Source organism: Mirounga angustirostris, unplaced genomic scaffold, assembly GCF_029215605.1.
Source record: "Mirounga angustirostris isolate CCGP_5_RB_7025 unplaced genomic scaffold, mMirAng1.0.hap1 SCAF_5, whole genome shotgun sequence".
In the NCBI taxonomy this organism is placed as follows: domain Eukaryota; kingdom Metazoa; phylum Chordata; class Mammalia; order Carnivora; family Phocidae; genus Mirounga; species Mirounga angustirostris.
The window spans coordinates 10096864-10223350 of NW_026991713.1; the positions used below are offsets into that span (position 1 = coordinate 10096864).

The window sequence follows — 126487 nt, forward strand, 5'->3', positions numbered from 1 at the left end:
CCATCTGCAGTGAAAGCCTAGGATTAGGTCAGTGATTTCGAAACCATCTCAAACCACAGTAAACTTTCTTCAAAGGAAATATGTCCCGCGTTGTAAAAATAGCTAGAGGCTGGTTGCTGCGGAGGGGACCAGCGCTGGCTTGGAGATTTCTGGAGGCCCTTCCTGCCCTGAGATGTGATTTCCAGGCCCCCAAGAGCTCCTGTCCCCGGATATTGGAGTCTTCCCAGCCCCCCTTAGCAGGGCAGCCCTCCGTCACTGAGCCAGGTCCCACTTTTGCAGTGGGTTCCTCTACTGGTTGGGAGTGATGTCACAGGATCCTTTCTGCCACCTCATCTCATTCCCACTTCTTCACCCCTCACATGCCTCGTAGCAGCTTCTTACAAGCGTAGTACTTGTTACTGTTACTGTGTTCCTGAGATGCAGCTTAGGTGCCAGGCACCGTGCTAAGTGCCTAGGACCTGTCTGCACTGTATGTTTCCCCAGCTCTTTCCTCCCCCTGCTAAAGAAACCAACCATCCCCCCAAATTACCTGTACTTTCATCACATTTCGGTGTCTTCATAACTTAACTTCTCCTTCTCATAAAAGCCCTTTCTGTTGTAGGTGGGCAGTGGGGGCACAAATGATCAGCCTCCTTTTAGAGCGGAGGAAACAGACCCATTTATGGATTCACCAACTGCCCAGAGAGCACCTGGTTGCTGGATGTGCTGCACCTGATCGCTGTTAATCCTCGCTACTGTTTGGGGAGTTAGCTGTTACCAATGCCTGCGGACAAGACATCGAGACATCGGAACTCTGAGAGGTGAGACAACCAGCCTGATATCACACAGCCAGTCCCTGGCAGAGGAGGATTCGAACTCAGGTTGGTCTGATGCGAGGGCGGAGCTGTCTCCCACTGCCCCTGCTGGGCATAACCCCTGAGCTTTTTTGGGGAGCCATCTGAGCGGCTGGTTACTGAAGGATACTCCAACACTCCCTGTGGGGAGTTCTGGCCGGGATCCTGTACAGGAATCCCACCCGTCTTCTTCCCTCCTACTTTGAGATCCTAAGGCACACGGTGATGGGGGGCTGGCAGAGGGTGTCCCTGCACTGGGCCACTGTCTGCAAGGGTCCTGGGTCCAGCAGGGAGAAAAACTGCACTGCTTTGTCCTCACTTCCACTTGAGGAAGGGGAGGCCGGCTGAGAAGCCCGGCCTCGACCCCCTGCACTTGTCCTTCCCCCTTCCTCTGTCCCTGCAGAAGCATCCCAAAGCCACCTCTCCTCCCCCTAGACCCTCAGGCCTACCCTCCAGCACAGACATTTCCCCAAGTGGCTGCCATCCCCAACCGGCACCCAGGTCCAACCGGGACCTCCCCTCATTTCCCTAATAGGCTGGAGATGCCACCTTCCACTCAGTCACCCTAGGGAGACACCAGGCTGCCATCCTTGCCTTGTCCCTCTCCCTCACTCCCACAGCTGGGCAATCACCAAGTCTCCATGCCCTCAGCTCCTTGACTTCTGTTCCTTCTCTCTTCCCAGCCATGGTCTCAGTTCCAGCCACTGCATCTCTCTCCTGGACAGCTGCCGTGGCCTCCTGCCTGGTCTCCCCGCCTCCAGAACCTTCTCATCCAGCCTCTCATCCAAAACCCAAATTTGACAAGACGCTTCCCACGTGACTCTGATAGACAGAACCCCCAGCCCTCCCCACGATGGACATACAGTGTGAACAAAAACCTAAGTGTGTGTTAAGCGGGTGCAATTGTGGGGTTACCACAGCACTCCCTAGTCTATCCTGCCTGGTAGTCTGACGCGATCCCTTGTAATTTTGTGATTTCTCCAGGAAAACCGTATTTGCCTCTAGTCCAGTGCTTCCTTACAATAAACAATTCTCTGTGGATTTGAGGCAAGTTTGTATTAAATTGTAAACCCTAAGGACAGGAACAGACGTATCTGTCGTGCCCCCACCCCACCAAGAGTGAGGCTGTGCACGTAGTAGGTGCCTCCTCAGCATTGGCTGGAGAAACTGAAGTGAGGATGAGAAGCGCAGGAGAAAGAAGAAAGGGATGAAGACCTTGTTGCACTCTGACCCCCAAGAACCCCGTGTTAGACCCCATCCCGAGAGGCTAGACTCTGCACAATCACTGGCCCAGGTCCCCCATCTTTGCCTGAAACGCCCTCCGCTCAGCCTCGGCAAACACTCCCCGCTCTTCAGGATCCAGGTTCAGGCTAGCTTCTTGGCAGAGCTTCCCCGGCCCCCTGGCCCTGAGGACCAGCCTCTCCTCAGGCCACAGTCTGCCCTGGGAGCCCCTGAGCTGGGCTGAGGGGCCCCTGGGGTGGGCAAGTCCTGCTTTTGCTGGCCAGGACTGGCTTTCCTCCTTGCAACACATGTTGCAGCTGCCTCAGGGCCCAAGATCACCTGCACTCATTCCCTTCCAGAGGGCACAAGCCTCCATGGCGCCCCCTCCCCCCAACTCGGAAGCCCTATAATTAGTGCAATCATTACACAGCTGCCTTGTGGTCTCTGTCCCCCCTGCTCACCTCTCTACAGCAGCAGGGGGATTTCCCCCCCCCACATCATTTGCCTGTCACCCTACTGGGGCTCCCACTGGCTGCAGGGGGCAAGGTCCGCATCCTCAGCCTGGCACTGGAGAATCTTCATGCTTGAACTCTGTGGCTCACTGCCCACTCACCTGCTCACACACTGGATTCCAGCATTGTTCAACCTCTCGTAGTTCCCCAAACCCTCCATACAATCTTGTGATGTGTGGACTTTTGCTCAAACGGCTCTTCCCACCCGGAATGTTTTGACTTTCCCAATCCAGCCGGCAAACTCTTATTCAACCTTTGAAACTCAACTTATGAACAGGGGTTGGTACTTTTTTTTTTTTCTCTAAAGGGCCAGATAGAAATGTTTCAGGCATTGTGGGCCATGCGGTGTCTGTAACAATTCCTCAATCCTGCCATTGTAGACAGCATAGGCATGTGAACGAATGATGTGGCTGTGTTCCAAGAAAAGTTGGTTTACAGGAATAGGTGGCGGGGGGTTAGAGTGCCCACCCCTGCTCAAGAGTCATCTCGCCAAGCTTCCCACAGACAGAGTTTTATCATGACACAAAACCCAACTGTAATGATTGCACAGTTGTGATGATTAGATGGGATGATGGGTCATACGAGCATCTCTCACCCTGGTATCTATAATAGCCTCCTCACTGGCTTCCCAGCCTCTGCCTCGCCTTTACAGTCTATTCTTAATTGAACAGATATGATCTGTTAACATGTAAATCCAATCAGGTCACTCTGCTCAAAAACCTCCCATGGCTCCCCATTTCCCTCAGAATGAAAGCCAAAGTTTTAAAATGATCTACAGTGTGCGTCAGGCCCTGATATCCCTTTGACCTCTTTGCCTACCCGGCTCCTGCTCTCTCATACTATTCCAGGCGCCACAGCCTCCTTGCTTGTCCTGACACAGGCCATGGAGACTCCTGCCTCAGGGCCTTTGCTCATACCATTCCTTCCATCAGGAACGCTCTTTCCCAGGCTCACTCCCTGGCGCCCCCAGGCCCTTATTTAAATATCTCCCTTCTCAGTGAGGTCTTCCAGGGCCACCCTGTTTAAAACTGCACCCCGCCCCCTACATTCCCCCTCGCTTTTATTCCAGAGTGTTTATCACCCTCTACCATACTGTACTTTCCCCCCAACTTTTTAATTATAAAAATGTTCAAATACACAAAACATAGAAGGACTAGTGCAATGGCACTCATACATATAACCCCAGATTCCACACTCAAGGTTTTTTGAAAGAAAGATGCTAACATCATGACACTTCACCCGAAGATTTTAGCAAAACACACTCTATGTTTCACTTGATCTTGTTTATCATCTGTCTTTCCCCCACAAGACTGCAAACACCAGGAGGGCAGGGATTTTTGTCTGTTTTGTTCACTGTGGTTTTCTCAGCACCAAGAACATTGCTTGGCACATAGTGAGTACTTCTATGGAGCAGGGAAAGAAAAGACAAGGCAGGTCCCGATTCTGATTCTGCCTTTTATTTATTTATTTATTTATTTATTTATTTATTATTTTTAAAGATTTTATTTATTTATTTGAGAAAGAGAGAGAGAGAGAGAGAGCTCGCGCCAGAGGGGGGAGGGGCAGAGGAAGAAGGAGAAGCAGAATCCCTGCTAAGCAGGGAGCCTGACACATGACACACGGGGCTCAATCCCAGGACCCCAGGACCACGCCTTGAGCTGAAGGCTGACACTTAACTGACTGAGCCACCCAGGTGCCCCTGGTTCTGCCTGTTATTGACACGTGACTCAGGAGATCATTTCCCATTGCAGAACCTGTAGGTTTCTTCAACGATAAAGTGGGGGCAAGAGTACTACTTCTCAGCACTGCGGTGAGGATCCAACAAGGTAAGAGTGTAAGCTGCACCATTAGCATGTCAGCTAGTTAAATTTTTTTTTTTTTAAGATTTATTTATTTGAGAGAGAAAGAGCGCGTGTGCTCGTTGAGTGTGCTGGAGGGGGAGGGGCAGAGGGAGAGGTAGAGAGAGGATCTGAAGCAGACTCCCAGCCGGTTGAGCACAGGGCCAATGTGGGGCTGGATCTCACGACCCTGAGATCATGACCTGACTCAAAACCAAGAGTCAGACACTTAACCGACTGAGCCACCCAGGCGCCCCAGTTAGTTAAATTTTTATCCAACTCTGAGGGAGGGGACTTGGTCTAGTCTGACTCTCCGGATTCTGGGCTCCTAGAAAGCAGACATTTTGCTCTGAGATGTTTGTAGCTGCAAGCCCCTCTGAGATGTTTCTGGCACAGCCCCTCAAGAGCAACTCTTTGACTTGAAGGGCTCCAATGCAAAAATCCAACAGAAAGCTAACCGAGTGCATCCTATCATGCTTATTTGCCTCTTCCCTTCCCATTGCTTGCTCATTCAATGCTTCCTAATACTGCCCTGTACCTCATCTCTTGCTTTATCCACTCATTTCACAGTTTTCACCAGAAATACCTAGGGGAGGGACACTCAACTTCATGAGGCCCTGAGATTAAATCTCTTTCGTGGATCTTTGAGGGCTTTTTACAGTTGATCCAGCCTCCCTCAGCCTTTGCTGCATTTCAGATTCAGTTGTGTGTCTGTATTGCCAAACTTGTCTTGCAGACCCACCGTGAATACCAGGGTGTTTGCTGAAGAATGGGACTCAGCCCACTGAACCTACCTGTTTTCTTGGGTCAGATTACTTGGTAGAGGGTGGAATGCCTGGCCTTTTGCAAGCTCCCTGATAACCATCGTCCTAACTTCACTTGTTTGGGGTGTGGAGGGCAAAATATTTTCAGTGAAAAGTCTTGAGTCTTCACCCAGTTCTCTCAACTCAAAGCTCAAACTCTTGAGCAAAATTCAAACCTTAGTTAAAGGAAGTTTCCTCACTTTACTGTAAAGTGCAGACAAGAGCAGCTACACTTCAGAAATGATGAATGTGAAGTCAAACTACTTTGCAAGGGGTGAAGCTCTGTATGGGTGTTAGTTGATATGGTCCGCTCAGCAGAAGCAAAGCCGTCCCTACAACCCACTCGCCCGTGTGCCTTTCGCACCATTACTAATCATAACAACGACCATTTGTTGAAATCCCACTATGTGCAGCTACAGAGATGAATTTATCTCTAGGTCACAACATCCTTATTAAGGATGAGGAGTTCGCAGAGACCAAGTCATTTGCCCACGTTTCTGCTAAAAGTGCTAAGATATTTCCTGAGATCAGGTTGGTGTAGGCCTGCCAGATAACAACGCATACTTTCTTAGCATACCATACTTAGTGTTTCTTATTTAAACTAAGAAAATATTGGTCGTTGAGCCAAAATTCAGATTTAACTGGGCGTCCCATATTCTTATTTGCTCAATGTGGGGGTCCCCAGCAAAGATCAAAGCAGGTTCCTCCCTGCCACGCCCTGTGTCTCTGCTGGTTTCACTTTTCTCTTTCGAGCCGTCATTTACAGTAGGTTCTGGCTCCAGGCCTCCAGACCATGTCAGGAGGTGGAAGGCGGAGGAGGAGACTCCCGCCCCTCATCAACATGTCCGCCAACGAGCCGGCACGCGGACCTTCCGCCCCGCACAGACGTGGCCGCGCCCCGCCGCGGAGGATTGGCTCCAGCCTGAAGCCCGGCCTTCCTCGGCGCTGGGAGCCCCTTCCATTGGGCAGTTAGAAAACATGGCGGAGCTCCGCCCCCGCCTTCCTCGCACCGCCCCCGCTCGCGGCGCGGGGGCGGGGCCCCAGCGGCGGCCGGAGGACGGGCTTCAGTGATTGGCGGAGGGCGGTGGCCGGGCCGTCACGTGGGGCCGGGAGCCTTTGTTTGCGGAAGTAGAAGGAAGTAGAAGTGCTGAGTAAGCCGAGGTGAGTGACGGCGCAGGGGAGGCGGGGCCTGGGGGGCCCTTCTCCAAACCTCCTCGGCGCCCCAGATTCGGTGGTCGCCACCCCCACCCTCCTTCAGACCTCCCTTGTGTTCCCCGATTGTTAGTCGTGTCCTCCATTGACCCTTGTGTGACCTGAGTGCCCGCAGCTTCCGCCCTTTGATCCCTCGGCGCCCCCAACTTCCACCTGTGACAGCTCTTGTCTCATTTCGAACTTGTGACCTCCCCAGGGAGGCCAGCTTCGGCCCTGGGTCCCTCCTTAGTACCCATCTCCCTTGTGTGTCTCCCCTCTATCACTGACTTCCTTGGTCATCCCATCCCCGTCTCCCTCCAACTCTCAGGGCCCCCAGTTTTCACTCTGGGACGCATTGATTGTCCCATTGCCTTCCTGTGCCCTTCTAAGCGCTCCCGACTTTTCTGCCTCTGTATTCCCACCTGATCCCCCACATTCCCTGTTTTCTGCAGTTCTCCGTTTGTGTTTCCCCTCTTGTCCATTTTACTCTCCCCCCCTTTCTGACTCCCATCTACCGGCTTCTCTCTGCTTATTGTCTCTCATTTGCCTCCAGATTTCATCTCTGCCTGCGCCCCACCATGCTCCCTCCTTCCCCATAGCCTCCTCACCCCAGCGTCTCCCAACCCACCAACTCTGTGTCCACCTCCTGCTTCCAGAGATGGCCTGCAAGCTGGTGATCTGGAAGGCGTGACCTATTTGACCATGCCACTGGGATGGGCAGGTCCGTGGGTGTGGGACAAGGAAGGCTCAGGGATCTGTGCCCATTTTTTTTTAATGGACTATTCATGTGACCCCAAACAAATACCTTCCCTTCCCCTGAGCTTCTGGGTCTTTGCTTCACCTGCCCTTTTACGCACCCAACAGGATGTTAGGCAGGTTTGGTTTGGCAACACAGGAGCCCCACCCTTGGGCTGAATGCAGTGTTTTTGTTATTGTCTCTGCCTTAAAATGTACCTGGAGTTTGGAGGCTGTTTTCGGTCCCAAGTTGCAGTTTCTTTGTGACACAGGGATTATATTTCCTGCCCTTGTAAGGCTGCTGTGAGGTTGAAAATTTGAGAAAATGTAGAAGACAAAGCAATGGTTTTGCTATTGCGTCACAGCCAGGAAAGGGAAAGGGATAAAATGACAAAAGAAGGGGGCACCTGGGTGGCTCAGTTGGTTAAGCGACTGCCTTCGGCTCAGGTCATGATCCTGGAGTCCCGGGATTGAGTCCCGCATCAGGCTCCCTGCTTGGCAGGGAGTCTGCTTCTCCCTCTGACCCTCCTCCCTCTCATGCTCTCTGTCTCTAATTCTCTCTCTCTCGCAAATAAATAAAATCTTAAAAAAAAAAAAAAAAGACAAAAGAAGGAGGGAAAGACAAGTAGAAGGCCCACTGTCTGCGTTTAGCATTTGACAGTATTTATTGATCAGCTGCGGTGAGTCAGGCTCTTTTGTTTGTTGTTGCTTTTACCATTCATTAATTCCTCATTTCTTTAACAAATATCACTGGACTGTTTATTGCCCTTGACATAGCAATGTTATTCCTATTTAACGTAAGAAAGAGGGCGAATGCGTTGCCTGAGGTCACACCAGTTGATGAGACTGGAGTTGCAACCTGCAAACCCTGCAGCCTGTGTGATTGGCCGGCTGTGTGAGGCTCACTGCTGTCGTCTCAGTGCCCGGGTCACTTTTTCTCCCTTCCACGGATTATTTTCTCAGTAGGTGATAGTATCCTCAATGAGAATTTCCTTCTCACTCAGCAGAATGACATCACCAAGAGACAGAGGAAGTGCTGTGTGTGCGTGTCTGCACATGTGTGCTGGGTGTGTGTGGAAGGGGTGAGGGGGGCCGTAGTGAAGAGGAGACCTTGTTACAAGAGCTTCACTTTGTAAGAGGGTGGCTCCTCAGAGAACATTTTCATAGGTCCATGCCTGACATGCCTCCTCTCTCTCTCTCTTTTTTTTTTAGTCCATCCTCATTTTTCTTTTTCGGGTGATCTCATCCAGTGTCATAGCTTTAAGTACCATCTCTACTCAATTTATATCTCCAATCCAGTCTAGATCTTTCCCTTGAATGATAGACTCACTTATATAATTGCTTGCTCAACATCTCAAATGTGGGCCTTTCAAAGTTAAAGGTATTTAGAATTAAGCTGATATAGATCCACTTCATCCCTACCCCACCTTCCACCAATGTCTGTCCCTCCCACTTACTTTCCCGTCTTTAGGAAATGGCAGTATTCTTCTTTCAGTTGCTCTGGCTGAAGCTGTGAGATTATCCTTGCAGCCTCTCTCCACCCCTCATCCAGCCAGTGATGTGCTAATGTCAGTGCTTTGCTCCAAGCCCTGCGATGGCTTCTCTCGCTTATGTGTGCCTGGCACATTGTTACTTCTCTGACTTCTCTGGCGTCCTTGCTGTACTTGGAACTCATCAGGCATGCTGCAGCCCCAGGACCTTTGCACTTGCTCTTCCCTCTGCCTGGACATTTCTTTACCTAGATATCCACACAGATTTTGGCCTCATTTCCTTTTAGTCTTTATTCAAGGTTAAGTTCTTGGTCAGGACTTCCCTGGTCACCCTGTCTAAAATTTCAGTCTCTACCTTGGCATTTCTTATCCCCCTTCTTTGGTTCCCTTTTCTTCTCAGCATTTACGCAGTATCTAAAACCTATGTATATGCTTTGCCTATTTATCTTTATTATTTAGCTCTCGCTAAAGTAGAAGATCTGGGAGGGCAGGGATTTTTGTCTGTTTAGTTCACTAGCGAAGTCTCAGAAGTTAGAACAATGCCTGCCCCAGAGTAGGTCTTCGATAAATATTTATAGAGTGAATCATAAAATGATTCATAAAATGGGCCACCCTGTACCTAGGCACGAGCCCAACGATCTCTTCAAGTTATCGGTGTCTCCCGTCCTTGGGAGCTTCAGCAGCACGTGGGGGGGCAGTCTGCTGCTGGCAGTGGGTCGTGCTAAGCGAGGCAAATGAAAAAGACACCTTTTCCTTTCTTGAAGGGCGTTTTACTCTGGCTCACATGAACGGCGGTGCATTTTTAGATGCGAGCCTTAGCTTTTGGAGGACAAGAGGCTGCAAATCAAGCCACTCAGCCACTTTCCATTCAGGCTTTCTCCTGAAGGCAAGTTTGAGGATGAAGAGATGCTGCTCCGAATGCTAACTAACTGGGTTCAGACCCTGGCAAGTCACATAAGCTTCTGTGCCTCAGTTTCCTGCGTGTAATATGAGTAGAAGTACACCTTCTCGTAGGAGTGTTTTGAGGATTAAATGTGGTAATTACCTCTGACACCTGGAGAGGCACCGGGTGCTCACTGGGTGCTGGATGATTGTAGCAGTGTTGCTTCGTGTGTAAAGTGATGGGGGCAAGCCCTTTCCCCTTCCTCACTCACATTAGGAATGAGTTTGGCATGAGCTGGGGTGGGAGAGAACATTTGAAGGAACATTTTGTTTTAGAGGCAGCTTTGGAGGCCCAGAGGCTTGGGTGGGGGATGGAAAGGACATTTGACCTAACCCCTACTTCCGTCAGGTCTCATGCACTAATTGAGCACCTACTGTTTGCAGGCCCTCTGCCTAGTGCAGTTCAGGAGTCGGAAGAAGCCATGAGTCCAGCCGCCAGGCGACCCCTCCCACTTCCTTTCTCTGGGCCTCAGTTTCCCTATGTGCGAGACAGGGATAACACCCGCGCCTGCCTTCCTTCACGGGCATTTGTGAGCTTCAGGAGAGCTAACAGATGTGGGAACCCTGTGCTTTATGTGAGGTGGTCTTGCGAGAGGGCAGAGGTGATGCGGTCATGTACCAAGAGGTGCGGCTGGTGGGGGCTGAAGGAAGGAAGGTGGCGGTGCTCGGGCCGGGCTGGGTGCCCTGGGTGATCCTGCCGGGGCAGTGGATGGGGGAGACCTCAGCTGCACAGGAGGGGGTCGCTGGCCTGTGCCAATTGTTCCAATCATAGGACATCCTGTCATAAGCAGCCGGGGTTCGGGAAGCCTGATTTCCAACTCGAGCGGTTCTGCATGTGCTCCCAGGATCCCCCACGAGGCCAGTCATGTGAGGTCAGCTTCCTGGCCCGGCTGCCAATGTGATCCTGTCATGCACCTCCAGGGCAGCTGTCCTGCCCCTCTGGCCAGGCTTCGTCAAGAGGGAAGCAGAGGGCTCGTAGAGTGTCCCTGCTTAGAGTCTAGGAATGAGCTTCAGGTATATAAAGCCAGACTTTCCAGACCCAGAGCTCAGTGCCCCACAAATGTTCTGAGCGTTTCAAGGTGGTGGTGTGCTGGGCAGCCCGGAGTGGGTGGGGAATAGGGTGTGTGGCCTGTTACCACCCGCAAGGGAGTAAGAGAGGAGTGGAGGGTGCCTTGGAGGTGCCGGCCCCGGGGGTTTAGAGTGGCTTATTCCTTTGTCCTCACTCATTCACCAAACATTTATTAAATATCCACTATCATCAGGAACAGCATGGTATGTGCTCGGATAAAAAAATAAAGAGGGGGGCAACCCAAACCAACAGATGCACCATCATTATCACAGGATAAATGCTCCTTTGGGGGAGCCCCTGGGCAGGGTGAGGGCACCCCCAGGGCTGAGGGGAGGGGAGGCACAGGGTAGGATTCTTAGGCGAGGTAGCATGTGAGCCAATTCTTGAAGGACAGGAAGGGTTTATTCATTTATCTAACAGCAAAGTGAGGAGCACAATCTAGGCAGGAGTGCGAGCAGGTACATGGAGGCGTGAGAGTGGTATGTTTTGGGAGGTCTCTGGTGCAGCATGGCTGGAGTAGGGGTGCAGGAGGTGGGCTGGCTAGGTCATGTGGATGCTTGCCTTCCTCTCCCCCGCCCTCCGCCCCCGCCCTGGAGCTTGGGCTTACCCTGGAAGGTGATGGGGAGCCTCTGGGCAGGTGTAAGCATCCGATGTACATCCTGTGGTAGGCACAGAGGGCTTGTAGGGATGGATGGTGGGCCTGGCCCTCAAGGTGCTTGTGGACCCGAAGGGTATAACACAAGCTGGGAGCATTGCGAGAGGGACCAGCTGGGGCTCTGAGCCTCCATAGGGAGCCGCTGGGCCTTGAAGGACAAGCAGAGGCTCTGGCAGAGATGGGAGCAAAGGGGGTCAGGGGAGGACATTCCAGGGAGGACAGGCCAGAAACTTTGATAGTTCAGGGCCTCTCTCTCTTTCTCTGAAAGAGATAACAGTCCAGATTAGGAGGTGGGTGGACGGGGCCCAGGGCCTGGCGGCTTTGCGCTTCCTCTCTTGCTTGAGACCTACCTGGGGTCCTTCAGGGAATTCGTGGCCGAGGTGGAAGCAGATATCTGAGGACGGGGTTCTCCCCTACCACCCCTGTAACCAGCCACACGCTACCCGCCCCCCCCAACCCCCCGCCCTGTTGTGCTTCTTGAGCTTGTAGCCTCATCCACAAACTTGTCATAAAGCGCCCAGGTCGCAGGCTGGCTCTGAGCACGACTCTAAAGCGGATGCCGGCAGGATGGGTCCGTGGTGACCAGTATCCATGTGGACCACGGCAGTGCCCATAACTCCCTGTGTGCCGCCCAAGCCCGAGGAAAATGCTCATTCCCGGCCAGGTCGCGCAGGCTCCTGTCCCCGTGCCCTCCCTACAGTCTCTTTCGCTCCATCTGTGGGGAGGCCTCTTGCCCGGGTCCCCGCTGCAAAGTTCAGCTCAAGAGTCACCTTGTGCACCCATCCTTTCCCGACTCTTCCCCGCAAGGGGACAGGGACTGGGTTTGGGTCCCCCTGTGACTACTCGTTTTATGAGCCTAACCGGCCACTTCTGGGGAGCTCACCAAAGATGCCACCTGTCTATTCCCATCTCCCTCTGACCCCAGTACTGCTGCTTTTTTTGTTTATTTTTTTGGTGGCCATCAACACATCTCACTTTAACTTGCCCTCCCAACACCCCCAGTCTGAGGCCTCTCTGGGCCTCCATTACCTCATCTCTAAAATGGGGACATTAATGCTTGTCCTTCCTGCCTTACAGCTCCTCTCCTCTAGGGTTGCCTTCTCCAGCAGCAGCTTCCTAAGCCTTCCCTGAAGGAATCAAGCAGGCAGGCGGGGGCCTTTGACAGGGGACAGGTGAGGAAAAGTAAGGAGAACAGGCCAGAAATCTCTGGCCTCCCCGTAGGGCAGACACAATTGACACCTGGAAGCTGCAGGAGAGGCAGAATTGTCAGCGTCCCCCTCGCCGCAAAAGCTCTTGGGTTCGTGGCTTTCCTGCTTGTGGCATCGGAGAGCTGCTCCAAGCCTGCGGTGCCCAGGAGCGGACAGCCCCTGTCGTGTGACCTTTGTGTCCCCTGCGTCACCTGTGAGCAGGGAGCAAGCGCAGGCGAGGAGCCCTAGAGAACAGCTGTCAGCAGGTAAAAGCAAATGTTGACCCTGTGGGGAGGTCAAGGGCAAGGGGCTGTGAGAAGCGAGAGGGGGAGGAAGCCGGGAGGGAGGGGGCCGCTCCCCAGCTGCGCACTCCCCTCCCCACCCCACCCCCCTGCAGCGGTGCTGGAAAGAACCTGGGCTCTGAGGTCAGGGCTGGGATGGGAGGAAGAGCACAGCGGCCGAGAAGGAAGCAGAAGCGTGCGCTCTGTCTACTTCTCACTTGCCGCTTTCCGGGCTGGTCTGTTATGATTGTTCCAGGATGTGGCCCAGGGGGGTTCATTTCCTTTCTTCCACCTTGTCATAACAATGGCCACTGTTTGTGTGCCCACAGTCGGCCAGCATCCTGGACACTTTCCCTCCGTTGTGTCATTTCACCCTCACGCCCACCCTGGAAGGCTGGGAGGGAGCCAGGCCCGTCCTTTCGGTGGCCAGGCTGCCGTCCAGGTGTGGGAGGCAGCCCTAAACCGCCAGCCCCGGGGACCCTGAGGAAGGTGCCTCTCTCCTAGGACGGGATGACTTCCTTCCGTCCAGCTGGATCCCCGCCGTGATTCTCCCCTAAACCCCAAGTGGATTCATGGGTGCTAGTGCTCCTGACGCCCCCCAGGAGGTGCCTGGGAGCACCTCGCCTCTCCCGGTGCCTCCCGCCTGCTCTCTGGGAAGCCTCTGTGCTGCTTTTCTAAGCTGGGCCTGACCCCCGGGCCCCCATCTCCCCAGCCCTGGGCCCCAGGGGCTCAGCCTACACTCTTACTTTCTTTAACAAATAGAATCATTTAAAAAAAGAAGAAGCAGCATTTTCCATACCATTTGATAAACAGGAAAAAGAAAACAAAATGGCCCATAAACCCAATAGCCTCATAGTATTTTGGTATTTTTCTGTCACCCTTATTTTTTGTGGCATAATTTTCACTCAGCTAAATTATGTTTTAACAGACTTTCTGGGGGCCAAGCCTGTGCGGGGGGTGAGTGTACAGAGGGGAAAAGACTGAGTACCTGCCCTTAAAAAGCTCCGACGTTCTAGAACCAGCTGTCTGGCTCTAATTCTTGCTCCTTCACCTACTAACTGTGACGTAGGGCCCATTACTTTACTTCTCTGTTTCTTTTCTCATATGTAAAATCAGGATAATGTGACAATTTCGTAGGGTGGTGGTGCAGATTTTTTTGAAAGATTTTATTTGAGAGAGAGAGCATGCAAGCAGGGGGAGGAGCAGAGAGAGAGGGAGAGAGAATCTCAAGCAGACTCCACGCTGAGATCATGACCTGAGTCGAAATCAAGAGGCAGGCACCTAACCGACTGAGCCACCCAGGTGCCCCAGGGTGGTGGTCCAGATGAAAGATTAGTATATGTAAAGTTCTTGGATCAGGACCAGAGCACAGAGAGGCACATGAGTGTTCGGTGTGATTAGTGTGATTTAAGTGTACGTCTGGCAGGAGGATGAAGGAGAGAAAGGATGTATCAGACAAGTCAACATGGAGAGGGAAGGAGGTGCGAGGCAGCATTGCTTTCTGCAATCATGCATGACAGGGTGGGACCAAGGGGGAGAAGCTGCACGGGGAGGCAGGGGCCTTGCAGGCCGAGCTCACAGCCCACAACCAGCACAGGGAGCACCGTAGACTTGATGCCCCAGAGTCTGTAATACCACCATGTTCTTCCTGAGTTCCTCAATCACAGCTTTTTTTTTTTAAAAGATTTTATTTATTTGACAGAGACACAGCGAGAGAGGGAACACAAGCAGGGGGAGTGGGAGAGGGAGAAGCAGGCTTCCCGCAGAGCAGGGAGCCCAATGTGGGGCTCAATCCCAGCATCCTGGGCTCATGACCTGAGCCAAAGGCAGACGCTTAACCGGCTGAGCCACCCAGGCTCCCCCTGGTCTAAACATTCTTAAGAACATTCTCATTTAATCCTCACAGCACATAAGAGGGGAGCTTGTCCTCATTTTTAAAAAATTTATTTTAGAGAGAGCAAGAGAATGAGAGTGAGAACGGGGAGAGGAGCAGAGGGAGAGAGAGAATCCCAAGCAGACACTGCACTGAATGTGGAGCCTGACGCAGGGCTCGATCTCACAACCCTGAGATCATGACCTGAGCTGAAATCAAGAGTCAGACGCTCAACTGACTGAGCCACTCAGGTGCCCCAAGCATTGTCCTCATTTTGAAGGAACACAGGCTCATAGTCTGCTCACACCAAATCTTACTACTGATCATAAGAGGAAGGACATTACAAAGCTTCAGGGTGCTTCCAAAGCTCTGCAGTCACGGTCTTTGTTTCCCTTATGCATCATTCCCTCCCCCTCTCGCTTATGCATCAAAGGGAGGGCGATGGAAGTGAAGAGGACTCATGCCTATGGAGCATTTACTATCTGCCACGTTCTGTTATTGGGCACTGTTGTGGTTCTCGTGTTACAGATAAGGAAACTGAGACACAGAAGGGTTAAGTGACTTGCCCAGGGACACACAGCTGGTGAGGATGGGAGCACAGTTTTGCTCCAGCCCTCTGCCTTTGCAGAGACCGAAAGGGGACAGTCGCATAAAGTGCTTAGCTCAGGGCCGGCTGCCTAGTAAGTGCTCAGTAAGAGCTCAGTCTCCTGGTATAATTATCATTACTAGCCCTTCCTCTCTATCGGTAGTTCTTTGAGGCTTCTTGTTCTTCCTTTTATCCCTAAGCTCCATCCTCTCCTCAACAGCTGGGCCAGAGTGTGACCGGTGTCCACGGACATGTCCATTCTCTGGGGTACCCACAGTGCCGTGCTCTGTCTTCAGTGTCTGAGCTGCACTTTTGGTGGGTGACTTCCTGGCACAGAGCCAGAGGGTGGCCTCTAGCTAAATGTCACCCGGCTTTGGTGGCACTGCCTTAGGAATGCAGTACGCTTTCTGAGAACCTAGGAAAATATGCGACATCTAATTCTGTCATCCAAACTAGGGACAGTTTCCACAGCAGAAACTGGGACCCTTTGAGTCTGCAACATAACGTTTCCATCCACACACATGCTCACTGTTGCTGAGTCTTTACGTTCACGTTCATTTCCGAGGCACTTGGTTTCATGTTTTCTGAGAGCAGGCGCTGACAATTGGGAGACCAATGCCCACGGTTCCCCTGCACCCGGTGGAGTGTGGGCCGATCCCGGTCCCCCGGCTGTATCTGGTCAAGACAGGACCCTGGTTTTAGTCGTAGAATTGAAATGACTCACGCCAAGCTTTCTGAGCGCTGGACTTCACGTAGTGAGAACCCCTCCCTTTGGACAGGACAGGATCATCTGTGACACGCATTCCTGTCTCCCGTCTCCTTGAGCAATAGGGTCCACACTGCAGATGAGGAAGCTGAGGCTCTGGTGGGGAAACTGGCCAGGAAGCGGGATGGTTCTGGTCCCCTGGGCATGGTGGCCGCTCTGTGACTATCAGGCCTTCTTACCCCCGACTCAGTGCCTCTCTCTTTCTCTCCCCCCCTTTCCAGGTCCCTCCTGGCCCGGAATCAGAGGACCAGCTCTGGTGGGGTGCCATCTGGGAGCCTATGCGGGAAATTGCTGTACTGGTGAGGTGGGCATGGGAAACCGAGCCCAGCTGACCAGAGACCCCGTTTTCTTCCAGACTGAGGGGGCAGGCGGCGGGGCCTCCCCACCTGCCCCGCAGAAGATGCAGTTTTTCGGCCGCCTGGTCAATACCCTCAGTGGCGTCAGCAACTTGTTCTCAAACCCATTCCGGGTGAAGGAGGTGGCTGTGGCAGACTACACCTCGAATGGCCGGGTTCGGGAGGAAGGGCAGCTGATTCTGTTCCAGAACATTCCCAATCGCACCTGGGACTGCATCCTGGTCAACCCCAGGAACTCACAGAGTGGATTCCGGTGGGTGATGGTCAACTGCCACACATACTTCTCTCCTTTGACTCCTCAGACTGGTGGTCCCTTGGCCAAAAAGCAGCTTCTTTGGGCCTAACATCTGAGGGCTCTGGAGAAGGGTGGGAGAGGGTAGGGAGAGGGATCTCCTAGGGCCCTCCTATACCTTCTGGCCCATCAGGGTCCCTTCAGCGGGGGTGTGAGGTTAGAAGGCGGGGCTTTTCCCTGCCTCCAGGCTGGCACCCATGCAGTTGGAGGGAAGGAGGAAGGACAGGAAAGCTGAGAAGGGTCAAATCAGGTAAAGTCCAGGGTTCACCTGTAGCCCTGGGTCTTTAAAGGCATGACTGCCTTGTAGGGGACGATCACGGTTTGTTCAGGAGAGTATAAGGGGTGGTTGTTCAGGAGAGTACAAGGGGTGGACAGCGGTCACTTTTCAGGGCATGTGGGGTCTCCCATGGGAGCTACAAGGAAAGGGTAGGAAGCCAGGACAGGGCTGAAGGAGCTGAGCCAGCTGCAGGGCTGGTTGGCATAAGGGGAGAGGAGTGGCCAGGCATCCAAAATGCAGGGTCCAGAGGAGCTTGGCAGACTGGCCCTGAGTTGGGCTAGTGCTGATGGGCCTCTTTCCGTTCGTTCATCCATCTGGCCATCCCGCCATCCTTCCCTTCACTGGGCACTGGGCATCTGCAGTGGCTCGGGAGTCCCAGGCCCTGGGCCAGGCCTAGCTGGCACTGTGAAATGACAAGACATGCTCCGCGCCCGTATGTGCAGTCTTGGGTGGAGGCCACATGCCAGGCAGGCATTGTACCAACCGTGTGAGGAGAGCTGTGGGTAGAAGTGGACAGTGGGGACACAAGGAGGTGATCCCTTCCTGGTGAGCTCCTCTGAGCCTAGAATGAGTAGGAATGTGTCTGGCAGAGTAGAGTGGATAAGGTCGTTCTAGACATGCAGAGGCATGGGTGGGAGGTGAGGGGGCGCCCATAGGCTGATGGCCCCAGGCCGGATCCCTGGTGTGTGCAGAGCTTTGGCAAGCATTGAGGCCAGGGGGAACCTCTGGACTCATTCTGATTGAGGAGGCACGGCAACAGGAGTCTCAGAAAGTGGCAAGCTGGGAGTCAGGGTCCAGGCAACAGGAGGAGAGCAGAGGAGGCTGGCCAATCAGGAGAATTCAGGTCTGGTTCCACAGGGAAACTGAGGCAGAGGCCCCCACAGCAGGCGGTTGGGCAAAGAACACAGCTCAGCAGCCAGTCTGGACACCAGTTTTAACGTGGCAGAGCTAGTCCCACACTCTAGGTGCAGATGTCTGAACTGATGGCCATCCCGCTGGCCTGGGTCAGGACAGGGCAGGCTTCCACCTGCGGCTCCGGAACCCCTCCACAGGCCCGCAGCTGAGGGCCGCTGATGGAATGCACAGCCGAGCAGGGCGGTGGGTCCAGTCTTCGGAGGACCACTCAGCCTTACTTTCCAGGTGCCGCCCTGGGGGCTCCACCACCCCCGCCATCACCAAGTCCTGTCAGCTGTAAATGTCCCTTGACAGGACTCCAGATCTGTCCCAGAAAGCTCGAGCCCCACTGTGGGCAGACTTTCATCCCAGGGAGTTAAACTCTTTGCCAGCAGTTTATTAACTACATGTTTATTTATTACCCTTAATGGGGGGCACTTTATAGTACTTTCACATATGGTATATTAGCACATCCTCAGTGACCCATTGAGGTAAACAAGGAAGGCAGTATCCCATTTTACAGATAAGAAAACTGAGGCTCAGGAAGATAAGTGAGTCATTCAAGGTTGCACAGGAAGCAGCAAAGAAACAATCTGTGTCTTCTGGCTCCAAAGCCATTTCTCTTTTCTGTGCCACTGCATGTTTCCATGTGTTTGGACAGAATAGGGAGCATTGGGTGGGGTTTCAAGCCAAGCATATATCCCCTCTCGGAATTCCTGACATCCCTCACTTGGCTCTGGACTCTTGTCTCCTCTTCTAACCTGCTCCTGCCCAAGCATTTCCATTTCAGTAGATGGCATCACCATCCCTGTATGCGGTCGTGCAGCCCAGAAGCCCAGGAGTGATCCTTGATCCCTTGGTCTCTCCCCGCCCCCCCAGATCCGGGTCATTACTGAGTTCTGTCACGCTCCCCTGCCAAGCATATCTTGAGTCTGCTGCTGCTTCTCCATCAATTATGTTTAACTTTGGCTTGAATGACAACCACAGCAGATAGTGGTCCCCAGGGGCCCCCAGTCCCCAGGGGCCCAGGCTCTTGCTGTCTTGTTGCTCCACCAAGTGTGGCCTTCATTCTCTAGGCTACCACATGGTCTCAGATGGCCATGCCAGATCCAGCCATCACAGCCACCTTTCCAGTCAGCAGAAAGGTAGAAGAGCAGGGTGAACAAGGGCACTCTCCTCCTTTCCAGGGGCTTCTCAGAAGTGGCACACATGCCTTCCACCTGAATCCCATTGGCCGGGACTTGGTCACATGGCCACCACTAGTTGCAAGGGAGACTGGGAAGTGTAGCCTGCATTGCAGCCACGTGCCAGTCTGGAATCCAGGCTTCTGTTATTCTCCATTTTGCTGCTGGCTCTCTTTCCAGGCTGTGGTCGTTGTATACACAGACTCCAGCTTCACTCTGCCTCCCAGCCTGTTGCTCTGCCTGTGGTCTGGTTGCTCTCCTCCCATCCTCTTCCAAGCTGCTGTCAGAGTGATCTTTCCAGAAGACAAATCCGATCACTCACTCCCCTGCTTCACTCTCAAGAGTGAATGTTTTTCCTTAACATATCAGCTGCTTAGCTTGGCTTGAAAGGGCCAGTGTGATCAGGCCTTGCTTCTCCCTCTGGTCTCAGCTGTTGCCCCCTGTGCTCCTGGCCTTCGCCTAGACTCTTACGTCGTCAGCCTAGAACATCCCCCCCTTCTTTGCCTGCCTTACTTCTGCTCGCCCTTCTGGCTAGAGTAGGTGCTCATGCTGCGTGTCCCATAGCACTCCATCCCCGCGCTCGGTAGACTGTCTTCCTGGTAGGCCACGAACCCCACGAGGGTAGTGGCTGTGTCTGTCTTGTTCGCCCCAGTACAACCCCCAGCACCCAGCAAGGAGCCTGGCACACGTAGGTTTGTGCGATGCATGTGATATTCTTGAAGCTTCAGCAGTATTTGTGGAGGGCCACTGTGCGCCGTGTCCTTTGTTGGGACTGGGGACTATTGGATTCAGGGCAGTCGAGGGGGTGGGCTGGGAAGCAGGAGGGGAGGTTATGAAGAGCTGCAGAAATGGCAATGCCAAGGCCTGGGGTGTGACCTCGGAGTAAGGGCCAGGGCCCTGGGCTTCTCCTAAGGGCAGCAATCCTGGGGTCTCCCCACTGCTCCCAGCCCTTTGCAGTTTCTAGAAGGAAGGTATGGTTTACTAGACTTCTTCCTCAGGCCGCTGTGGTTCTGTGTTTTTTTTTTTTAAGGTTTTATTTACTTATTTGATAGAGAAAGCACAAGCAGGGGAAGTGGCGGGCAGAGGGAGAGGGAGAAGCAGGCTCCCCGCTAAGCAGGGAGCCTGATGTGGGGCTCAATTCCAGGACCCTGGGATCATGACCCCAGCCAAAGGCAGACACTTCACTGACTGAGCCACCCAGGTGCCCCCCACCCTTTTCTTAAAGATTTTATTTATTAGAGTGAGAGTGAGCGAATGAGCGAGCATGAGCTGGGAGAGAGGGAGAAGGAGAAGCAGACGCCCCACTGAGCAGGGAGCTGATGTGGGACTCGATCCCAGGACCCCAGGATCATGACCTGAGCCCAAGGCAGACACTTAACTGACTGAGCCACCCAGGCGCCGCCCCCCCCCTTTTTTTTTAAAGATTTTATTTATTTATTTGAGAGAGAGAGAATGAGAGACAGAGAGCACGAGAGGGAAGAGGGCAGAGGGAGAAGCAGGCTCCTCGCTGAACAGGGAGCCCGATGCGGGACTCGATCCCGGGACTCCAGGATCATGACCTGAGCCGAAGGCAGTCGCTTAACCAACTGAGCCACCCAGGCGCCCAACCCCCCCTTTTTTTTTTAAAGATTTATTTATTTATTAGAGAAATAGTGGGGGGGTAGGGGCAGAGGGAGAGGGAGAATCCTTGAGCAGACTCCCTGCTGAGCGGGGAGCCCTATGCCACACGGGGCTCGATCCCAGGACCCTGAGATCATGACCTGAACTGAATCAGCCGCCCAACCGACTGAGCCACCCCGGCGCCCCTGAGGTTCTGTCTTTTAAAGGTCTCCTCCTGCTTTACTTGCCTGGAGGGCTCTGCACTGCGCCAGGGTCCAGAACTGCGGTTCAAGGGAGATGTTGAAGTGTTGCTTCCAGCCTCAGGCCCCAGGTTGACATGTCCCTGGGCTGCATGCAGCTGTATTGCTTCAGGATGGGGGAAGGCATCAGGATCTTCTGAATCCTCACCTTTTATTACCTAAGGGCCTGTGACCCCTTACCTCCAGTATCTGTACTGGGAGGAGAGATCTGACGCTGTCAGTACCAACAAGGGCGACATCAACAATAACAGCATCCTACTGCGTGTGAGGCTCACAAACAGCCCCCGGAAGTGGGGGTATTACTGACCCCATCCTACAAAGGAGGAGACACCCCTCAAAGAATTTCAGTAACTTGCCCACCTCACCTCGCTGGTCAGCCATGGAGCTGGGGCTCAGGCCCAGCATTCTGGCTCCAGAACCCACCTCTTCCTTCTCTTCCACTAGGGCCACTTGGCCGTGTGGTGCTGGGCAGGACTCAGCTCACCTGGGCTCAACCCCAGGGCCCCCCCCCAGGGCCCCCCCCCCCCCCCGCCCCGGCCTGACATATGGCCCAGAGCCCCTGGCTCCTCTCTGTGAGCCCCGGGGTGGTCACTGGTGGCGTTGTGTGGACATTATGATAACACCTGTACTTAAGTTCCTGCTACGAATTAATCATTTACTGCTGACATTTGCTGGTGACATGTGATATTTGATGAAACCTGCCAGCTCTTCACTGGTATCTCAGCAGAAACAGGGCTGCACTTCCCAGGAATCCTAGAAAGAACAATCAGCAGGGACGCCTGGGTGGCTCAGTCTGTTGGGCGGCTGATTCAGCTCAGGTCATGGTCCCAGAGTACTGGGATCAAGTTCCAGCTCAGCAGGGAGACTGCTTCTTCCTTTTCCTCTGCCCCTCCCCTCTGCTCGTGTTCCTCTCTCTCTCTCGAATAAATAAATAAAATCTTAAAAAAAAAAAAAAGAATGATCAAAGCGTGTGTGACATGTGATCTTTGCTTCTTGAAAGGGGCCTGATATTTGAGGCCCTCAGAAATGGAACTACCGGTCAGCCCCTCAGACAAGCTGAGGGGCCTGTGACCCGGCCACATCCTCCGTGCTTGCTCCTTCCTGATTTATCCAGCCCGCAGCCCGTCCCCTCCCGGCAGAGGTGAATACCGCAGCTCCGTCCTCCAGGAGCTCAGGCAGTAGCTGGAAAACATAGGTCCGTATGCAGCGTGCAGGGGGATAAATGTTAGAATGCAAACCAAATAAAGCTCTCGGGTTCCCTAAACAGACCTCACCTTTTTAGACTTTGTTCTTTGTCCTCACCGTTCCCTGCTGCCTGCTCTGGGAGCCCGTCCTTGCCCGTTCTCTTCTCCCTCAGCACGGTCCTTACTTCTGTCAGCCCCTCTTGCCTTAGATCAGCCTGTGTCTGCACTTCTGTCTCCCCACTAGACCGCAGAGCTCCTGAGGGACAGCATCTGGGTCTGAGTCATTTCTCCTAATGCCCATCGTAGTGCTAGGCACTCAGCAGGTGCACGCTGAGTTATTTGGTGAGTGGGTAAGAGACCCCATGTCCACTGGGGGTAGACGTGTGTTTGATAGGAGGGGTTGGAAAAGGCTTCTGGGGGGAGTTGGGTGAAAGATGGACCTATAAGGGGGAGGCAGATTTCACCTGGAGAGAGGGCTGGGCAGGGAGAGGCGCATGGCTCTGGCAAAGGCACAGAGGGACAGGGATGGAGGAGGAGCCCTTCAGAGGACCTGTGCGGGAGGGCTGGTGCTTAGCTCTGAAACTGGAGAGTTAGATACCACTCTAGTCTAATGGTTCTTGGCCATTTTTCGAGGCCAAGGGACCTCTACACCCCCCCCCCACCCCCCCCCCACCCCCCCCCCCCCGCCCCATACACAGACACACATTTGCATGCAATTTCCTGAAGTTCACAGACCCCCTAAGGCTCATTCACAGGCCATTCCCAGCCAAGGCAAAGGCTTCCCAGTGCTACTGCTAGGTGGATTTTTGTCTGGGGTCTTGGGTTCTAGAAGAGAGGGAAAAGACAGTCTTATGAGTCCTCCAGGTCCTCAACATTTTCTGTGAATATTTCTTTCACCCATGGCTCTAACCAAAACCTGGCTCTCCCCTGAGGGCCTCGAGAGATTTCTCTCCTGGTCTTTCCCGCACTGGGCCTGGAGGTGGGACAGCCCCTTGCTCCCTAGCCTTGAAATTCATGTCAGCCTGTCCTGGGGTTTCCCCCACACCCTCGGGGCGGTGCGCCCCTGGCCTGGAGCTTTCTCTCTCCATCACTACCTGTCTTGACTCGGTGACTGAAACTCACAGGGTGCCCCTCCTCACACCCACGGCTCTTGGGGCCAGACCTCTCCCAGCCCACACAGCTATTCCCTGGACCTTGTCATCACCAGTAACAAGAGCTGTTCCACAAATGCAAGTGTCGAGTGCCCCACTTTCCACCCTCTGCCTCCTGTCTTTCCAGCTCCTTCTCCTTTGTCCTCTGAATGCCAAGTTCCCTGCCCCCTGCAGACATGGACCCAGCCATCCCCCTGCCATAGTCCCCGTCCCTTTCATGGACTTCAGTTCTTGCCCTGCAGAAACTCGTGGCCTGTCATGATGATTACACCCTTGCAGACCCTCTCTGCTTTCTTACTTCTCTCTTTGTCATCTTTGCTTGTCAAAACCCCAACACCACCATGGCTCCACCATGGCTGGCGGGGCTCCCCTCCATGCTGCTTGCTCCCACTTCAAATGAGCCCTGCCCTTTGGCAGCCCTGGCCTCACCCTGTCCCTCCCCTCCTGCCCTCCCCTTCGTGCTTACCTGCAGCTGGTGAGTGCCCGCACCCCGGCTGCCCGCACCTGCACGCACATACTGCACCTTCCCTGTTGTCATTGTAGAGGCCAGTCCCCATCAGGGTCAACATCCCCTCATCTACTGCAGGACATCAGTTCAGCAATTCCTTCCTTTCTCCTCTGCAACTTCCCCCTCTTGACTAGGTATTTTCTACTGCTATACAAATGTGCTGTTTTCTCTTTAAAAAAAAAAAAAAAATGCATTCTTGACTCCACTTTCCTCCCCAGGCATGTCTCTATTCAGCTGTCCCCAATTCCCTCCTCCTGTTCTCTCTCTAAACTAGTTAAAAATAGGGAAATACGCCTCACAGGGAAAAGTGCCCACAGCTCAATGACGTATCACAAATACCTCTAACCAGCACCCATGTCAAAAGGTAGAACGTTGCCGCACCCCGGAAGCCGCCCTTTTGCTCCCTTGCCCCCAAAAGGTAACCCTGAGGGTTCAGGGTTTGTATGGTAGTTGCTTCTGTGCCTGGCTTGTTTGCTCAGCATTTTATCTGTGAGATTTCTATATATGTGTTTGCATGGAACTGGATCCGACTTCTTCCATGCAGGACAATTCCACTGTGTTAACTATACCACAGCTTCATTTACTCATCCACCGATGGGGATTTGGGGCTGCTTCCGGTTTTCTTGGTGCATGTATGCATGCCTTTCTGTCCGGCGTCTACCGGGGAGTGGAATTGGTGAGCTGAGACTGTACACATCGTCAACTTCAGCGGATAATGCCCTTCTGGTTTCCTCCTGGCAGTGAAGGAGATTCCCGTTATTAAGTGTTGCCAGTTAAAAAAAAAAAGTTATCATTCTGTTGGGTATGTAGTGGTGTCTTATTGTGGCTTTCATATGCTTTGGTCTGATGACATACGAGTTTGAGCACCTTTGGATAAGTTGACGAACCGTTTGGCAATCCCCTTCAGTGAAGTCCCTGCTCCATTGCCCTTGAACACTTAAAAAATCTAGTTCCGGAGGGGTTGAGAATATTTTTCTATAGTATCTTCCAGAAGTTTTACTATTTTTGCCTTTTGTCACTAGATTGATTATCTACCTAGAATTGACTCCTTGGTCATCATGTCTACTCTCGGGGTAGAAGTTCTCAAACCTCAGTAGAAGGCCTTGGTTTACCAGTGTCCTTCCACCTGGCGGGCCTTGAACTTGAATCTCTGTTTTGCAAGGACTGCAAAACCGCACAGTTTCCACTCAGCTCTGGGTCCTCTCTGCTGCTGTTTTCCATTTGGTTTCTTGGCATCTTGCTCTGCCTAGCTTATGAAGGAAGATCGCATGCAGAACTTTGGGCTTACTTCCCTGTGATTCCTTCAAGTTCTGGTGTTCTTGGCAACTCTGGATGCCGGCTTCTCTCTACCCAGCCTAGTGGGGTTGCGGTAGCACCTGGCTGCCTCCCAGCCTTTCTGTCCTTCATATCCTGCATCACAGATCCCCGAGTGCCCTGAGTGGAAATGTGGGGCTTACCTCAGCGTGCTTCCCTCTTCTCTACAGTCTTGGCCTGTATCTTCACCTCCCTGAGGTTTCCTCCAGCGCCTTCAGGTACTCATCGGCATTTGATCCTGCCTTTCTGTTCATTTTCAGCAGGAAGCCTAGTTTGATATAAGCTTCTCTGCCCTATCTAGAGGTGGAGGTTCCTCCGCGAATTTGATACAGAATATTCACATTACCACTGAGTCGAGACATTTCCCAAATTTCCCTGCGACTTCTTGCTTGAACCATTGATAGTTTATATGTATCTTGCTTAATTTTCAAAAGTATGGAAAACTTTTCATTCTCTTTTTGTTATTGATCTCTTGCTTAGTTTCATCGTGGTCAGAGAACACCGTCTCAGTATTTTAGGTCTTTGAAATTTGTTCAGATCTACATTGTGGCCCAGCTTACATCCAGTATTTCTAACTTGTTTGTGTGGCTGGAAAAGAACATGTATTCTGTAGCTGGTGGGAATAGTGTTTCATATATGCCTGCCAGGTCAGGTTTACTAATGATTCTAGAGCCAAAAGGGATTTTTTTGTTTGTTTGTTTGATTGTTTATGAGTAGTAAGAGTTATTAAAATATTGCAATGTGATGGCGGGTTTGTTTAGTTTTTTTTGTTGTTGTTGGAATTATGGATGATTTAATTGTTCTTAAAAATGTCTAGTTTTAAAAAAATCTGTCAAGTTTGACTATATTTTGGAGCTTTCTTATGAAGTGCATATTAATTTATAATTGCCATATTTTCCTAGTGGGTTGAAACTGTTATCATTATGAATTGTCTCTCTTTGTTTCTGTAATACTTTTTACCTTAAACCCTACTTTGTCTCATATCCATATAGCTTCACCAGTTTTTTTTTTTTTTGGTTAGTATTATATTTTATTTATATATTTATATATAAAAATGCAGTATATATATTTATATGTAAATATATATAAATATAATATAATATGTATTATATATCTATAATATCTATATTATATATTTATATATAATTTCCTTATATTTTTAATCTTGTTAAGAGTATGGAGTTGTCTTTTCTTTCTCTCCTATTATCCTTGCCTCTTATTCCTTATATTTATTTGGAACATTTAGTTTATTTCTACTTAATATAATGCTGATATGTTTGAGTCTAAATCTGTCATCTTGCTATTTTCTTTTTGTTGTTGTTCCACCTATTTTCTTTTCTTTTTAAAGATTTTGTTTATTTATTTGACAGAGAGAGACACAGCTAGAGAGGGAACACAAGCAGGGGGAGTGGGAGAGGGAGAAGCAGGCTTCCCGCTGAGCAGGGAGCCCGATGCAGGGCTCGATCCCAGCACCCTGGGATCATGACCTGAGCCGAAGGCAGACGCTTAACGACTGAGCCACCTAGGCGCCCCTATTTTATTTTCTTTATTCCTTTCTTTTTGTCTTCTTATGCATTGAGTTTTATTTTTTATTTTTATGTTTTAAAGAATTTATTTATTTGACAGAGAGAGACACAGCAAGAGAGGGAACACAAGCAGGGGGAGCGGGAGAGGGAGAAGCAGGCTTCCTGGCTGAGCCAGGAGCCCGATGTGGGGCTTGATCCCAGGACCCTGGGATCATGACCTGAGCCGAAGGCAGACGCTTAACGACTGAGCCACCCAGGCACCCCTATTTTTGTTTTGTTTTTAAAAGATTTTATTTATTTATCCGAGAGAGAGAGAGAGAGAGAGAGAGAGAGATCATGAGCAGGGGGAGGGATAGAGGGAGAAGCAGACTCCCTGCTGAGCAAGGAACCCGATGCAGGACTCTATGCCAGGACCCTGGGATCATGACCTGAGCTGAAGGCAGACACTTAACTGACTGAGTCAGCCAGGCACCCTTATTTTTGTTTAGTCTTAGGTAGCTTTACTGAGATGCAACTTACAAAAAAATGACATTTACCAATTTGACATGTAGCATTTGATGAGTTTCAGTAAAGGTACACACCCACGTGCCATCACCGCAGTCAAGATACAGAACAGTTCTGTGGTCTCCAAAATTCCTTCCCTGCTCCTGTGCAGTAAGTCCCCTGCACCCACCATAGACCCTGGCAAACACTGTCTGCTTTTTATCACTATGGTTTTGCCTTCTAATCATACAGCATGCAGTTGTATGACTTTTTTTTTTTTTCACGTACCATAATGGTTTTGCAATTCATGATCAAGTGTTTTCTTATTATCCCATGTGTTCCCTCCCTGTCAGTTTGGAAGTTATGCATTCTGTCATTCTCTTTCAGTGACAGCTGTTGGGGGATAGTTCTCCACGGGTTTCTCGTGGGTCTGTATATTTTACAAGCAGAGACACTGACTTCCTTTGTTCCAGGCTATCTTTACAAGGATGTTTGTATAGCCAGCAGCCTTAGAAGATAGAGATCAGGTCTTTCCCTAGAGCAGAGGGGGAGGTTTGCTTACTCTGTTGTGTAATAAGAATCATATCATCCTCCAGAGCAAAGCTTCGGCAGATTTGCTTTTTAACGATGGTAGAAGATTCAAGTTCCCTACACTCCGGGCTTCTCTCTGTCCTAGCACAACAAGGGCAGGTGTCACCTGGCCCTCTTCATGTCACCCTGTGGGAACTGGATCCCAGGGGACTGGCACAAATGCTCAAGCTGACCACTGCTGTTGCTGTGAGCAATAAACTGTCCTTTGTCTTTGATCCAGGAATCTTGTTTCTTCTGCCAGCACCCGTGAAACTGTGTCAGGCTAACTTGTTAGTTTGCAAGTAGAGCAAAAACTGAAACCCTTCCCAGTTCTTGATAGAACCCAAGAGATTGTAACACACATCCTTGGCCTTACTGAAGTATAATTGGTACGTTAGTGTCTTCCAGAACAGTAAATGAGTCTTAGAACTTTTTTTTTTTTTTTTTTTTTTTTTAAAGATTTTATATATTTATTTATTCATGAGAGACAGAGAGAGAGAGAGAGAGAGAGAAGCAGAGGGAGAAGCAGGCTCCCAAGGAGCAGGGAGCCCGATGCGGGACTCGATCCCAGGACCCTAGGATCATGACCTGAGCCGAAGGCAGACGCTTAACTGTCTGAGCCACCCAGGCGCCCGTCTTAGAACTTTTTAACCCCATTTATTTCCAGGCTTCTATGCTATATATGTATGTACATATATATATTTTAATTCTATTTTTATTTTAAACCCAACAAGACATTATGCCACCAATTCTTATTTAGATTCACCCACATACTTGCCATTTTCATGGTATTTTATTTTTTTCCTGTGTCTCAGACCATCCATATGGGATCAAGTTCCTTCTACCCAAAGAAAATCCTTTTATATCCGCTGTCGTGTAGGTCTACTAATGACAAAGCCTTTTCTCTCTTTCTCTTTGTGTGACTAGTGAAATTTTTTAAAAAACATTTTACTTATTTATTTTAAGTAATCTCTACATCCAGCGTGGGGCTCGAATTCACGACTCCAAGATCAAGAGTCACACACACCACCGACTGAGCCAGCGAGGCGCCCCTGACTAGTGAAATGTTTTGCTTTCAACTTCATACTTAAAGGGAAGCATGCTGGGTACAGAATTCTCATTGGCGTTTATTTTCTTTTAGCTCTTTAAGAATGTCATTCCGTTATCTCTGTTTTCCACTGCTGAGTAGCTGGCTGTCAGTCTTTGAAGATAACTTTCTCCTATGCTATTTTTAGTATTTTTCTTCACATTTTGTTTATAGCCTTTGTAATATGGTACATGTGTCAGTTTTTGCTGTGTTTCAGTATGTTGACCGATATGTGTCATCCTCAGTTACTGCTACGTAACAAACTACCCCAAAACTCTGCAGCTTAAAACAACGATCAATCACTTGGCCCACAAATCTGCAATTTGAGCAGAGCTCAGTGGGAAAAGCTCTATTCTGCTCTACATGGCATGAGCCGGGGTGGCTGGACTGCAGGATCCACTTCTAAATGATTCACTCACAACCGACAAGTTGCTGCAGGCTGTTGGCTGCGAGTTTGTCCAGGGCTAAGGGTCCAGGACCAAGGGTCGTCCCTGTGGGTTGTGTCAGTTTCCCCATGGCGTGATAGCCAGATCTCAAGAGAAAAGAGGTGGAAGCTTCCAGTCTCTTAAAGCCTTCGTCCAGAAACTAGGGCAGCATCACCTCTGCCCTATTCTGTTGGTAAAGCAGTTGCAGAGCCAGATGAAAGGGTAAAGAGACATCATGGGATAATGATAAGAGACATCATGTCTCAATGGGAGCAGTGTCAAAGAATTTGGGGGCCATGTTTTAAAACCCACAAGGTCCCTAAGTGTGGATTTCTATTTGTGTGTGTGTGTGTGTGTGTGTGCGCAGGAAGGCTCATAGATATTTTCAATCACTATGACATTTTTTTTTCATCAATTTTGAAAAGTTCACAGACATTAACTCTTCAAATATGGTTTCTCTCCAGTTCTCTTTCTATCCTGCTTTGGTAGCTCCATTTATATGTATGGTAGATCTTTTTGTTATATATTCTATGTCTGTTGTCAACTTTCCTGCATTTTCCATCCTTTGGCTCCCCAGGCTCTATTCTGTTTCCTCTTTTCTGGCCTATCTTCCCGTTCACTAGTTTTCTCTTCAGCATTGTCCAGTCTGCTTTTATACCTGGTCACTGGGTTCTTCATTTCAGCAGTTGTATTTTTTAATAAGCTGTAATTCGCATTTTTAAAATGGATTCAAGTTCTTTGCCCCAATTCTAAATCTTCCTTTTCATCCTCTTAAATATTATCACATTTATTTTATTTTTTTAAGTAAACTCTATGCCCAACCTGGGGCTCGAACTCACAACCCTGACATCAAGAGTTGCATGCTCTACTGACTGAGCCACCCAGGTGCCCCTATCGCAGTTATTTTAAAGTCTGTGTCAGATGACTTCGGTATTTGCAGCCCCTTACTTACAGATCTGTTTCCATCATACATTATTTCTGTTGGTTTTCTTTCACATCATGTAGTATCTCCTGTGCTTGGTGAGTTTTGATTCTGTGCTGGCCCTTGGATTTGCAACGATGCTTGTAGAAACAGTTTGAAGCCTGGCTTAATGTTTCTTTTATGTTTGCTTCTCCCAGGTACCTGGGAACATTATCATTAGTAAGGATAATTTCAATCCATTTTCTGGAACTGAAATTATTTGGAGCTGAGCTGCAGTCTCTGGGAGGGTCTGTCTACTGTGGCTCATCTTATGCCTTAGTCCTTCAGGACCTCCACCCACAGTAAGAGGGTTCATCAGGGCCCTCCCCTGGCCTCCAGTCCCTGTCCCCCAAGCCCATGAGGTTGCTGATGATCTATGATGTATCCCTCCAGCCTCTCAAGTGCCAGCAGGCTATCCCCTCTGATTCTTGAGCAGGCCACCAGGCTCACTTCCTGGGTTTCCATAACCCCTTCCCACCTGACACTTCATCCCTGTCTGCTTCCCTGTCCAGCGCCTCAAGCGGATGCCTTTTACATTTTGTCCAGCATTTCTGGTTGTCCCTAGGGGGCAGTCTGGTTCACATTACCTGGGCCATCATTGTGGAACTGGGAGTCCTCCGAGAGATCCTCTTTTCTTTTGGGTTGGTCTCAGCAGCATTCAAATGCCTGATTTCACTTTCCCCATTAGCTGCCTCAGTTTGCTCCCCTCTGTGGCGAACCCCCTAACAAATATCGTCTATACTTGCTTCTCCAATTTTTTTTTTTTAAGATTTTATTTATTTATTTAATTGACAGAGAGAGAGAGAGACAGCGTGAGGGGGAACACAAGTAGGGGGAGTGGGAGAGGGAGAAGCAGGCTTCCGGCTGAGCAGGGAGCCTGATGCGGGGCTCGATCCCAGGACCCCAGGATCATGACCTGAGCTGAAGGCAGTCGCTTAACCAACTGAGCCACCCAGGCGCCCCTTGCTTCTCCAATTTCTTACATCCCATTCCTTCTCAGGCCCTCTCCCATCAGGCTCCGGTTCCCACTGTTGCACCAAAAGTGCTTTGTCAAGGTCATTAATATTTTATTGATGCTAAATCCAGTGATCAGTTTTTAGTGTCCTTGTCAGTGTCATTTAGTGTCTTCGTGTCTGACATATAGCAGCATTTAACATGGAGCCCTCCGACGGCAGAGGTGGGCGAGATGGAACAAAACCAGCCAAGGAAAATGAGGAAGGACTTCCTCCCATATCCTCCTTTCTTTGTTTGTTCTTTAGCACTTAATACCTGGCGATTTGTTTATTGTACTTTCTTATTTTGATTTGTCGCTTACGCATTGTGTTGGTCTCTCCCCTAAGAACACGGGCTTCGGGAAGGTGGGGCTTGTCATCTGTTTTGTTCATTAATTTACCTCTTCCATCTAGAACAATGGCAGGTGCAGAACATGCACTCAGTAGATATTTGCTAAACAATTGCACTCTCTCTTGGAAAGAACAGGCGAGCCTTGTTGAGCCAACACTCTTTGGGCACCACCTCTGCTAGACCCTGGCTGACCATGGGTCTTTAATGTTGAAAGCCCTGGTCAAAACTTCAAGTATCTTCAGTGTCAACCGTCATTGTGATTATCCATTTCTAAAGTGCTATTACTTGGCTATCCCATCTGATTCTCATAGTACCTCTGTGAGATAGGTGGGACAGGTACAGTTGGTCTCATGTTTAAATTAGGGCTCAGGGAGGGAAAGAATTTTCCCTAGGTCACACAGCAGCTTAATAGCAAACCTGGGACTTAAACACAACTCTAAAAATGAACAAGGTTTATGATGATCGTTCTTCTCCTCCTTTGGGGGAGTTAGAGGGAAGGGATACCATCTGATTGGTTTCTCAAAAAAAACAAGAAAAAACAAAAATTTTTTTCTGATTATAAAAAATTATAGGGGCACCTGGGTGGCTCAGTCAGTTGAGCGTCCAACTCTTGATCTCGGTTCAGGTCTCGATCTCAGGGTTGTGAGTTCAGGCCCCACACTGAGCTCCATGCTGGGTGTGGAGCCTACTTAAAAAAACAAAAATTATATAAACTCATTGTAGAAAATTTAGAAACTTCAGAAGTGGATAAAGAACATTTCGATTACTATACTACCATGTACATTTTGACATATTTTTTAACACAATTTAGATCACATTGTATCATATAAAATTTGTATCTTGCTTTTTTACTTAACATTACAAAATCACATTTCACTGTTCTTTTAATATCGCATCTTAATGGTTGCATAATGTTCCATCACATAGCTGTGCCTCAGTTTATATCGTATTCTGCTGGACATTTAAGTTATACGCTTATTTACTTCCTATGGTGTGCGAGGGCCGGGGACTTGAGGCTGGGGCTCTCAGATGTCATAATCAAATTAGAAAGTGGATATGACAGGGCTTTGTTAAAATAAAATTTAAAAGCACCATGAGATGATATAAAAAATGGAAAAGAAAATTTTTTTAAATAAAAATAAAATCCTGACTCCGTTTGGAGGTGGGTGTGTGAGTGCGTGCGTGTGCGCGCATGTGCATGCGGTGGGAAGGGGAGTCCAGCTGAAGTGGGTCCCTGCACGGCCAGAGGCAGGCAGCAGCCTGTGTACGGGGGGACCCAAGGCTTCTGCTCATTTCTGTGTTGTCCTCCCGTGTCCCGGCTCCACAGACTCTTCCAGCTGGAGACGGAGGCGGACGCCCTCGTGAACTTCCAGCACTATTCTTCGCAGCTGCCGCCCTTCTACGAGAGCTCCAGCCACATCCTACACGTGGAGGTCCTGCAGCAATTGACCGACCTCATCCGCAACCACCCCAGCTGGTCGGTGGCCCACTTGGCGGTGGAATTGGGGATCCGAGAGTGTTTCCACCACAGCCGCATCATCAGGTGGGCCAGGAGGGACAGTGCATGTGCCTGTGTGTGTGGATGGGCGGGGCCTGGGGCAGTTGCTCAGTCCTGCCTCAGTTTCCCTCTGTAAAGCCAAAAGTTGCCCAGTACCTTGGATATGATCCGTGCTAGGTCGCTTTGCTGGAGAGAGCTGAAGAGGCCTCAGGTCCTCGTGTCTTCTTCCAAAGATCTGGCTGCTCCCTCTCTCACGTGGCTCTTCAGCCAATATTTTTGTCAGCAGATGTGCCCCCGAGAGGGGACTGTGTGGGCCCTGCTGAAGTATTCTGGCTCACCCACTTGCCCTGAGGTGGCCACAGCATGGCTCAGCCCCCAGGCCCTAGGCTCAGAATTCCTCGCTGCCCTTTATAGTTTCCAGGCCTGTTCTTGGACCTTGTGGGGATTAACCTCCCCGAGGCCCTGTCCCTTTCCTAGGGCGGGCATTATTGTTATTCTTTTGTAGATCAGGATATTGAAGCCCAGCAAGGTTAAGTGAACTGTCTGAGGTTGATGAGATTTCAGCATTCTGACCCGTTCTGTGCCACCCCACCACCGACTTCTGGCTGGTGGGGCCCTAGGACCCATCCCTCGTACGGGCGTGCAAGTAAATGACTGTTAAAATCACATTGGTCCCAAATAAATTGTGAGCCAGCCCGAGCGTGGCAGGAATGCTCTTGAGCCCCTAGCCCACTGCCCTCTGCTGCCCCTGAGTTTCTCAGCACCCTTCCCTCCTTGTGCCCACCCCACCCCCGCCCCTACAGCTGCGCCAATAACAGGGAGAGTGAGGAGGGCTGCACCCCCTTGCACCTGGCCTGCCGCAAGGGTGACGGGGAGATCCTGGTGGAGCTGGTGCAGTACTGCCACGCCCAGATGGACGTCACGGACAACAATGGGGAGACAGCCTTCCATTACGCTGTCCAGGGTGACAATGCCCAGGTGCTGCAGGTGAGCAGCGGGGGGCCGGGGGGATGACTGGAGCTTGTCCCCACTTGTCCCGAGCTCCTTCCTGGAGGGCGTCCCCCCCCTTCCCTCCTCATGCTTACCAAGGAGACACATCCTCGGCTACTGGGCTCTGATCTGACAACCCTAGGGAGGTCCCCCCACCCAGCAAACTAAACTGGAGGCCCAGTCCGGCCAAGCAGTTCGGTTCGGCTTGTCCCGAGCCCCTACTGAGCCCGACCCTGGGCTGCATGAATTCATTTCCCGCCCTGCCCGGACAGGCTTACGGTTCAGCGGGACCTGAGCTTAGCTTTTTACAGGAACTCAAAACTCCATCCGGCTCCTCTAGACATTTGCACCAGACATACCCCTCCTGTTAAATATTTGATCATCAGGCTGAGAAATGAAAATAAAAATCATAGGCAAGTAGATAGAGTGATGTCATTAAAGGCGACTTTATGTATTGGATGGAAAAGACAGAGTACCAGACAGGATTTTATTGCCCAGAGTTAGAAGATTCTTTTATTTATTTTTATTTTTTTAATTTACATTTATTTTTATTTATTTATTTTTTAAAGATTTTATTTATTTATTTGACAAAGAGATAAAGAGAGAGAACAAGTAGGCAGAGAGGCAGGCAGAGGGAGAGGGAGAAGCAGGCTCCCCGCCGAGCAGGGAGCCCGAAGCGGGGCTCGATCCCAGGACTCTGGCATCATGACCTGAGCCGAAGGCAGCCGTTTAACCAACTGAGCCACCCAGGCGCCCCTAGAAGATTCTTTTAAAGGTTATGTCCTTCTCTGCCCTGGCATCAGAAAGGAACGACATTGTTCCCAAAAATATGTGTTCATGTTGTATGATTGGTGCAGAGGGAAGGGATTTCCATGTGCTCTGGTGAACTCCATCTTTCCTGAGAGCCGGCTCTGTGCCCAGCACTGTGCCCCACAGGACCTGCCTCTGTGCAGACGGCAGGCACACACTCAACTGTCCTTTGTCGTGGGCTGGTCTCATGTCTGGCCCTGTACTGAGTGTTGTGTGTTCCAGTTAATTCTCAAAATAGCCTCTCTGGGGAGGGGAGGGGTCATGATCCTCCTCTCATTGCCAAATAAACTGAGGTTCCATGAGTTAAAGAAACGTGCCCAGGGAGGGGCAGAGCTGTGAGCAGTGGGGGTGGCCCTGGAGTCGAACCTCTTTGCCATGTCCCCAGCCTGTTGACAGGCCCAGCGAGGTCCCCCGGGTGCACAGGAGTTGTAGTTAAACCTATGGAGACAGCACTCGGCCACAAGTGAGGAAATGAAACCTCCTGGCTTTCTTTGTAATACTGGTTTGTTCTGTTTGTTTGTTTGTTTGTTTTAGTGCAAAAAGGTGTTTTTATTAAAGCATAGGACGGGGCCCATGGGCAGAAAGGATTGCCTGTTTGTTTTTCTTTTTAATTGAAAAAATAATATGTGAACCTAGCAAAAAGAAATTCAAGCAGGAGGGGCGCCTGGGTGACTCAGTCATTAAGCATCTGCCTTGGGCTCAGGTCATGGTCCCAGGGTCCTGGGATTGAGCCCCACATCGGGCTCCCTGCTCAGCAGGAAGCCTGCTTCTCCCTCTCCCACTCCCCCTGCTTGTGTTCCCTCTCTCACTGTGTCTCTCTCTGTCAAATAAATAAATAAAATCTTAAAAAAAGAAAAAGAAAGAAATTCAAGCAGGAGAGAAGAAAATATGACGAAAGTACACAATGAAAAGCAGGAATCACTCCCACCCAGACCCCCAGTGCCCATCCAAACGAACAACAGGTTTCTTGGTTGGGAAGTTTTTCATATGAGCCAAGCTGTGCCAGATCAGCCCCCAGCCAACCCTGGTACAGCCGGCGTCCTGTTTTCCGGCAAACCTCCTTTCTCTGTTGCTCCCCTTAATGTCCCTACCGTGTTCTCACAGAGTCAGACTTCCCTTCCCTTCAAGTGGGTGCAGGAGACTGGCACGGAGGGTGTGAGGAAGGGTCATGCGGGGACTTGTGTTTGTTGGGCTCCAGCCCACCCCGGTGTCCCGCTGTCAGCTCCTAGGGAAGAACGCATCAGCTGGCCTGAACCAGGTGAACAACCAGGGACAGACTCCGCTGCACCTGGCCTGCCAGATGGGGAAGCAGGAGATGGTCCGCGTGCTGCTCCTTTGCAATGCTCGGTGCAACATCATGGGGTCCGCTGGCTACCCCATCCACACGGCCATGAAGTTCTCCCATAAGGGGTAAGACCTCACTCCCCCGCCTGGCTGGCTGGGCCTCTGGCTCCCGCAGCTCTTCTCACGCCCAGGTGAGCACTGGCCTCCGCAGGCTCATTAGATGTGTTTCTGCTACTTGTGCCGAGGACCAGCCTGGCCCGAACAAGGTACTTGATGAACGTGTAGAGGATGTGAATCTCAGTCCAGAAAGTTAGCTGTGCAAAGAGTAGCATTTTAAAATGTTTTCTGTAATGCACCTTAATTTCTGTCCAGGATCCTCCCTTTACCAGACTAGAGAAGAACAATCCAAGTCTTCCCCGGGGTCCCCCCTTTCCACCTCCTCCAGGTGGTCCTCCTGTGCCAGAGTCACATGCAGCCCCAAGGAGGGCTGGGTCCTAGAGGATGGGTCCTCTTCCGTCTAGGCCCACCAGCCCGATCTAAACCCCTTCGTGGCTACAGCGCTGCTCTGTGGCTTCACAGATTCCTGGCTCGAAGCCCAGGAATGCTTGGCGAGGTGGCCCAGAGCCCCTTCTGCCTAGATGTGTCCATCCTTCCAGGCTGGTGGTGCTGCTGGGATGCAGGTACCAGGCCCATGCCTTGGGGAGCTCTGGACCACTCTCGCATTTCTTCCCTTCTCCCCAGACCTGGGAAATCCTGGTCTCAGGAAAATTCTCCATGTGAAGTGTGTGTGTGTATGTGCGTGCGTGCGTGTGTGTATAGGGTGGGGGGTGTGTGATTAAAGAGATGAAGGGGTGCCTGGGTGGTGCAGTCGGTTGGGCATCCGACTCTTGGTTTCAGCTTGGGTCATGATCTTAGGGTGATGAGATTGAGCCCTGTGTCGGGCTCTGTGTGCAGTGTGGAGTCTGCTTGAGATTCTCTCTCTCTCTCTCCTTCTCCCTGCCCCTCCTGCTTGTGTGCGCTCTCTCTCGCTAAAATAAATAAATCTTAAAAAAAAAAAACAGAGAGAGAGAGAGAGATGAATATCTCAAAACATGCCCAGTGGGAACAGTATCTAGAATGACTGACGGAATGAAGGGCTCAGTCGGTCCCTCTGTCTGGGCGCTGTGCTAAGCGCTGGCCTTGAAGAGACGGACCCGGACAGGAGACACAGAAGTCACTGGGTCCTTCTAGGCTGTGTGCTGGACAGGCAGGGGAAGAGCACAGAGGGCGGCACACGCGTCGGGGGCAAGCCTTGCCCTCCCGCAGGTTTTCCCTTTTTCTGGAGTCCTGGAGTCTGCACCCACCTTGCCGGCCCCGTTGCCATGGCTATCCCCTCAAAGGTCTAGTCCAAACTTGGGCCAGCCTACCTTCCCGTGATCCTCCGCAGCACAGCCAAGATGGACTAGAATGTTCAGGAAGACTTGACCAAATGGTTGGAGACAGTACCAAAACCCTCATCCCCAGTAGTCATGTTCCCTGATTGCAGGTTGCAACCCAAATGGGCACAAGTGATGGCTGATGCTTTTTTATCCCCGAGAGGTGGCATGGCAGCCCTGTTCTGGCTCAGCTCCGGCCACCCCAAGCTTTCCTGTCCAGGGGCCTGGTATTGCGTGGCTCGCTCGCTCCTTAGACGCCTCTGGCCACATTCCTCTCTGCCCCTGCCAGGCCTCCCCCTGTGGGGCTGGTACACATCACAAGGGATCATGCACAGAAGACGATGCGAGTGGCCTCACACTGTGGGCATGCCCTACACAGCCCCACATGGCCACGTCCTCCCAGGGCCCCAGCGGGGACATCCCTCTGCCACCATGTGGTAGCCAGCACAGAGGTCCCATCCCGGCTCCAATTTGGGAGCCCCTCTGCTATTTATGTCAACTCAGCTGACCTTTATAGAGCCCGGTTTGGGCCTGGGACTTGACTTTCACTTTGCAAAATGTCTTCAAGGTTCATTAGTGTTGTAGCATATATCAGAATTCCCTACCCCCCCCTTTTTTTTAAGATTTCATTTATTTGACAGGGAGGGAGGGTGCACACAGAAGCAGGGGGAGCAGCAGAGGAAGAGGGAGAAGCAGACTTCCCGCTGAGCAGGGAGCCCCATGCGGGGCTCGATCCCTTCTCTCCTTTAATCCCCACCAGTCCAGTGAGGACCATGCCCATGTTGCAGATGGGCTCAGCCACTCGCCAGAGATCACCAGTGAGGAAGCTGGGGTTACCCAGGCCTGCCTGACTTTAAGGCCAGCACCAGTGAGAGTGATCATTGCTGATTGGAGTTATCAGGGAAGACTTTCTGGAGGTGGGGGCTTGAGCTAGGCCTGTGGGGGCCCAGGATACCCTTGACATACCATAGCATACATGCTGGTTGGTTCTGTTGCAAAACCAAGAGAAATTTTGCAGAAACTCTTCTTCACCAGGAGATGAAGCCCCAAGTCATGGCCTTTTCCAGCCCCAGGCCACCTCCCTCCACCCCCACGACCTTCTGTACTGCCCGATGGCTCCTTTCTCCCTAGGTGTGCTGAAATGATCATCAGCATGGACAGCAACCAGATCCACAGCAAAGACCCTCGCTATGGAGCCAGCCCCCTCCACTGGGCCAAGACCGCTGAGGTAGGCAGCCTGAGGGTGAGTGGTGGGTGGGCAGGGGGCAGAGTCCCAGAGCCCCCTGTTCCTCAGCTGCCTGCAGGAAGCCGGTTCCTAAGATGACTTCGGGGATGGCGCCGTGGGGGTTGATCTCTTAGTGGTCCTGCAGGGGGAGACATAGATGGCATCCCGGTGTTGTTCTGCTGCTCACTGGCACGGTGGCAAGGTCCCCTCCGTGGCTTCTTTGTGTATGAATGGGGCGTCCTACAGGCTGCCTTTGGGGGTGTGAAGTCGGCGAGGCAATGTGTGAGAAAAGTCTTTGTAACTGGTCAAGCGGGAGGTGGTGTGATGCTCAGGCTGGGTGGCTTTCTGGGAGGCCTTCCCTAAGCCAAGTCCACCCCCCGGGGAGGATGGGGGCCTCTGGTGTCTCACTGCCCGGAAGCAGAGCTCAGCAGTGCCCTGGGTGCCCCAGAGACTGTGGCCTGTTCTTAAACGTGATGGGCCAGGAGGGAGGAGATTGCCAACCTCTGCTGGGCACCTTCTCCCTGCCAGTGGCTAGACACCAAGTCAGGCCCTTTCGTGTATGTTTTGTCGTTCATTGTCACCACTCTGTGAAGAAGGCCCTTCTCTCACAGAAGAGAAAACTGGGTGCAGGGGGTGCGGTGACCCCCCTAAGCTCAGAGGACTGGGATGAAGTGGGGTTGAGCTTTGGGCGCAGGACTGGCGAGCTCCAAAGGCCAGGCTCCCCGGGACTGTCAGGTATAGGGGTGTGTGTTGCCCAGGCCCAGGGAGGGGTCAGACCTTTGCAGGATCCCAGGGAAGGTCGCAGGGAGTGGGGCAGTTCTGGGAGTTTGCAGAGATGCATGGGGTCCTGTTAACTCCAGGGAAGAACCCAGAAGCCCCTTAAATCAGTCAGTCTATCTTCAGCCTTTTGTCCTCTACTTCTGGGGTGCTGATAGCCTGGGCCAGGGTCTAGGGCCACCCCCAGAACTGGGGCCTGCCACCTAAGTTCTTCTTGTGGCTGGAGCTTTCCAGAAGCTCAATTCCTCAGGGACTCTCAGGGAGGAGGTGACGGCGCCCGGGTGTCCCCACCTACCCACTCCGGCGAGGACCCTGTCTCCCGCAGATGGCCCGCATGCTGCTGAAACGGGGCTGCGACGTGAACAGCACCAGCTGCGCGGGGAACACGGCCCTGCACGTGGCCGTGATGCGCAACCGCTTCGACTGTGTCATGGTGTTGCTGACCTACGGGGCCAACGCCGACGCCCGCGGGGAGCACGGCAACACCCCGCTGCACCTGGCCATGTCGGTGAGCCCACCGTCCGCATCCAGCAGCGCCCGTGCGGGGGAGGGGGCGCCTGCCCCTCACCCCCCTCACGCAGTGCCCTCTTCCTTTCCCCGCTGCTGGCAATCTTACCAGCTTAGACCCTGCCTTCTCCCTCAGGAGCCTTCCGTGTCGCCCTCTCAGCCCAAAACACCACCTCCTTCCTCTGCGCTGCAGTTCCTCTCCCTCCTGTGCTCCCCATTTGACAAGGGCATGGGGTGAGAGGAGCAGTACAGCCCCAACGACCTGCTTTGGCCTTGGGCAAGTCACCTCTGTCAGCCTCGATTTCCTTATCTGGAAACCGGGGGTGTCGGCACCCACCAGGCAGAGCTGTTGAGAGGAGTGAGTGACGGACCCTTGGTAACCCCTGGAGCATCCCTGAAATGTCCCTGAGATGTCAGTTCTCCCCCCCCCCCCCCCGCCCTGCATTATTCAGGGAAATACTCATCTGCATATTGTTCCTTTCTCCTGGGTGGGACTCTAAACTCCCGGAAGGCAGGGTCTGCTTATACATCTTGGTGGCTCACAGTAGGTGTTGGCCATGGTTTGGGGTTTATTTTAGAGCATAGTTCCTGCCCTCAAAGCCCCTCCAGTGTGGATAGACAACTAGAGTATGAACATATTAAATGCAGGGGAGGGGATGTTATTCATCACTGACGTGTGTGTATGTGTTGCGTATTCTGTAGCAATAGCACGTATACATAAGTATGTTCAACAGATCTCTAAGGGATGGAATTGCAGAGTTATCTGGGACTCTAAAAGATGTAGGTTGAGGACACACTCAAAGACATCCTGTTTTATACCAAAGGCCATAACCGTGGTGAAGACACTGTTGCCTGGGAGGTGGAAACCGTAAATAAAATCATGGCCATTTTCAGCACCGAAGGAGCTCCTAGAATTATCTAGTTCATCTGTTCTCAGAAGTTTGGGTTTATATGGTCCCTTAATACTCTTTAAGAAATAATTATTGAAGATCCCAAAGACTTTTCATTTATTTGGATTTTATCTATATTTACTAGATTGGAGATTAAAAATAAGAAATTTTCAAAATATTCATTTAAAAATAACAATTCACCAACCACAGTCTAACCTCAATAAGTAACATTTTTTTTTTTTAGAGAATGAGTTCTGTTTTTTTTTAAGATTATTTTTTATTTATTTATTTGAGACAGAGAGAGAGAGAGAGAGAGAACGAGCAGGGACGAGGGTCAGAGGGAGAGGGAGAAGCAGACTGCCCACCAATCAGGGAGCCCTATGCAGGGCTCAATCCCAGGACCCTGGTGGGATCATTACCTGAGCTGAAGGCAGACGCTTAACTGATTGAGACACCCAGGTGCCCCAATAAGTAACATTTTTATGAAAAACAACTTTATTTTCCAAAACAAAAAATAGTCAATAAGAATTGGCATCATTTTACATTTTTGTGTATATTTTTAATGCCTGGCCTCAGGGAAGACACATTGATTCTCCTGTCTTCCGCTACATTTATTCTGTTGCAATATGTTGTTGAATATATGTTGGACGGTTTGAAGAAAATCTGGCCTCACATAGATACGTAGTTGGAAAAGATACACAGTTGCGCCTTTTCAGAGAATCATGAATATTCTTCAATGTTGCACCTAAACTGGACAAGGGGTAGTTTCTGACAAGTCGATTCCTAGCGGGCCCCACAACCATCTCCATGAACTTTTCACACTTTGTTCCATTAAACACTTTATTCCATTGATATCTCTTATACTCCGCATGGATCTTTTACCCATGCATGATTTCAGGTCATCCTTGGAAAATATTGTTTCACTGTGCATGCATAGAAATGTTGAATCAATTCGTTGTATGGTATCAAAATCCCACATTTGTAAATATCCCTACCGATCTCATCAGAAGAGTCTTTCAGTTTGGGGAAGCTGTCAGCCCCCCATGGCATATAAAAGTGTTCTGGAATTCCCATTTTTGTTTGCAAACTTGAATCTTATCATTGGCACAAAATACTGTCAGGTGTTTTTCTCGAAGTGCCAGGCTCACTGCATTCGTTTTTGAGAACATCTTCTGAATACCCAAGGTTGACCCATCGTAGTTCATCAGTCATGATCTCAAGTAAAAATGGCATTCCAAGAAAAAAAACATGGTTCTGCTCACAACTCAAACAACTGCATCCCTGCTTTTCCTCAAGATAACGGTTGTGCTTTAGCATGCCACAGAAATACCTATGCTTTCTCTCCATCTTTTTTTTTTTTTTTTAAGATTTTGTTTGTCAGAAAGGGAGAGAGAGCATGCACAAGCAGGGGGGAGCGGCAGGCAGAGGGAGAAGCAGGCAGGCTTCCCGCTGAGCAGGGAGCCCGATGTGGGACTCGATGCCAGGACCCTGGGATCATGACCTGAGCCAAAGGCAGACACTTAACCAACTGAGCCACCGAGGCATCCCAGTTTCTCTCCATCTTATGACATGGAGTAAACAGTGTCAAAATTTAATAAAATTAATTCGTACTGATTCATGAAGGACATTCCTGAGGGAAACTGGCTTTTTAATTAATTGGTTGATTACTTACTGTGAACGAGCAGCAGAGAGGAAAACCACAGCGAGTATTAGTTTGATGCGACTGTTGTGCTGAGGCCCAGGCAGCTTTATCCATCACTGTTTTTACACGATTGGTGCAAAAGTCAGTACGACACAAAAAGCAAACATCTTGATTTTTTTATGAGAGCAGAGTTTGTTTGTTTTAAGTGTACTTACCTTTTTTTAGTAATCTCTACTGCCCAACATGGGGCTTGAACTCAAGACTCTGAGATCAAGAGCTGCATGCTCTTCCAGCTGAGCCAGCCAGGCGCCCCTATGAAAACAGTGTGGCCCTCATGAACCCTCTAGAGGGTATCCCATGTTCACGGGGAGCCCCTGCCGATGTCCCTTGTTTTCTATACCGCATGTACTTGCGGACCAGCCTCACAGTTTTTGGCACATTCGTGAACCACGTTTACAATTACGAACTTAATCATTTCTTGAAGCTGGTTTGCTTTTAAACTTACTTAAATTTATTTCGAAGGAAGTGTTCGATCACTACCGAAAGCGGTAAACCAGTGACGCAAAAGAAAGGTAACCAAAGCAGAAATGCGTAGCTAATGATTCAAGCTTGCGGACTTAGCTGTGTCCATATAAATCCTGATGTACATGAGCCACCATTTGGAAAACTGCATTCTAGATGCATCTCTTCATTCTCTGGGCAAGGAAATTAGGCCCCAGGAAGAGGGGGGGTGATAAGACCAGAGCTCTGGTCTCCTGGCAGCCAGTTTATTGGTTTGTTCTGGGAAACCATGTCCCCCATCCCCCTGCCCAGCCTCCAGATGTTAAATGCATAGTGCTCCGTGGAGAGAAGCTGCACTTGCAGACTGCCATGAGGGAGGATGTGTGCTCAGTTACCCCTCACGAAAGACACCCTAGACATGATGGGCAGGACAGCCTTCCCTTTCCCTGCTCCCCCTTGCTGCTGTTCCTGAAAGTGATCAGCAGCTGACGCCTCAGTGTCCCCGTGGCTCCTGGGGCAGCGGTCATAGATGCATTGCTTCCTTCGAGAAGTTGCTGGTGGGGCTGGGGGCTGGGGTGAGTCACTTCCAGCTTCTGCCTGGCTTATTAGGTGGGTGGGGGTTCTGAAGGGTTCCAGCATCTTCTCCCATGCCCATGAGAGGCCCACCAAGTTGATGGGCAAAGTGAACGAGGCTGGCGTCCCTTTTCTCTTCCTTTCCCTGAGCTGTTGCATTTTCCCCTTAATCCATCCCCAACAGAAAGACAATGTGGAGATGATCAAGGCCCTCATTGTGTTTGGGGCAGAGGTGGACACCCCAAATGACTTTGGGGAGACTCCTGCGTTCATAGCTTCCAAGATCAGCAAACGTAAGTGCCCTGCACTCTGGACCAGAGTTGGGCAGGGGTGGGTGGGTGCATGCACTGGGGAAGAGGGTGGTCCCAGCCATCAGGCACCAGCATCCTGTCCATACCCACCCCCGTGCTCCCTGCATGGGGTTTCCAGGGGCACCTGGGAGCCTGAGAGGGGAAGCTTTCTGTGCCTAAGAACAAGGGCCATCACCGGTAGATGGTTCGAACCCACCAAGGGGCTTGCCAAACCAGTGTCCTCTTCTGTGCGGCCCCCATCGTTCTTCAGGGTGCCTGGACTCCTGGGGAGGTGGGTAGGACATGCAGTAGCGTTAGCCAGTTGCTCATTCCTGAGGAATTCACCGATGGGACCGCTTGCAGGAACAACCGTGGGTTGATGCATGCACCGCCCTCCACAAGTACATGTGCGTGCCCTGTGCACACAGGCTGGCAGCATGCACCGCACGTTCACTTGGGGAGCCTTGGCATCAGGGCTGGAAAAAGCGAATCATCCTCAGCAGAAGCCTGGGTCCCCTTCAGGGGGTTTTGGGGAGCTGGGGAGGTTGCTGTGGGTGTGTAGTTATTAGTGTGCAAGTGCGCATGCATGCGTTACTTCTTGCGGCATCTCTCCTAGAGGAGGGGAAATGCCCCCAGGCTGCTTGGTCCCTTTTGAGCTCTGGAAGGGACCCTCCATTCAGCGGTTTTGAGAATTGCTGAATATGGAGGCAAGAGTCCTGTTTTCTTTCTTTTTAAGTTAGGTTTTTATTTTTTTTAATTTTATTTTTTTAAAGATTTATTTATTTATTTGCCAGAGAAGGAGAGAGAGAGAGAGCACAAGCAGGGGGAGCGGCAGGCAGAGGGAGAAGCAGGCTCCCCGCCGAGCAGGGAGCCTGATGCGGGGCTCCGTCCCAGGAGCCTGGGATCATGACCTGAGCCGAAGGCAGATGCTTAACCAACTGAGCCACCCAGGCATCCCTTAAATTAGATTTTTAAAATAGTTTATAGTAGATACAATTAAGTCCAATTTTGGGGTTTGTTTGTTTGTTTGTTTTAAAGATTTTATTTATTTGACAAAGAGAGACACAGCGAGAGAGGGAACACAAGCAGGGGGAGTGGGAGAGGGAGAAGCAGGCTTCCCGCAGAGCAGGGAGCCCGATGTGGGGCTCGATCCCAGGACCCTGGGATCATGACCTGAGCTGAAGGCAGATGCTTAACGACTGAGCCACCCAGGTGCCCCTGTTTGTTTGTTTTTTTAAGATTTTATTTATTTGAGAGAGAGAGTGAGTAGGAGCCAGGGGGAGGGGCAGAGGGAGAAGGAGAAGCAGACTCCCCGCTGAGCAGGGAGCCCAGCACGGGGCTCCATCCCAAGACCCTGGGATCATGACCTGAGCCGAAGGAAGATGCTTCACCCACGGAGCCACCCAGGTGCCCCAAGAAGTCCTGTTTTCTTGACTGGAAGTGAAGGGAAAGAGGGGTCCCCAAATACTCGGACTGGGCAACCTCAACCTTCTTCCATATTCTGTGGTCGACCTCCGTGCCTTGCCAGGCCCCAGGAAGCTATTTGTCTGTAACAGATTGGAGTCAGCACACCCTGTCAGGGTAGGGTTGGGCCTCTGGGGGGTCCGGTTCCCCCACATACCCAGGCCACCTGATATATGAGAGCAGGGGCCGTGTGTGGAAAGGAGGGGCCTCTCACTTGCATGTTGACATCACTTGTGATCCTGTACGATCTCCCCCTCCCCAAACCATGACTAGTTGTCACCAGGAAGACGCTCTTAACTCTGCTGAGAACCGTAGGGGCCGACTACCGCCTCCCACTCACCCAAGGGGCCCCCTCGGAGCAGTGCTCCACTACGACACATCACTCCTCCTTCTCCCTGGAAAGATCTCAGCCCCCACCGATCAGCTTAAACAACCTAGGTAGGCCTCCCCCCTGCCACGCTCCCTCCTCTCCAGCTGGTCCCCAGGTGCTGGGATCAGAGCAGTCCTTATCCAAAGGAAACGGGTCCCAGGGTAGAAGCTGTTGAAGGGAACAAGGAAGGATGGGGCAGGATTTGTCAGCCTCTGGAGGCAGCCAGTGACCCATAGAGCCCAGAGGCCTGGGGGGGCAGGGATCCCTGACTAATGGCCCACAGTCCATGTCTCCTGAGAGAATGCCCTGGACACGGTCTCAGGTCTGGGCATCCCCAGGGCACCCATTAGGGGGGTGCTTTCATGGCCGCTTCTTGTGCCCTGGGAGCTCAGGGTGGGCAGTGATGAGTGCTCTTGGGGTCCAGAGCCCCTGGCCCTCTGGCTCCAATGAGGAGTGTTTCTGCCACGCTGCAGAATCTGCCAGGCCTGGGGCCTCTATGTCCCCTGCTGGCCCCTTTGGTGACCTACAGGCCTTTGAACATGGCCAGGCAACCTGCCTCTGCCCCTGTGTGTCCTTGGTGCCCGTGGGGATGGCCCCCAAGGAGATGGTGTCCGTTCTCTGGACTTTCTGTGGGCCCGAGATTGTTTGAGAGTAGGGTCCCCCGAACAGGGCAGTCAGAAACCAATCCTTGGCAAACCAGGTTTTTTTTTTTTACTCTCTTGCCGTGGAAGCAGACACCAGCACCTAGCCAGGGTAGCCCAGCCTAGCCTGCCGTCAGGGAAGGCAGAGCCCGCAGCCAGTTGGTCCTCTGGCTCTGCCCCTCTCCTCCCCTGCCCATCCCCACCCAGGCCCTGCCCCCCCACCCCATCTTTATCTCTCAATTTTACAGGCAGGCCGTCACCCAAGCCAGGCTGGATGGTGGGCCTGGGGCGCAGCGTCAGATGGGTAATGCCCTGGGCCTCGAGGGGCCGCAGAGCCTGCTGAGCCCCAAGTTCACTGTAGCCCTAGTGCCCTCTTTTTCCCAGCTGCAGGCCAGACACATGCATCTGGCCTTACTACTCTGTCCCTGGCACTCTGTCCACTGCCTCTCCTGGTCAGTCTCCCGCTTATCTCGCCCACCCTCTGGCCACATGCCCTGGTGAGGGGGAGGTGCTCTGCCTTGCAGCCTGCGTTCCTGCTTTCCTCCTTCTAGACTCTGCACAGTGGTGGGGAGGGCCCGTCAGAAGCTGGATGACATGGCAGTGCCGGGCCAGTGGGAGGGCAGCCAGTGCATCGGGTGGCGGCGGGGGTGGGGGCTTGGGGCGCAGAGCAGAACACGGAGGGGGTGGTGGGTGCGGCTGATCTGAGAGGCCACTGAGGAAGTTTCCAGACCTGGGATCAGGATGAGCAGCATCTGGAGAGTGGTTGGTTATCTCCTTTCACTCATGGACTTAAACCTCAAGGAATGTCCAGACTCAGCCCTTTTGGCTAAATGACCTTGGACGAGTCAGTCCCTGAGACTCTCTGAGCTTCATCTGGCAATTGGGAATAAGGATTCTGGTGATGATGGATGTCAGCAGCTCCGCTTGCCCGATGCATGAGAAAGCGCTGTGGGAACTGAAAAGCACAGGGCATGGCTGGGGTGCTTGGGCTTTGGGGCTTTGGGAGGAAGGCGTCGAGGAGAGTCTGGGAGCTCTCCAGGTGGGATGGGGGCACTTTCCAGAGAGGTGGGCTCCCCTCTGAATTCTAGCCCGGTGGCCTCTTGCTCAGCTGTGTCCTGGGACGCAGAGCCCTTGCTGGCGGCCGGAGGCAGGTGCTCCTGCCAGGGGCGGTCGGGGGAGGGCACAGCCCCACAGCTGTTCTCAGGGCCCGAGGGCTGGTGGGAACCCAGCACCCGCGTGGCCCCGGCCCACTGGACCTTGTGCCTCACAGAACTGCAGGACATCGTGCACATCCCCCGCTCCCGGAAGCCGGCCTTCATCCTGAGCTCCATGAGGGACGAGAAGCGAACGTAAGTGGAGGCGGGAGGGAGACCGCACGTACGAGGCTCTGCTTGGTGCCCTCCAGCAGGCTCGGGGCTTTCAGCTAGTCCACGCCAGGGCCCTGGGAGGTAGTTTGTGTCCTCTGTAGTTCACAGAGAAGGGACTGGCTCTTCAGAGAGCCTGGGTCTGCTCTTTCATCAGTGACCATGTGGGCTCGGGGGTCACATGATGGAGGGGGCTGCAGTCCTGTCCCTTCCCTCCTGACCTTGTCCTGGTTTCTTGGGGAAGATCACTCAGAGCCCCTCTGTGATGCTGAGCCTGCTTCCCCTGGCTCTACCCTACCCCTTGGCCTGCTTCCCCCAACAGAGCTAGTGGGTGGGCTGGCTTCCCAAGCACCTGCTGTACACCCAGGCCCATCCTCGGAGGCAGGCCTGGGTGATGGGCGCAAAGAGCAGAAGCCTTGGTCCTTGAGGACAATCCCTGGGGCCCAGAAAGAATGTCTGCCACGCAAGGCAAGTTCCCAGCGTGAATGTGCTGGGAATCGACTGTGCTTTCTCTCTCTTTTCTCCCTTCCATAATAGAGCTGCTTTCTTGTTCTCTGGCTCTTACTGTCCCATGCTCCTAACAGCCTGCCTGGGGAGGGATTAAGACCCTTGTTCTGCACGTGCGGGACCTGAGTCCCTGAGAAGTGAAGTGACCTGCTCAAGGTCACACAGTGAGCATCAGAGCAGAGACTCGAGCCTGGGTCTTCGGAGCTCACGCCCTTCCTGCTGCTGCAGGCTCTCTGGGCACACAGAATGCCGTTGAGTCAGCAGACACAGCCCCTGCTCCTAGGGCTACATGGTAGCAACAGGTGGCTCTGCCTCTCCTTGCCTGAAGGGTTGGCTCCCATTTAGGAGGTCTCACTCGTTTCCAAGGCCGCCCTGTGATAGGCACCCTGGAGGTACCTCAGCCCCATCCACATACTGGTGGTTCCTGCCGCCGCGCCTCCCGCGTGCGTACATGCACGCACACGCACACACCTGCGCAGGGGCCAAGGAGGGTACCAGAGGGAGGACCGACCTGTCCCGGCCAGTAAGAGGAGAGGAGACAGATTCTCCAGCAGAATCAGGGTAATTCGCCCCAGCCGGAGTACCCTCCCTGCAAGCAGGACTGAGGCGAGAATCAGGACACCCCTGTGGGGACCTCCCCACACAGGGCTGTGAGCCACATTGCTCCGCCTTGCTCCGTCTGGGTTGATGTCTCCGTTGTAAGCCCCGCATCCTTAGAAGGGTCCCTCGCATGTCTGCTCTGGCCTCCCTGGTCAGCGGTCCTGTGGGCCTCCGGTGACAGCCCAGCCTCCCCTGCCACCCTCTGGGCTTGCTGCAGGGCTGGGCAGCTTGTCCAGGAAGACAGGGGACCCGAGAGGTGGGCCATCCAGGCCTCCATTTACCAGCTGTCTGCCGACGCCTCCTGAGTGCACTGGATACACAGCTCTGCCCAGAGCAGAGCCAGTCTCTGCCCTCAGGGAGCTTCCATCCCATCCTGCGCGGGAGAAAGACAGTGACCGAGGGAACCAAGACGCTTGCTTATGGGAGCTAGAAGTGCTCTACGCCAAGGAAGTGGGTGGAGGAGGAACAGGCTGAGCTGGAGGGGGCTGATGGCATCAGAGCAGGCTTCTCTCAGCAGTGACATTTAAGCTGAGATGGAAGGATGAGGAGACCAAAAGGAAGCTTCTGGGTCTGAGCACAGACTGAAACCCTTCCCCAGGGCAGGGAGCCTGGCATGGCTGGGCCGTGGAGACGTGTCAGGGCGTGTAGCAGAGCAGGTGACTCAGGAGTCAGCAGGCCCCTGTCCATCCGGCCGCATTAATTCCCAATCTTGTGACTGGGTGGTCACCTAACCTCCGAGCTTCATTCCTAGCTGGGAGTGTCGGCCTCGAAGGGGTTTGGGATGTTTGTGCGAATTCACGCTGGGAGAAGCACCTCACAGCTCCTGGCACACAGACGATCCTTCCTCCCTGCCCCCCTCCTCGCCTGCTGCTCCCACCCTCTCCACCTCACCCTCTCCACCAGCCACCGTTCCTGGCCGGCTGCAGGATACCAGCCCTTCCCCCCCAGCCTTGTCTAATTCAAAGAGACTTTTCTTAGGCACCTGCTTCGGGGCAGGCCTGGGCCTGGGAATCCACACCCACCCAAAACCAAGTGGGAGAGGCAGATCCAGCTGTCCGCTGAGGTGGCACCTGGCCCCTTTCCTTATTGCTAATTGTACTTTTCCCCTCCTGAAATACTCTGTTTATTCCTTTACTGACTGTGCTCCTGCCGCCCCCCCCCCCCCCAAAGAAGCCCCAGTAGCATGCAAGCTCCACGGGGCCTTATCTTTACGCGCTCACAGGTGTTCAGGGCCACAGGCCCACGTAAAGTGCTGGGCTGTAACGGGATCCTCTTCTCTCCCACTGCTGTCCCCACCACAGCCACGACCACCTGCTCTGCCTGGACGGAGGGGGCGTGAAGGGCCTCGTCATCATCCAGCTCCTCATCGCCATCGAGAAGGCCTCAGGCGTCACCACCAAGGATCTCTTTGACTGGGTGGCGGGGACGAGCACAGGGGGCATCCTGGCCCTGGCCATTCTGCACAGTGAGGGCAGGTCCCTGGGTGGTGTGAGCAGGGCACGGTGGGGTTGGGATCTGCCCTCCAATTGCACTCAGTTTCTTTTCAGAGCTTTGCAAAGAGGGTCGTTGGGGAGCGGAGGGCCTGGAAGCCCTTTGTGGGGGCGGCTAAGGGCATTGGGGTGCGAGGCTGGAAAGAGAAGGGCTGGGGGGTGGGCTGGGGCTGGGTGCCCTGCCCTCCATGGGGGACACAACGAGCCTTTCCGTGTACGAAGCATTTTTACATCAGTCGCCTCTACCACTCTCCCCCACAGCCTTGTGAGGCAGGCCCTGCTGGGCCTCAGAAGGGCTGGAAATAAGGAAAGCCATTCTGAGGGTGGATGCAGTGGGTGGGCTCAGGAAGGAGGAGCCACGGAGCCACAGAAAGCCAGAGCCCCAGTCAGCATGCGCTGTTTACCCACAGGGAAATTAAGGCCGTGGGGGGAGAGGAGTGCCCCAAAGTCACAGAGCCCAGCCATGGAGTTGCTGGGGCTAGGACAGTTCCTTAGACAGCCAGACCAGCACGTCCCAAGGCCACAGGGCACCCATGCATCACAGCATCGCAGAGGTGACAGAGGTGCCTCACCAGGCAGGCTTCTAGGTGGTTCTTGTCTCCACTCAGTGTCCCCTTTGTGGAGCTGTCTGGGCTGCGTGATGCTGCCTGCAGGGGGCCCTCCCAGAGCCAGCTACCACCCAGGCAAGAACGGTCCTCTGCCTCGGCTTCCCTGACCTTTCATCCCTGCCCCAGTGCCTGGCAATTCCGGGTTCTCCAGTGCACCCCCCAGGTCTGAAGGCATGGGGAGAGGACCCTGCGACCGCCAGACCAGGCCTGTACTGGGCAATGGGGTGGTGGGGCTGAGGCAGGTGCATGCCCCCACTCAGGGAGCCCCAGTCCCATGGGGGAGCTGCAGGCATCTGGGTATTGACCGTGTGAGGAGGCCATGGCCCAGCAGTTCAGGGTGTCAGGGACATTAGGCAGCCAGGCCAGGAGGCGGCTGAGAGCAGCGTCCCATGGGGCTCTGGGAAGAGGATTATTAGTCAGCAGTCTTCTGGGACTTCCCTCCCCTGGCCTCAGGGGCCCCACATCCCCTCTCTGGTTTCCAGTTCTTGCCTTCCATGAGACAAAAGCTATCTTGGATCTGTGTCTGCCCAGTGGGGCATGAGGTCTGGGGTGCGGACGTCCTAGCCTCCTCCAGAAAGGGTCACTTCCTTCTTCAGACTCCCGGGGGCTATGGGAGGGATTTGAGAAGTCACCTAGTTCAGCCTCTGGTAATAGCAGACCCCTCTACTCCACAGCCCCCCTGCACCCTGCTCGCACAGCCCTAGCCCGAGTGAGGTGCAGCCTGCCCCTTTGACCCTGCCTGTCCTCAGAGGCCTACAGGACAGGGCTGGTCCTTCTATTCTGAGCCAAATGGGGTAGGTCTAGATTAGCTTTAGAAGCTCTTACACTTTCAGAGCCCTTCTCTAAGGAGAATACAAAATTGTGAATACGGAATGACGTGCAGAGCCTCGGGGCTGCTGAAGGGGGGAGTCTGCCTCTGTGGGAAGTTGCCGAGGAGAGGCCCAGGAGCCCCGGCTGGGTTAAGTGCCTGAGACAAGCCGGTCCCCGGCTGCCACCCCCTGCCCCTGCAGCTGGCAGGGCGTGGCCCTCGTGTCTCCCCCACCTTGTTCCTAGGCAAGTCCATGGCCTACATGAGGGGTGTGTACTTTCGCATGAAGGATGAGGTGTTCCGGGGCTCGCGGCCCTATGAGTCGGGGCCCCTGGAGGAGTTCCTGAAGCGCGAGTTTGGGGAGCATACCAAGATGACCGACGTCAAGAAACCCAAGTAAGCCTCCTCAGCAGGAGCACTGTGGCTGTGGCCCCAGCTGGGCAGCCCTCCCACCGTTCTGGGGGCGCAGAGGGCTCCCTGCCCCGGTTTGGTGAAAGGGGGGGGGCATTCAGCAGCTCCTTCCCAAGTGGGCCAGGGGCTTCTGGAGGACGCTGTTGCGGGACACCCCCCACCCGGGACTGCTGTTTTCCCACCCAGACAGCACATCTCTGGGTCAGAAGGGGTCGCTTCTCGGCCACCACACACCGGAGACTTTTTGCTGAGTGGGGCTGTGCCCCAGGCATTGTGTGTGTGTGGGGGGGGTTTGAAGGGGGCCACCACCAGGTGGAAAGGCCAGTGGGCCATTTGCAGTCTGGTTGGGAGATAAGTGGCCTGAAAAATGACAGCCGTGCAAGGCTGCAGGTGTTTGAGAGGTTCCAGAAGAGCCTACAGCACAGCTACTTTTTTGTAGGACTGCCCAGCCCGGAATTACTTTATTGTCCGTTTCGTGCCTGTGTCTGTCACCTGCCAGACTTGAGCTCCCTGAGGCAGGAATATGGCTGCCTTGTTTTCTCTGCAGCCCCAGCATCTGCCCCAGAGCAGGGCACTGAGAAGTGTTCATGAGCTGACAGAGGAGGACTGAGGGCGAGGTGGTCAGGGGGAGCTTCCTGGAGGTTGTGATGTGTGAGCAAGGCCTAGTGGGTTAGAGAGGATTTCTTTTCATAATAAAGCTTTCTTCTTCTTCTTCTTCTTCTTTTTTTTTTAAATTTAAGAATAATGCATAGTCTTTTAAAAATTGGACAAAGAAAAAAAGTAAAAGGGAGGAAATATCATTCATGTAGTAAAAACCAAAAGATAATGTTTTAAAAACATTTTTGTGTATTTTATCCTAGATACTTTCTCTCTCTTAAACGGTGAAATAGAACATACATTTAGAAAAGTACATAAACCAGTTCAGTGAATAATTATAAAGCAAACACCCACATAATCACCAGCCAAGTCCCAAAGCCCGTTGAGCACGTCCCCAGCCCCTTCGCAGCTCCTGCTCTACCACCCGGGGGCGCTGCTCTCCCGACTGGTGTGCAGTGGATTTCCTGGATTTTCTTTTCTTTTCTTTTCTTTTCTTTTCTTTCTTTTCTTTTCTTTTCTTTTCTTTTCTTTTCTTTTCTTTTCTTTTCTTTTCTTTCTTTTCTTTTCTTTTCTTTTCTTTTCTTTTCTTTTCTTTTCTTTTCTTTTCTTTCTTTCTTTCTTTCTTTCTTTCTTTCTTTCTTTCTTTCCTTTCTTTCTTTCTTTCTTTCTTTCTTTCTTTCTTTCTTTCTTTCTTTCTTTCTTTCTTTCTTTCCTTCCTTCCTTCCTTCCTTCCTTTCCTTCCTTTCCTTCCTTTCCTTCCTTTCCTTCCTTTCTTTCCTTTCTTTTTCTTAGAGAGAGTGGGTTGGGGAGGGTCAGAGGGAGAGAGAATAGAATCTCTCCCTCTGAACTGGGCTCAGAGCTGACAGAGGAGGACTGAGGGCGAGGTGGTCAGGGGGAGCTTCCTGAAAGTGTGAGCCCAAGGCAGGGCTCAGTCTCACAACCCCGAGATCATGACCTGAGCTGAAATCAAGAGTCGAATGCTTAACTGACTGAGCCATGTAGGTGCTCCTACCTTTTTAGATATTTTAAAGGCTGTTTGCCTCTCCTCTTTTGCAAAGTTCCTGTTCAAGTGTTTTGCCTATTTTTGGTAAAATTGGGTTGTGGGATTTGGGGGTTAAAAGGCATTTATGGGGGCACCTGGGTGTCTCAGTCGTTAAGTGTCTGCCTTTGGCTCAGGTCATTCCTGGGATCGAGCCCCGCATTGGGCTCCCTGCTCAGCGGGAAACCTGCTTCTCCCTATCCCACTCCCCCTGCTTGTGTTCCCTCTCTCACTGTGTCTCTCTCTGTCAAATGGATAAAGAAAATCTTTTTTTTAAAAAGAGCATTGATGTATGTATATATTAGATTTTGTTTTTAAGTAATCTCTACACCCAGCGTGGGGCTTGAACCCACAACCCCAAGGGGCTAAGAGCCTCTTTTTTTTTTTTTTTTAAGATTCATTTATTTATTTTAGAGAGAGCAGGGGTGAGGGGCAGAGGGAGAGAGATAATCTCAAGCAGACTCCCTGCTGAGTGCAGAGCCCCACTCAGGGCTCAATCCCAGGACCCTGCAATCATGACCTGAGCAGAAATCAAGAGTTGGAGGCTTAACCGACTGAGCCCCCCAGGCACCCAAGAGGCTTCTTAGTGATCTTTTTTTTTTTTTAATTTGAGAGAGAGAGAATGAGAGAGGGGAGTACATGAGAGGTGGGAGGGTCAGAGGGAGAAGCAGACTCCCTGCCGAGCAGGGAGCCCAATGCAGGACTCGATCCAGGGACTCCAGGATCATGACCTGAGCCGAAGGCAGTCGCTTAACCAACTGAGCCACCCAGGCGCCCTAGTGATCTTTTTTATATTCTGAAAACTAGGCCTTTGATGGATATATAGATTTTAAATCTTTTCTCCTACTCCATGGCTTGTCTTTTCATTCTCTTTACAGTGTTTTGTTGATGAATGGATGTTCTTAACGTAGTAGAATTTATAAATGTTTTTCTTTTTGTGGTTTGTGCTTTTTATGTTTGTTCAAGAACCCTTCCTTAGCCTGAGGCAGGAAGCAATTTCCCCATCAGGTCAGAAATCTCTCTAGATCTGTCTTTCACGTTCAGGTCTTTATCAACCTAGAATTGTTTTTTGTATCAGGGGAAACCCAATTTCATGTTTTCCACATGAATAACCAGTTTCCCCAGCCTCATCTGTGAAGAAGTCTGTCTTTCCCTCCATGTCTGCTCGGTGGTTTCTGACTGTGTTCTGTTCTGTGGGCTGGCTCTGTTCCTCAGCTTTATGGTGAGTCCGGATATCTGGGACAGCAGAGCCTCCCACCTTGTCCGTCTTCAGGGGTATCACGGCTGTTCTTGGAGGCACCCTAGAGAACTGGTTGAGATCAAATGCCCTGAAGTTTCCTCTTCTCAAAAATGGGAATAACATACTACCTTCCTTCTGGGGTTTTCATGAGGAGGAAAAAAAGTTAATATTTAGAAAGCACCAGGGTAGGGCCGCCTGGGTGGCTCAGTTGGTTAAGCGACTGCCTTCGGCTCAAGTCATGATCCTGGAGTCCCAGGATCGAGTCCCACATCGGGCTCCCTGCTCATTAGGGGGTCTGCTTCTCCCTCTGCCCTCTTCCCTCTCATGCTCTCTGTCTCTCATTCTCTTCTCTCAAATAAATAAATAAAATCTTTAAAAAAAAAAATAAGTAAATAGAAAGCACCAGGGGGTGCCTGGGTGGCTCAGTCATTAAGCGTCTGCCTTCGGCTCAGGCCCTGATCCCAGGGTCCTGGAATCGAGCCTGCATCAGGCTCCCTGCTCAGCGGGAAGCCTGCTTCTCCCTCTCGCACTCCCCCTGCTTGTGTTCCCTCTCTCGCTGTGTCTCCCTCTATCAAATAAATAAATAAAATCTTAAAAAAAAAAAAAAAGCACCTGGTGGGGCGCCTGAAGCCGGCTCAAGTCAGAGGAGCATGCAACTCTTCATCTCAGGGTTGTGAGTTCGAGTCCCACATTGGGTGTAGAGATTGCTTAAATAAATAATTTTTTTTCCAAAAGAAAGCACCTGGCACACACAAATGCTGTACAAAGGTTACTTGTTGCTGTTTGTGCTTTCGCGTAAATGGTAGCATCAGATTGCCCAGTTCTACAGAAAACCAAATCCTGCTGGAACTTCGATAAAGATTACATTGAATCCGTATGCTTATTTGGGGGGAGAAATGGCCTCTGAAAACACTGAGTCTCCCAATTAGAGAATATAGTAAAACATTCCATTGGTTTAAAGTTTCTCAGTGCGGTTTTATAGTTTTCTCTATGGAGATCCAGCACATCGGTGGCTCAGGTTCTTCATGGGTTTTGTGCTACTGTAGATTACACATTTTTAGAGATACCATTTATTTATTTGACCGTGTTTAATTGTGGTAAAATACACGTAACATAAAAATTACCATCTAAACCCTTTTAAGTACAGTTGAGTAAGTGGTAAGTACATTCACACTGGTACTCAGCTGACCTCCCAAACGTTTTCCTCCTGCAAAACTAAAACTCTGTTCCCATTAAACACCACTCCGTTCCCAGCGCCCCCAGGTCCTGGCAACCACCATTCTACTTTCTCTCTCTAGGATTTTGACTGCTCTAGGGACACCCTGGAAGTGGATCATACAATATTTGTCCATTTGTGGCTGGTCCCTCTTACTGAACACAGTGTCCTTGATGTTCATCCGTGTTGTAACACGTGTCAGAGTTTCCTTCCTGTTCGAGGCTGAATAACACGCCGTTGCATGGATACACTACATTGTGTTTGTCTATTCATCTCTTGATGGATGTTTAGGTCGTTCCCATCTTTTGACTGTTGTTGATAATGCTGCTATTCACATGGGTGTGCAGGTACTTTTCCTAGTCCCTGCTTTCAATTCCTGGTGCCTTTTACAGAGAGAGTTCTGAGAGGCTCCGCTGGCTAATATTTTGTTTAGATTTTTGCATCCACGTTCATGAATGAGCTTGGACCCATTTTTTTCCCATTTGGGCGTTGCCAGGTTTTGGTTTTGAGGGAGTATTTCCTCTTATTTTCTATTTTTTTGGAAAAGGTAGTATAATAAAGACTTTGCTTCTTCTTGAGTATTTGGTGAAATTTGCCAGCAAAGTCATCAAGGTCTGGAGTTTGTTTGGAGGAAGATTTTTTATGGTAGCGTTAACTTCTTTAATGTTTATAAGATTATTTAGAATTTCTTTCTTTATTTTTTTTAAAGATTTTATTTATTTATTCATGAGAGACAGAGAGAGAGAAGCAGAGGGAGAAGCAGGCTCCCAAGGAGCAGGGAGCCCAATGCGGGACTCGATCCCAGGACCCTGGGATCATGACCTGAGCCGAAGGCAGATGCTCAACCATCTGAGCCACCCAGGCACCCTATTTAGAATTTCTAAATGTCTTTTTGATTTGGTTTTGGTTATGCTTTTCTGGGAATATGTCAATTTCATCAGCTCTTCAAATTTATTGGCATAGAGTTGTTCAGAATGTTCTCTTACTATCTTTTTAATGTCTGCAGCATCTGTTGTAATGCCCCCTTTAGTCCTAATTATGTACACCTTCTCTGTTCTTCTTTACCAGTCCTGCTACAGGCTTTTCCATTGGATTAGTCTTTCAGAAAACCAACTCTTGGGTATTTACTGGCTCTCTGTTGTGTGTTTGTTTTCTGTTTCATTTATTTCTGCTTTTATTTTTATTCCTTCTTGTCTTTCTTTGGGTTTATTTAGCTGTTTTTTTTTTTTTAAGCATTTTTTTTTTTAAGATTTTATTTATTTATTTGAGAGAGAGAGAATGAGAGAAAGCACATGAGAGGGGGGAGGGTCAGAGGGAGAAGCAGACTCCCCGCTGAGCAGGGAGCCCGATGCGGGACTTGATCCCGGGACTCTGGGATCATGACCTGAGCTGAAGGCAGTCGCTTAACCAACTGAGCCACCCAGGCGCCCTTTTTTTTTAACTTCTTGAAATAAATGATGCTCAATTGATTTTTAACCTTTGGTTGTATTGTATAATATATGTGTATATATGTGTGTATGTGTAAGTTTAAACATTTTCCCCTAAGAACTGGGTTTTTTTTTTAAGTTAAAATTATTTTTAGTAATCTCTACACTCAGTGTGGAGCTCAAATTCATGACCCCAAGATCAAGAATTACACGTTTTTCTGACTGAGCCAGCCAGGCACCCCTCTAAGAACTGTTTTAATGATATCCCATAAGCATGTTTATGATTTCTTGGTTCAAAATACTTTCTAATTTTCATTATTTTTTATTTTTTATTTTTTTTAAAGATTTTATTTATTTGAGAGAGAGAGAATGAGAGAGAGAGAACACATGAGAGGGGATAGGGTCAGAGGACGAAGCAGACTCCCTGCCGAGCAGGAGCCCGATGCGGGACTCGATCCCGGGACTCCAGGATCATGACCTGAGCCGAAGGCAGTCGTTCAACCAACTGAGCCACCCAGGCACCCTAATTTTCATAATTTTTTAAAATTTAATTTTATTTAAAAATTTAAAATTTATTTTATATTTATTTTATTTTATTTTAAAATTTTATTTACTTGTCAGAGAAAGAGAGAGCATAAGCAGGGGGAGTGGCAGGCACAGGGAGAAGCAGGCTTCCCGCTGAGCAGGGAGCCTGATGTGGGGCTTGATCCCAGGACTACCAGGATCATGACCTAAGCTGAAGGCAGACACTTAACTGACTGAGCCAACCAGGTGCCCCATCATTTTAATTTCTTAACCATAGTTTCTTAAAAATACATTTCTCAATTTCTAAACTTAGGGAATTCTCTAGTTATATTTTTGTTATTAATTGCTCTGTGACCAGAGGACATGCTCTGTATGATTTTAGCCCTTCAAAATGTGTCGAGACTTGGTTTGTGGACTTCTCTACAGTCAATTCTTATAAATGTCCCACATCTAATTTGAAAGAATATAGATTTTGCGTTGAGTGCCAAGTTCTGCACAGTCGATTAAGTCATATTAGCTAAGGATGTTTAAAATTTTCAATTTTGCTGTACCGTTAAGAATTCTTTGTCCACTTTTTTTTTTTTTTTTTTTTTTAGATTTTATTTATTTATTTGACAGAGAGAGAGCACAAGCAGGGGGAGAGGCAGAGGGAGAAGTAGACTCCCCACTGAGCAGGGAGCCTGATGCAGGGCTCGATCCCAGGATCCTGGGACCATGACCTGAGCTGAAGGCAGATGCTTAATGGACTGAGCCATCCAGACACCCCCTTTGTCCATTTGTATCGATTATTGAGAAAGCTATATTGAAATCTCCTACTCTGGGAACTGCCCTTTTGCCCTATAGTGCTGTCAACTTTTTAAATATTTTGACACTATGTTATTAAGTGTATATATATTTAAATTTTTATATATTTTTCTGGTTACTGAAATCCTTTATTATTATGGAATACCTGTCTTTATCTCTAGGAATCCTTTTTGCTTTAAAGTCCATTTTATCCTGATACCAATACAGAGACACTAGCTTTCTTTGGTTATATTTGTATGGTATATCACCCTTTAACTCAACCTTCTTGAGTCCTTATGTTTTATTTATTTATTTATTTATTTATTTATATTTATTTTTAAGATTTTATTTATTTGACAGAGAGAGAGCACAAGAAGGGGGAGCGGCAGGCAGAGGGAGAGGGAGAAGCAGGCTCCCTGCTGAGCAAGGAGCCCAATGCGGGGCTCGATCCCAGGACCCTGGAATCATGACCTGAGCCAAAGGCAGACACTTAACCTACTGAACCACCCAGATACTCCTTGAGTCCTTATATTTTAGGTGTAATTTCTGTAAATAATCTATAGTTGGATTTGTTTTTTTAATCTAAGCTGTATTCTTTGTTCTTACCTAGAGCATTTAATCCATTTATACTTTTTAAATGCATGGTAATATATTGACTTAAGTAAACTAGTGAAGTCTGATTTAGTTGATTGACTATCAGAAGATTCATGTGGTTAATCTAATGTTTATATGGCTGATCCATTTATATTTACATAATTACTGATATATTTGGGATGGTATGTGCCAACCTATTTTGTTCTGTATTTCTTTTCTCTTTTTTGCCTTCTTTTAGAATTACTGAATAATTTTGATCATTATATTCCCCCCCCCATGGTTTGAAATTTGTGCACTCGTTTCTTTTTTTCTTAGTGCATGCTTAAGTTATGGAAGTCTGAATTTAATTGATACCATTACCCTTCTCTCAGATAATCAAGGCTTATAAAATAATTTAATTCCATCATATCTCTAAGTGTTTTCCTGTATTTGAAGTCTGTCTTGTTTTTTTAAGCTCACAAGACATTATTATTATCTTTCAAAGTTTGTTTTCCTTTAGATTTATCCAGTAGTGTGCTGGGGAAAACAGATCTCTAGGGGAAGAAGCCCTGATTTATAGTGTTCACTAATTCCCATGGCATAAATACTCCCACCATGGCCAATTTCAAGTTACCAAGCATTTAACAACGACCTTGTGGGATTTAGCAATAGGTTCTTACAAGCCAGGATGAGCTGGCTCCAGCACACTGTTGGCTATGTGTTTGTATGTGTGTGTATGCATATGCATATGTGTGTGTGTAGGTATGTCACTTCTTTGTTCTACAGTCTTCCTTGCCCCTCAGACTTCCATCTGTGACCTCTTTCCTTCTGCCTGAAGTATAGTCTTTTCACTTTTCCTTAGAGAGGGTCTCCTGGTGGCAAATTCTCTGCCAGCAGAATTGTTTGAAAATATTTTCAAATTATTTTCTTCTGATTCTTGCTGGGTATAGAATTCTAGACTGATGATTTTCTTGGGGAACATGCAAGATATCATTCTATCATCTTTTAACTTCCATTGTGGCCCTTGCAAAGTCAGTTTCAGTCTGTTACTCCTTTGAAAGTGATTGATCTTTTTTCTCTGGATATTTTTATTTATGTGTTTGCTTTTGGTGTTCTACCATTATACTATGATATAGCTAGATATGAATTACTTCCAATTTATCCTGCATGGGATTTATTAGTTTTGAATCTTTGGATTTCTGCCTTTCTTAGTCCTGGAAGCCTGAGTTGTTATCTCTTCAACCCTTGCCTCTAATTTTCTCTCTCCTCTCCTTCTGGCACTCCAATTAAACATATGCTAGACCTTTTCTGTCTTCCATGTCTTTTAACTTCTTCTGTATATTCTATCATTTTCTCTCTCCATGTTGCATTCTAGACAATTTCTTTTTACCTATTTTCCAATTCACTAATTCTCTCTTTAGCTTTATCTAATTTCTACTTAACCCATCCATTGATTTTTAAAATTCTATTGCCTTTTTATTTTTAATTTCTAGCAGTACTCTTTGGTTCTTCTTCAAATCTTCTAGGTCATTACTTATAGTTTCCTATTCCCTGAAGATATTATCACACTTGCCTTTGATGTCTTTAATATTGTAAGCATAGCTGTTTTATAATCTTTATTTAAGGACTCAAATATCTGCAGTCTATGTAGGTATGTTTTGCTGTTTATGTTGGTTTATACTGGTTTTCATTTATGATGTTTTATTTCATTGTGTGCTGCACCCCATCTCCCACCGCCTTTTAACTGTGTGGTGCTCGTTAGTATTGAAAAATAATATGTGTGGATTCTTTGAGGCCTAGAATAAGAGTATCTTCCTCCATAGTGTTTTGTGTTGTCTCTTTCAGGTACCTAGGTACCCTGCCATCTAGGGTCCCTATAACTAAATTCTTGGCATGAAGGTTTGGGGACTTCCCCCAGGTGATGTAAATTTAGACTACAAACCTACAGAAGGTTAGCTTGTGGTTATACATTTTCAGGTTTTTTTTTTTTCTCTCTCTCTCATTTATCCAATGCCAAGGTAACTTTCCTCACAGCCTCTGGGGTGAGAAAGGGGCACATTTATTTCTGGTTTACCCTTATCTAGGAGTGCCTAATGTGGCACTCCTAGGTCCCAGCCTAATGTGGGACCCTGGAATTTGGAATGGGTGCAAAACATTTTATTTACTTACCCATTCTATTGTTACCATTTACTTAATTATTTTTTAAAGTTTATTATTTTTTTTTTTTTTAGTAATCACTATACCCAACATGGGGCTTGAACTCACAACCCTGAGATCGAGAGTCACATGCTCTTCCGACTGAGCCAGCCGGGCGCCCCTCTATTGTTACCATTTAGATCGGTTCATTTTTTACTGTAATAAATTATGTTGTGCTGAATAGCTTTATGCAAGAAGCTCTTATTGTAGCGCAGATTCTTCCTTTGGGATAAATTTTCCAAAATGGAATTCTCAGATATTTGTAAGATTTGTACATATTAGCTTCCAAGGGGGCTGTGCCAGTCCACATTCCCTGCAGTGTTTAAGGATGTTTGTGTCTTTTGAGACAAGTCGGAGTCTTCTTTAATAGGTTCTAGACTCACACGGTGAACCATTGAAGAGGAATCAAAGGCGACATGGTGAAAAGTCTCCTCCCACTGCTGTCTGTCAGCTGCAGCCACCAAGTTGTCCCCTGCCCCAGAGGCAGCTCACTGTTCCTAGGTTCTGCTCATGGGTCCCTCTGACCAAGCAAATAGGTACCTCAGTGTTTTGGGTGTTGTTCTTAAATAAATGATGGCATACTACACACACTGTCCCAAACCTTACTTTTTGCACTTGACCATAAACCTTGGCGCTCAGCGCCCATCAGTACATAAAGTGCTTCTTCAGTCATTCTGCAGTGACACAAACCCCCTGGGGTAGGGGAACCGTGGTGCATCGAACCATCCTGCTGATGGACATTTCCGCTGTTTCCATTGGTTTGCTTTTTTTTTTTTTTTTTTAAGATTTTACTTATTTATTTGATAGAGAGAGACACAGCGAGAGAGGGAACACAAGCAGGGGGAGTGGGAGAGGGAGAAGCAGGCTTCCCACCGAGCAGGGAGCCCGATGTGGGGCTCGATCCCAGGACCCTGGGATCACAACCTGAGTCAAAGGCAGACACTTAACGACTGAGCCACCCAGGCGCCTGCCCATTGGTTTACTTTAACGAACCCGTTAATAACTTTGCGTATGCCCATCTCCCACATGCATGAGCACGTTAGGATGAACTCCCAGAAGCAGAATCACTGGGTGTAAGGATAACGCCTTCGGTAATCTGGATGAAACTTGCCAAAGTGGACTTTCAGGGGTGGCTAAGTCAGTGATCAATTGTCTTGCTCCTTGTTTCTCTCCAGGGTGATGCTGACAGGGACCCTGTCTGACCGGCAGCCTGCTGAACTCCACCTCTTCCGGAATTATGACGCCCCGGAGTCTGTACGGGAGCCTCGATTCAGCCAGAATATTAACCTCAAGCCTCCAGCTCAGCCCTCAGGTTAAAACCATATCTGATGCATCTGCAGGAAACAGTCGGCCTAAGAGGCTGCAGGGTGGAGGGTCAGAGTCATAGCCTTGCTGCCAGGCACCCCCGGCCCACCACCATCCCACCCGCTGCCCCCAGTCTTTATCAGCTGAGGGCAGGCAGAACTGGGGAGCTCTCCCACCTCAGGCAGCCTAGAGGAGCCTCCTGGAGGCCCTCAGTTGCACCCTGCCTTCCACCCGGTCGCGCTTCTGAAGAGTTCCCAGCCTCTCCCTCTTCCTGCAGACCCACAGACACACATGCACATGCACACTGAGGTCTGCAGCGCGTGGGTGTTGTACCAGTCCCCTGTGCCACTGGGCCACCATCTTCCCTCACCCCCCAGAGCAGCTGGTGTGGAGGGCTGCTCGGAGCAGTGGGGCAGCCCCCACCTACTTCCGGCCCAATGGGCGCTTCCTGGACGGTGGGCTGCTGGCCAACAATCCCACGCTGGACGCCATGACTGAGATCCATGAGTACAACCAGGACATGATCCGCAAGGTGAGAGCACCTCCAGTCAGAGGGGCTGGACATGACCGTCCACTGCAGCCACCGTGTTTCAGCAAATCTTACTAAGCATCGCCTCCTAGGAGAGCACGTGGCTTTTACTCTTAGGCTCATTCACTGGTGCGTTGGATAGCAGCTTTAACTCACACTTGAACCTGCTTGATGGGTGGCGTCTGCCCGGAGCTCTGTGCTAATCAGAGGGATTCTGAGGCCCAATCTGGTGTGAGTGGTGAAGGGCGCCTAGTGGGGAGAGCGGCGGGCACACCAGGATATGCCAGCCTCAGTGCTGGCCACTCTGCCCAGCCTAGGGACACGTGCTTGCCCTTGGGGAGCTCACGTCTAGGGGAGACTGTTTGCAAATGCCGCTCCAGGGATTTCGGGTGCTGTGATGGAGGGCTCTGCAGGAGCCCGGGAGAAGGATTGCCTCTGCTGAGAGACCTGGGGCTCGGGAAGGGCCTGTGGAAGAGGCCTCTAGGGAGGCGACAGTGCTGAGTCAGTGATCCGGAGGAACAGAAGTGGCCCTCGGCCCAAGGAGCTTAGCACAGGGGTGGGGCAAGGGCCCTGTGTGTTAGTGACGTGCTGTGCGGTGGGCTCAGGCCTCAGGGCCAGACAGCCGCAGGGTTGGGGTCCCGGCTCTGCCCGTGTTTCGCGCCAGCCACTGCATGGGGGAGTGACGGTACCTGCGGGGGGACTGGCGTGAGACATCCGCGTGCCTTTCTGTAAAATGTGGAGGACACTGCCTGACCCCTAGTGTGCCAGGTCCTTCCTGGCTACCGTTCTCACTGTGGTCATCCGGAAGCCCCGGATTCAGCCCCTGGGTGACACAGCAAGGGCGGCCGGCACGGAGGCAGGCGCCCTCTAGGGGCCAGACGGGGCAGGGCAGGCTTTCTGGAGGAGGAGGGCCTCCCCACCTTCGGATGGGGAAGGCTCTTCATCATCTAAGTGGCCTCCTGTGGTGGATGAGTCCCCCGGGGAGGGGGCACTTGCCGAGGTGCCCAGCATATTGGCAGCGGGGCTTGTTGCAGAGCCAAGGAGGGGACAGCACAGGCTCTGTTCCTGCCGCCTGGGGAAGGGTCTGCCGGCGGGAAGACCCCCTCCAACTCCCCCTGTCCTGTCCCCAACAGGGTCAGGGCAACAAGGTGAAGAAGCTCTCCATTGTGGTCTCTCTGGGGACAGGGAGGTCCCCACAAGTGCCCGTGACCTGTGTGGATGTATTCCGTCCCAGCAACCCCTGGGAACTGGCCAAGACCGTTTTTGGGGCCAAGGAATTGGGCAAGATGGTGGTGGACTGTGTGAGTACGGGCCCCTCCCCAGCTCCACTGCCCTCCCGGCCTCAGCCCCTGGGACCCTGGGTGTCAGGGAGGCTCTGTTGAACCTCGTTAGCCAGCTCAGGGTAGAGGGTCCCCAATTCCGTCTCAGTGTTGGCAGGGACCCTTAGTGACCACGTACCGCTGGGGCTTTCAGGCGTCCTTTAACCGTGGAGCCCTTTCTTCGAACACAACCCCATGTGGAAGCCCAGACTATCACATGGGACACAAGCTGCAGGCGGCGGGACGCCGAGGCCTGTCCGCTCAGCCCCTGCCCCGCTCCCCACCAGGCAGGTGCTGCCGAGCCGCCCGTGAAGACCACAGGCCGGGCCCCTCTGTTCCACACAGCTGGGAGAGTCACTGCAGCCCAGGCTGGGGGACTCCGCTGGGGGTGGGGTGGCTAAGCCAGACTGAACCAGGGGATCCCCAGTGACTCAGGGTATGGTGTGTGCTGAACGCTCACAGAGATCACTTCTTGCCAGTGCACAGATCCGGATGGGCGGGCCGTGGACCGGGCCCGGGCCTGGTGTGAGATGGTTGGCATCCAGTACTTCAGGTGAGGACTCAGCCAGCATTGGCCCAGCCCCATGCCCCGGCCTGGCCAGACCCAGTGACCTTCCCCACCCAGCCCTTGGTGCGCTCTTCCCCTTTCCCCAAGCGGCTGCTCTGTGTCCCGAGCCCACCCCAGTCCTCGCTCTTGTCACCCACCCAAACCAAGCCTCCTGGGGTGAGCCCTCCTCCTTGACCCAGACAGATTGAACCCCCAGCTGGGGACAGACATCATGCTGGACGAGGTCAGCGACACGGTGCTGGTCAATGCCCTGTGGGAGACTGAGGTCTATATCCATGAGCACCAGGAACAGTTCCAGAAGCTCATTCAGCTGCTGCTCTCACCATGAGGCTGGACTCCCAGCCACCCCCACCTCATTCCACCCACCCAGCCCCTGATGGAGAGGCTGGGCAATGTCCACCCAGCGCGCCAACTGGGCAGAACTGGGCCTGGGCAGCTCTGCATCTACAGACCAGACCGGGCCTCAGAGGGTGCTGGGCTTCCTGCCTAAGGCTGGTCCTGAAGGCCTGACCCACTATCGCCACCCTCTGGCACCTTTAGTCATTGCAGGCTTAGAAATCCTAGAGCCTCGCTCGGGCCCTCTCCCCAACAGCCAAGGACAACTGGCCCTTGAGCCCCTAGACCTGGTGATTTAGACACTAAGGGGGTCTTACCGGTCCCCCCAAGACCCCTTCCACCCTCTGCCCTCTGCCCTGGAGGGGACGGGGATTGGAGAAATAGGCTGCTGCCCACCCATCAGCAGGGGAAGCCTGGGCTCCAGGAGTGGAGTTCCCTATCCGACTTTGCCCCTCAACACACACCCAGCCACCTGCACCCCTCGGAGCTGCCCCACCCTGGGAGCTCTCCTCCGCTCTCAAAGGTCGCTCCCAAAGGTCACTCCCGTAACCTCAGTTATTCTTCCCAACAGGAAGTGGTAGGCGAGGGGGCGGGGCTCCAGGGACTGCCCCAAACCGAAATAAATGGTTCGATTCCAGTTCAGCTGTGTTGTGTGCTCTGTGCTGTGCGTGCTCCCGTCCCCCGGCTCCCCCCAGCTCCCTTCAACCTGACTGTCATCATCCTGTGCCCCCTTGGATAAGTGCTCTGTTTCCCCGCCTCCCCCAGTGGGGGGGGGGCACCACTTTTTTTCTCCAGGCCTCCCCAAATCAGGCCGGTGAGGGTGTTCAGAGGCGGCCTCTAAGCCCGCTTGCCCACAGTGGGAGGCGAGGGCGAGCCCCATTTGCTGGGGCAGGAGATGAGACCCAGAGAGGGCAGGGGGCTTGGGCACGGTCACAACCAGCGAGCGGGGCCAAGGTTTGTCCCAGGTCTCTGCGGCTCTAGGGTTCGTGCTGCCAGCATGAGGAGGTGGGCAGGCAGCGGCCCATGTGGGAGCCTCGGCCCTCGAGGTGCGGGGTGAGGGGTTGGGGGTAGAGAGGAGGCCAGAGAGCCGGGACACCCAGTGGTACATTTGGACTTCAGGGCTGGGTCTGTCAGGGAGGGTCCCGGGGGAGGGCCCCCAGCCGCTCTGGCCCTATGGCTTGGGCCATGCCCGATGTGGGCAGACGGTAGGGCGGGGGTACCCCCCCAGAGCCAGGGGTCCCTGGTCGCCCTAAGACAGTGGCCCATCCACGCGTGCCCACCGGCCCACGGCTCAGAGGGGTAAATAATTGAAGGGCAGGTCACACGAACCTGCCCGCGTCACGGGATGCCTTCCGCCGGGTCTGGTTACGCCCCAGATCGCATTCTGACATCCCTGGCTGGTGAATAATTAAGCTGCCACCTCCTCCCTGGCCACCACCACCGGCAGGCCCTCCGTCTCCAGGTCCCACTCTGCAGCTTTCTTTGCTCCCTCAAAGTGGTGGGCACTATAAGGGACCGACCCCCTGCGCTTCTGGCCCTGCCGGCACCTCTGGCCTCCTGCCCAGCACCCGACTTGCAGCTCACTCCATGGCCCCCGAGATGGACCAGGTCTACAGGTCCACCATGGCCATCTACAAGGTGAGCAAGCGTGTGGCCCAGGCCCCAGGCCCGAGTGCCCCTTCCCAGGGCTCGAGGGTCCGACCGGCTCTGGAGGACAGAGGGTGAGCATGACTGCAGCATGGTCTGGAAAGGAAGACGCAGAGTCAGGCTGGGTTGTGGTCACAGGGGTGGGAATCCCTGGGGGCAGTCAGCCACCCCAGCCCCAACCTGAGGCTCCCAGGGCAGAGGTTTGTCCATAGTCACCCAGTGAGTGACAGGCCCGCCGAGACGGCACACCTGGACGCTGGACCAAGGCAGGACGGGGCCCAGGGTGGCTAGAGGTGGGAGCGAGGGGGGGCCCAAAGAGCCACCAGGCCCAGGACCAGAGAGTCCCTCTCTGTGTGTCTCTCTCTGTCTTCCTGTCTCTTTCCATCTCTCCTTTCTGAGCCCCTCACTCAAATTTTCTACTTCACACCAGAGGGGTTGCCGCTGTCCCCATAGGCTTTTATTGGGCACCTCCTGTGTGCAGGACCCTTTCACATGTAAACCTCACAACACCCTGCCTCTAGGATAGAAAATAATCACCCCAAAGGAGAGATGAGAAAGCCAAGGCCAGCACGGTTCAACAGCTTGTTCAAGGTCTCTGAACATCCCCGAGACGCTTCTGCAATTTGAACCAAGACCCAAGTCTAAGTCCATGCCCCAGGCCCTCTGCACCCCGAGGGTACTCTCCAGCCGTGGCCTGAGGTGGCCCGTGACCCAGCCACAGTGTCGCTGCCAAGGGGCTCTTCTCTGAGGAAGGCAAGATCTGCCCTTGCCCCTGGGGTGACTGTCGGCCACCCATGTGTCCAGCCCGGCGAGGCCTGGACCCAGCGCAGGGTTGAGCCACACCCAGCTGGGGGCCACAGCAGACCACGAGCTTCCTCCTCCCACTGGGAGGAGGAGAACCTTCCAGGTGCATTGTCTTGGGAGCAGGTTCCTGCCAGGGCAGGTATGTGAGCAGAAGCTGGCCTGGGACAGGGATTCGGGGAGATGGCCTCGAGGCCCCTGCAGCAGAGTCAGGATTCGGGGTGACTCCACGCTTCTAGGCGGGTTCCCCTAGAGTTGGACTCCTCTCTGGGGCTGGACGGGGTCCCTGCGCCTGAGGCCCGGTAACTTACCTCTGCCCATCGACCTCTCTTCCTCTCCCTCTCCCAATCTTCGCCCTCGCTCCCGTTGGCCTGGGGCTCCCAGAGCATCATGGAGCAGTTTAACCCCGCCCTGCAGAACCTGGTGTACCTTGGAAACAATTACCTGCGGGCCTTCCATGGTAAGTGGCCGGCCCGGGGCCCCCAGCCCCTCAGCCTCCACTGTCCCCATGCACCTGTCCCTCCATGCAGTCACCTGCACCGTCCCCTTCGTCTGCGCCGCACACCAGACACCCCACTCAGGCTCACCTCTCCACACTCCCGTCCAGCACCCTCACCTGCGCACACCCACACCCTCCTCTGCCCGCTTCTTAGATGCCCCCCAGATGCTCCCAGAGATGCGGTGCCCGGTCCTGGCGGCCTCCACGGCCCCAACAGCACACACTCCTGTATGTCACCCTGATGCTGCCCCGTGAGCGCACCGCTGTGCCCGGGCCCACCTCGGCAAGCCCGTTGCGCCACGGCTGTGCGCCCTCACTCTGCCCAGGGCCCCCCACCCCCCGCCGACAGCTGAACCTCACCCACGGGGCCCGCGCAAACAGCTACCCCTCCCCCATTTCCCAACAACCCCCGCTCCACCAAGGCTGATCACACCACCAGGGCTTGCAACCCTCTGTGCCAAGGACAAGCCAGGGACACACCCGGAGCTGAGGGCCACCCAAGCCCTCCCTGCCCTTCAGGACTTTGGAGTCAAAGCCTGCTTCCCCCCACCCCAGCTCCCCCAGCCCACCCGCACCCCACACCCCTACACCTGCGCGTCACACCACACCTGCCCACACCCTCCCTGCGGGTACACACGGCTGCCTGCGCCCCCACTCATGACAGACACACGCTGAGTCCGGGTGCGGGGTACAGCTGCCCTGGGCCCTGCTCCACACCCGCTTCCTCCTCTGGCCAATACCCCGCGTCCACACACACCACCCAGGACACCCCTCCTTCTCCCAGACGCTTCTGCCAGTTCCCACAGTATCCCCTCCGCGCACCCTCTCTGGACAGGAGGGGTCTCCAGAGGGCGGGGGCAGATGGAGGAGGGGGCTGGGCCTACATGCATCCCCTGCCCCCACGCAGCTCTGTCCAAGGCAGCTGAGGTGTACTTCAACGCCATCCAGAAGATCGGGGAGCAGGCCCTGCAGAGCTCCACCTCGCAGATTCTGGGTGAGGCGCTCCCCCTTCCACCATAACCCCCAATCTTTCTTGGGCCTGAAGGGGCTCTCCTCCTGGCCCTGCATCTGCCCCAGGCTGCCTCCTGCAGCCCAGGCCCCTCTGTCTCCCTGGTGCCATCACTCAGGGGCCTGCTTGGCCCACCAGCCTGGGATCCCAGAGGGGGTTCCTTTCCTGTTCTCACCCTTCCTGGAAACCCCACCAAGCCATAGGCCTTGCAGCCCATGGCGAGCCCAGAGCCCAGACTCTTGTTCTGGAGCCCAAGGCCCTCCCTGCCACTCCCTGCAGGGCTGTTCCAGGGCCAGGACGAGCACAGCCATCCTCCCAGCACCCTATGGGAAATCCTTGGACTTTGGCCCCCAAATCCCCTCTCAGGCAGCCGCGGGGGCAGCTTCTAGCAGGAGGAGGGTGGGTGGGCGGGCTGCCCTCCCTGAAGGCGGCTCTCCCTCCGTGCCTCCAGGGGAGATCCTGGTGCAGATGTCGGACACGCAGCGGCACTTGAACTCGGACCTGGAGGTGGTGGTAAGTACCGCGGCCCTGAGGCGTCACTCCGGAGAGTGGGCTGCTTTCCAGGGAAGACGAGAGCCCAACTCTCCACGGCCTTTCTCAGGGAGGGCTCCCTGCGGCCCTTAGTGACACACAAGCGTGGCTGCGCCTGCCAGGCTGTGCGGGGCGTGTGCACCTGCCATAGCCTGTTCAAGCTTCCAGCAACCCCAGGAGGCAGCCGCCACTTCTGTCTCCCTTCTACAGACCAGGAAACTCAGTCTTGGAGATCGAGTCCCTTGCTCCCAAGTCCAGAGGGAGTGGAGGAGCTGGGGAGAGAAAGGACCGCTGCCCAGGTGCACGCGGCCAGGCCCTGCTCCTCTCTGGCTCCCCAGCCCCTCCCTCCAAGCTCCCAGGGAGCAGCCAGCCACTGGACCTTGTCACACCCATGGGAAAACCCCACAGAACTAAACGCAGTCTCCCCAGTGAGGGATCCCGGGCCCTGCTGACCCAGCAGCCTCCGTGTGGCACCCCCAGTCACAGCCCAGCCCCGAGAAGAGCTGCCCTCTGCAGGCACGGCCTGGGGCTCCTACCCCTGGGCTGTCTTCATGCTGTTCTCTCAGCCTAGAAGCAGCCCCAGCCTTGCCGGCCAGCACCTTACCAGGCCTCCCTTGACCCCTGGGCAAGCTCATTACTTCTTCTAGACTCCAATGGATGCTTCTCTGCATTCTTGGCACTCGGTGGTTAAGAAAGCCAGCTCTGCAGCCAGAGCACCTGGGTTCACAGCCCAGCGCCACCTGCCACTGGCTTGTGACCTTGAACAAGCCTCTCTGTGCTTTGGCTTATCTGTCTGTACAATGAAGACAATCATAACTACGGGCAGGACTCTTGGGAGGACCAAGTGAATTCATAAGGATAAACTAGTTGCTCTCCATGCATCTTCGTGGTGATAATAGGCAGCAGGATCTACCGGCCTGTCTCTATCCCTGCCGAGACTGGGAGCCCTGCAAGGGCTGGGGCGGGGCCTGGCACCGAGCAGGGTTCCCTGATTCTGGATGGAAAGGGCAAGCTTTGAAGAGAGTGGGGGCTGGCCAAGTGGGGAGGAGACGAGAAGGCGTCCCCAGGGGGCACTGTGGGCGGAAGCCAGCCAAGGATGGGGACCTGGGGCAGAGCAGGAGAAGGCCTGGTGGTGATGGGTCTTGGAAAGCTCGGGAGGAAAGGTCAGCTCATTGCAACAGCACGGGGCTCTCAAACGTGTGGGGGGAACCCTTGGAAGGCAGGGTGCACTTTGGGGGACGCCAGAAAATACTCAGCAGTTTGGCTACCATGCCAAAATGGGGAACAATTTCAGGAGCAGAAAACGTTCATCCACCTGCCCAGGATAAACCCCTGGGACACCTGCAGGCTTAGGGCTCAGCCGTGCCCCATGCTGGGGCTCAGGAGGAGAGTCAGGAGCGCAGCTCGTGCTGGTGGCCTGTGGCTTCCCATCCTCGGGAAGGATGTGACGAGTGTCATCCAGGCCCTCTCTGTAAGGAGAGCTGCCGTCCCTGGGCACCAGTGTCTTGGCTGTGACAGCCAGGCGGGGCCCTTGGCCAGAACCAGACCAGACCCGACGCAGCCGATGCTGCCTCCCCTGGGGGCTCCTTCACCCGACAGCCATCTACAGCCGGGTGCTGGGTGCCGTTGCAGGCCTGGCGGGGGGTGAGGGGGAGTGGGACAGCAGACAAGACCCTTGCCCTCCCCAAGGGCGGGGCCAGACAAAACCCAAGACTAACAAGTGAGTATATACGCAACAGGATAGATGCAAAATGTGCTCTGGAGGAAAAGAGAGCAGGGAAGGCGCATAGTGAGTGTTGGTGGGCTGCAATTTTTAAACAGATATCCAGGAAAACAGCCCGAGGAAGGGGACCCTGAGAGAGGCCTAGAGGAGGGGAGGGTGTCAACCAGGGAGACGCGTGTGGGAAGGGTGTTCTGGGCAGAGGCAACAGCTCCGAAGGGCTAGCAGAGGCGCGTGTGAAGGAGATGATCGGCCACGACCAGAGCCCCGTCGTGTGCCCTCGCTGGGGCTCTAGCCGTTCCGAGTGTGCGAAGCCAAAGAGCGACAGGATCTGACTTTTCTTTTTTTCTTTTTTTTTTTTTTAAAGATTTTTAATTATTTATTTGACAGAGAGAGACACAGCGAGAGAGGGAACACAAGCAGGGGGAGTGGGAGAGGGAGAAGCAGGCTCCCTGCAGAGCAGGGAGCCCGATGCGGGACTCGATCCCAGGACCCTGGGATCATGACCTGAGCTGAAGGCAGTCGCTTAACCAACTGAGCCACCCAGGCGCCCAGGATCTGACTTTTCTTAATTGTAAACAAAAACACAGACAGGGAACACCTCAGTGAGCAAATTAGAGCTTAAGGAATCATTTTAAGGCAAACTACCATCCAGGTCAAGAACTGTGCCGCCTCCCCCGGAGCCCCTCCCCGCACCCCCTGTCAAAATCACAGCCCCTCCCTCCCCTCCTCCCTCCAAAGGTGACCCGGGATCCGACACTTCCTTGTGCTCCTTTGTAGCTGATCAGTGGGGCATACATCCCGAGACACTAGAGTTTGGTTGTGCTCTGTTTCTTTTTTTCAAATATGCCTTTGAGTTTCTCAGTCAACTGGTTCCCCTCCATCCCTTTCTTTCCCTTACGACTTGTCTGTTGAAGGCCCTGGGGCCCTATGACTGCTTTTCCTACAATCTGGAAATTGCTGATCTCACATTCCTGGCATAGTTCAGCTTGTTCCTCTGTCCTCTGGATGCGGGGGGGGGGGGGGGGGGGGGGGGGCTCGAACAGACCCAGGTTCTATCCCTCTGGCAAGTCCACAGAGAGCGCTGGATTCTTCTAGCAGGAGCCACCTCACATCTGTAGCCACGTGATATTAAGAGCCATGGGGGCTCAGTGTGTCCAGATCCGTTCCCCCATTGGGAGTTAACGGCTCTTCTGATGCTCTCTTACCCATTAACTGGGAGACGCTGTTCCTTACCTACTCTTTGTTACCAGTGGCACGTTTTGTGTGGGAAAAGCAGGATCAAGGTTTACTCACTCCCTTTACTCATTAGCTTTTAAGAGCATGAGCTCGCTCCCTGTCATCCTCTGAAGGTGACCCATTAGCCGTATTGTTTTCCTCGCACCATTACTGTAGTATTTTTTAGTATCATCGGTATTTGTAGATTTAAACACATTTGATGTATTTCAGTCCTTTGCAATTTTATTGTCTTTAGCCAAGTTGAAAATGTCCCCCTCTTTGGCCAATAGAAACTTCCTCAGTCTGGCTCCTGAGTCTCTTGGGCACAACCCTAGTAGCATTGACAGCTTTCTGGCTGTCGTGCTCTTCTTATGGGTCTTGCTCCTCTTATGGGTCACATGGCATCTCCTTTGTTCCTGGCCCTCATCAAGAATCCTGATTCTCGAGGATACAGGGAATGAAAGCATTCAGACATCCCGGTCATCTTCTGACACAGAACATTGAATGTTGCTGCTGAAAAGTCTGATGATCTATTTTTTCCCATCATAAATCATTTGCTTTCTCAGCCTAGATGCCCGAAAGATTTTTCCTTTTTTTCTTTTTCTTCAGTCTAGTAATTTTTCTAGACATGTCTTGGTGTTGATCAGTCTGGGTCAAAATTCCCAGTCCCATGGTGTACTTTTACAGTAAGTAGTTTTAAATCTTTTTTTTTTTTTTAATTTCAGGAATGTTATCTTGAATCACAGTTTTTAGAATGTTTTTGTTCTCTGTCTTTGCATTTCTTCTTCAGGAACTCCTATTATCTGTATGTTAGATCTCCACATTTTATCTTCAACATCTGTCCCTTCCTCTTGGCTGTTTTTACTTTTTTCTTCCTTTCTTCCCCCCACACACTTCCAGATGTTATGATTTAATACCTGGACCAAGAATGGAGCCCATAATAGAAGTTCTATCATGGAAGTATCTATATATACAATAATAGATAAAAATATATTCTCATATATATTGTATATATTATATACTAAATATATAATATCAGCTTGAAATTCACTCCTTTAAAATATACAATTTAGACATTTTAAATGTAGTCAGTGAGCTTTGAACCCATTCCCACTATCTAATGTTAGAACATTTTCATCACCCCCTTCCCTAAAACACTGTCCCCATTAACGTTTGCTCTCGTTTCTTTGTTTCTTTTCATTAAAAAAAAGTTTTCCTCCTCTTTGGCAACCCACTGTCTGATTTCTGTCTCTGGAGGTTCATTTTGCTTGTTCTAGGACTTCATATGACGGGAATTGTACATATGTGTTCCTCTGTGACCTGCCTCATTCGCTTGGCGTAATGTCGGTAAGACGGCTTTCATGCTGTCACAGGTATCGAAGTCTTGTCCTGTTTGATTGCTTACTATTCCACTGAAGGAATCTACCACAATTTGTTTATCTCCTTTTCTGCTGATGGTTGTTTGGGTTATTTCCCGTTTGGGATTACTATGACTAGAGCTGCTGTGAACATTCTTGCACAAGTCTTTTGTGGATGTATGTTTTCATTCCTCTTGGGCAAATACCTGGGAGCAAAATTTGTGGGTCACAGGACTGACATATATTTGGCTTTATACGAAACCACCAAAGAGCTCTCCAAAGCTGCTGTGCTAGTCGCACCCCCACTAGCAATGTGTAAAAGCTGCTGCTGCTCGTCATGCTTGCCAACCTTCGATGTTGTCTTTGTTATTTTAGCCATTCTAGAAGGTACGAACGGTACCTCATTGTGGTTTCATTTTGCATATGCCAATGATTAAAGACTTTAATGGGCTTACTGGGCACTTGCATATCTTCTCTCTTGAGGTGTTTGTTTAGTACTTTGCCCATTTATTGCCCATACTTACTGTTGACTTTTGGAGTTCTTTATTTAGTCAGGATATGAGTCCTTTATCAGATATATGCATGGTGCATGTTTTTTTCCCCCCAACCTGTTGCTTGTCTATTCATTTTCTAAATAGTGTCTTTGATGAGCAAAACTTTTACATTTTTAGCAAGCCCAATTTGGCTATTTTATTGTTTTCTTTTTTCTTTTTTCTTTTTTTTTTTTAAAGATTTTATTTATTTGTTTGCGAGAGAGAGAATGAAAGACAGAGAGCATGAGAGGGGGAGGGTCAGAGGGAGAAGCAGACTCCCCGCCGAGCAGGGAGCCCGATGCGGGACTCGATCCCGAGACTCCAGGATCGTGACCTGAGCCGAAGGCAGTCGCTTAACCGACTGAGCCACCCAGGCGCCCTATTTTATTGTTTTCATTTTACAAGAGGAGGAATCTGTTTAAACTCAGTAAACCACCTTACAATTCATGGGACTAATGCTATGGCAACAGCAAACACCTGCCTCTGCTAATTTGACAATTTTAAAAAGTGGTTTGTGTTTGTATCCTACTTAAGAAATCTTTGCCCACCACCATGGCAAAGATACTCTAAGTTTTCTTGTAGAAAACTATGTTCTGGACTATACATTTATTTCTATGATCTATCTTAAATTTGCTTTTGTGTATGAAGTGAGATAGAATCAGGGGTTCTTTCCTCCTGTATAGACATTCAGTTGTTCTAGCACCATTTCAAAAAGACTTTGCTTTCCCCATTGAACTGACTTAGTGTCTTTGTCAAAATTTGATTTGTTGTATATGTGTGGGCCTATTGTTGAGCTCTCTACCCTGTTCCGTTGATATATTTGTCTATCTTTATACCAATACCACAACTCTATTCATTGCTGTGGCTTTATAGTGAGTCTTAAAAATCAAATAGTCTAGGGGCGCCTGGGTGGCTCAATAGGGTGAGCATCTGCCTTCAGCTCAGGTCATGATCCCAGGGTCCTATGTTCAAGTCCCACATTGGGCTCCTTGCTCAGTGGGGAGCCTGCTTCTCCCTCGGCCTGCTGCTCCCCCTGCTTGTGCTCTCTCTCTCTCTCTGTCAAATAAATAAAATCTTGTAAAAAATCAAATAGTCTAAGAATTTTGTTCTTCTTTCTCAAAATTATTTTGCACATTCAAGATCCTTTGCTTTTCTATATGTAGAATCAGCTTGTCAATTCCATTAAGAAAACCTGCTGGAATTTGGACAGGGATTGCATTAATCTATAAATTGCCATCATAGGGGCACCTGGCTGGCTCAGTCAATAGAGCATGCAACTCTCGATCTCAGGGTCATGCGTTCAAGCCCCACATTGGGAGTGGAGCCTGCTTTAAAATATATATATAAACTCATGGTCATCTTAACAATATTGAGTCTTCTGATCCATGAACATGGTATACCTCTCTGTTTATTCATTTCTCATAGCAACCCCTTGTCATTTTCAGGGTGGCAGTCTTGCACATCTTTTGATAGATTTGTTCCTAGGTATCTGGCTTTTTTAGCTATTAAAATTGGAATTTTAAAATTTCATCCTCCAGTTGTTCATTGTTTGACTTATATTTTAGTAGGATCACTCTGGCTCTTGTACTAAGAAGAAAATATTAGCAGTGGAGGGCAAAAGCAGAGCAGGAAGACCAGTTTAGAGGCTATGGCAATAATCTAGGGGAGGGTTGAAATGGCTTGGGAAAGTGGCAGCAGTGGTAGTGTTGAGAAGAAGTCAGACTGAATGTAAAGCCGATAAGATTTTCTGATGGAGTGGATGTAAGTTGCAAAAAAAAAAGGGAAAATCAAACTATCTCCAAGGTTTCGTCCTAATCAACTGGAAAGGTGTAGTTGCCATCAGCTGAGGTGGGAAATACTGAGTGTGGAACATTTCAGGTGGAGGCAAGAGATTAGGGACTTAGTTTTAGACATGGTAAGTTTGAGACACTTATTAGAAAACCAACTGGAGGTGTGGACATCAGTTGTATGTATGAGGCTAGAGTTTGGGGTCAAGGTCTAGGCTGGGTTGTTTGTCTGGGAGTCCTGAGCATATGGACGGATGAGCTCATGGAGGGAGTGGGTGTAGGAAGGGAAAGGAAGAGGCCCTGGGGGATCAGGAGGTGAGGGAAAATCAGCAAATGACAGAGAAGAGGCAGCAAGGATGGGGGGGTGGGGAGTGCAAGGAAAACCAGGAGAGGGTGGTAGGCTGGAAGCCAAGGGAGGAAGGTGTTTCAGGGGGAGAGAATGGTCAACTATGCTGAATGATGACCACAGGATGCATCAGATGAATCCTGAGAGCTGGCTTTGTGATGTGGAGTGTCAGTGATTTCAACAAGAACATTCTTATTGGTGTGGTGGGGCACAGCCTGACTGGAGGGGGTTCAAGAGCAAACTGGAAGACAGGAGTGGGGTCAGCCCACAGGGACAATTCTTCCGGGGCCGGGGCAGTGGGGGGGTGGGGGGCTTCCTGTATAGGCGGCAAAAGGATTTCTTGTGAGTTACTGGAATAACTCAACACATAGAGGTTACAGTGTGTGTTTTCCACGGTGGGTCTGCTCTCAGCTTCTGTATTGAGGGGCTCACAGGACCCACTAATGAAGTATATGCTGGGAGAGGGGTCGCAGGGGAAGGCAGTCTCTGTTCTGAACTGCTGGGAATTCCTCAGTCTGCCTGGGATTGGTGACTTCTGTGTTTCAGACGCCACCTGTTAATAGATAGTCCTATAGTCCTATGGTTCCCCCATAGCAAGAGCTCAAAGTTCACATCAGTTACCAACCCCTTAATAGATTGATTTCTTCCGGAGCTCAATGGAGACTTTCCGTTAACCCAGTGGTGCCTGAGCCCCATCTAATTGGTGATCACAGCCAAGCCGTGGCAATGGGAACAGTTACAATCCAGCGGTCCCATTCTAACACATATCCACAGCGTGACTCAATTCATACCTGATTGGAAGCAGAAGGAGTGACACCTGATACTGGAAGGTGACTTGCTCATAAGCCATGTCTCCTAAGAGAGAGTGGAATAGGGCAACCAGAATTAGGGGGAAGGGAAAAGCCCCCAGCTTGTCTGCTGCACTGACATTAAGAACCCTTTAATCTGTATTTTAAGAACATTTTAAAAGAGCTCCTGCACCTAGGCCTCCCTGAGGAGAGTGCTCCCAGCCGCCCAGTGCTCTCAGCTGGGGGCAGGCTGCACCACCTCCCTTGCCCATCTTCGTGACAGCCCCACGTCCCTCTGCATTGTCTCAGCATGCCAGCTCTGCAGGAACTCAAGTGGAGCTGGCGTGCCTGTTCTGTTGGTTTTGTGCATTTTAGATATTTTCCGTAGCCGTCTGTGTGGTTCAAGTTCATCTCCAGGTACTACTCATTATCTTTATGAGTGCTTGGTTACAAAGTGCCTGGCTTTTGCGGGTTGGCTCCAACTCTGTATCTCCTATAAGCCCTGTTGTTTATTTTGGGCGATTTTGCAGGATACGGGGATTTTTAAGAACACATGTTTGATGTTCAAGCAGAAACCTTGGACTGTCTTTTCAGTGGGAAGCAGGGCCAGGGGAGGGGTGAGTGAGGCACCCCAGGGACCACCCTGGGAGATCCCGCAGGTGCAGGTTGGGAAGGCTCACTTCCTTACTTCTGAGATCCAGTTGACAAGGCAGATACGTGGTCTTGACACCGATCATAAAACTGACCCCCCTACACACACACACACACACACACCCAGCAGCCACAACTCAGGGTTCAAGGCATGGCCAGGCCTGAGGGGGCCACACACAAGGCCCCTACAGACCAGCAGTTACCAGGGTTTGAGAAACAATTACGGGAGAAAAACGTAAAATTTGCAACTTTTATAATTGGTTTTCCCTGAATACTGGAAGAAGATTACCAGCATTCTTCTTCTGGGCAATGCCCTAGCCCAAGGGACAGAACTCCCCAAGCACAGCATGGGGACCCCTGCGGCAGCATGCCTGGCAGCATCCACTGAAGGTTCTTGAGCAGGGGCTGCTGAGGGGCAAGGGGGTGCAGACAAAGGAGGCTGAGCAGCGGTCCCCTGCAGGATGGGGTACACTCCTCTCTGCTCCCTGTGAACCCAAGGACAAAGTGTGCAGCTGAAGGGTTTAGATCTGATGTCCCCAGAGCACACAGTGACCCAGGGAATGTTGATGGTGGTGTCCAGGGGAAGGTGCCAGGTGAGCACCATGGCTCACAGAATCAAAGCTCTTCGGGCTTACAAGTAAGCTGGACCTTCAAGAGCATCTGGCCAAGACCTTCCTGTTACAGATGGGGAAAGTGAGACCCAGAGAGGGGCAGCAACTTGTCCAAAGTTATAGAGCAAATTGGAGGCAGAACCAGAATTATTAGGACATAGCTCTTCTGAGCCTGAGCCCAGCAGCCTTCCCCAGCCTCCTGGTCAACCAGGTGGTCAGCCACCTCCATCTCACCTGTCGTGGGAACCAGCCACCCCTCAACAGCTAAGACCTCAACAGCTGTGAGCGCTTTCACTGGGTCAGGCCCCGCCCACGGTGCTGGGGACACAGAGATGGTCAGATGAGGCTCATGCCCACAGCAGCTTGCTGCTCCTACAGAGGGGCTATGACCAGGGGCCCAGCAAAAATTCTGTCCTATGGCTGGAGGAACGGAAAGTAAACGAACAAATATATATACGTTCCAGAAACAAAATGCGAGAACAGTGGATTCTGCTGGGGAAGTCAGGGAGACTTCCGGGTAGAGGGGGCAGGGAAGTTGGTACTCGAAGTCTGGTAGGAAATTCTAGGCAGAGGGAATGGCATAATCAGTGCACAGGTTGGGACTAAGACCCAGAAGACACTGATACATTTATGGAGGGGGTGTGGCCAGGCAGCTACTGCACTACCTATTTGCATACTGAACCATTTAATCTTCCCTCCAACCGGGTGCTTATATTATGACCATTTTCTCCGACAATTGGGCAGGTGTCTGGTGTGTTAGGAGTGTGGTGGGCTGGACTGGACTGGACAGTGCAAGGGATGCCGGGGCCTGGGAATGATTAGGGCCACCCTGATCACCCCCACCCTGCACTGCACACAGGTGCAGACATTCCATGGAGATCTGCTACAGCACATGGAGAAGAACACGAAGCTGGACATGCAGTTCATCAAAGTAAGTGGGGCCCCCCCACCTTGGCCCCCCAGCCCATCACCGCAAGACGGCCTCTCCCCGTTTGATGGATGAGCACACCGAGGCCTGCGCCCCAGGCTGTCCATGTTTCCAGCTGAGCCCCCCGGGGCCCTGTCCAGTGCTCTGACCTGTGGACCTGGAGTCTTGAGCTCTTTGACATGGGGGTCTCCCTCCTCTCTCCACCTTCCCCAAGGACAGCCGCCAGCACTATGAGATGGAGTACCACCACCGAGCTGCCAACCTGGAGAAGTGCATGTCTGAGCTGTGGCGCATGGAACGCAAGAGGGACAAGAATGTGCGGGAGATGAAGGTGCAAGAGCTGGGGGCAAAACCAGGCTCTGGGGGGACCCCCTGACACCCTCCTGAGCTCCCATGCCCAGCACTGGCCCAACTCCAGGAGGGCTGTCTGCCCCACGCTCTGTGGTGAGCATAGCGAGGGAGGTCAGCAGGCCCGTGGTGGGTGGGCACCCCTGGCCCTCAGGCCCACCTCAGTGCTGATCCTAGCGTGGTCACTGCCCGGCCTTCCTTCTACTTCACGGGGAAAACCTAAGGCCATCAGCCATGCTGCTCCTGATCCAAGGTGTAATTCCCCAACAGCGCAGCCATCCTCCGCTCCCTCCTGCCCTGGCAGTGCTCCCCTGCCCCTGGCCGGGGCCAGCCCTCCTCCCAAGCTCAGGGCCCCATCCCTGGCCTCAGTCTCCAAGACTTCTATCTCCTTTCCTGTCTCCTCTTCTGGCTCCTTTACTAAGCTCTTATCTCTCCTCTTCAGAATCTACCCTCCCACATAGGGACTTAAATTAACTCATTCACATTTCCTTAAACCAATCTCCCTGGGCCCCCATTCCGTGCCTGGCCCCGTGCCTGGGGCTGGGGGCAGAGCGATGGCTCAGACACCAGCCCTGCCTGTGAGAAGGGCCTGGCCTGGGCAGACACAGAGCCCAGGCTCAGGAGGATGAGGATGCCCATGAGAGGTGGGCCTGGGAGCTCTGCTGAGCTGGGTGCTCAGGGGAGGATCTCTAGGAGGAGATGGCTGATTCAGGAAGGACGGGAGGCTTCAGACAGCTGGTACTTGTGGAGGGTGGGATGAGGCATCCACTCGCTGCCTCCAGCCAGAACCCGCTTCTCCCACAGGAGAGTGTGAACCGGCTACACGCACAGATGCAGGCCTTTGTGTCCGAGAGTCAGCGGGCAGCTGAACTGGAAGAGAAGCGGCGCTATCGTTTCCTGGCTGAGAAGCACCTGCTGCTTTCCAACACCTTCCTGCAGTTTTTTGGCCGGGTGAGCTGGGGCGGGGGGACAGCTTACAGGGCCTTCCTAGGGTCTGTGCTCTCTGTGAGCTGGCTGCCCACGGGGATTTCCCTCCCTTCGCCCATTTCCTTCTATCCTTCCTCTCTGTAGTTATTTATTGTTTACTGTCCCCATCTATTTCTTTGGTTGTTTCTGTGTTTATTTGTATCATCAGATACTCCTTCATGATTTTGTTTATTCTCACATTCATTCACTAATTCATGCCTTTATTCACTCATGTATGAACCATTTATTCTTTCATTCCTGCTTGCATATACTCACCATTTGCAAATTCATCAATTCATAAGTTTATTTTGTTATTGCCTATTACTTTTATCATATTATTTAAATCCTCTATGCTCTTGCTCTGTTCCATCTACTAGACCAATCAGATTCTTTCATTTCTCATTGGCTTTCTAGCAGATTTTGCTTTCTGTATTTAACTGCCATGTTGTTTAGTGCTGTTGGGTTTACAACTATCATACCTTCTCTGTAAATGTTGCCATTTATGTATTTAATATCTCATAATCCAGCTTGATGCTTCTCACTTCACTTTGTCTGAGATTAAAATTACCCTCCTTTCTCTTCTGTTAACTCTTTGTTTTAAGATTTTATTTATTTATTTATTTTCAAAAGATTTTATTTATTTATTTAACAGAGAGATAGAAGGAGAGCACAAGTAGGCAGAGCAGCAGGCAGAGGGAGAGGGAGAAGCCGACTCTCTGCTGAGCAGGGAGCCCAATGCGGGGCTCGATCCCAGGACCCTGGGATCATGACCTGAGCCAAAGGCAGACACTCAACTGACTAAGCCACCCAGGCACCCCAAAGTTTTATTTATTTAAGTAATCTCCACACCCAAGATAGGGCTTGAACTCATGATCCTGAGATCAAGAGTTGCACACTCTTCTGACTGAGCCAGCCAGGCACCCCTTTATCTCTTTGTTTTAAGTGTGTTTTCTGTCACTAACATATAGCTCAGTTTTGACTTTTGACCAGTCTGGCAGCTTATGTCTTCAAATAGAGGAATTCAGTTCATTCACAGTTAACCCAACAACTGATATACCTGTTTTATTTTACTTGGTCATTTCCTCTTTTTCTCCCATGCTTGCTCTTGCCACTTTGGTTGTGTTACTGTAGATTTTCCTTTCCCCTTTATTAATTTGCAATCCTACTGTTCTTTTCATCTCTATTCATGATAAACTCACTTTGTGACCCTCATGATAACATATATTCATCTCTTATATTTTCCAAAATATACTGACACCCCCCGACACTACTCTGTCCATTGCGCCCCCCACCCCTTAAGATGAGGCCTGGAGAAGGATTTTGCTGCCCTCCCTGGCACTCTAAATTGTGGCCTTACTTCTCCCCTTTTCCTTCCCGACACCCAGCTCTTGGTTTTGCCGAAAACTTCAGGACTTTTAGTTCTAGACTCTCACAAGTCATTACTTGGCAGCATGATCCTTCTATTTCGAGAAACTTCACTTGGATCATGTATATTCCCACTGCCTGGTGCGCGGTCACTTGCACCGATATTTCACTACACATGTGATCAGATATGCTGATACCACTGTTTTCACTCCTTTTCATTTCCTGCTGTCTTGAGGTTTCTGTCTTGATTAGTTGAATGTCTTCTGCAGATGTGTCACCTGAATCCATGCATATGTGCAAATGTCTCACATCGACCTTGAGTACTGAGTGGCATGTCGGCTGGTTGAAGGACTCTAGAGCTGTAGGGTTTTTTTCCTGCGGACCAAGAGGACATCCCCCTGTTTTCTGGTGCTCTGTGTTGTGGATGAAGAAGTCACGTGCCGGTCTGTCTTCTTTCTCTCTTAAGTAACTGGCTCTTCCTCTGGGTGCTTGGAGATTTTCTCGCTGTCCCTGGGACTCAGGAATTTGTCCAGGCACCACTAGATGAGTGCCTGCTGGTGCTCCTCATTCTGTGGGCTCAGGTCTTTCTTCAGGTCAGGGGAGCCATTTGCTCTTCCGTTTCTCTGTTACCTCTCTGCCATCATTCCTTCTTCTCCTTCTAGAACTCCACATCTATGACCTCCTCTCTCACCAATGCTGTTTCATTTGTTCTTGTTCTGTAGTTTGAGATATTCCCTCCACCCACCCCTTGACCTGTCAGGTCTGATTGTGTTCTCAACAGGACTGTTCTCTCTTCTAGTTCATCTGTTCAATCTTCAATCTTAAAACTGTGCTTTGTCCGGGTAAGAAGGTCTTCGGTATGGAGCACATGCTCCTATCAAGATCTTGTCAAGCTTGTCACCCCCTTCTCTCAACTGCCTGCTTAGTCTGCTGGGTTCTCCTCGCTCACCGCTGGGTCCTCTCTGGTGCCCTGTTTCTTCCCTTTGCCTCCTCATAGTCCTGTTCCCACTCAGGGCTGAGCTGAACTGCAAGGCCCCAGGCAGTGTACTGGCAAATGTGGGAGGATTCGGGGACTGGAGCAATCTTTACCCCAGTGGGACCCCTTCTAACCCAGGTCTTCCTGCGGCAAGCATCGGCTCTCACCTCAGCCTCAGGGAGAGGGATCAATTTAGCCTACTCCTGCGGAGAACCACTGCAGACATAGCTGCCAGGGAAGATTGTGCAGACTGAGCACTGCACAAGGGAACCTGGTTGAGAGTAGGGGCTGTGTTCTACTCTTCAGGCTGAACACACTGGTGCAGACTGTGTTTTCCTGGAGAAAGGAACGTCTCTTTCTTTGCATAAAGAGTCCATCCTCTCACCAAATGTGGTGGCATCTGCAGAAGGAGGGGCCAAGGACACTGGGACATCATTTTTTTCTACCATTCCCTCCTAAAGTGATGACCCTTGTCCCTGCATTTTTCCAATGTCATCTGTTCCTTCATTCATATATTTAATAAATATGCTTTGAGTCCAGATGGCATGTCAGGCTCTGCTCTATGTCATATCTGAGACAGAGCGGGCCAAGGACCCCCCACCCGGCCGGCCAGCCTCTCTTTCCTGATGCCCCCGACACAGCTCCTCCACCCCTCCCCCAGCCTCGTCGCTCTGCCCAGTACTTTCTATTTCTTTGCATTCATGTTCAGTTTCCATTTCTCTTTCTTTGTATTCTTGCTCAGTTTCCCAGCCACTGTGCTCTGGCTGCGAACCTAGCAAGTGATTTCACTTCTCTGAGTCTCATTTTCTTATCTGGCAAAAGAGGGAAATAATCCCCATCTTGCAAGGTTGACGCAGTGGTGGAACCTCATATGAAGGAGCCCAGTGCAGTTAGGTTCTCCTGCCCCTACTCTCTCCTCTCCAAAGCTGCAAACAAAAGCTACCCTTCAGGAGATCTGTCTGCTTGCAGTCAGCTGCCTCCAACAGCCCCCAGTAGACTCCTGCCTCCCCGCCTCAGCCAAGCCCCTTCCCAAGTCTCTGAACCCAGGGACCCTCTGGTGCTGAGCAGCGGTGGGAGACATGGCTGGACACAGTGACTGATCTCGGCTCCGGCTGATATCTTCCACTGTCCCCACCACAGCCGGCCCCCGGCTCGGGGCTCAACCTTCTCCTCCTGCCCCTCCTCTCTCCCACAGACTGATGCTCCTGGGAGGAACGGCTTGTTCTTCTTTGAAATAGTTGTATTGCAATACAGCTCGCATGGCATGCAATTCATCCATTTAAAGTGCACAATTCAGTGGGATCTCTCGTACATTCACAGACTTGTGCACCCTTCGCCACAATCAAGTTTAGAACATTTGCATTACCCCTAAAAAACCCAGCACCCCTTGATTGTCATTCCCTAACCCTCCCCCATTTCCTACCACAACCCGCCACTCTGGTCTAGGCCACCACGGATCTACATTCTGTCTCTAGAGATGTGCCTCTTCTGGACATTTCATATAAATGGAATCATACAATATGTGGTCCTTTGTGACTGGCTTCTCCCATGAAGCATCATGTGGGTAGATTCATCAATATTGGGGCACGTATCTGTCCTTCGTTCCTTGTTACTGCCAAATACTATTCCGTTGTCTGGAGAGACAACATTTTATTTATCCATTCATCAGTTGATGGACTTCTGGGTTGTTTCTACTTTGCGGCTATTATAAATAATGCTCCTATGGATATATGTAGAAGTTTCTGTGTGGACATATGTTTTCATTCCTCATGGCTGTATAGGAGTGGCCTTGCTGAGAATAGGGTAACTCTATGTTTAACTGTTTAAGGAACTTTCAGACTGTTTTCCAAAGTGGCTGCACCATTTCACAGTCCACCAGCAGTGTATGAGCTTTGCAATGTCTCCACATCCTTGGCAACACTTGTTATTGTCGGTCATCTTGATCCTAGCCATGCTAGTGGATGTGAAGTGGTATCTCATTATGGTTTTGATTTGCATTTCCCTGATGGCTAGTGATACTGAATATCCTTCCTGGTACTTGTTGGCCATTTAAGTACCTTCTTTGGCAGGAAGCTCCTTTCTGCTTGTGTCCTGACCAGTTAACCTCCAACGTTAAGGGGAGAGCTGACCCCTTCACTGACTGCCTCCTGATGAGTGATCGCCCCTCAGGAGGGGGCCGTGGATTGAATGAGCCAGATTTCCCCTAGGTATGGGGAGGGGTGGGGACAGGTATCAGGTTGTCTGACCCAGCTGGACTTCAGGACACACAAGATCAAACTCCTAAGATAGTCAAGCATATTTACCCATTACTATATCTATAAACAGAATGCACAAGATTTGGAACAAGATTTAAAGAATGATGAGGGCTGGGCACAGCAAGGGGTCACTCTCACGTGCCTTGAGTACCCAATCCCGGCTGAGTCCGAGTCTGGTCATTAACATGCCTCTCTGCTCACCTCGCCCTCAGCTTCTCTACGTTTATTGTACTTGTGCAAGTCTATCTCCAGGATAAATTCCTAAGAATGGAATTGGCGAGCCCAAGGATATAGGCATTGACTGTCCCAGTTTACCCTTCTGCCGGCCGTGTAGGAGATTCCATTCTCCTTGACAACGGTGTGAGAGCAAACTTTTCGATGTTTGCTAATCAGCAAGGCAAAACTGGTATCTTCATGTGGTTTTATTTTATACTTGTCTTATAAGTGAGACAGATCCTTTCATGGGTCCAAGCCACTGGATGTCCTTTACTAGGACATGTCAGCCTCTTTTCCTCCATTTTTCTTATTCATTTCTAGGAGTTCTTTATATGTTACTGAAATTAGCCCTTTCTTGGTGATGAGTTGCAAATATTTTCTGTTTGTCATTTATCATTTGATGTTGCTTATTGTAAGTTTTGCCATGTTTAAAAAAATTTTTAGTCAAATTTATCGGTCTTTTCTAGTCTATGGGGTCTATAGCATACTTAGAATGACTCTTCTGCTCCATAAATGCTTTTAAGACTTCTCCCATGGTCTCCTTAGGGTTTTGAAAGCCTGCACAGTGTTTCTTCCTAACCACAGGTGAAACCACCTGGAGGCAGGGCTGAGGGAAGCCAGTAAAGTTGGGTGCTGTCCAGGCTGGGGCTTGGTGCTGTGGCCTTCACTCCCAGAACCCCTAGGACCCTGGCAGGTGCTTTCCACTGAATGTTCTCAAACTGGACAAAAACCCTTTAAAAAATATGGTATGCAGAACCTAATGTCCTTGCTTTGCATACTGCTTCTGCAGCAAGCACACAAAGACCTTTGGAGTTTTGGCTTTGTGCTGTTTTGCTAATTAGCTATGCAAGACAACAGAGGGGGTGTCCACCTAGTGACCAACGGGACTAGTTGCTCCTGTGACATGAGTTGCTTCTGTTTTGCTGCCGAAGATCCCTATGAGGTTTTCAGCAGCTGGGCCAGACTGAAGGGAGGAATCATGGAAAGGTGCCGTCACAAGGACAACTTGCTTACTATCTCTAGGAATTATCTAGCCCTGGGAGGGGCAATCCCTGCAGGATTGGCAAAGGCCCAGGATGTCAAAACATCATCAAATACAGAAAATTAAAAACACAATTCCTGCACACAGCTGGTCTGACATTTAAAGCCCTCCCACCCCCAAGTTGTTATGGACTGTGTGGTCAATGGCTGAGTTTCCCGTCCTTGAAAGTATTCAAACAGAGTTAGATGCCCATGTACCAGGGACACTAGGGATGCTTATGTAGTCTAAAAGGAATAGACTGGAAAAACCGTATTTGAAAGGCCTCTTTTAGGAAACAACTCAAACTGGCTTACACAGAAAAGGTACTTATCACTTTAGTTACTATGACGTTCAAGGGTTTCAGGTATAGCTGGATCCAGGAGCACACATGTCATCAGAAATTTGCCATTTTCCCTTAGTTGTAGTTTCCTGTGTTGGCTTCACTCTATTTAACAAAGCCCATGAAGTGAAACAATATATTTTTCCAGATTGTTCCAGGATAAGTACTGGAATTGGGTTCTTTGGTCACAGTTTCTGGGGAAGTGCCATCCCTGAGTGCATCACTGTAGCCAGGAGGATGGAGCAACCTGAGTGGCCAGGCCCGGGTTCTACCCCTACCGCTGTACTGGGCAGTGGGAGAGCCCGGCCAAAGCACACAGACTGAGAGAAGGGGCAGGAGAGGCACCTCAAGGAAAACTGAGGGGCCTTCTTCGACAAAAGAGGGAGAGGGTTAGACAGTGGGCGAGTCCAAAGTGGCACCACAGTGGTCTCTGGCTCCTCCCAGCTAGAAAATCGGGTCATCCTCCGCTTGCGGGGCCCGAGTTCCCAGGTCTAGGGTGCCGCTTTTGAGGCCCCAGGACCGGGGGAGGGGGGCGCCTGCTCGGATCTGGCTGACGCCTGTGTCCCCACGCGGCCAGGCCCGGGGCATGCTCCAAAACCGCGTGCTGCTGTGGAAGGAGCAGTCGGAGGCCAGCCGCAGCCCGTCGCGCGCCCACTCCCCGGGCCTGCTGGGCCCCGCGCTGGGGCCTCCCTACCCCTCGGGCCGCCTGACGCCCACCCGCCTGGACATGGTGAGGCCCCGGGCGCCCCCGCCGCCGTTCGCGCCCCCGCCGGCCCCCGCACCCTCCGCGGCGCCCTGGGGCCTGCGGCCCTCCGCCCGGAGCCCCCCGCCCCCCAGGCTCCCGGTCTACGCGGCGCCCCCGGGCCGGCCCTTCCGCCCCCGCGCGGCCTGGGCGCCCCCGCGGTGGCTGGGCCGCAGGCCCCAGAACCCCTACGCCGACGGCCGGGACTGGGGCTGGGGGCTGGACTAGGGCGCCGCGCCGCCCCCCTCCCCGCCCCACCCTCCCCTGCCCGTCTCCCCTCGCAGCCCCAGAGGCCCCTGGCGGAGTTCGGCGCCCCCCGCAGCCGGCACGGCTCCGAGCCCGGCGAGGCGAGGTCCCCGTCGCAGCTGGAGCCAGACCGCCGGTCGCTGCCCCGGACGCCGTCCGCCTGTGAGTGCAGAGGGAGGCCCCGGGGGGGCCCGGGGAGAGGCCCTGAGGGAGCGCGGCAGCCGTCGGGGCGAACCGCGCACCCACGCGCCGCCGCCCTCTCCCGGCCCCGCAGCCTCGCTCTACGCCGGCGGCAGCCCGCGCTCGCGCTCCAACTCCTTCGGCGAGCGGCCGGGCGGCGGGGGCGGCGGGGGCGCCCGGAGGGTCCGCGCCCTCGTCTCGCACTCGGAGGGCGCCAACCACACGCTGCTGCGCTTCTCGGCCGGGGACGTCGTGGAGGTGCTGGTGCCCGAGGCCCAGAACGGCTGGCTCTACGGCAAGCTGGAGGGCTCATGCGTGTGAGTGGGAGCCCCGGGGCCCGGGGTGCAAGGAGGCCCCGGAGGCCCCGATGGAGACTCGTGCCCCCCCACTTCCACTCCCGGGGCTCAGACAGTTCTCCCCGCTCCCCCCCCCACACACACATACCCTGTACCGCCCTCGGTGTCCTCATCCAGCCAGCGGGGGTAGGAAGAGGACGGGGCGGTGGCCCTTGGGAGGAATGGGAAGGTTCTGTCACTTGTGCGGACACTGCGGGAACCCTACTGTTTGGGCGCTTACCGTGTGCCCCGCACCGAGGGAGGAGAGGGAGGAGGGGCTTCCCCCGTACCCTGAGAGTCAGCGGGGCTCTCTGTTGGAGGGGGTGGGCCTGGAGGCGGGCTCCCCCAGGCCAGGCCCACGGGCCATGCTGGGACCTCGCAGGCTGAGCTGCAGTCACGGGTGCAGGGAAGATCCTGGGGTTGGTTTTGACACCAGGAGTGGAGGCGCGAGGTGGGGAAGTACATTGTGGTCACTGCAAGGCTGGCGGAGGGCAGGGGTTGGCAGCCCAAAAAGGGGAGTGTGCAAAGATCACTCTTTGTGCCAAAGAAAAAGGGGGAGGCGGGAGCTTGTTGGAGCCAACCAGTGACCCCCACAGGGCTTATGGGCCGGAGACTGCCTCTCCCCAAGCCCCAGCCCTCTGGAGGTGCAATAATGAGCCTCCAGCCAGGCAAAGAGTCCAAGAGCAGGGATGCCTGGGGTCACAGGAACCAGAGTCCTGGGGTGGACAGAAGCAGCGGGGCGGAGCAGGGAAGGGCACTGGGTTGGTAGTCCGGCACCTTGGGCTCCGTACGCCTTCCTCTGGGCTCGTACATCTGCCTGTGGTCCTCCGCCCCTGCCCTGTCCCCTTCCCAGTCACCCTCGTCATCATCCATTTGTACGTCTGTCCATCCGCCAGGCTGGGAGCCTCTGGGGAGCAGGAACTGTGTCTGGCTCTCTGTGGGCCCTCACGTGGTGGGTGCTCAGTGAGTAGGGAATGAAGCGGGTCACCACATGTCCTTGGACACATAGCTTTCCTGCTTGGACTTCCAGTGCCTCCTAAGGCGACCCAGCCCCTGGCAGGACATGAGGCTGGCTGGATGGACTTGAATGTTGAGAAAGATCTCCTTGAGGGATTCAATGAGTCAGTCTGGGCAAGGCCCTCCGAGCGACGCCTGGCACACAGCACTGCTCAGTAACTGCTCTCGGGAGCGGGGTTTTGGCCACTGCTGTTGGGCCTTGTGCTTATGGGCCCCTCTGCCTGCACCCCGCAGGAGCGGCTGGTTCCCCGAGGCCTATGTGAAGCCTTTGGAGGAGGTGCCTGTGAGCCCCATGCGCCCCTTGAGCCCAGTGACCTCCATGAACCCGATGAGCCCTATGAATGAGTTACCTTCCAGGTATCTGGGTGGTCGGAAGGGGGGCAGGGGTGGGGACATCTGTGAGTTGCAGTGCTGAGTGGGCCTAGCCTCCTGCAGCCCCTGGAGGAAGGGGACCCCCCATATGAGAAAGTCATTGTGTCCATCCCTCTGCCTCCTCTTGGGGCTGCCTTTAAGCCCGTGTAGCCTCCTTTCGCCTGGGTACAAGGGCGGAGGCTGTAGGACGCTCAGGAGCCCGGAAGACGGGATGCGGTGCGGTAGGGGCCTGACGCCTGACCCCCTTCCCGTGCCTCCCTCCTCTGGACTCAGATCCTACCCGCTCCGGGGCAGCCACAGCCTCAATGACCTCCTGGAGCGGCCGGCCAACTCTACAGCACCCTCAGAGTACTGGGACGGCCAGTCCCGCTCCCGAACCCCGAGCCGCGGCCCGAGCCGCGCCCCCAGCCCCGCACCTACAGCCTTGCCTGACAGATGCCAAAGCAGCATGGGCAGCCCGGGGGTGGCCAGTGATGTCAAGGTGAGCGCCCCCCCCCCCCCCCCCACACAACCTGTCCCCAACCCTGGGCTCATCCCGTGGGCCCGGAGACTGGAGACCAGGTAGCCCTCCTTGCTTGGCCACTGGCCGGCTGGCAGGGGGCCTCCGCACCCCAGCTTCAGTTTGCCCATCTGCAGGGGAGGTGTGGGATGGACTTCGGAATCTGGGGAGGGGAAAGCCTTCCTCTCAGGGACTGGAGTCCCTGTTGTCCTGCTGGGAGCACTGGAAAAGGCCTGTCCTTCCCACCTCCCAGGAGAGGCAAGACAAGGATCCTGAGTCGGAGCCGGGGCAGGGGCTGGCTGGGCAGGACCGGGGTGAGGAGTGGGGTGCAGGGAGAGCGGCTGGAGCCTGGGCGACGGTACTCTGGCCCAGAGGCTTCTCACATCTGAAACCGGCAGAATTTTGGGCTTCAGAACGCCGGGCCTTATTTCCCAGAAGCCTGGCGCTGCCCGGGCCGCTGGTCTGGCCCTCTGCCTTCCTGGAACGGGGAGTGGCAGAGGCAGGGGTGCCCCTCTCCCCCTAAATCTGGCCCTTCCTCCACCCCCACTGCAGAAACTTACGTCCTGGGAGCAGCACCCTCCAGAGCTCTTCCCTCGGTGAGTCCTAGGGTGGGGGTCGGGGGGGACGGGGCTCAGAGGAGGGCTGTGGGGGGAGATGAAGCAGGGGTGAGTGGAGGTGGCCAGTGCGGGCAGGAGGTAGGGGTGAGCCCTGGGCTCAGGTGCCCAGCCACTTCCCCTGGACCCAGAGCCAGCTGAGGACCTGGGCCCCTTTCACCCTGACCTCTCCCCTCACAGGGGCACAAACCCCTTTGCCACGGTAAAGCTGCGTCCCACCATCACCAACGACCGCTCGGCGCCCCTCATCCGCTGAGGTGTCTGAGGTCGTCCCCCCACACCTGCCCAGGGGCTGCCCAGAGCTGGCGGCGGCCGCAGCAGCAGTGAATCCGCGAAGCCGGGGTCCGGATACTGGGGGTGGCTGCCCTGCCCCCAACGCGCCGCCCGCAGCTTGAGCAGCTCCAAGGGGACTGGCCTGGGGTCTGGGACCTTCAAAATAAAGCAGGCAGAATTGGGGGACAGGACCGTTTCTTCTTCCTCCAAGGGCCCCAGGACTCTCCCTGGGGGCCTACCCCGTGCACCCCAACCCCCTTCCCCTTCTCTGCCCCAGCAGGGAGGAGCCCCTGCGCACCCCCCACCCCACCCCGCATATGTCCTCCTGTTTAACTTTTGTAAACGGTGAGAAATAAAGCAAGTGGACACAGCCGCAGGACTGGTGGTGTCTGATTTGGGGGACAGGGTTGCGGGGGTTGGGGCTGGAGGCCTCCCGCTGGACAATGGGGGTCCAGGAGGTCCTGTAGGTCACTGCCTGGCTCCCGCACAGCCCCTCACGGCCCTCATTTTAAGCAGATCTTTAGGTCTGCCCTGAAGCCCTCGGGCTGTATCCACCCACCTCTGGCCCAGTCTCTGCTGCTCTTGGTTTCCCAGGAAGTGGGGGGGGGGGGGGGGGACGGGGCTCTCCAGAGGGGGAGGGGTGGCAGTGGCCAAGGTCTGGGACCACCAGCAAGTCACCCTCCGGCAGCCTGGGACACAGTACCCTTTGTTCTGTCCCCTCCAGCCCTGTCAGTCCCAGGCTCTCTAACCTGGATTAGCCTGATCCTGGATCCCCTCCTGGAATGTGGCCTGGGGGTGGGGGGCAGGCGAGGCACTGAGGTGAGTAGGGCTGGTGGGGTCTCTCCCGGGCAGGGTGATGCCGCCAGCGCCACTAGGACCCCCCTCTCCCCCAGAGCGGGGCTCTGTGTGTCCTCTGCCCAGTGGAGGGGCTTCCTTATCTCTCTAGCTCTGCTGGGAGGGCCTGACACAGGGACCCCCCACCGTGAGGTCTAGCATGGCCCCGCGCTGCGGTCAATGCCCTGTCCCTTCTCCCTTTCCAAGCAAAAGCCTCTTAGAGGGCTGGGGGTGGGGGACACTCTAAGCCCGAGGCCTGAGGGAGTGAGCCGTGGGTGAGTCAGGCCAGCAGCTGATCTGCAGGCAAGCCTGGGGGTCTTCGGCTGCGTGCCCCCATAAGGCCCGGCTTCCCAGGGGGACCCAGAGAGGCAGCCCCTCCTGGGAGGCCTCAGGAGATGTGAGGCTGGACATCCAAACCCACCGAACGGCTCAGGTGAGTGTGGGGCGAGAGCTGCCAGGACCACCCCCTTCCTTGTCTTGGTCTTCAGGGGGCTTCAGCCGTGGTGAGGGGACAACAGGCAGTAAAAGCCAGAACCTGGTGCTGGTGAGAGAGGGTCGGGGTCCCAGATCCCCACCCGGGGGGCCCGGCATCGCCCAGTGCCAGGAGGAAGACCCAGGTGCGGGGGGCAGCGGGAGGGAAGGGGGCTCCTGCCCCAGCTGTGGGCTGGCCCACCCTGCCTGTAAGGCCCACCGCCTCTCTGTTTTGGGGGGCAAAGGAGGCTGCTGTGTGAACCCCCAGCTAGAGCTCCTGGAGTGTGAGAGACTTCAGAGCTGTTTTCTGCTTGTGGAGGGTTTGGGGGGCTGCTAGGGGTCTGGAGAGCAGAAGGTCTCTTTAGTGCCCCCTTAAAGGTCCCGGTGGAAGCAGAGAGCTGACCAACCCCCACCAAGACCCCTGGTTGGCCCCGGGTAATCAATCACCGATCTTACAGGTGGCAAAACTGAGGCTCAGCGAGGGAAGGGGACCTGCCCAAGTCACAGCAAATCCATGGCTAAGCTGGGATGAACTGGAGCTCAGCTCCCTTGGCTCCCCCACCAAAGCTAATGTTATCACGGCATGTCTTGGGTTGTTTGATTTTCCCCCAATGTTCTGATAGCAATAGTCATTTCTGATCATTGAAAAAAACGAGGAACATACGGCCAAGGCCCAGGAGCAGAATAAAGCCACCCATTCTGCAGCAGGCGCCTGACTGCCCGTCTCTGCCCCACACCCCGCGCTCTTTCCTGCGCGAGACCCCACAGGAGCCCACTGGGAACCCCGGCGGCTCCCACGCACACGGGGCACGCACTGGCCCGCCCGGCTCTCCCACTCACCAGCACCCCCTCTCCGGCCACACTAGGTCCCTGAGCAAGGAGTGTCCCCCGGAGGGCGTCTTCCTGAAGTCCGGACTCAGGTGGGAACTTTTACCCTCCCCTCATCTTTCACAGGCCCCCTGCAGGAGGGGAGATTTGGGGTGCGGCTCTGCCTCGGCTTCCCCTCCGGGCTCGTTCCCAGAGCAGGGCTCCCGTGGGTAGCCCCGTGCCTCAGTTTTCCCACGCTGGGTCTCCAACCCCCTTTCTTGTCGGGACTGCAGACCTTCGCTACTCCCTCTTGTCCCCTTCCTCCAGCAGAGGCAGCAGCGATGGGCGCCGGCGGCCCCCGGCGGGGCGCGGGGCCCCCAGACGGAGGCTGGGGCTGGGCCGTGCTGGGTGCCTGCTTCGTGGTCACCGGTTTCGCGTACGGCTTCCCCAAGGCCGTGAGCGTCTTCTTCCGCGCGCTCATGCGCGACTTCGGCGCGGGCTACAGCGACACGGCCTGGGTGTCCTCCATCATGCTCGCCATGCTCTACGGCACCGGTCAGCGCCCCCTCGCGGGTCCCTCCCCCAGGCCCCTCGGGGAGAGCACGGAAACCACTTTCTTCCCCAGAGACAGGGGAGGAGGGGGCAGGAAGGGGGCAGTGGCGCGAGGTGGAGCCCACAGCCCCGTGGCTGACCGGGCCGGTTTGGCCAGCCGGCAGGGCCCCTCCATTCCTGCCAAAGACCCACACCCGCTTCTGGTACAGGTGGGGAAACGGGGCTAAATAAAATCCCCCGCTCCCGGGCGCCCTAACCACCTGGGGGGCCGCCCAGGGGGTTGGGAGTAAGGGGTGGAAAGAGCCTGAGCAGCCCAAGGGACGATGTCAGCTGTGCAGATAAAAAGCGAGGGGCGTCTGCCTCTTCTGCTTTGGGTTCCCTGTTCTCAGGAGGGTTGGGGATGGGGCCTCTGGACCAAGACAGGTCCCTTCCTTGCGTCCCCCCGCAGGGCGCTGCCTCCTTGGTCTGTCCTAGCCAAGCTCTGTGACCTTGGGCAGACACTGCCCTCTCTGAACCGAGGGTGCCCTTATCCCCTCGAGCCATCTTCTGGGGGCTGGCAGGTGCCACGCCTGGAGTGTCCACGGGAGAGAGATTAGTCCAGCCCGAGCGGTGACCGTGCCCTGCCCACACACAGGTCCTGTCTCCAGCATCCTCGTGACCCGCTTTGGCTGTCGCCCGGTGATGCTGGTGGGTGGGCTGTTGGCCTCGGCGGGCATGGTCCTGGCATCCTTCGCCACGCGCCTCCTGGAGCTGTACCTGACGGCCGGGGTGCTCACAGGTGAGGGCGGCCACGACTCGCCTCCCTGCGCGGATGGGGCTGGCCGTGCGGGTGGGGGGCGGGGGCGGGGGTCCTCGCTGCGAGGCCTCCTGTCCTCAGTTTCCCCTCGAGAGGTGGTCGGCCCGCCCGTCGGGGCCTGGCCCCTCCCTCCCGCTGGGGGCTGGGGGTGGGGGCGCCCTCGGGGAGCCCGGCACAGCGCCGCCTCGCCCGCAGGCCTGGGCCTGGCCCTCAACTTCCAGCCGTCGCTCATCATGCTGGGGCTGTACTTCGAGCGGCGGCGGCCCCTGGCCAACGGGCTGGCGGCGGCGGGCAGCCCCGTGTTCCTGTCGGCGCTGTCGCCGCTCGGCCAGCAGCTGCTCGAGCACTTCGGCTGGCGCGGCGGCTTCCTGCTGCTCGGCGGCCTCCTGCTGCACTGCTGCGCGTGCGGCGCCGTCATGCGCCCGCCGCCGGGGCCCGGCCCGCGACCTCGCGGGGACAGCGCGGACGGCGCTCCCGGGGAGGCGGAGGCGGAGGCGGAGGCGGAGGCGGAGGGCGCGGGGCTGCGTCTGCGCGAGGCGCCCCCTGGCGGCCGCGCCCGCCGGCGCCTGCTGGACGTGGCCGTGTGCGCGGACCGCGCCTTCGGGGTGTACGCCGTCACCAAGTTCCTGATGGCGCTCGGGCTCTTCGTGCCCGCCATCCTGCTGGTGAACTACGCCAAGGACGCGGGCGTGCCGGACGCCGACGCCGCCTTCCTGCTGTCCATCGTGGGCTTCGTAGACATCGTGGCGCGGCCGGCGTGCGGCGCCCTGGCGGGCCTGGCGCGCCTGCGACCCCATGTCGCCTACCTCTTCAGCCTGGCCCTGATGGCCAACGGGCTCACGGATCTGAGCAGCGCGCGCGCGCGCTCCTACGGCGCCCTTGTCGCCTTCTGCGTCGCCTTCGGCCTCTCGTATGGCATGGTGGGTGCGCTGCAGTTCGAGGTGCTCATGGCAGCCGTGGGTTCGCACCGCTTCCCCAGCGCGCTGGGCCTGGTGTTGCTCGTCGAGGCCGTGGCTGTGCTCATCGGACCGCCCTCTGCCGGTGCGCCTCCCCCTCCCGGGAGGAGGGGGCGCGGGGCTAGTTCCCTAGACCGAGGGAAGCGCCCTCCCTGCCCCAGATGGAGCTTCCAGGGATGAGGGGAAGGGACCCATTGGCCGGGACAGCCTGGTGGGGTGGGCACCCCCTTCCCGTGGCTAATTAGCCCCTCCTCCAAGCCCGGTACTACTAGCTCTGGTTGGGGGCGGAAGGGCCGGGAAAGGTGCCAGGAGGAACCCAACACTGACCACAGAGGGCCCATTGGGTCATCTCAAACATTGGCACAGAGTCCTTGGGAAGTACAGATGCTTATTCTCCTTTTGCAGGTGGGTGAACTGAGGCACAGGGGCCTAGTACAGTGCGGTCCCAGAGGGAGAGCAGAGCCCTGCCCAGGGCTTAATGCCCCTACCTTTGGAACACTGCAGCTGAGGGCTTTAGTGTCCCCAGCCTCCAAAGGGTGACCAGGATAGGGACAGTGTCTTTGAGGAACCAGCTGTGAGGCCGGGAGCAGAGTGGGAGTGCTCATGAGCGGTCACCCTGGGGCCCAGGAGGGGAGCTCCCTCCCTCATCTGTCCAGCAGGCCGTGGCCAGGTCCTGCCCTCGCTTGGTGAAGCTACCGTGCAGGGACAGGGTCTGGGCCTTCCACTGGGCGCGCCGCCACTGGGCACTCTACAGTCTTTGGCCTTAGGAAGTCACCATGATGAGAGGCCAGGGAAGGGTCCCTGCAGGGGCCGGCATGCAGGCAGCCTCGCAGGGCAGGACAAAGGACAGTGTGGGGCACATTAGGGGGACAGGGTTCCTATACAGGTGAGGCAGGAACTGAGCTTGGAAAGAGGGGACATTAGGGTCCTCCTGGGTTGGCGGATTGTCTCTGAAACAGCACGGAGAGCCTGTCTGTGCTCAGGCTGTGGGATGAGCAATGAGGGGAGGCCACCTCTGCTGGGGCCCAGGCTGCCCCTGAGATAGGGTGAACTGCCCCTCCTTCCAGGGCTGGGCTAGTCGAGTGTCATCAGGCCTTGTCATCTCACCTCAGTGGGAGGGTGGCCCCCCAAGCTCACCATCAAAAGCCACAAAACCAGCCCCTGAGAAGCTCAGGGATCCATCTTCCATTTTCTCATGTGACCTGGGGGGTGGGTCTAATAGGGGGTAAGGAGGTGAACACTGCAGGGCTGAGTGTAGGAGGGGCAGGGACAGGACTGGTTGGCTGAGCAGGGACCAGGAAGGCAAGTTTGGGAGCAGTGCTCAGAGGGGCTCAGGCAAGTAGCCGGCTTGGGGGACACCGGGAAGCCTCCCCAAAGCCACAGAGCTGTAGACCAAGGGGTCACAGCCTGGGGTGGTGAGTGACAAAAATGCCGGGGGGGGGGGATGGAGCCCGCAGAGGAACCACACTTGGGGGGCAAATATTTGCAATTAAAATTAAAATATTTTCCTGAGTATGAAAGTAATACGTGCCTGGAGAAGACACTTGGAAAATACAGAGGGGGCAACAGGGATTGTGACCCACAAGTCCTGCCCCCAGCCCGTGGTAGTGGAAGCTCAGCCTTGGGGTACCGGGGCCCCTGGCAGGGGCAGGAGGAGGCTGGGACGGAGAGGGAGAGAAAGCTGAGCCAGGCCCCTGAAGACCAGGGGGGTTAGGTGGAAAGAGCAAGAGTTAGGGGCCCCCAGGAGGGTGAGGCTGAGCCCAGTGCCCCCTCCCTGGACTCGCTAGCTGGGCAAGTCACAGGGCGCAGGTGGGGTTTCAGCCTGGGCGTGGACGGGTGCCTTGTAACCCGTAAAGCGCTGCCTCACCAAAGGCCCCTTATCACTGAAGAAATTGAGGTCCAAGGAGGTGGTGACATTTTTAAGGTCTCAGATGGCAGAACGTGGGTGGGGTTTTGCCTCTGGAAAACGGGAATAAAGACTGGGGCATGTGTCTGTGTCACGCAAATGTGAACCCCACCAAGTGGAGGGGGCACTACCCTGCATGTGAGGTTGTGGGGAAGGGTGAAGGTGGGCTTCCCCGCAGGCCCTCACCTCCCCCCTCCCTCCGCCGCAGGCCGCCTGGTGGACGCCCTGAAGAACTACGAGATCATCTTCTACCTGGCCGGCTCTGAGGTGGCCCTGGCAGGGGTCTTCATGGCCATCGCCACCAAGTGTTGCCTGCGTGGCCGCCGCCCTCAGCACACCCGGCCCGGCCAAGGCGCCGAGGGCACGGCCAGCGACAGCGAGGACGCTGAGGCCCCAGGTGACTCTGAGGCCCTGCCCACCGGGGCTGAGGAGCCTGGCGGCCTCCAAGCCCGGGAGGTGCCGATCCCCGGGGCCGCGGCACCAGAGGTGGAGGCAGAACCAGGGCGGGACCCCAAGTCTGTATAGCCCCCCGGAGCACCAGGCGAGGTGGCTGGTGACTTTGGGAATGGGGTTTACCCTCTCAGAGCCCCGGCTGTCCCAAGAGGGCCCGGCACGCTGGAGGCTGCTTTGCAGTGGTCCCCCCTGGGGTCCGAGTGTGTGTGGGGAGATCCCTCCCTCATCTGCCCGGCGGGCCGTGGCCAGGCCCTGGCCTGGCTTGGGGACGCTGCTGTGCGTGGACAGGGCTTGGCCTGTGCGAAACTGAAGTTCATAAAGCTCAGTTCATAAAGACAGAGGTCCCGTTCCTGTGCCTTCCCAGCCCTGGTGGCTGGGGGTCGGGGGAGGTGGGAGTCCGAGAGGCTCTCCCCAGGGCCCTTGGACCCGGAAGGTGTTGGGGGAAGAAGTGGCAGAGACGGGGAAGAGGGGGCATGGAGAGGGAGGTGTTCTGACTTGGAGGCACTAGGGGTCTCTCTTGCACTTTGACTTTTGACCTCTTGCACTTGGATCCAAGTGCAGCAGAACCCAGGTCTCACCCTGGCTGGAAAGCCTCTGGGATCTATTCGCTCCGTGTATTTATTCTCTTCCCACAAATCTGACACCTGGCACTTTCTTTGCTTCCCTCCCTCCAAATCATGAGTGTGGAAACCAGGCCTGAGTCGGAAGGAGCCTTCCCACCGCAGAGCCCTGCTATTGAGCTGTCCCACCCGTGCCTCCCCCACCCCACCGTTGGTCTCATTTTCCAGGTGGGTCCTACGAAGGCGTGGGAGCCCTCGAAAATGCCCAGCTAACACACAGATCTGCATGCCTGAGTCACTAGGGCAGTGACTACATTTATTAAACACTCAGAGCAGGGACTCTGTGCCAGGTGCTGTTAGGCCCTTTATAAGTGTTAACTCATCAGATGCTCATAAGCGCCCAAGGAGGTTAAGGACCACTACTGGCCACAAGCACAGACAAGGAAACTGGGGCACAGAGAGGTTAGGGAGTAGCCCAGGGTCACAGAGGCGGTGGCTGGAATCCAGCAGTGGGTTGCGGTCTGTGCTCTTGGCCTTCACGCTGGCTGTTCTCTCACAGCCTCTTGCCTCCTCCCCTTCTCAGGATGAGCGTATAACTCACTGTTCAAACAGGGACACTTTTGGGGTGAAAAAGGCCACCGTTCATTACACAGGGACCACAGGTGTGATCTGTGCTGACAGGAGACACAGTCAGCCGATTTCCACCACTTTGCAAAGACGCAGAGTACTAGGGTGGCGGCGCCCGCTGGCCTTCTAGGTGCGCCGAGAGTGCTGGGGGTATCCCCGACGTTCTCTCCCCCATGTGGGGCCTTGGGGCCTCCCGACCCAGCGTCTGCCCTGCCCTTCCCAACGGCGGCAGAGCTATGGCCAGAAGCCCAGGCGGAGCAAAGGTGAGGGAGGAGGTCAGAGGCCCCACAAAGCAGCAAGCCTTGGCTCTGGGACCTGCCAGATTCAAGTCCAGATCCCTCTGTGTCCCTGGACACTGGGTGGCCCTGAGCAGGACACTTCTCTAGCCTCAGTCTCCCGTCCGTACGCGGGGACAGGAGTGCCAGTTCACAGAGCTGCTGCGAGGAAGACGAGTGAGAGTATGAAGGGAATGTCGATACATCTTGTTGCCCGCCCTCCCTCGGGACCAGGGAGGCAGCAGACGGGGCGTCAAGGGGAGGAGGAGGGTCTGAGGCCACCGCAAAGAGAGCCCGGCTCAGTCTGGGTCTGTGTTTATTTGGTACAGGCCCAGCGCCCGGCCCTTCCCCAGGGACTCGGCTGAGCTGGGGGAAATGAATAAATAAAGGCCGCGGAGGTGTGAGTGTGGGAGGGGCTGGGCTGGCCTGGGGCAAGGTGAGGGGGTACACGGCCACTGGCCCCAGCCTCGGCTGTGCGCCCACAGCCCCCCACGCTGGCAGGCTCCAGATGGGGCCAGTGCTGGTGCCCGTGGGGAGCGGGTCCTGGACTTGGGCCACCTCCAACCCCTCCTCTCTGCGCCCCCTCTCTCCTCCCTAAGGCAGTTCCAGGGGCCAAGCTCTCCATCTGGCTGGGGAGGTGGGGGGGGAAAGGAGGAGGGGGGCCAGTGTCCAGGTCAGGCCGCAGGCCCGGGGACTTTCCTGGGCAGGAGCCCGGTTCGCTGAGCCAGGACAGAAGAGCGGGGAGGCAGCGCCCCAAGCCAGCAGGCCTTTATGCACCACCCTGTGGTGCAGCGGCCCCACCCCGGCTTCCACCCTCTGTCCCTCCGCTCACCCCCCCATCCGCACCCCATGGCAGGGAGCACTCAGGAGTCACACCAGCTCCCACCCTTGTCCAGGGGCCCAGCAGCCCCTCGCGCATCCCTGGACGGCTCCCCGGCTGCCGTGTCCTCGTCGTCTTCCTCCTCCTCGTCCTCGCCGTCGGTGAACTCGTCCTGGCCGAGGCCGTAGGCCAGCGTGGTGTGGGCCAGGTCCACTTCGATGGGGAAGACGTCGGCGTCCCGCAGCACCGCGTAGCAGTCGTTGTAGTACTTGGACATGGTGGACACGAAGCGCTGCAACTGGAACACGATGTCCTGGACTGGGGTGGGAGGGCGGGCAGACAGGCACCAGTGGAGAAGACCCCCCCCCCCCCAGCCAGCCCGGGCCCGCCTCCTGCCCCGGCACAGACGCAGATCTCCCAGCTCCCGGGCACGGTGGGGAGACTGTGGACCCCACTGCACCCCCAGGGCACGGGCCAGTCCCACCCCAAGCCAGGAAGGGGGGCCCAGGAAGGGGGCCGCTCCTGCCACGACTTTCCATCTTGGGTCCGACTCAAAGCTCTGCACGGCGGGACCATGTGACCTCACGGAGGTACCTTACCTTTCCGGGCCACCGTTTCCCCAGCTCTGAAATGGGGAGATGGTACCCACCCCCCAAGCGCAAGCACGGCACAGGGCTGGGGTTGGGCAGGGCTCTCTGGCCCCCAGTGCCCACCTACTCCCCTCACCGTGCTTCTGGTCCAGCAACTCAATCTTCTCCAGCACGTCTTTGCGCATCTGGGAGAAACGGGCGCGGGCCTCCTGGCGACAGCGCAGGATCAGGCGATACTCGTAGTTGCCAGTGCTCACACGGTACAGGGGCTCCCCCAGGGCCTGGGGCAGGGGGGGAGCACATCAGGACCCCGGCAGGGTGGGGAGTGGGGGAGGGGGAGCCTGCTCTGGGACAGACGACGGCGGGAAGGCTGCAGAGCCCAGCTCCCAGCTCACACCCCTGCAGCACACAGCACTTTCCAAAGCTCCCACGGTCCCTCACTTCTGGGACGCCAGAAGCACTTACTCTTTGTGAAGAAAACAAAAGACCACACCCTTGCACGTTAAATAATGAACATTTAGTGCTAAGGTGGATCCTGCCATCAAAAATGTTAAAAACGTAGAGGATTAAAAATGGCCTCTTAGGAGTGAGGGAAGTCAGCTTCTCCCCATAAGAGCCTCGCAAAGCCTGGGGGAGCGGCCCCGCAGCAAGTCGGCCGGCACTCGGAGGCCCACAGGGGCCTGGGTGGGGATGGACAGCCCCACACCTCCAGAAACAAGAGCCCAGCCAGACCCCCAGGCCTCTCCCAGGTTGGCCTGAGCTACCCGCTGCCCCTGGCAGCCCCAGGACATTCTTGGGCCTCTGTGAGACAAGCGCGGGAAGCTGTGTGCACCCCCAGACTTTCCAGCACCAGGGCCACCCCCCAATCACCCCTGAAAACTCACAATGCAGCTGTACTCCTCGTCATCCATCTCCTTCACCTTCAGGCAGTAGGACTGTGTGGGACAGCGAGGCCACGATGTCAGAGGGGCTCTGCCTCCTGGATGCCCACCCTGATGCCCACTTCCTTCCATGCCCCACAGGACCCCAAAGCCCTACCTGGGGGCAGCCATGCCAGGCCTCCTGGGCCCTGTGTACCCTCAACTAGGACAGGCTGGCATCTCACTTGGACTGGCCCTTGCTTGGGGAGGCCCAGGGTGAGGTGGCAGTACAAAGGAGAGGGCACTCATCTGGGAGGGTGGCAAGGGCCTGAGAAACAGCCCAGCATTTGCCAAATTCAAGTCCTAAGAGAGGTTCTGGGTTAAAAGGGATTCCATGGTCAAAAGAGCATAGGAAGACCCTAGAAGATTCATGTTGCACACAAGCCTGTCAAAGGCTCTGAGAAGTCCTGCTGCAAAGGAGCCTTGGCTTGCTTGGTGGAGCATCTTCCCCTCAACTCTTTTGACCATCAGAATTTTTATTTCAACATAAAATGTCCAGGGGTGCCTGGGTGGCTCAGTCAGTTGGGTGTCCAACTCTTGATTTCAGCTCAGGTCGTGATCTCAGGGTCGTGAGATCGAACCCCGCATCAGGCTCCACACTCAGCACAGAGTCTGCTTGAGATTCTCTCCCTCTGCCCCTCTTCCCACTCACAATGCTCTTTCAATCAATCAATCAATCACCTTAAAAAAACCCCACAACTCAATAATGTCCCTTGGCACCCACTTTATAACCACTGACCCACTGTAAAAGTGACCAAAAAATCCCAAAGGGTCAGAGGGGTCCAGAGTAAAGGCTCTGCCTATCCCAGGCTCTCAGAGGCTCCTCGGTGCAGTCGGGGCAGGGTCTAGGCTGTTGCCCAATTCCCCAGTACCTCCCAGGTCCCTGGTCCCACATCCTTAGACATGACAGAGGTTCTAGGCCCATCCTGCTTGCCATCCTGTGGCCAACTGAGGGGAAAATCTCTGGGTGGGTTCTTTCCCCTGCATGCCAGACTCATCCCTCCCCAGGGGCTGGAGACCAATTACCAGGTACTCGAACTTCACATCCAGGTACTTCTTGATGGTGAGGCGAGTGTCTGGGATGGCTTTGTTGAGGTACGTGTTCAGGTCTGTCAGCATCTGGAAGGGAAGGAGGGAGGGGGCAGGGGTTAGGCTGGCCAGCATGACAAAGAACGGCAATGATCCAGCAATCCTTCTAGTGGACCCAGGTGTCAGAGCCAAAGGGCACCCTCAGACAAGTCTGTCCACTCAAGGGTGAGAAGATAGGGCCGGGCCCAGGGCAAACCGTAACTCAGGTGTAGCCAGGGCCAGAAACCAGCCTGGAGGTCAATGCCAAGTGAGGCTAGGGAGGCAGAGTGACCAACCCACAATCAGTCGTGTAGGTGACCAAGCCAGAACCTACACCCACGTGTTCTGACTCCAGTCCGGGACCCTTCTGCATGCCACACTGTCCCCTCTCTACCCTCACATGCTGACACACACACGCCCAACACGACCTACCGGCTTGATGGTTTTCAGCAGCCGGATGCCGAACTTCTCGATGCTGCGGTGGGCGTCGGCAAACTTCACGAAAGCCTCGCTCGCGGCTGGCTGGGGCTCCCGCACCCCGATGACGGAGAACACGTCCCCAAAGGCTGCAGAACAAGTCTGCCCTGAAGGCTGTCCCTACCTGACCCCTTCCTGGGGAAGCCAGGGATTTGTTGGGGAGAAGCAGGGCAGGGGGCGTGGCAGGCTGAAGGCCAAGGTCTGAATGAAGTTTATGTCCCAAGGGAGGTGGATCTACACCTGCAGAGAGTTGGGTCTGTACCCCCAAGGGAGCTGGGTCTACACCCAAGAGAGTAGCCCTCATTCCCCAGAGTGACCAGACCATGTGGGAAGAAGGATCAGTCAAGACTGGAGAGGCCAGTGTTGCCTGACGGCAGATCACTGCTCTGGGAATCTGGATGCCGGGGTGTAAGGCCACCTCTGCCCAAAGGGACTGGGTGACCATTTCCTCTGCCTGGGCTTCATTTTCCAAACGTAAAATGGGGATAACTGTAGCTGCCCTGCCCAGCTAAGCAGACTTGTAGGAAATGAGAGCACACATAAGGAAGGCTCTATACACCGTAAGCGGCCGTAGACGTAAGATGGGGCAGGGCCCAGACGAGGGACTGGGCCCCACGGAAGACCAGCTGGTCCAGATGCTCCCTACTGGCCCCCATTATTGCTACCTCCTGGCATCTAGACAAGGCTCAGCCCGAACCTGGCCTGACATCAGATGCTGTGGCATCTGCCTGGGTGTGGCTGTGAGGAAGGCCCCAGGGAAGGGTTCGGCCACACCTTCACCGTATGAGGGAGCACTGAGCTCAGAGGGGAGTGAGGGCCTTCCCAGGGTCACACAGCATGTCTGGGGGCGCCCTTACCCCGGTGTGTCTGTGACAGCTCATAAAAGGCCCGGAGGAGGTTCTTGGTGTGTTCTGTCATTCCTGTGGGAGAGACCCAACCGAAGGGGGATGGGGACACATGGTGGGACCACAATAGCCCCCCAGGACACGGCCTCCAACCCCACCCTAAGGCCCTCACTCTTCTTGAGCTCACTGGCTTTTCCCACAGCCCCACTAGGGCTCAGCCCCAGGCCCAGCGCCCCCCAAGAGGGGTCCCCTTCAGATAGAAGAGCCAGGGCTCCGCCGGGCAGACGGTGAACAAGGCCTCCTACGGGCCGGCTCTCTGGGAACTAGCTGGGTTCGGAGAGACTCCCACCGCATTCCCGTGTGCTATTACTGGAATTTTTATGGATACGTATTAGCTTCATAATCAGAAAAAGTATGTCTTAAGAGGCTTTTTTCTTAAGAACCCCTGATGGCCGTAGTCCTAGGATTTCACAGGCCGGCATTCCTGCACCTGCCGCCACCGTGTCAGAGCAGGGCCAGGACGACCCGCCCCAGCGGCCCATGCCGGGCACGCCTGCTCACCTCTGTACAGCTCGGCCGTCCGCTCCAGTTCCTCCAGCCTCTTCACAAGCCCGTCTGTGGGGGTGAGGGGGGGCAGTGAGTCTCGACGAGCCCGGGGTGAGGAGAGCGCCAGGGGCGGCCCGGAAGAGAGCCAGGACTGGCAGCGGACGGGCCCCAGGAACGGGGAGCTGGCTCCTCGGCTGCACTCGGGAGTGCTCTGTAGCAGCCCGGGACCCCCCAAACCACAGGCAAGCTGGGGACAGGCAGGGCGGCCCTCGGCCCTCGGGCCACTCCTGAGGTAAGTCCCCACCCAGCAGGCGGCACATCAGCGGGACAGGAAGGTGGTGATCATTTCGGTACTGCCAAAGTCACCGGTGAAAAACGGCTGGGTCGTCCCCAAGGCCCCACCTGTGGGTGGTTCCGGAAGGCCAGCCAAAGGCAGGCCCAGTCCTAGCAGGCAAGGCCCGTGTACTTCTAGCACAAACCCTGGTGACAGCCAAGGGGGAAGGCAGTCAGAGATAAGCCGGAGAGATGAGTCGCTGTGACAGCCTCAGTGCAGGTGTGACAAGCAAATGTGACAGCTCAGGAGGGAGAACCGCTCGGGGAGGGAAGACCGAGTCCGGAAGGGCCCTGAGGCAGAGCTCGAGCTGGACCCGGCCTGGGCCCTGGGTGATCATCCTCATTTGCATCACAGAGCTTTCTCAAGCACCTTCTGTGTGCCGGGCCCAGTCAGGCCCATAGAATGACCTTGGTGAATGAGCCCCACGTCATGCTCTCGAGGCTCATGGCCCAACAGAGGAGACGGTGGCCAGGCAATGACTGGGGTGACCACAGGCCTGTCAAGGGAGAGGTGGGGGCAGCTGCCTCCCCTCAAGGGCTCAAAACGGGAGCAAGTGGACTGCCGGGCCGGCATTTCGGATCAGGGAGGGAGGGCCCTCCAGCAGTGAGGGGGATGAGGGCCCTCCCACCGCCCCACCAGGAGCACCAGCGGCCACCACAGGGCAGGGTCGGTGCCGTGGCTTCCTCATGTGGCGGCCCCTCAGGGCAGGGCCTGGCTGCACTGAGCTTGGCTGCTGTGAGCCTGGACCCAGCGCTCAAGGCTCCTTGCACACAGCTCGGTCCTTCCTCTGAATGAGCCTCTGGGGCAGGGACTATATAAGCTGAGGGACAACTTGCCTGAAGGCACACAGCTGGGCACTATTCAAGCCGGGGTGCCCTCTGACACCCCCTTCCGCCCCGGGTGGGGTTTTCTGAGCGGGAGGTGGGGAGGAGAGTGGAAGCCGAGTCTGGGCAAGGTGGCTGGGTGTCAGGCGGCCATGTGGGCTCTGGGGGGGCGGGGGGAGGAAGCATCGCAGGGGTCTTTAGAAGCTTGGCCCCCGGCTGGCCCCCAGGCGCTGGCTCCCCAGAGCCCTGGCCCCTGGCCAGGCTGGCAGGAAAGGAACCACGTAAGCGCCGGGCTGTTGTTTTTAGCTGGGTCATGGGACATCATGACAGCTTCCATTTTAGAAACCCTATTTAAGGCTGGGGAAATTGCAAGGTTTGGGGGGAAAAACACAACAACCAGTTCTAATTCCATCTCAACGCATGGTAACTACAGTAACAGGGATTTATAGACACCAAGAAGCTGAAAATAGCAGCCACCACTTTTGTACACCACTTGGAACGAGCTCAGACCCCACCCCCACGTCCCAGCCAATGCTGCCCAGTGTGCCCAGCTGAGCCGACAGTATATATAGGCAGTTAAATCTAGCCCCCACACATGCACAGCAGAACTGCTATTTATAAGCTCGGGCTGCGGACGGTGGGAGCAGGACCAAGTGTTTTACAGGCCACACACATGTGTGGGTGTGAACGTGCGTGTCCGTGCTTCCCCCACCCCCCCACCTCCGGTCCTGGCCTGGAACCTTGGCAGCAAGGGCAACAGCGCCACCTCCTGGAGAAAGGCAGGGGTGCGGGGGGGGCAGTGCGGGAGCGGGGAGCTGGGGCTGCACTTGAGGGCACGTGGTGGCTGCCGCGGGCTCTGTGACAGTGGCTGGGGACGGTGGCAAAGGCACGGGCGCGGGGAGCTGGGAGGAGGCACCGCCGCGCTGGGCATCTGTCTCATCTGTGACCTGGGCTTGGAACCCTGGCCCGGGCATGGGGGCCGTTAGCCACAGGATGCCTCGGCTGACTGCTGCGGACGCTCTGTGGGAGGCAGTGAGGCCTCTGGGGACGCAGATGGGGACCATTGGCCCCACGGGCGGCAGGGCCCACGTCAGTTCCACGGGCGGCCGTGGTGCCCCTCAATCTGGAAGCCTGGGCTTGAGACCCCAGTCAGGAGGAGAGGACTCACCATTGCACAGGATGGCCCGGCTCAGGCCCAGGGCGTCTGCGGTCCCTGAACTCATGTTCTCTACCAGCCGATGCTTTACTTTCTTCAACACTGGGACCAGGGAAGAAAGGGACTCAGTGAGGGGAGTGTACAGCTGGGCCGTCAGGCCATCCCTGCCCCAGCTCATCTCCTCATGGCCAGTGACAGCAGGGGCTGAGGGGGCTGCACTGAGCTCTGGTGCAGAGGTGACTGTGAGGTGGGGAGAGCCCCAGTGGGGCCGCGCTGGGCCCTCTGCCCTACTCGCTTTCTGTGAAGGCGGTGCTGGGAGCTGGAAGGAGGCGAATGTGTAAAGTGTCAACAGGCAAACCAGGGAGAGCCTCTTCTCCCTTCACATCTGGGAGCCGAGGTGCCATCAGTGCAAGTGACCTCAGACCCCAGACTCAGTTACTGTATGACGTATACGAAGTCCCTGACAGGGGACCAGGGTGGGACCCAAGGGGTTTCTACGGAGCACCTCCATCGAGGACACACTTGATCTTAGCCTCTCTCCCTAAAAACCAGGACGTGGCTGTGGCCCTAGGGTGGAAGAAAAGCGTGCTGGCTCCAGAGCCAAAGATCTGGGTGTGCATCACCAGGGGACACAGCCCTCTCTGGTCCTCAGGCCTTGATGTGGAATGAGGGGGCTGGTCCAGAGGACCTCAAAGCTGCAATGTCCAGCTCTGGAGCCTAAAGCTTTTACAGAACCAAAGCCCAGCCCCCCTAGCAGGAGGAAACCTGTCCCACGGAATGCTGTGAGAGTAAGAGGTGGCCCGTGACCCTCTATCCAAGGCCTGATGTCCAGCTCAGACCTCGAGCCTTCCTGGGAGCAGGAGGGCAGAAGAGGCGGCCAGGGCCACATAGGGGCGTGCGGGTGGGCATGAGGCACCACACCTCACTGCAGGCCGCCCTCCCTTTTGGAGGGGTGAGGGGCTGGCCTATAAGGGACAACCCTAGGGCAGCGCGGTCCCAGAGGAGGTGGCCCTGGGAGAGGACTGCAACATGGGGCAGAGCAAAATCAGGGACAGATTTCTTGGGAGCAGCTGCAGGAGAGCACCCCGGGTCCTCCCAGGCCCTTGACTTGGTCAAAAGCCACATAACTCTTGACACACCGTCATAAAAACGCAGAACAGGGGCCAGGGCCTATGGGGCCACTGGGTGCCACTGCTCTGGCCCAGCTTACCAATGTCCAGGGACATGCCCTGCTTGGGGTCCGCCTGCAGCTTGTTGTAATGGATAGTCACCTCTCCCTGGAAAAGAGGAGAGTTGAGAAGGAGTCTCCTGGGTCCCAAGCCCCTTCCCTGGGGAAGCCTGTCTGCCCCGAAATATGTGGTCACGAGGGAATCCTGAGGCCTGGGAAGGACCCAGACCAACCATGAATTCTGCCATGCTGGGCCAAGGGCTGTGACCGGGCTCTGCCTTGTAACTGGTTTGTTCCCAGGTCCCTCCTTGTCCCACTATGTGCCGGGCCCTGGGGAACCAGCAGGGACATGGACAGACACAGTCCCTGCCATCAGAGCTCACAGCCTGGTGGTCTTGGGGGTCTTGTGCTCCAGGAAACCAGGTGCCCCGCCCTACCCCACACCATGCCCCGCTCCAAGCCCTCGCCACGCCGTTTGCCCTACGGGGAGTATCTGCTGTGCTCTAAATCGCCCCAGGCTCGACAGCCCCTGCGTTCACCCAACTAACACGTCTGCGCACATTCTCTGTGCCTGGTGCCAGGATGCCAAGGAGCAGGTGTGGGGCAGCCCCCAGCCCTCAGGGCACAAGCCAGCAGGGAGGCCGATGCAAATCACTTTCTACAACTGGAAGAGAAGCGCTGGCTTCTCCTGAGGAGCCTTCCCTAACCACGGGAGGCCACCACAGTCACTCTCATCCCTGCAATCCTAAGACCCTTGAACTTGGGACAGAACCCATTCAAATACAAAACAGGATTTCCAAAATGAGCCCTGCAGGGAAACCAAAATGACCTGATGCCGTCCGGGGCAGAGGCAAAGGCTCTCCCAGGCTGCGGCAGATTGCGCTGTGGGGACCGTGACAGGCGGCAGCTGAGGGCAGTGGGACTCAGACCTGGGTGCTGGTCCAGCCGTGCGACTAAAGCAAATCCCTTCCTCCCTCTGCACGCCAATAAATGGGGACCGTAGTCCCTGCCCGCAGCCAAACACGGGCGCCGGGAGACCCCTCCATTAGCGTCACGGCTGTGCACACATGTGAAGACCTCTCGTCCTCGTGCGCAACATGGGGGGCTGGCGTGAGACAGGCCTCAGAGGACGGAGGGGCTGTGGATGAGCACAGCTGTGAGGGCTCAGGAAGCGGCCACAGGGGGCACGCCCCACCCCCCAGTCTGTACCAGGATGAAACACCGTCCACCTGCTTCCCACGAGAGCTCCTCTGCCTGACAGGCTGCGCCGGGTCGGGAACACCCAGGCCGCGTGGGGCGGAACAGGAGTTAAATGGGAGAAGGTGGAGAGGCACCTGGCCCCGGGCTAAGGCAAGAGGGACTGGCAGGGACATCGGTGCCAGGTCCCTAAGGCACAGAGGAGGGACAGGGGTGAGGAAAGGTCTGGAAGGATAGGGGTGAGGGAGTCAGAACACTTGGCCAAGCTCAATTTACAGTTGGGACCCTTGACTCTAAGACTTTGAAATCATCCAATGGCTTTGCATTGGTTTGGTTTGCTGTTTTGGTTTCCCAAGTCACTAGCAACAAAATCTCTAAGAAATGGCCAAAGGGCTACACGCTTGCTTCCATGAGTGGTCAGGATGCTGCCAGCCATTGGTGGGGGAGGGGACTTGTGGGGCGAGGCCTTGGCCCGTAGCAGCTGGGGTGGGGCGTGGGGAGCAGGGGACCAGCCGTGTGTGATTGTGGTCTGCAGAATAAAAGACCTGGGGCAGGACTGAGAGCTGCCCCAGAGCCCAGAAGTTTCCCTGGGGGTCTGTGAGCCCAGGAGGACCAGGAGGACCCAGTGGATGGAAAGCTCCTATAGGAATGAGGAAGCGGGGAGGGGGGGGCACTCGAACCCCTCCCAGGCCCAGCATGGCCCAACTGACATTTACTGGGTGTCTACTGACCCCAGCAGGTTCACCTTGGACTTCTAGCTTCAGCTCCAGCCCTGAGTGGGGACACACTGGCTCGCCCTGAGGCACGGTTCCCAGTCCAACAGCAACCCTGGGAGCTGAAGGGCAGGGGACGGGAAGGTGCCCACTCTCCCGCCAAGGCATGACAAGTCCTGAAGCATGAGTGGTATTTACTGACCAGATGTGGGAGACACTGAGGGAGGCTGGAGTGTGGCCCAGACCCTGGTGTACCAAGGGGGCAGCGGAGAGAGGGCCCATCCCCTTCCAGGCCTGCCGGGGCCTCTGGCAGGCTGGGCATCATCGAAGTGGCTCGGCTGCCTGTGTCCCCCCACCACCCCCCACCCACAGCAGCCTTACCTTCACCTCCTGAATCATCTTTGCCACCTCCACCTTAGTTTTGCCTTTGATCGACCGGCCATTGACACCGGTGATCTCGTCACCAGCTGCCACGGTGCCATCCAGGGCCGCTGGGGTGTTGTCAAATACCTGGGGGTGCAAGGGAGGGCGGGGTGGAGACAGTCACGCCCTGCACCCTGACCAAGGCCCGGCTCGGCCCAGCCCTCACACACCCAACTGAGCGTGTGCTCCTCCAAACTCAGTTCTTTAACAGATTTTCCCCACAAGGCTGCTCTGGGCTGACTCGAAGCCCCAAAGCCCCTCTGGTCAGTTCCTGCGCCTCATCTCAGTCCCCGCGCCTCATCTCAGTCCCCAAAGAGCAAGGACTCCACCGCGCATGTGAGTCTCCCTTCCAGGGTGGCCCCTTCAATGGGGTCTATACTCATTGTGGCGTGAGGCTGGGTGGGCCTGTCCAAACACAGATGCATGAGTGCTGCTCAGGGCAGGGGCGGGGGGAGACCGCGAACGCATGTGCAGGGGTGGACAAGAACACAAAACATCGTAGCCAGCCAACAGCCACTGAGACAGACACAGAATTCTTAGCAGTGGTCATCTGCTACTGTCTTCCCTCTACTTTGTCTCTTTTTTTTTTAAGATTTTTTTTTTAAATTTATTTATTTGACAGAGACACCACGAGAGAGGGAACACAAGCAGGGGGAGTGGGAGAAGCAGGCTTCCCGCCGAGCAGGGAGCCCGATGCTGGGCTCGAGCCCAGGACCCTGGGATCATGACCTGAGCCGAAGGCAGACGCTTAATGACTGAGCCACCCAGGCGCCCCTACTTTGTCTTCAGTTGCTAAATTTTCTACACAAAGCATGTATAAAGAACACCTGATAATGTTTCACATATGTAACATTATAAGGAAGAAAGGAAAAACCTGAGATGAGAGTTTCTTTCCATTAACTTCCAGAATCACACTAAAAATACAATTATTATTTTTTAAAGACTTATTTATTTCAGAGAGAGAGAGAGAGAGCATGAGCAGGGGGAGGGGCAGAGGGAGAAGGAGAGAATCACAAGCAGACTCCATGCTCAGCCCTGATGCAGGGCTCCATCCCAGGACCCTGAGATCACAATCTGAGCCGAAATCAAGAGTTGGATGCTCAACTGACTGAGCCACCCAGGCGCCCCAATATATTTTTTTTAAATGGTAAAGAAGACAATGAGAGGGTCTACCTGTTCTTGGAAGATGGACAATGGGAACCCAAGGGCCTATGGAGGGGCTTTAGAAAGAGAGATCTAATCTTCGCTGGAAATTGTCAGTGGGTCAGGAAGCAGATCTCTGGCAACAGCCACAGGTGGGTGGAAGACAAGGTATAGAAAGTAGGGAAAGGACTCAACTCCTGGTTCCGTCCCCATCCACACAGCGGCCCATGGAAGGTGGAAGATGGAGGTGGTTTTCCCCAGAGAAGCTCCTGACTCAGGCCCAGGGACCGAGGCAGGCAGGAGAGAGGCACGGGACCGGAGAGATTTGGGTTCAGCGAGCCCTAAAGCCCCATAGCCCCAGTGGGGGCCCAGAATGCCAGTAGCCAGGCTTACGGCCCTTCCCCACAGAAACTGGAGGCCACTGCCCTGAATGGCTCCACATGAAAGGCCCATCTACGTACAGACACTGGCAGATCCCCCCCCCCCGAGCTCGCCTGATGCCTGACCGCCCCCCAGGGAAGCCCCCCCAGACATGGTCTGCACACAGATCCTCAAACACCATAGCACATGACTGTGATGGCTCACTCATCATGTAAACACAGGCGAAAATTACAGGGCACTCAAGAAAAGTGTCCCATAGGAAAAACACTTAAAAACAGAAAAAAGGAACCACAGAAGCAGAAACAAAGTAGAGCCGGTACAAAAACAAAAAGAAAACCATAATTAACATCTTCAAGATGATTAGAAAAAGAACAGGATGATGTAAAAGGATCGATTCAAAAATAGGGTGGGGGCGCCTGGGTGGCTCAGTCCATTAAGTATCTGACTTTGGCTCAGGTCATGATCCCGGGGTCCTGGGATCAAACTCCGTGTTGGGCTCCTTGCTCTGCAGGGAGTCTGCTTCTCTCTCTCCCTCTGCCCCTCCTCCCACTCGTGCTCACTCGTGCTCACTCTCTCTCAAATAAACAAATCAAATCTTAAAAAAAAAAAAAATACGAGAGATCTCAGAAATGCAAATTATAACAGAAATTTACAATGTCCGAAGAAGCTACGCAACCAAGCCAAGGAAAGTGAAAAAGACATGGACAATCAGAAAAAAAGAGAAAGAAAAATATTAGAAGATCACTTCGGGAAGCCCAGCACTAGCTAACAGGAGTCCCACAAGAGGGAACAGAAACCAGAGAGCAAGATCCCATCAAAGAGCTAATACTAGAAACTTCCAGGGTGGAGAAAGACATGAGGTTCCCCGAGGGATGTGCCCTCTGAGGCTCCAACACAACAGACAGACAAAGACCCGAGCCAAGAGCAATCGTCATGACCCTTCAGAATGCCAGGGACACAAGGAAATTCCCAAGAGTCTTGAGAGACCAAGGATAAAACACATTACAGATAAAGGGTCACAAGTAAGAAGAGCACCATCAGACACAACAATGCGAATGGCAAAAGATAATGAAAGGACGCCAACGAATTTCTAGGTGAAAATTATTTTCAAACTTGGCATTCTTTTTTTTTTTTTTTGACATTCTTGAATTTGATCTGCCCAAGTGCCAACTGGAAGGAATATGAGAATAACAACAAAGACAGGATAATGGCACTTTCAGAGACACACGCTCTCAAAAAATGTACCTCCCATGCAGCCTCTCCCAGAAAGCTACAAGACGATGCACTCCACCTCGATGAGGAAGTCAGCCGAGAAAGAGGGCTCCCGGCCTGCACAGTGAAGTAAACAGTCAACAAAACTGAAAGGCAACCTACGGAATGGGTGAAGATATTTGCAAATGACATATCCGATAAAGGGCTAGTATCCAAGATCTATAAAGAATTTATCAAACTCAACACTCAAAAACCAAATAATCCAATTAAAAAATGGGCAGAAGACATGAATAGACATTTCTCCAAAGAAGACATCCAGAGGGCCAACAAATACACGAAAAGGTGCTCAACATCACTCAGCATCAGGGAAACGCAAGTCAAAACTACGCTGAAATATCACCTCATACCTGTCAGAATGGCTAAAATCAACAACACAAGAAACCACAAGTGTTGTCGAGGACTTGGAGAAAAAGGAACCTTTTTGCACTGTTGGTGGGAATGCTAATTGGTGCAGCCGTTCTGGAAAACAGTATGGAGGTCCCTCAAAAAGTTAAATATAGAACTACCCTACAATCCAGCGACCGCACTGCTGGGTATTCAGAATACAAAGAATACAAAAATGCTAATTCAATGGGAGACGTGCACCTCTGTTTATAGCACTATTATTTGCAATAGCAAAGATATGGAAGCAGCTCAAGTGTCCATCAACTGATGAATGAATAAAGATGCGGTGTATGTATATTTAATGGAATATTATTCAACCATAAAAAAGAATGAAATCTTGCCGTTTGCAAAGACATGGATGGATCTAAAGAGTATAACGTGAGCAAAATAAGTCTGTCACACAAAGACAAAGACCACATGATTTCACTCATATATGGAATTTAAGACACAAAACGAATGAGCAAAGGGAAAAAAAGAGCGACAAAGCAAGAAACAGACTTTTAACTACAGACAACAGGGGCGCCTGGGTGGCTCAGTCGGTTAAGTGTCTAACTCTTGATTTCAGCTCAGGTCATAATCTCAGGGTTGTGAGACTGAGCCCCGTGTCGGGCTCTGCCCTCAGCAGGGAGTCTGCTTGAAATTCTGTCTCTCCCTCTCCCTGTCACTGGCCCCTGCGCACGCGCGCTCTCTCTCTCAAATAAATAATCTTAAAAAACAAATAAAATACAGAAGACAAACTGCTGGTCACCAGAGGGGAGATGGGTGGAGGATGGGGAACCAGGTGCTGGGGCTTAAGGCGGGCACTTGTGATGAGCACCGGGTGATGTGTGGGGGTGCTGAATCACTGTGTTGTATACCTGACACTAATATTACCCTGATGTTAACTACCTGGAACCCAAATAAAAACTTTAAAAAAAATAGAAGGAAAGAAAGAGGGCTCCCGGAAGTGGGGGAGTCCCACAGAGAGGGAAGGGGAGGCTGAGTGAGGACAGACTACAGCGTGGGGGGCAACAGAAAGATGGTGGCAAATGGCTGCCTGAGGCTGCCTTGTACTGAATGTACAAGGAGAATGCAAATGGAAGAACCCCAAGAAACGACATTAAAAAAAGAAAAGATTGAGTTAAGAAAAGAGACAGAGGTTCCTCAAAAAGTAAACCACAGAAGCACCGAGTGAGCCAGCCATCCCGCTCCCGTTCCCAGGTACACACTCCCTGAACACGAATGCACATGTCCGCCCAGGAAGTGCGCGTGCGTGCTCACAGCTGCATTGGTCACAGCAGCCAAAAGGTGCAAACAACCTGAATGTCCATCAAATGAATGGATGAACACAAATGGAATATTTGTCAGCCATAAAAAGAATGAATTACTGAAATATGCCATCACTTGAATGAAATTCAGAAACATTATGCTAAGTGAAAGAAGCCAGACACCAAAGGTGACATGTTAGATTCTTTTTATATTAAAATATCCAAAAAACAATCTATCTAATAACCAGATCACCAACCAATCTGACATAACCAGCACGGATACGAGTCACAGAGTCAGAGGAGTGGTGGCCAGGGGAGGGGAGGGGGGTGACGAGTGAACAGTTAAAGGGCACAGGCTGTTCTTCTGGGGGGATGAAAACGTTCCGAAATTAGAGAGAGGTGATAGTTGAATTTAGCAAATGCACCGAATGCCACTGGACTTGAAAACTACTAACTGTATGTTAAGTGAATTTCACCACAATAAAGTAATTTTTTAAAAAAGCATGACCACGGATGATCGCGAAGCTCTGGATGCAGATCAGCGTGTTACCATCTTCCTACAACAGCAGCTCGGGAGTACGGGCTCCTGTTCCCCTCACTTCCTTATCCCTTGTGCCCACAACACAGCCTGGCCTGTGGCAGACTCTCAGACAGCGGATTAGCCCAAACTGCACAACCACCATGCTAGGAGGATGGGGTGAGAGAAAGCAGCGTGGCTCTGGAAGACAGCTAACATTCCCATCTACTGGACTGGGAAAACTTGACAGATATTTACAAGTGACAGATCAAGAAATAACAGGGTAAGTATCTAAGTGAGGAAAAATGGAGGCTCACACCTGAAGAAACAGCTGTAAGGGTAGAAAGTAGCATTGCTGCTGGGATGGGGTTGGGGGAGGGGGAGTGGGGGAGGGTGGATGGAGAAGGGGAGGGTGGTAAGAAGGGGTAGAAGAGGGGCGCCTGGGTGGCTCAGTAGGCTAAGCGTCCAACTCTTGGTTTCAGCTCAGGTCATGATCTCAGAGTCATAAGATCAAGCCCCACGTCAGGCTCTGCACTCAGTGGGGAGTCTGCTTAAGATTCTCTCTCTCCCTCTCCCTGCCCCTCCCCCGGCTCTCCCTCTCTCTCTATAATAAATAAATAAATCTTTAAAAAAAAAAAAAAGAGGGCACCTGGGTGGCTCAGTTGGTTAAGCGACTGCCTTCGGCTCAGGTCATGATCCTGGAGTCCCTGGATCGAGTCCCGCATGGGGCTGCCTGCTCGGCAGGGAGCCTGCTTCTCCCTCTGACCCTCCCCCCTCTCATGTGCTCTCTGTCTCTCTCATTCTGTCTCAAATAAATAAATAAAATCTTAAAAAAAAAAAAAAAGAAGGGGTGCAACAGTGGGTGCTATTATTTGACTGATTTCTATTATTTTATAATCGCAGTTTGTTCTAAGCAAATCTGGTCCCCTGTGGGTGAGGAGGGGGAGGTGGCAGGGGCCACATTGGCACAACGCAAGGGGGGCAGGCCTGGCCGAGGCCTCCCCACCACCTCCTGGGCCAGAGGAGGCCAAACTGCTCATGAAGGCAGCGCCCGGAGCAGGCCAGGCCACATCCCAGGAATCTCTGTCTTCAAGGCCCAGAAGCGACTCTTTTGCAAGAACCTCAGAGAGACAGCAGCTTCCCATCTGCCACCAACAGCTACTGAGCTGAGCAAGTTGGAACAGGGTAGAAGCCGGGTCACATTTATGTCTGAGGTGGCGAGCTTCCTTCCGAGCCTACAGAAAAACCAGTGATTCCGACCAGCCGCAAGGTAAAGAAAATTGTCCCCATGGCTCAGGGTCACAGCTGACCGGAAGTCACCAGGGCAGCTTCTACAAGAACCACAGAATTGTTCAGTACCATCTGGGGAAGTGAACAACTGTCAGAAAAATAACAACATCTTCCACTTCGTGTTTATTAAATGCCAGGCATTGCTTGGGGCATTCTGTTAAATCCTCACGGTGACCAAACATTTTACACCCTCACTTTCCAGGGGAGGAAGCTGAGGCCCAAAGAGGGTAGGTAACTTGCCACTGAGCAGGGAGGCTTACATTTGAACTCAGGCCATTATCACTTCATAGACTTGGAGACTTTCCACGACACTTCACTTGCCCCAGGACCCCCGGCTGAGAGTTCTGTGGATTCGACCCTATGCCAACATTGTACTCAGTGCTGACGGCAGTGAAAAAGCAGACTGAGATCCTGTCCTCACACTGCAGAGACTAGGAAGCAGCTAGGTACAGAATCACGAATGGGCAAACCCATGATTACAGAGGGTGAGGGGGCCTGAGAAGGGAAGGAACACACTGACATGACAGAGAACAAGGATGCTCCTCCAGTGAGGGGCACTCAGGAAGACCTCTCTGAGGGGTTCAGACCTCAAGAAGAAAAGGCATCAGCTCTGCAGAGAGGAGAATGAACCTGCCCGAGCAGGGAGATGGCTCACCCTTTCCAGGACCTCACCCCCACCTCCGCATCACCCAATACCTGGACGATATAGAGGCAGGGGCAGTACTGGGCCCCTCCTCCGATGCTGATCCCGATCAGGTTCTGAGCATCCTTCTGCAGTGTCACCTTCCCGGGCACAGTAGGGATTCCGCTACAAAGAGAAGCACACGAGGCTGAATCTCCTGGAAGAAGGATGACTGGAGGGGACAGCAAAGGGAACAGGCCCTCCAAAACCCCTGAGAGGCTCCAAGTGCAGCTCAGCTTTTTCTTTTCTCATTTGGCCAAAAGAGACAGCATCTTGCAATGGAACATGTGCAGCTCCTGGGAGTCCTGCAGATGTGGGATCAGATCCCAGCTCTGCCATTTACCATCTACAGCACTTGGGTAAGTCAGTCCCCTCTGTGCATCTCAGTTCCCTCATCCATAAAGTGGTGGTAGAAATGGGTTGCTACTTGGTGAAAATTCTCTTGGTGAAAGCACATGGAAGGCACTTAACACCAACCCAGCCCAGAGCAGGCACTCCATGAAAACAAGTCCCCCTTCCCTCTCCTTCATCCTACCTCTGAGACCTGAGTCAGACTCTGTCCTTGTCACCTTCTCAGGCACACATGGAACATCATGGCCACCTTCTCCAGGAAGCCTTCTCCTGTTCAACTCTCCATCACCCATCTCTCAAATGCTGTCAATTACCTCTCAGTTTTGATATAAACCAGCACTTATTTATGTTCTGTGGTAGATATCTGCCTTTATTCACTTATTCATTCAACAAACATTTGCTAACAAGCTACTGACGGCGAGCACCATACTAAGTGCTGAGGACACCGGCAGTGGACAGATGGAGGACAGATTTTAGGAAGGAGACTAACAATTTTTGAAAATCTGTCTCACCAGTTGCCTATACTGGGAAGGAAGGTAGGTTTACAATATTCCTATTCACCTTGAAAACTTGCTCAATTGCCACCCCCTTTATGAAGCCTTCCTTGAACACCCTAGTCGAGGCACTGCTCCATCTGCTCTCTCCTTGTAGCCAGGCCATTCTCCATTAGTGCCCATGTGGCCCTGACCTATTATCTGCTAATGTGTCCACAGCGCAGCTACAGAAGGTGAGCTCCTGGAAGGGCAGGGTCCATTCCTGCTACAGCACAAGACCTAATCCCCCTCTGAGAAGCAAGGGTCTGTAGAACTGGGAAGTCTGGGGATCTGGAGGCCCTGGAGCTCGTGCATTCCTGGGACTTGCAGGGAACAAAATACTCACAGTTTATCCTCCTCGATGTCATAATCCAAGTCTGCAAACATGGTTCCGAGAGTTGAGGCGGGCTGGCTAAGTGTCCAGCTCGGCAGGGGAATGGGGAACTGGATCAGGGAGAGAAAAGAGCGTAGGGTTTGGGGACCCGACGCGCCTAGATGGCAACCTCCACCCCAGCGATCCGGGAGAGCAGGACCTTCCCCCTTCCCTCTGGACGGCGGGGAGAGTCCCCGAGGTTAGGGGGCGGGAAGGTACGGGATTCTTACTAGGTACAGGGGGGAATTCCAGGCCAGGACGGTGGGCTCAGACCCCAGAGCCCGTCCCCACGGGTCTCCAGGCCCTTGGGAACTACCTCTGTCGCTCACCGGAAGCGTCGGTCCCACAGCCGGGTCCAGGCCAGGCTGGCACCTGAACCCACCTGCGGTTCCACCTGTCGGCGGCCGCGATTGTTGCGTCACTTCCTGTGAGACGCGGAAGTCCCGCCTTCCCCACCACCAGAGTATTTGCCCCAGTCCTTGCAGACAACGCTTCCTCCCTGGCTCCCGGTGCTCCCAGGACCAGAAAAGGGAACAAGTATTGACGGAAGCTCGCCGTTAGCACAAAAAAGCGGAAACAGAGGAAAGGTCTGGACAGGCTGACAACGTTCAACTCCGCCCCCTGCCCTGTGGCCGCCGCCATCTTGGTAAGGGCAGGGTTCTTCCCAGCTTCCTCCGCGGGACTCCGGGGACCACGCCGGCCCGGCGGTTGCCGTGGCAACGGAAGCATCCTTGGGCGCGGAGGTTCCGGCGAAGTTCAGCGGAATACAAACCCTTTCACGTTTTCTGCACCCCGGCCTAGGGTGCTGCATCTCCGATGACGGTCTCCGAGCTGGAAGGACCCTTCGAGCCTAATCCCAGTTGTGTGACCAGGAAACTAAGTGCCAGAGAAGGGAAGGGGTTTTGTCCGGAGCCACCCACGGTTGGTGTAAGATCTAGATCTTGACCCTGAGACTCCTGCCATCTAGTGCAGCGTCCTTTTAACGTTTGCACACTTGTATTCAGTGGCTTTGTTATTAACGACAGATTGGACAAGTTACCTTCCTTTGCCTTTATGTGCCCCCTTTCGCCATATGCAAACTAAGATCATCGAGGCAGATGCTTTCTATGGTATTTGGTGAAAGACTCCTCACACCTCATCTCTTTCTTTAGTCCTGAGGAGCAGCCCCTCCCAGGCCCCACGGAGGGTCACAGCTTCCTTCCAGGGGCAGCGGAGGAAGGAGAGATATAGAAGGATGATTATCTGCACATCCCACCATCCCATGGGAGCCCCACCCCACACACTCCTTAGGAAGCTAATCTGAGTCCCAGCAAACGTGCAGAATGCCAAAGTAGCAGCGACCTTCTCGTGTACCCACTGTTCTGCAGTTCAGGTTACTCACAGGATTTCAAATTTCACCATGACCCTGCGAGAGGCAAATAAGGATTGCCAGCCACATTGTGCAGGTAAGGAAACTGAGGCTCAGAGAAGCAGCTTCCTCTTGTCTCACAGATAGATGGTCGGTAGCAGAGCTAGGGCTGGAACTTCGAAGCCCTGTTCAGGCCAGGATTTTAGTTTTAAAAAGCAGCTGCTGGGGTCCTGGGTGTCTCAATCGGTTAAGTGTCCGATCCTTGGTTTCCACTCAGGTCATGATCTAAGGGTCGTGGAATCAAGCCCTGCCTAGGAATCAGCGGGGAGTCTGCTTGAGAGTCTCTCTCTCCGTCTCCCTCTGCTCCTCCCTCTCCTGTGTGTGTGTGCGCGTGCACGTGCTCTCTCTCTCTCTCAAAATAAATAAATCTTAAAAAAAAAAAAAAAGAAGACAGCAGTCTTAGCTCAAGCCTATGTTCTGCCATTTTATAACTGGGTGACCTTGGGCAAGTCACTGCCTGACTCTGAGCTTGAGGTATCTGTAGACCAGGGGAAAATGATCCCCCAACAGGTACTTGTGAAGGTCAAGACAAAGAGGAGAACCAGGTGTGAGTGTTTTGTAAACAATTCTCATGGCAAAGATGCCACTCAAGCCTCCTGACTCCCCACCCACTCTGGTCCCTCTTCTCAGGGGAGGGTCCCTCTCTTCTGCCTCATCCTCCCCATCTTCCAGGCCCCGTTCTGACCCACCTCTTCCAGGTAGCCTTACCAGACAATCCCTGCTCACAAATCTTGCCACTTTTACTTAGTTCCAGAAACAGTTATTTGGATCATTCATTTAGAATTATGTCTGGCCTTCTGAAATCCCTTTATGGCTTCCCTGAGCCAATTCTGAGTTGATTAACTTATGCATGCTTGTACTTTGTCTAAGGAGGTTTTTTTCCCCTTTAAAATTGGGGCCTAGGCTCGTATCTCAATAAATTGTAAACTGATGCTCCCTGAGATCCCTTTTTGTACGAGCTTTATCATCCCTGGCACCTTCCAGAGGATGCCAGGAATCCATCAATGGGTGATGTCACTGTGACAAACAAGAAAAAGAAAACTGGATTGCTTTTGAATGCCTATTAGTGTGAAAATATTATGAACCACTTTATCAGCTGGCCCATGTGGCAGGGAAACCTGTTACAGCCAATTAAGGGGGCGAGGTTGGGACCATGAATTTGAGGGGAAAGAAAGTTCAAGTAACTTGGTCCATCACCAAAGTAAGCACTTCCTGGGGCTCCTGGGTGGCTCAGTCGGTTAAGCTTCTGCCTTCGTCTGCCTTCAGCTCAGGTCATGATCCCGGAGTCCCAGGACTGAGTCCTGCATCGGGCTCCCTGCTGGGCAGGGAGTCTGCTTCTCCCTCTGACCTTTCCCCCGCCCTCTCGCTCTCAAATAAATAAATAAATAAAATCTTTTTAAAAACCCAAAACAACAAAGTAAGCACTTCCTGTCTTCCCAGACAGAAAGCCCCCGGGGGTAGATCTTGTTCTTCTCTGTACAGGCACCGTGGAAACATCGTGGGCTCAGTTCCAGACCACCACAATAAAGCAAACATCGCAATAAGGCAGGTCAGGTGAACTTGTTGATTCTCTAGTGCAGACAAAAGTTATGTTTACACTGTACTGTAGTCTATTAAGTCTGCAAGAGCATACATCTAAAAAAGCAATGTGACATACCTTAATTAAAAAATACTTTATTGCTAAAAAAATGCTAACCATTATCTGGGCTTCCAGTGAGTCATAGCCATTGATCACAGATCACCATAACAAATGTAATAATCATCAAAAATTTTGGAATATTGGGAGAATGACCAAAATGTGACACAGAGACGTGAAGTGAGCAAATGCTATTGGAAAAAAATGACACCCATAGACTTGCTTAATGCCACAGACCTTTAATTTGTAAAAAACACAGTATTTACAAAGTGCGATCAAGGGAGGTTGCCTGCCTCTCCCACAGAGCCTGGCGCAATCCCCGGCTGTGGATGAAAGTGCCCTAGAAAAGGCTGTGGCTTCATAGGAGACAGGACATTTTCTGGGCCCTGGAGGAGAGGACATGGATGGACAGAGAGAAGGGATGGTAAGGGCCTGAACTTGAACCGTGACCTGAGCTTCCTCCATGGGGCTGGAATCACCACACTAAGTGTAGGTCCTGGATTTTGGAATTTTGGTTCTTAACAAACAGCAACCTCCAAACCCAGAGGCTTTATCGTAGACTGCTGGCCCCACCCCCACCCCAGGACGGGTCCCAGCTCCAATCTGAGCTCTGTTCTTTTGTAGCTGGGGGATCTTGGGCCAGTCACCCTTTGTGTCTGAGCCTCAGGGGTCTGGAGAATTGGGGATGATGATCCCTCCCAAGATAGTAGTTTAAAGAGATGATGATTAAAAGAAGCAGCAGATGGGAAAGTACCTTGTGAGTGATTCACTCGGTGCAGATGCCAGAGGTTTTTATTGTCGTGCCTCATTGCAATTATTTTGCCCAACGGCTTCAGAAGGCAGGCCTATGGCACACGAAAGGGCCTTAGGATGCTCAGGCCCCTGCATCAGACTCCCATGCGAGGTGTCTTACACGGAGATTCTGGGGCTCTGTCTCAGGCCTCTTAGATCAGAGTCTCCATCTCGATCTACCGGGTAACACGTTCCTACTCGTCTGAGTGCATCCAACAGTTCCATCTGTGCATGATAGCTCTAAAGGGATTCCAGCCCATTCCATCGGAGGGTCCTCTCCCCGAGGCCCCATGGCCGTGGCCGCCAAGAACTTTCACTCAAATCGCTTATCAGCACGTTAACCTAATACCATGCTCTGGTCTGTAACTGCAGAGAACCCCTGCTGGACCAACAGGTTTAGGTGGGGACATCTCTATGCCCCTCATTCAGCAGGAAGAAGGTACTGAGGCGAGACCTGTGTCCAAATGCCAAAGATTTGTCATTGTTGATCTCAAGGGCGGGGGGAGGGGGGTTGGGATGTAGAGCCCTCTTTTAGGCAAACAGACGTGAGCAATGGAATGTAAAAAGGGGCCACAGCCACCCCCTGGCTGAATCCAGACAGGCCCATCAGACGACGCAGATCAGAATATCCATAGGCCCTAACAGATCAATGGGCTGCTTACAACCAGGCACAGTCACCAAAAAAGGGAAAATTCCCTACGTCCCCATACCTCCTCATCTTTCCACTTTATTTTTATTTTTATTTTTTTTAAAGATTTTATTTATTTATTTGACAGAGAGACAGCGAGAGAGGGAACACAAGCAGGGGGAATGGGAGAGGGAGAAATAGACTCCCCGCCGAGCAGGGAGCCCGATGCGGGGCTCGATCCCAGGACCCTGGGATCATGACCTGAGCCGAAGGCAGACGCTTACCGACTGAGCCAGCCAGCCGCCCCCCCCTTTCCACTTTAAATACAGCCCCCACCCACTGCCTCCTTGCAGATAGCCTCTCCTCCGTCCTGCCTGCCGCTTCCTTGAGTCTCCAAGGAAGGGCAGTTCTTGGAGGCCATATTTTCACAAGGCTCCGTTCATGGCTTCAGTGCCGACTGCAGGACCATCGTGTCACAGGCTCAGAATGCGCGGGGTCCGGGCCTTTCAGGTCCACCAGCAATCCCTGCCCCAGGGGGCTCAACATCCAGGAGGAGCCCAGGGTGTTATGTGGGCCCAGAGAAGGGGCTCCTTGCCAGGCTGAAGGTCAGAGAGAGCTTCCTGGAGGAAGCGACATCTCAGCTAAGTCCTGCAGGAGTGGGTGCTACCCAGGCTGAGAGGGGCAGGGTGACACAGGCAGAGCATACAGCTGGTGCGGGCGGCCAGGTGGCCAAGGCACAGTTCAGTGTGGCGGGGGAGACAGGCGGGGTGGGGAGGGAACAGCCGTCCAAGTCTGGGCGGGAGTCCCACCACCTCTGCCGGAGGCATGGGTGAGGGGTGTCAGCAGGGCCTCAGCACTTACTCAAGGATGGATAGGATGCTGGGGGTCGAAAGTGGGGTAAGGACATCCACCCCCTTCCAGGGGGCTGAGTCAGGGCTGGCCCTCACGCTCACCCTCCGAGCTTGCTCCTCCTCCTTCTTCCTCCCTCCGCTCCTGAGTCTCTCCAGGCAGGCGGGTGACCTCTCACCTGGCCAGGCCCTGCCACTGAAAGCTGTGTGACCCTGGGAGAGTCCCAGCTCCTCTCTAGGCCTGGCTCCCCCTCCAAGATTCCCACCTTCTGGTCCCAGGCTCCTCCGCCCCATATTCATGGAGAAGTGCTGCCACCTAGTGGCCATTGGGAGAAACACCTCCGGGAGCGGAGCACCAGAGCCCTGGCCAGAGTCCCTGTGTTGACTCCATCGACGGCCATCGTCCCCTCCCCCTGCCACCCGACCACCTGCCCAGCTCTGGGCTGGCCAGGGAGACCACGAGTCTCTGTACCCTGTGGGCAGTGGGTGAGACTGGTCATACACCGCCTGTGCCCAAGGTGCCCGCCCCTCAGCCCCGCTGGGGCCCCAGCACAAGGGCTGACTCCTCACTGACTGACCGCTGGCTTCCAAGGCCCCCGTGAAGGTCAAGAAACCAGGTGTGGGTGGCTGAAACTCGGTTCAGTTCATCAGCAGCATAGAGATTTAGATAATGGGTTTTAGAATCAAGCATAATGACAGCAATTCTCATTCATTAGCTCATGTAACATCACTACAGCCCTTCTCTCAGTTCACGCATTCGTTCATTCAGTAAATATGTAGTCAGCACCTCTGTGTCCAGGCCACAGGACACCTCAGGAAGTAGGAAAAGCAATGTCCCGCCCTGACAGAGCTCACATGAGTGAGAGAGGCAGGCAGTGAACCCCGACACCAAGAAATGGGCTCATTCCAGCTGGTGGTGGGCATCATGGATACTGCAAAATGGGGGGGGGGGTGGAAAAGGTGGTGACCGGGGGTTTTTTAGATAGGGGGGTTGGGAAGGTCTCTGAGGAGGTGACTAGAGACCCCTGAGAGGAGCCCAGGGGCAGAATGCTCCTGTGGCAGACGTGAGCTGACCTCTTGGAAAGGCCAGGGTACCTGGAAGCACTAGGATGTGGCATAAGAATAGGTCAGTGAGGTCGGGGGCGGGGGGGGCAGGTCATATTGCCACCCCTGTTTCCCGGACGAGGCTCTGAAGGGCTGGACACCTCCTAGTTCATCACTGGTGAGACCAGGGTTCGAAGCCAGATGTGCCTGACCCGGAGCGCACTCTGATCCCTGAGCTTTCCGGGCTGCGTGGGTGTGGACGGGTGACCCAGCCTCTCTGAACTCCAGCCTGCTCGGCTGCACAGGAGGGTAACACCTCCCAATTCCGAGCACTGAGAGGCCCCAATTCAAAAGGGGAGCCCTGTGGCAAGGGCATGATTGTAGGTTTGTGGGGAGCCAGTGAGGGGGCTGACAGAGTATTGGCTCAGTGGTGGCTACGTGACCCTGGAAACATCACTTGACCTCTCTGAGCCCTGCTCTCCATGGGCAAAATGGGTATCCTAAGAGCCTGAGTGTTGGTTTTAAGTCAGACCATGACACTCCCCTGCTCCAACCCCTTCACCTCGTTCCATCACACACAAGAAGAAACCTCGGGTCTTATCTCAGATCTGGGCCTGGCTGCCCCTCTGGCACATGGCCCACTCTTCCCCTCTGTTCACATTCTGTTCTAAGGCCTCTTGCCATTCCTGGCACTTGTTGGGTTGTTCCCACCTTAGGGCATTTACCCTTGCAG

At 53.5% G+C, this 126487-nt stretch overlaps 4 protein-coding genes across 12 annotated transcripts; 3 read left to right on the forward strand and 1 right to left on the reverse strand.

Moving 5' to 3' along the window:
* Nucleotides 1-6256: 6256 nt before the first annotated feature.
* Nucleotides 6257-66352, forward strand: PLA2G6 (phospholipase A2 group VI). 4 transcript variants are annotated; one of them, XM_064590613.1, is made up of 18 exons: nucleotides 6257-6368; nucleotides 16204-16238; nucleotides 16338-16591; nucleotides 32725-32940; nucleotides 33699-33882; nucleotides 35918-36105; nucleotides 38526-38622; nucleotides 39722-39904; nucleotides 43694-43802; nucleotides 45537-45701; nucleotides 47545-47623; nucleotides 50047-50210; nucleotides 51897-52047; nucleotides 62834-62970; nucleotides 63341-63495; nucleotides 64626-64793; nucleotides 65291-65364; nucleotides 65559-66352. In XM_064590613.1, exons 3-18 carry the CDS (start codon nucleotides 16383-16385, stop codon nucleotides 65641-65643), a joined length of 2364 nt encoding a protein of 787 aa, XP_064446683.1. In that variant the 5' UTR covers nucleotides 6257-6368; nucleotides 16204-16238; nucleotides 16338-16382; the 3' UTR covers nucleotides 65644-66352. The 4 variants fall into 4 exon arrangements, with proteins under 4 accessions (XP_064446683.1, XP_064446680.1, XP_064446684.1 ...); XM_064590610.1 differs by having other exon boundaries at nucleotides 65563-66352; XM_064590614.1 differs by lacking the exon at nucleotides 45537-45701 and having other exon boundaries at nucleotides 65563-66352.
* A 950-nt stretch (nucleotides 66353-67302) lies between these two features.
* On the forward strand, nucleotides 67303-92271 carry BAIAP2L2 (BAR/IMD domain containing adaptor protein 2 like 2). Its single transcript, XM_045866897.3, has 14 exons — nucleotides 67303-67353; nucleotides 68548-68623; nucleotides 69570-69656; nucleotides 70123-70184; nucleotides 80074-80145; nucleotides 80357-80473; nucleotides 81295-81441; nucleotides 88207-88359; nucleotides 88656-88779; nucleotides 88892-89114; nucleotides 90384-90506; nucleotides 90795-91002; nucleotides 91573-91616; nucleotides 91815-92271. Exons 1-14 carry the CDS (start codon nucleotides 67303-67305, stop codon nucleotides 91888-91890), a joined length of 1563 nt encoding a protein of 520 aa, XP_045722853.1. The 3' UTR covers nucleotides 91891-92271.
* A 2089-nt stretch (nucleotides 92272-94360) lies between these two features.
* On the forward strand, nucleotides 94361-98754 carry SLC16A8 (solute carrier family 16 member 8). The gene is made up of 4 exons (XM_045875991.1): nucleotides 94361-94574; nucleotides 95206-95349; nucleotides 95563-96408; nucleotides 98438-98754. The coding sequence occupies exons 1-4, from the start codon at nucleotides 94361-94363 to the stop codon at nucleotides 98752-98754; spliced, it is 1521 nt and encodes a 506-aa protein (XP_045731947.1).
* A 1689-nt stretch (nucleotides 98755-100443) lies between these two features.
* Nucleotides 100444-119968, reverse strand: PICK1 (protein interacting with PRKCA 1). 6 transcript variants are annotated; one of them, XM_045872545.3, is made up of 13 exons: nucleotides 119781-119968; nucleotides 119372-119469; nucleotides 118156-118267; nucleotides 111184-111312; nucleotides 108935-109001; nucleotides 107737-107826; nucleotides 105426-105479; nucleotides 104877-104939; nucleotides 103975-104108; nucleotides 103501-103593; nucleotides 102439-102489; nucleotides 101691-101835; nucleotides 100444-101282 (listed from the first exon to the last, which is right to left on the reverse strand). In XM_045872545.3, the coding sequence occupies exons 2-13, from the start codon at nucleotides 119410-119412 to the stop codon at nucleotides 101008-101010; spliced, it is 1254 nt and encodes a 417-aa protein (XP_045728501.1). In that variant the 5' UTR covers nucleotides 119413-119469; nucleotides 119781-119968; the 3' UTR covers nucleotides 100444-101007. The 6 variants fall into 6 exon arrangements, with proteins under 6 accessions (XP_045728501.1, XP_045728498.1, XP_045728500.1 ...); XM_045872542.3 differs by having other exon boundaries at nucleotides 119728-119968; XM_045872544.3 differs by having other exon boundaries at nucleotides 119715-119968.
* Nucleotides 119969-126487: the final 6519 nt, after the last annotated feature.

Bases quoted from the DNA above. Each gene is read 5' to 3' on its own strand.
- PLA2G6 (XM_064590610.1), top strand. From the start codon at position 16,383: ATGCAGTTTTTCGGCCGCCTGGTCAATACCCTCAGTGGCGTCAGCAAC. The intron at 45,702-47,544 runs GTAGGCCTCCCC...TGTGCCTCACAG, and splicing joins GATCAGCTTAAACAACCTAG to AACTGCAGGACATCGTGCAC. The intron at 63,496-64,625 runs GTGAGAGCACCT...TGTCCCCAACAG, and splicing joins ACCAGGACATGATCCGCAAG to GGTCAGGGCAACAAGGTGAA.
- BAIAP2L2 (XM_045866897.3), top strand. From the start codon at position 67,303: ATGGCCCCCGAGATGGACCAGGTCTACAGGTCCACCATGGCCATCTAC. The intron at 67,354-68,547 runs GTGAGCAAGCGT...TGGGGCTCCCAG, and splicing joins CCACCATGGCCATCTACAAG to AGCATCATGGAGCAGTTTAA. The intron at 70,185-80,073 runs GTAAGTACCGCG...CACTGCACACAG, and splicing joins ACTCGGACCTGGAGGTGGTG to GTGCAGACATTCCATGGAGA.
- SLC16A8 (XM_045875991.1), top strand. From the start codon at position 94,361: ATGGGCGCCGGCGGCCCCCGGCGGGGCGCGGGGCCCCCAGACGGAGGC. The intron at 94,575-95,205 runs GTCAGCGCCCCC...GCCCACACACAG, and splicing joins CGCCATGCTCTACGGCACCG to GTCCTGTCTCCAGCATCCTC. The intron at 96,409-98,437 runs GTGCGCCTCCCC...CCTCCGCCGCAG, and splicing joins CATCGGACCGCCCTCTGCCG to GCCGCCTGGTGGACGCCCTG.
- PICK1 (XM_045872545.3), bottom strand. From the start codon at position 119,412: ATGTTTGCAGACTTGGATTATGACATCGAGGAGGATAAACT. The intron at 111,313-118,155 runs GTATTGGGTGAT...TTGCACCCCCAG, and splicing joins CCTGCCTCTATATCGTCCAG to GTATTTGACAACACCCCAGC. The intron at 105,480-107,736 runs GTGAGTCCTCTC...TCACCCCCACAG, and splicing joins CCGGGCCATCCTGTGCAATG to ACGGGCTTGTGAAGAGGCTG.